The sequence below is a fragment of the Rattus rattus genome, chromosome 2, assembly GCF_011064425.1.
Source record: "Rattus rattus isolate New Zealand chromosome 2, Rrattus_CSIRO_v1, whole genome shotgun sequence".
NCBI lineage: Eukaryota > Metazoa > Chordata > Mammalia > Rodentia > Muridae > Rattus > Rattus rattus.
Genome location: NC_046155.1, coordinates 196,103,118 through 196,247,296, shown reverse-complemented (window position 1 = coordinate 196,247,296; position 144,179 = coordinate 196,103,118). Strand labels below are relative to the sequence as shown.

General features: G+C 40.2%; 1 protein-coding gene across 4 annotated transcripts; it reads left to right on the top strand.

Moving 5' to 3' along the window:
* The first annotated feature begins 42,261 nt into the window (after nucleotides 1–42,261).
* On the top strand, nucleotides 42,262–118,020 carry Oprm1 (opioid receptor mu 1). 4 transcript variants are annotated; one of them, XM_032894776.1, is made up of 5 exons: nucleotides 42,262–42,287; nucleotides 62,079–63,009; nucleotides 95,631–95,983; nucleotides 96,752–97,272; nucleotides 116,145–118,020. In XM_032894776.1, the coding sequence occupies exons 2-5, from the start codon at nucleotides 62,726–62,728 to the stop codon at nucleotides 116,181–116,183; spliced, it is 1,197 nt and encodes a 398-aa protein (XP_032750667.1). In that variant the 5' UTR covers nucleotides 42,262–42,287; nucleotides 62,079–62,725; the 3' UTR covers nucleotides 116,184–118,020. The 4 variants fall into 4 exon arrangements, with proteins under 4 accessions (XP_032750667.1, XP_032750668.1, XP_032750670.1 ...); XM_032894777.1 differs by lacking the exons at nucleotides 42,262–42,287; nucleotides 116,145–118,020 and adding an exon at nucleotides 98,275–99,171 and having other exon boundaries at nucleotides 62,524–63,009; XM_032894779.1 differs by lacking the exons at nucleotides 42,262–42,287; nucleotides 95,631–95,983; nucleotides 116,145–118,020 and having other exon boundaries at nucleotides 62,616–63,009; nucleotides 96,752–97,136.
* Nucleotides 118,021–144,179: the final 26,159 nt, after the last annotated feature.

The following is a 144,179-nucleotide window of genomic DNA, read 5'->3' as shown; positions in this document are numbered from 1 at the left end:
CCCCTCTCCCTCATGTCCTGTGAGCACCATGCTCTATTGATATCTCTGAGAGACCAGCTCTTTTCTGAAGGGAAATAAGGAAGAATGGATCTGGAAGAGAGGCAGCATGGGAGGAGTGGAGAACTGTGGTCAGGATGTAATATATGAGAAAAGAATAAATAATATATACTTTAAAAATCATTTATTATTTAATATTATTTTATAATGTCTTACAAATATATAAAATAGAATATCATAAACAATAATATTATTTTAGTAACAGATAATAAACATTTATATTATGTATAAATATGTTCATTTATTCTTCTTTCATATATACCATTATTTCATATATATTTACCATTTTCAGCTTATAGGCTGTCCCCAAACTGACACCAGGTCATGGCTTCCAACTTCTGCTCTAAACAATGCAAATAGAAATGACAGTAGACCAATCAGGATTGTTTTCCATTATACAAGTAAATAACTAAGATCAGGACCCTCAGCAATCCCAGTACAGAACTCAGAAAACAATGGAGTTGTCACTCCTCTGTAGGCTGAGGTGCAGATCCCAAAAAACACATCTTCTCATGAGCTTTCCTGATGCAATGTATTTTACTTTGCCAGATCTAATTCTATGCTTAGAAATCTCATTCTCTACTGGAAAAAAAACCTGCTAAAATCCTCAAGAGGGGGAAATGCATTAGGCTGTGCTATCTCTCACTATGTGTAATTGTGAAAATGATTTTCTCCTAACTACTATGCCCAGAAAATGGAAGTTTTAATGGGGCGGAGGAGAGGATGAAAGCCCCCTTTTAGATGATAAATCCCATACAGAAAGTCTGCATGGGCTGATCAGCCAGGGGCCATGAAGTGGTGAGGAACAGAGCAGGCCAAGAGAGAGAAGAGGAGAGGGGAGGGGAAGGGCGGGGAGGAAAAGAGGAAAAGGAGAGTGGGGGGGGTGTGAGTTAAATACAGGGCATAGAACAAGGGGACGAGGGCAATGTCAAACAAAGTCTTCTGAATTAGTCCCAGAATGAATCCTAGTTTCACCACTGAAAATAAAGCTGAGTAAAACAGTCATTTGAGAGGAGACTAGGAAAGCAAGAGTCATTTCCGTTTTTCTTCTGATTTTTAACAAAGCACTTCTCTGTTATCTGAGCAGAGAATAAAAAGGCAGAGCACTCTTGATTTTAAAAAAAAAAAAGACAGAATATTGAGAGCACACCTCACATGTACACCAGGATTGTGTCAAATGCTGGGGTAAATGAGAATGTGTAGGAGAATGCTTTAGTTTGACGGAGGTTCGCTTTCTTTAGGGGCATTAGAAGTCCGAAATAGTCTAATAAATGTTAGCCTCCAAAGGGAATTTAGCACTAAATTGCTTCCCCGAAACATTCAAAACCAAGGGAAGGGTGTGTGCGTGCAGGAACTCCCACAAGACGTATTTTGAAAAATTTGGGCTGAATCAATGGGTAAATGCATAGATTAACATAGCCATGGGCATTGGTGCCCCTGGGACACTTGCTTGAGAGACAGCCTTCTTGGAAAATATTTCTGTAAGACAGTATCTGTCCTAGGCTACAGGTCTGTCCTAGGGACAGAGTCTCAGACACACTAGAAAGTGCCACCAAAATGAAATAGCGATAATACAACAAAAGTTAGGAGACAAATCATTGTTAAAACAGATGCAGAGGCACGTTTTTGAAATGTAAGAGACGATTAATATTTTAGAGAAATACAAATTAGTGTGAAAATGCATGAGTTTAAGTAAATTATGAAAGGAATCTCGGGGCTTACCGTAAGCTGCACCCTGGTTGCCATCACAGTCTGTATGACCCACCTGTACCATATCCAACCCCCGTGCCTAACCCAGGACATCTGTGTGCTAGCCAGTCCGGTAAGTCCCTGGAGCTTTTGCTGTCCATGCGACCCTCCATTCGCAGCCTCAGCCCAGCTTCTCAGCTTGTGCACAAGCCTAGGCAAGTGAGTGCCCCACACCTCAGCCAGGCAGACCACCCTCACCCTCGCAGGCAGAGCTCAGGCAACAGTGCAGAGCAGCCGGTGCAGAGCTAGCTGTTTGACAATCTCCATGCTTTCTTAGCACAAAATCTGGATCCCTTCCATTCCTTCAGCATCTGAAGGACAGACATGCCAAGTCCTCTGACCTCACCTGAACTTAGCCAAGCTTAGGTGATATAAAAAAAAAAAGCACGTCCACCCAACAGAGTCAGATGTAACACCAGATACAACCAAGCAAAGAAGGCCATGTGCAGGGGATCTCACAGTAAAACAAAAACAAAAACAAAACAAACAAACAAACAAACAAAACAAACAAAAAAGACAGTATGGCCCCACCTAAATCCACCAGTCCCATTGAAGTATGTTCCAGTGAGAATTACCTAGATGAACAAGGACAAACATTTAAAAGAAACAATCATAAACTTCATCAAAAAGTTCACAAACTTTAAAGGCGCAAACAGCTCAATGAACTTGAGCTCAAAGATGATGACGTCAGCAGACACTTGAGGGAAGCCCATAAAAGCCCAAGCATAGAGCTAAATAAAATGATGAGAACAGCATTTGGAGACTGAATTCAGAAAAGTGATAGAGATATTAAAGAAAACACAGGGTTAAATGAAAATGAAATTTAAAAACAATAATCCAATTGGGGAATGCAAGGAAAAGCCCAACATGTAGAGTGGAATGGGCTGAAGAGAGATCAGGTCTTGAAGACAAAGGAAGTATGCCAAATAGAACAACTATGGCAAGCGAGCAAAGAATCAATTTTTTCAACACACAAAAGGAACATGCAGGAACTAGGTACTATCACATACAGACCAAACTTCCAAATTATAGACATAAGACAATGGACAGATTTCTTGGAAACGTTGCTTTGAGGGTCCCAACTGACCTGAGCTGTCTCTAGCTCCTGCTCTCGTCAGTTTCACTGCCTATGTAGCCACCCTCCTGTTTTACCTATGGGCTCATTGGTATGGAACTGATGCAGCAGCTGAGTCATAAGGGCAAAGTCATTCACACTCAGTAATCGATGCCAATGACTTGGCAAACTGCTTTAATTTGCATTTCCTGCACATGATCTATCCCTTCAAAGCCTTGCTAAACTTTTACATTGCCAATTTCTTTCCTTTAGATGTGAGAGTACATGTGTGCTATCTCTTGTTATCTCTTCAATTGCATTTTTTAATGTTTTTAATTTATGGATCTTTTATACATCAGATGAATGTCTGTGTGTCTTCCTTTGTGTCCAAGATAGCTGCTCCCAGTCTTACCGAATCGTCTATCCACTTTTTGGTTTTCAACAGTCCATGCAAACCTAACCCTACTTTTAACCTCTTTTGTTTTGTAGTTTTCTAATGACTTTGTCAAGATATGTTTGAACACTAAATGCTCAACACTCACATTTAGATGCGTTTCCTTTCACTGCATTCCTTTCTTTGTCTACAAAGTAACTCAAGGATCCAAATATGCCAGTGTCCTGTCATCCAGAATTTCAATAGTTTCTATATCAGAAAAAAATCAAAATTAGAAAACCATACAGGATGCTACACATCATATCTGCTACAATAACAGTATCTAGAACTAGACGATTCTCATGCTTAACTATACGAAAGATGGGACATGCTACCTCCCAGATGCCTAGCATGGAAAGGAGAAGCCAGTATTTGTCAGAACGAGAACTGTCTATTATCCATGGACATGTCCGCTTAGCCACCATATCCATGGTATGGCTGTACATTCCAGTCCACTGATCATATTATTGTAGTAGTGTAAGGGTTTCCTATGAAAATGGAATCAGTAGACAGTATATTCCTATTACAAAGGGAATTGATTGGATTGATTTGCACTCAACAGCAGCCAACCGACACTTTGGCAAGCTGAGAACCTGGTAGCCACTCATTCCAAGATGCCAATTGCTTCAGAAGTCCCAATTCAAGACTGGAGGCAAAAAAGTTTCCTGGAAGTCATTGCATTGCGTCTGCACTGGATACCTAAAGTCAGAATACGGTAGTGGGAGCCCACTCACACTCAAGAGAAGATATGGATACTTGCATGCATGTGCACACTGCCTTCTTCCTTTTGGTTTCCACTCAGGCAGCCAGGGTGTTGAACGGTACAGACGACCTTCACATCAGGTCTTTTCATGCAGAAACGATCCCACATGGAGATTCTCCTCAATGAAAGACTCACACTGTCATGTGTAAGTGTGTTTCCCAGGTCTTAAATAGCCAAGAATAATTACTACAAGTCCACGTTTGGTCAAAATAGCTAATCAGACCTTTCTATGCTATGCTTCATCTCCAAACAAAGAAGATAGTGAGGTAAAATTCCATAAATATCTTTCCCACATACAACTAAAATGTCTTGTCTAAGAATAGGTGTCTACTTTCCTCAAGCACAACCAAGCGGGTCCTCAGAGTTTGCTCTACTGCAATCCTGGAGTTTAGAGATGGGGACTGACTACATATTGAGCTGTAACAGAACTTGATCTTCTCTCCAGTGTTGCATAGCACTAGCCCCCAAGCACAATAATAGCCATCTTTATAGGAGTAGTTGTATATGCTTACAAAAGATCATCATTGCTGGGCCTTTTGACTAATGACATCCTCTCACAGAAGGAGTAGGGATGAAGAAGGTTATTAGACTTCTATGCAATTCAGCCATAGAGCCTTGGAGTCTCAGACAGAGGCTAGGTTATAGAGACTAAGGGAGATTAGGGGGGGGCTCATCTCTGTGATTATGAGTAAGTCATAATCATGCTTATGGAAGACTTTTCAGTGTGTGCTTTGGGGTCATGCACATACCTATCAGTAGCCACCAACCAGTGCTTTGGACGTTAGAGCAACAAACTCCTTGGTAGCCCAGGGTGAATTTGGTGAACTTGTACCATAAATTGTTGTTGGGGAGGAGGTAGACATCATTCACATCTTCCCTGGTGATGGAATTTCAACACCACCCATGGTTTGTGAACATCCTAAAATCAGATCTTATGCTTGACAAGATAGGACTCTTGTTCCTGGACAGGGTGTTTAAGTGATGTGTGGAAGCTCTTGATGGGGTTTTCAATAAAACCTGACTCGGACAGTCAGTTTTCAGAGAAAGAAAAACCCAAACTTCACAACTGAAATCATACCTGACAATTCCAATATCACTTTCTTTTATTTATTCATAATTTTTTTCATTTATTCAATAAATGAAGGTTGAATTACCTATGAAAGCAGGGATAAACTCTAACACAATCATAACAACTCAACAGTTTCTAATTCCTAATCAAGACCTAATTTGCACAAATTACCACAATTAGCATAAAAATCATAAGGGGAAGATCTTCTTCAATGCAATAAACTGTCTTGATACATGAGAGAGCAGAAATTCATAGATAGAGGTTGCTTCCCTCACCCTGAATAACTCTACCTAAAGACTCATGGGAATTAACCCTTAGTTGCCTGAAGCTTGTGCTCCTCCTAGCACACATAGTCCTTGTGATGCTTATAGACACCAACATACACTGCTACTAAGGAAGTTGCAAGCTGTGTGTCAGGGAGACAACTGGAGCCATATGTTAGCCATTCTGCTTCCCACTTGTAACCCTGGTCTATGAAACCTTGTTATGCAATGCATCAGGATCATTTCTGCTAAGGCAGCCACAACTGATGGAAAAACATTGCCCAATACGACTGGACTCAGACTTTTCTCACCAAGATTAAAGGACCAGCCAACCGAACTGAAGGGGATCATAAAGACATTCTGATGTTAACACTGGAAGGAGCTGAAGCCGAGCATACCATATGCACAATGGCACAGATTCTGTGGGGAGTGGAATTTTCAATGTCCTGTCATAGGTAGTTCCACTCTCTGAGAAGTTCTGTCAACATTCTTTGGTTCTTTCAAAGTGTAAAAAAAAAGAAGAAAAAGAAAAAGACACAATTGAAAGAATGGAATCATGGCATCATCACTGGACACAGGGTGTGAACTATTGTCACCAATAATAAACGGCATCTGTAGAGGTAGGTCTCTCAGGAGTTCAAGGCCATTCTCAGCTCCATAGTGAGTGGGAGGTATGAATGGGGGAGAACCGGCTTTCCTGCACGCTCACTGTATTAGAGCTTTGTGATGGCTGTGTGGCTGCTTTCACCACTTAAATTATTGTACAGTAATGTTGGCACAGTACTAGTAAATTATTGTACAGTGATGTTGGCACGGTATTAGTAATGTCAGGTCTTTGTTGAGTACCTTTTTCTTTCAGTGTGTGAGTAGAATTTGAGCTGTCAGAATTAGTCATTCATTAAATTAGAACCATAGTAATTCTTTTGTAACAATGATAAAACAAATAACTTCTGTAATAAGGAAATCAATCACGTCTCTCTTAGGTCATGCCTTATGGGATATTAGAAGCCAAGCGCATACCGGGTTTATTGTGCAGCTACAATATTTGAATAACAGATGTGATTGCATCAAACTCTAAAAGTTAAAGAAGATTTTTGGTTTGGTATGAGGCCTCTGGCTCCTGCTGCACCATCAATACTTGGGACTTCACCCCAGTGAGTCCCAACTCCTCTCAAATATCCTGTTGCCCTGTATTGAGGAGATTCTGAACATTTGCAAGCAAAGAAGCATGGAGAAAAGGGTATACTGCAAGCCACACTGTTACACACTACAGCTTCTACAATGAGATTTTTTTTTCTCTGTTGGAAGAAAGGTTGCAAGGGTAGAAGGCAGGTTCAAGGGGAGGGGGAGATGAGTGGGATTGGGGGTGCATGTGTGAAATTCATAAAGAACCAGTAAAATTTTTTTAAAAAGGAATATTATTGAGCCTGGGAGGAGGGTCAAGGATCAAAGCATGGTTACCTGTGATTATAACACTCTGAAGGAAGAGGCACGGGATTCCCTGGAGCAAGCTGGACATCCAGACAGTTTCATTGACAAGCTCTGGGCTGAGAGATTCTGACTGAATATGGCAGAGAGCAATGTAATGGGCTAGTCTGGAGCAGCTGCTTGTACCCGAATACTAAATATTGGCTCCCAAGATCTGGTTGCCCCTGCCGAGCAGATCCTCATGTACACCAAGCTATACTATGTAAACTTTGCTCCCCAATCTAAAACTATTGGTTAAATAAAACTGGCGACAGCCAATTACTGGAGGGAATAGAGAGAGGTGGAGTTTAAGTTGTAGAGTTGTGGGCTCACAGGTAGACACCACACGAGAGGAAAGGAAAGACAAAAGAGAGATACAGAGACATAGAGAGACACAGAGACAGAGAGGAGGAGCATGGAGGAGAATATGGGAGAACAAGAGGTCTCCGTGAGTCCTGATGAAGCAAAAGTACGTATTTGAGTGATATGCTTCCCCAGGATGCCAGAGTCCTAGAGCACAAATAACCTAGAGAATTTCAAACAGCAAGAATTTGGGGAACAGAGTTGAGACATTAGCACTCCCCCATTTAGAGATTTAGACTGTGGCTAATCCCCCAGTAATTGCATAGAGCCTAATAAATATCATAGTTTGAGACTCATTCATTTAAAGTCTTTTAAAATTAATGATTAAAAATTTAATGATTGAAAAATTTAATGAAGAAAAAATTTAATGATTTTTTTTACAGAGCAGTTGAGGAAGACTCCCAACATCAACCTCAGGCCTTCTCATTCGTTAGCAAACACATGCACCTGCACGGACAAGCACGTGAACACATCAACATGCATACATGTATATGTGTGCAGCACGTACGCATACACACTAAGATAAAAAAAGCATCACTGAAGACATGCACAACTATGTAATCACCTTAGCTTTAATAAGTCTCTTATATGTGTGTATGCACACATGTGCACACATGTTTGTATGTATGCCTTTGTGTGTGTGCCTATACATAAAGTAAAATCTGTTTATATTTTAACACCTACCTTTCTAGAAATTAGATGATCCACATAAAAAGAATACTAAAATATATTACATGAGAAAAACATGGGATGGAGCACCACCAAACTCTGGCACAGGGAGGTATGCTACAAATGTCATTGTTCCAACATGGGTCCTCTATTTCCTAACCTACTCATCTTTATATAATTTAGCTACACGTATCAAATTAAGTAAAATATTCATCTAAAACATTGGGTTGTTGTCTGATAACTATTTTATTCTTTAACACTCGACTCCTGTGGCACCACAATGCCTGTATATGACGGTCCCTAAAAATCATTTGGGGTCTGTATCTGCTGTTTTCTCACATTGGGTTACACCTTAATTATGCATCATCTACACTCCAGCCTATGATATCACTCTTAGATTTGTCAATGCAGTTTACATGGACACTATTGCTTATCCAGATCTTGTTCATAACCTCTGCGTGTGACTATTTGCACTTCCCTTTACTGCTACATAGTGCTTCTTCATTTGCAATATCACTATTAGTTATCTACTGGCAGACACCCAGTTTTTACTAATGATGCTGAACAGTATCTGTGTGTGTATACAAATATACTGTTTTCTTAAGGGTGCATCTCCAGTAGTAGAGCGGCTGAGCCACAAAGTGTGCCCATATACACTCACTGAAGAATGGCTGTGGAGTTCATTTAAGTATATCTACATCTGCGGGGCAGAAAGATATCTTCTGAGATTGATTCTGATGGAAATAAACCCTGTCGTTTTATTGCTTTTGTTTTTCCACATTAATGTTCTTCAGTGATGAAATTGAATGGATGAGGCAGTCTCTCTGTTTGCTGCTGTGAAGGCCAGGATAATTGACCTGTGAGCTTGGGCCCATTGTTTTGTGTGTAATTCCTATCTTCCAACAGAGATATGTGGGGACTGCAGATACCCCCACTCTGATGTGCCTGATTTTATGTGGGTTTGGGGATCTGAACTCAAGCTGTCAGGCTTGCACAGAAAGTGGAGATCTGAGCTTTCTCTCCACCCATAATACAGATATTTTGAGTGCACATTCTGATGAATGTTATGTACATTTAAACCATTGAAAAGAACACACAGAACAAAATACACATTATGCCTAGCACACCAGAAAGTGGTCTAATGTATTCTTCAGGCCAAGCCTCACCTCTTACTCTATGGCTACCAGAGTACAAGATGTGCATCTCCCTTTTCCCCAAGGTTGTTGGCCACCAGCCCACAAGATTAAAGGGAGCAGTCAGCGGCAGCCCATGAGTATGAGATGTTTATCCAGATCTTGTTTATTCAACATGTGTGTGATTAACTGCCCCCCCCATTACACCTGGCAAAGTAGTGCTTCTAGGCCAGTCTAGACAGCCTGTGAGTACAACAGAATTAACAGATTTATCACTGGGTTCAGCTGCAGGGAGACAGATGAACTTTACTCAGAGTGAATGATGGGAGGGCTATGAAGGGTTATATAGTCTGGGGAGAAGGGATTGGGAATATCCAGGGTTGGCAAAGATCACTGTCTAAAGGCTAAGGCACTGAGATGCCTCATTAGCATTGGGGGGGGTACACCCGGAATCTCAGGTGCTTTTTGATCAAGTTCTCATCTGAAGAAAGGAAGTTGAACCTGTAATCTAACCAAGGCTGTGACATTCTGCAGGTAGAGGTGCATGTGGGTTTCCAGCTCCCCAGGCAAGGTCAGAGAAGGAGAACTCTATTGACAAAGGGAGTCCCCAACTGTACACCAAGCTCAGAAGGTTATCTGGACAATGGTAAACTTCAACCTAAATCAGATGTGAAATTTTATACTTTATCTCTATAAAAAGAATCACACACAATGTAGCCTCTTCAAGCTAGTTTCATCCTTGAATTGTTTTAACAGTGACATGATTCTGCGAGTAGCCGTAGATCAACGTGGTAGTCATGCAGTTCCGCATTGAACAAAGTCACCTCCATTGACCTGTACATTCTACATTGACTGGAGTTCGGTGCTGTCACAAATAAGCTGTGACACACAAAGAATTCTGAACGCATGCTTCAGGCCCTTGTCTTCAGGTAGATACATGCACTCATTTCCCTTTATCACATTCATGTATATTTATAGAACATGTATAAAAACATGTAAGAGATTATGCACATTCACTTCTGTTTCAGGAGATATGCAAACATTTAGTATTAGTCAATGTTCAAAGCCAGTTTGCAAACTATTTGTTCCAATAAATGTTCTAAGAGCTTCATAGAAGCGGCTGTGGTTACATGATGTGATGTCCTTGCCAAGACTCTATAGTTTGGCCATTTTAATTACAACACTGCCTTCCCTATGCAGCAGAGGCACATTGTGCCTATTTTTATCAATATTTAAGTTCCTTTCTTGGCTCGCTATTAGGGAGCTGGTCTGAAGAACATAATCTAAGGCGCACAGGCAGCAATCTTTGCAGTTTTCATACACAGGGCAATTTCCTGTTCAAGTCAAGAGACCGCTATCAAACCAAAAAAATAGAAATTAGCTTTTATTAACTTTATTTCCCATATCATATTGCTTCTGATATGAAATTCTTATATATTTTATTTGCTTCTTCTATTTCCTTTACTCGTTGGCAATTTCATGCATGCATATAATGCATTCCGATCATATCTACACATTGCCTCCCACCTCCCACTCCTCCTGGACCCTCTCTGTGGGGAGCTAGACTAACCCAAGACTTTCTCAGGCGCCTTGACAAGAGAACAATGAGGACTTTAGTTCTGTGTCCTTGTCCAGGAGCAGATTCAAGGTTGCAGTTTCTGGAGACCTGACTAGTCTCCCTGGGCTGTGATTGTCAATTCTTAGATAGCTGTGTCTGATGTAACCTCTGTTCTCCTTGTCAACATTGTCTCACTTAGCTCTCTGCTGACTTTGGCTGATTTCCCTTCCTGCAAAGAGTATGTGCATTGCTGTAGTTCTTAATAAACTTGTTTGGAATAAGTTATCAGTTTAGGCAAGACAATTTCTTATCTTCTCTATTCCCATCCCCTGTCTCCCCACTCAGCACCTTACCATTTTCTGTGGCCTTTATTCCTGCTGATTCTAGGCAATACTCCACCATCCCACTCCCAACTTCATGTTATCTTCCTCTTCCCCCTCTCTTCCTCCCCCTCTCCCTCCCCCTCTCCCTTTTCCTCCTCTTCCTCTTCCTCCTTTTTATTCTCCTCTTCTTCCCCTTCCTACTTTTTCCTTTTAGAGCCCACAGAGTCCATTTAGCGATGGTCATAATAGAATGAGTGTAGGGTAGCATCGACTGAGGCATGGACCACCTACCATGGATTACAGAAGAAAACAAACTCTCCCTCCTCCTTCAGACATTTCATTGATGAATATAAAACCAGCTTTATTTCTAAGTGATTCTGTTGTGTTTACAATAAAATGCACTCTATTATGCTAATGTGCTGGTCAATTCTATTTGCCTAGATTCCTGTTGAAACTTTAGCACCATTCATATGCAAGCTTCGTGTTGACTTTTTTTTATCATTCAAATGTATTCTCTGGCAACTTGATAACTGTTCAAAATGAATTCTGGTTGCCCTGCCACCTCCTTTAATCTCGGTTTTCCCCCCTCACTCCTTTTCCTCCTTTCGTACCTTTCTGTGCTTGGAGTTCTCTGATTTTGTTCTTTTTCCTGTTCTTGTTTTTTGAAACTCAAAGAATTGAATTAGAGCCACCCGGGTGCCTACAGGTTCAGAACTACCCACTGGATCCTACTGGGCTCACAACTGGTGGACAACTGAATGAAATGACTTCCCCTCTCCCAGGTTTGTTAACCTTTTATGTCATATATCTTGGGATAGTCCACATCAAAATTAAGTTTCCTTTGCATAAAATTAAATCTCGAGAGGCTGCTTCTCTCTAAAGCTGGTCGGAATGTGTTGACTAGCTGTCATACGAAGCAGGGAAATGTTCTTTTTCTGTCTCTAAGCTGATGCTGCTCTCAAGAAGTAATTCAATTTCAACCATTCCTACATCTGTAGCCATTCGCTTACTTCGACTCTCTTACAGGTGAATCATGAAACTGGCTGAACTCACAGACCCTGGTCAGATGGTCCTGACTACATCCGTGATCTAAACCTTGTCAGCTGTGGCCTTCTGATAATGGCATGATAGTGCCTCCATTTCTTCTGAAAATGAAGGTTATAAAATAAAACAATACCTCAGGAGTTGGTTGCGAATAATAAAAGAGTTGAGGTATGTGAGGCCCTTGGAACTCTGCCCAAGGCAGACTAAGCAGCACTTACTGCTATTATTCCTCTCTTCTGGGGGCAATTTTAGCAATTTACATTCTCTTAGAAAATGTATTTCATCAAATTAAATTGCACAATATGAGCAGAGTTGTCTCATTTGCATTTTAAATTCCCTTCATGTCTTTGTTGTTTCCCATTAACATTTTTTATGTTTTATTTAGTGGCATTCTACTTCCTTCTCTTTAACAATTTAAATTTTTTTATGATCTATTTTCGCCCCCAAAAAATTTCACATGAGAAATGATTGTTATTTTTAATAATTTTTCATTTCCAATTTATTATTGTCTCTTCGTTTTTATCTATTTTTTTGTTTTTTCTTTTTTAGATTTGCTATGACTTTTCTAAATACTTGTGTTAGACATTTATTTTATTGTTTGTTTTTTAATCATTTAGCACAGATTTCATTTTCACTAAATTTTCATTATCTTTACAAAAGCTTTTTAGTCTCTTGGTTTTGTTTCTTCACAGTTTGAATCTTCTTCTAATATATATGGTTTGATTCTCCAATTGTCTTAATGTACCTTAACTTTTATTGATTTTTAATAAATATGCATGTTGTTAATTCTCAGGGCTTCAGGAGGGTTTGCTTCTGAATAGTCTGTATTTGTAACAACACATGTGTTACAAAAAAAGACAATAAAATGTATTTTTATTATTCTCTACTCTCTGCTCTTCTGGTTCACACATTTCTACCTTGTGACATGCATGATGTCATTTATCTTGGTTTCTGTCCCACTGTCAAACTGATTCATAGCTCACTACAAAACCTTCTCCTAACAAACTAAAGCACCTAGCAATGGGGAAAAGACGTGGGAACAGGCCATTCTGTAACTAGGTAAGGCCTGAAGTAGAGGGATTGGGAAACCAACCAAGCCACCAAGCCTCCAACCTACAGTTTGTCACGGCTGCAGAATGGGCTGGGACAGGAGCCCAGCATAATCAGCATCAGAGAAACCAGAGATACTTTCATCCGGAAATCGATGGCAATAAGCGCAGAATCCCACAGCCAAATATTAGGCGGAACTCTCCTGAGGAGGAGAGAGAGAAAGGATTGGGGAACCAGATGGCTCAAGAATGCCACAAGAACAGCACTCGCAGAATCAGCTAGCCAGGAATCAAGTGGACTCACAGAGATCAGGGAGCCTATATGGGTCTGACCTACATCCTCAGCATACATATTGCCGTGTAGCTCGGTGTTCTCGTGGGACTCCTAACAGTAGGAGTGAGGGCTGTTTCTGACTCCTTGGCTTGCCTTTGGAACCTTTTCCTCCTCTGGTTGGCTCGGCTAGTCTTGACGTGAGAAAATGTGCCTAGTCTTATTGTAGCTTGTTATGCTGTATTTTGACAATGTCCTTGAAAGGTCTGTTCTTTTCTAAGGAGAGTTAAAGGGGGTTGCAGCCACAAGAAAGGGGAAGAGGTGTGTGTGTGTGTGTGTGTGTGTGTGTGTGTGTGTGTGTGTGTGTGTGTGTGTGGAGGAGGAGGAGGATGGACTGCAGTTGGGATGTCATACGAAAGGGTAATAAATAAAAAGAAAAAATTCCTATATATCTATTTCCGAACTATCTGGGCTTGATCATTAAGTATGCCTCTTGTAGGCTTTTTTAGATTTTGTTTGCTTGATTCATTATGGTTGAAAATACCACATTAAAGACACTCATTAATGTTTCACTCCTGGCTTTCTAGTAGCTTGTGTCTAGTGAATATGAATGCCATGTTGTTTGGTCCCTTGACATTTACATACTGTCCAGTTTTAGCCCATCTCATCTGTTTTTTAAACTGGTTTTATTTTATGCTGAAGTTAAAATAGTGACTTTGTGTGTTTTCTCACTAAAAATGTGTCTATTATTTTCATTTTAGCTTTTCTAAATTACTTTAAAATGAATTTCACAAAATAATAAGTATGTTGGTTTTGCTTTTTAAGATTTCTTTTATTTTTATTTATATGGATGTAGGGGTGGCGGTGTATGCCATGTGAGTGCAGTTCCCACATAGGCCAGAAGAGGGCACTGGATCTGCGGAAGCTGTAGTTCAGGTGGTTGCACATGGCCTCTGGGTCTTCTGAAAGCAGAACCTGTTCTTAACTGCTCAGATATCTCTCCAGCCCCTGGTTTTGCTTTGTAACTGAAACAGCTTTCGCTTTATGAGTCCATTTAACCCATTTACGTTCTTCAATAGATTACCTTTGTGCTATTTCTGTATCATGCACTCTGGTTACTTAAATCTCAGTGCTTTTAGTGATGTGTGGGCAGCATTATTTATTTGATTTCATTTTCGATGTAGGTATTGTAAATAGACATACAAATAATTCTACATTATATATATTATAAGATACAAATATATAATAATTGTATGATCAACAGTAGAGCTGGTATTGTTTGTATACTTTAACTTACTTTTTCTCTATTAACCATGGACTGGGGAACATATTTCCCAGAAATGTTACTTATTACTTGATTGCCCAGTTTAGAAAACATGGGTTTCCATATATGTACAGGCAACAAAACTAGATAAGATGGATGAAGCTAAAAAGTGCATACTGAAAGGGACCAGATATAGATCTCTCCTGAGAGACACATCCAGAGCACATCCAATACAGAGGTCAATGCCAGCAGTAAACCACTGAACTGAGAACAGTACCCCCTTTGGGGGAATTAGAGGAAGGATTGAAATAGCTGAAAGGGCTTGCAACCCCATAAGAACAACAATGCCAAACAACCAGAGTTTCCAGGGACTAAACCACTACCGAAAGAGTACACATGGACTGACCCAGGGCTCCAACTGCATATGTAGCAGAGGATGGCCTTGTTAGGGCACCAGTGGAAGGGGAAGTCCTTGGTCCTGCCAAGGTCGAACCCCCAGTGCAGGGGGATGTCGGGGGATGGGGTGGTAAGGGGGGTGGATTGGGGGGAAACCCATATGAGGAAGGGGGAGGGGATGGGGGCTTATGGACAGGAAACCGGGAAAGGGAATAACATTTGAAATGTAAATGAAGAAATATATCTAATTTTAAAAAAGAAAAAGAAAACATGGGTTTCTTCAACAGAAACAATTAAACAGTGCACTTTTCTGCCTTTTCCGATTCATATTTTCATTCTGTCATTTCTTCCTTTCGATATCTACCTTGTTCTCTCATCTCATACCTCTCTCTCTCATTTGTTCTGGTTTCTGTCCCACTGCCAAATCTATTCCTTTGCTCACTACAAAGCCTCCCCCTGCTTCTCCCTGGAGAAGTTTTTGTTAAATCTTGTTTTCTCCAATAGTTCCGCAGGATGACATTCTTGTGTTCTTATCTGCCTTGAAGTCTTGTTTTCTTGCCTTCTTGTTATTTGGATCCGGCATGGCTGGGTATATATACATCCAGGATGTCTGGAAGGTCTTGAGCATCATCACATTCCTCATGGCACTCCTAATGCAGACCTTCTTGTTTCTTTGTTGCTCATTTGATGATGATGTATATAGAACGAGATGATGATGATGTATGTAGAACGAGAGTCTTGTGAAAGCTAGAGTGCTTTGTCACTGGGTCATCTCCCAGCCTGAGAGATACTCTTTGTGCTTCCTCTTTTTGGCCTACAAATGTAGGAAACGTACTTTAAAGATGTCCTTCTTGTCTCTCCATTCTTGTTTCGTGTGTTGGTTGGTAAGTTGACCACTTGTTTGATGTAACTTAAAGCATAGGAAAAGCAGTTAGCCATATTAAAACAGGAACCCTGGCTATCTTGCTGTGTTACCATCCGCTCTATTACCAGATCTGTGTGTGTTATCTTTGGAATCTTGTTCACAGTGGTCCACACTTTTCCTCGGTTGATCTTCCATGAGAACACAGCCCCTCTTGGTTGAAGGTAGCTTCTTTACGAAGGCTTGCGTGGTTTTGTCCGTATTTTTCTTCTTTCAGAAGTCTTTCCTTCTTTTCCTTCCTGTTCTAGTTCTGTTTGCTGCTACAGAGTACAAAGAACACAGTACAGATATTTCTCCAGGCTGTCTCAAGTGTAATTGTAGAGTACTAGTCAGAGCTTCTCTCTATGCTAGCTTTGTTTTTTCCTGTTTTCCCAGTTTCTGTGGGACCTAATAATATTTTTTGTGAGTTCTCATAGTAATTTTTCTCTATTCTTATAGTAATTTTGTGTGGGGCTTACAGATAGAGCATGGAATATCCAATGGCTTTAGTATGAAAAATATTAGTAAAGAGGAGAATGCCAGTTGGTGAAGTAATTTATGAGTAGCAAATTTTGTTCTGTCACTTCTCCAAATTTCATGCCCATGTGTGGGCAGAGTACAGGGAACCTCAGGTTTGGGCGCTTATTCAGGAACCGTGGAGCCCTGGCTAGAGTTGGCCATCTGTGCATCATGCTCTATGGCTCTTTTCTACAGTCCTTTCTACTCCCACATAAGTGGAAAACATGAATGGGGAATGGTGAGAATGCGCCATGCATTAAAGGGTACAACCCAAAGCAGCTTCATCCTAGACTCCAGGGAGCATTTTCATGTTTGTACTTAGTTCTATTTAATATCACTTTCCCCTTTGCCTTTTCTCTCACTCCCTCCCAAATCTGCACCCAATCCCAATTCCTCCCATAGTCCTCCATTCTCAAATCGATAGCCTCTTCCTCCCCAACTATTTTTACATATACATAGGGTAGGGTGGAGAGGTATGTGAACAACAATATATAAATACAACCTGCTGGGTCTGGTTTTGTTATCCACGAGTATATGATTTTAGGGCCGACATTTTGGGTTGGACAACCACTGAGGATCTATCCCTGGGAGATGCTGCTAACTCTTCCTCTCTGAGCCGTCATCAGTGACCATAGTTCCTTGTCTACTTTGCCACATTAGCACGCTGTTGATATTGTCATTGTTCCTGTCTTGTTTGTGCAGAAATCTCCAAGAGATTGTTCCACAGCAGAGTTCTTGGTATTCCAGTTTTTACAATCTCTCCACCCCCTCTTCCATGATGTTCCCTGAACTGTAGGGTTTGTGGAAAGCCTGGGAGAATGGAAATTGACCCACATTTGCACTCTAGCTCAGATGGTGAGCTGTGATTCTGTGAGATGTAAAAATATTGAAGGTAGAAAGGAAGAGAGAAAACTTTGAATGGGATAACATCTTTATCACCACCCCTGTTGGAACCAAATGAAATCTTAAGTAGGGATCATTGGTTTTTTACTAGCCAGCCTGCCGTCTGAATTAGGTAAAAATTATATACTGCTCACCATGTTAAATAGGATGCATTACAAAATATGAATATATAGTATCAGCATATTTATAGTACATAATATTCTTCTTAAATTACAATTTGAATTTAATTATTCTTCGGTGTCTTGTACCTTTCCTGCCTGCCAATGTTAAGTTACACTGGAGAGAAAACAAAGGTTAAACTAAAGGCAAATGTACAATTGCTAAACAAATAAATAAGCACAAATATGTACAAAGAAATATATACATTTACACACACACACATACACACACACAGTCTTGTTTGTTATTGTATTGAATGGCACATACTTTGTCTTTGTCAACTATCTGTTCAAAATTGATTGAATTTATCAGTATTAACTCCCTCAAAGGCTTTTAAAAACCTTTGCCATGCTTTTCAAATAATATTTATTCTTTTATAATCACTGTGAGACCTGGCCTATTTCTGATTATATCTCCTATCTCACTCCACTGCAGCATATGTCTCTACTGTAGTGCGTGTTCATACTTTATTATAGGAGGAGAGAGAGAGAGAGAGAGAGAGAGAGAGAGAGAGAGAGAGAGAGAGCACATGAGTGGGATCAAGACTGGATTAGACTGCATTTCCTCAGCTATGATTTTGTCCTTATCCTCCATCACTATCATCTAAGTTTAATCATATAAATTACTTTAATTTATTTATTTTGCTTACATCCATTTTTCTTACCCCTTCTTACATTCTTATGCAGTCCTCAACAGGCACAGAGTGTGTGTCTATAAAGCATGTCCCTGAAATTTGAGGTTACTCAAGTTCCTTTTCTTTGGATCTCTTTGGGTGTTTTCAGAGGTATCCTTCAAGAGTTCGGAACACTTGTCATCAGGTGTGTGCTATAAACATCTTCCTCTATTCTGCCTTCTCGCTTTTTCTAGTAACATTTTTTTCATGGTGAAGGATTTTGAATTTCAAGAATTCTATTGAGTTTTGTAAGTGTTACTATGACTTGATAAATCCCCTTCTCATTTCTTTTCTAATGTCACAGGGATGGAGCTAATGTCTGCATCTTTTTTTCATTTTATATTTAAAGCTTTAAGCTCCTGAAAGGTAATTTGTGTATATAATATATGATTGAAATCCAAAATCAATATTTTGACATTTCCAACCCATTTGCACAGCATTTCCATTAAGCTTTTTCTCTACAACTCTATCTCTCATATCTGTTCTGTTTTGTCTGCCTAAATATGTCTTTCCTACATTTGGGTCTTTTTGCCCTATTATTGTGGATAGTTTATGTAACATTGCAATATAAGATTTCCTAAAGAATTTCTTAAAGTCATGTGACCCAAATGTTTACCTTGAGAGAAAATTTTAATAGATTCAATTTTATGAATGGTTATGGGCTTTTTTCCAGATTTCCATTTTTAATTAAATATGCGACTTATAGTTTGTCTTCTAAATGTTTTCTTTTGCCTAATTTGCACTCAAGACCCAGAGCAGGAATATTCTTGTGCACTTGAGACCAGAATAATCTACAGTGAGCTATCATTCCCAACCATAAAGTGTGCTGACTCCATACAGCCCAAAAGAACGCTGCTCATGTCTATACACAAAGATGCATAGAAACATATTTCTTTTACCAGATGTGTCTCTGATATTTGAATTTATTTAAAAATATATCTTTAAAAAATGATTTTCTGCCTCCAACAGGTACACTAGAAAGAAAAGGCAAACAACAAGAAAATAGATGTATAGCAGATTGGGTGTTCATTCACTAAAGTTAAACTTCATTAGCGTTTCTATGGCTGAGAGGAAATGCATGACCAAAAACAATTTGGAGAGGACAGGGCTTATCTCAATTTATAGTTTAAAATCCATCATAAAGGGAAGTCAGATAAGGAACTCCAGGGCAGAACCCCATACAGAGGCCATGGAGAAATGATACTTACTGACTGGCTTCTCATGATTTGCTCAATCTGCTTTCTTATATACTCCAGGATCACCTAACAGGGGATGGCACCACCAACAGTGGGCAGTGCCTCCCACATCAATCATCAATCAAGACAGTGTCCAACAGAGTTGCCTACAGGCCAGTACTACACAGAAACTTCCTCAGCTGCTAGCCCCTCTTTCCAGATACATCTAGGTTTGCGTCAACTCAGCAAAACCAAGCAGCACAACTATTTATTTAAAAAAAAATCAATGTTAAGTTTTTATGTCTGAATTTTCTTTTTTAAAAAACTTGCAGTTTGTTCTTTTTTTTTTCAAAATCATCTGTATTTGAGCTTGAAGTGTCTTGATTTTCATTGCACCAAATGTGTTGCATTCCATGACACCCTGCTAACAACTCGTACAGTCTTAGAAGATATTTTATGTATGGTGTGTGCATAATGTCTGCATACATAATATGCAGGGCTATGAGTGGTTGCATGGGTATGAGGAGGCCAAGGGAGGCTATGTCTTCTGCATCATCTTCCCAACCTCATTCCCTTGACACAGGTTCTCTCCCTGGACCTGGAGTTAAACTGGCGAACAAGAAGCTCTGGAGATCCTGCCATTTCTGCTCCTACCCCGGACAGTGCTAGGGTTACAGGTGCATGTAATCATCTTTGGCTTTTTCACATACGTACTGGGGATTTGAACTCAGCTCACATTTGTGTGGCAAGCAGTCTGAGATGTTTCTCCAGCTCCTTGCTCAGTGGAGGAGGCAAAAAGCTTTACCAATTGTACAGGCACACAAGACGAAGCTCCATAGTGCTCTTATTCAGCAGGGTGGATATTATAAGAACACTACAACATGGCTTCTAACAAACTAGAAAAAAAGAAATGTTTCATGTCATAAAGAAGTGGCAATTTATAAGGGAAATGGGTAGAGTGAACCTGGCTTAGTTGTCGCCTAGTATAGTCATGCATCAAAGTAAACTTGGGTACCCTGTTAATTTGTATTGTCTTTATGGTTGTATATTTCAATGATATCATTTAATAAATCAACCCTCTGAGTTTATTTTGTCTTGGTTATGGTGTTGTTGTTGCTGTTGCTGTTCTTGTTGAATAAAGCTGTCTGATTTCCTTCTTTCCTAACACTTTTGTAATATCTCGGCTGTATGTAATATACAGAAGTCAACTTTTCTGTCAGTGGTCAGGATTTACTACCAACTGACGTGGACGAAATATGTATTTGTTATTTGTGCCTTTGCTTTTTGGATTATTCACATATTTATTTCCTGGATCTGTAACCAAATCCCTCACTGTTCTATAATGATTCTCTCCGTGTTTGGATTCTAAACTTAGAGATTACTTTTGCATTTCTGACTTCCATGGTCCTGAGTCTCATGGTAATGAATTCCCAGGATTTATCCAGAGTCTCTTCACTGGGACACTGTGCTTTCTAGATTCTGAAGAATCTTTCTAGTGTGGTATTTGTATTTCCTTAAAAGATAGGTTGGTTCTCATAGACCTTTCAATCTGCTTACAAAATTAATTCTGTTCTACTCAATGCCTGCCTACCCTGTCAGTTATCCTCCGAGGTGTTGATCTCTTCCATGATGTGCACCACCATCACTCCTTTGTCCCAGCATAGCTAATGTGGCCATAGCAGCACTAAGAAGCAAGCTTCTCGCTGAACCAACCTTCACATCCTCTCCAGACTGTAAGCTCTACCCCTTCAGTACAGGAGAGCGGTTGGTCTATCTCACCTGCTTCTTCCTTTCTCAATGGTCAAAGTGGGAGGGGCAATATGCATTCCACCTAGAAAATTTGACTCTCAACTGCTTTCCAGAAATCATTTCAGAATTTCAAATAAACAATCTGCAGGTCCACAGGCCCCTCTGCCAAAACCCCCAATACAAAACTATGTGAGTTCCATGGTACTACGTTCTTTAAAATTCTTTTTTCAGTCATTACTTTTAGATGATAATTGGTCATAGGACATCTGGAGATCTGGGCTACTCAAACTTCTAAAACTACCATTGTTTTCAAGAAGCAAGTTACTTGCTATTGGATTTTTGTTTGCTTTTTTCCCCCCTCTAAAACGTTTCCCATGAATGTCAGGGTTAGAAAGATGCTGTTGACTCAATTCCTCTCGATTTCTCCAAATTCCCTAGTTCAAGGTCACTACACTAGCTAAAACTGCAACTTACAAACTGTGACCCTTATCATTGTTTGGGAAGAAAGTTGTTCTTGTCAGTTATTCACTGGGAGACCTTTATTGCCCATTGCAGACAGAACAAAATTAAAACCCAATCCCCAAGTCCTCCACACATATGTGGAAAAAAAAAAGGCATACTTCCATTATGACCAACATTGCCATGACTTATCTTCACAATTACTTATCTGGACAGCTTTCTTTCCATTCTCCAGACTGACCTTGAAACACCTAACATTGCTCTCTCTGAACAGTAAAAAATTCCTGTGAATTTTGTATATTGCCTGAACCCTTCATAAGTGTCTATCTAGCACCAATGGACCGGAAATAAAAACTCCAAATTATATTAGTACTGTAAGTAAGCTAGTGGGGAGCCTAGAGACACTTGGGTTTTGTGGGCAAAACATAGAACTCATTGTCGTAGCTATCCTGGCAGTATCCTCAGTTATACCTGGCCGTAGCAATTTCTTAAGTCCCTCGCTTTGATCTGAGTTTAAATTTTAGCCTCTCGGCGCTCAGCAGCCCCATTTCCAAAGGTTCAATACTTGGATTAGATAGTGTCTCTAGAGGCAAAGAGCTGGGAAATTCTGGTGTTATCTCTGCTCCTTCTAAAGCTCATTCTCATTCCACATGATGAAATATCTGCTCCCTAGGGGAGCTAAGTAAGCTAACTAGTGTGCTCAAATTGCCTGTCCATTATCACTCTGGAATGCTTCTGTTGCTTATTCCATTAGACAAGTCAGTGACTCAAAGCCAGCTGTTTTTTTATCCACAAGAGAAACTCTTACATTTGATCTAAAATTACAAATATATGAGAGAGCAGAAAATGACATTCTGAAATTGGCCAAATGGTTTAACATCCGAACATTCACTGCATTTCTGAGCCACTATCAAGAATTTATCTTTTATAAATACATTCTCTATATCAGTATGTTTCATGATACATCAGAAGTTGCTGCTCCAACCAATGAGACTATCTTGATATAGCTATGGTTTTATATAAGATATTAAAATGTAATTTCTCTTTTCATAGTGGAGAAAGGCAAGTTGCAGGTGCCTCTATTCACCCAAGGCCCTATCACTGGCCATCCCTGCACACACCCTTTATACTTAATAGTTCTATTCATTTCATAAAAAGATAATAAACAGTCTGGTTCTTGAGCTTCAGCTGTCTTTGTAAACTTACTACTCTCATGACTGAATGCTTTATCTACTGAAATACAGTGATTCTACAGAGGCTCATGGGGCATATGGATAGAGATGGATGATATCTTAGTTACTGTTCTATTGCTGGGGCAAGACAACATGACCAGAGTGACTTATAGAAGAAGCATTTAATTGAGGTTTGGTTACAGTTTCAGAGAGTTAGTTTATGATCATCATGGCTGGGAGGATGGTAGCAGGCAGGCAGGTTTGGTCCTATAGAAGTAGCTAAGAAGCAAATCTTTATCTTCAAGCAGGAAACAAAGAGATATTAGGCCCTAGCCTAGTGTGAAACCTCAAAGTCCACCCCCAGTGGCATGCCTTTCCCAATAAGCCTCTATCTCTCAATTCTTCTGAAATAATTCCACTGAGAACCAAAGTTCAAACATATGAGCCCATGGGAACTAGACTCATTCAAACCACCATGGATGGATGGATGGATGGATGGATGGATGGATGGATGGATGGGCGGGCAGACAGACAGACACATAGATAGAGTTTATTATTTGAATCTGAAATGCTCCAAGAGACTCGTATTTTAATAACTTGGTGCCAGTTATCATATTAAAGGTTACAGTTAGTATCTCAAAGGCTATGTATGGAGCCTTTAGGATTTAACTTTGGCTGACAGAAGTAAGAGTCAGGAGTCATAAGGTCATATCTCTTAATTCCAGCCTGTACCCTGAGCTTCCTGGAGCCTTTATGATAATCTTCTACTAATGCACATTCCATGCATTAATGGAATGCCCTGAAGAACTGCAGTCACCCCTCTTTAAATCTGTAAGCAAAATTAAACCTGTATAAGAGTTTAAGATGTAAGCTAAAGAAGTCTTACAGTAACATAAGCAGAACTGAAATGGAAACTTAAGGGTTCTTTGGAAAGTCAGTTGGATGGTGTTTTGCTGGGGCAAATACATGAAGGAACATTTACCTGAGGTGGACACGGGTGAAAGACTAAGGTAGGCTTGTGAAGGAACATTTCACTGAAGCAGACACACTGAAAGAATGTTCTGCTAAAACAAGCATGTGAAAGGACACAGGATGAAAGATTCATTTCTAACAATACACATGTATTGGTCTGCCTTACATTGCATAGTTGAGCTAAAATTCTTGGGACCCCATAGAGAAAAATGAACGAAAAGGCTTCTGGTTGTGTGACACAGTGTCGGGCTTGGGACGACCAGTAGAGAGATGTCAACTAAGACAGATGCACATGCTGAGGCAAGACATGTGCTGAGGGAAAACACACGGAGGACACTTGATGTTTGGAGAGCATAAATGGATCAATGGACTCTGAGGCTGAGCTCGGTTCGCAGAGCTTGTGGGTCTTGCATCTTCACTGATCTTCGCTTTCCTGAGACAGGCACAACCGCGAATTTCTCCTAGTGCCGTTTCTGCTGACTCGAGCCAATGTTGAGGCCTGGCTGTCTCTGCTAGGTCATGCCACCACTGCTGATTCATGTTTCCTATCCTGACTCTATCTGTGAAATGTTTGTGAGTGGATGGAGCTGCTGCTGCTAACCTGTGAACTGAACTGCTGGTTTCCAGACAGCACAGTTGGGAGAGTTGCTCCAAAGAACCTTTCTAAACAGGTCCACTTCCCTGTATTCTTCCCTTCCCACTACCTCTGGAGAGAGGTAAGTTATCAGGAAGGTCTTTAAAGCATCATTAAACATAGATTTTGAAAAAATTATAGTTACAAATAACTTAATGGGTTATTATAGTGACAGTTTAGAGACCAAAGTTCTCACAGAATCTAGATGATAAACGCTATGTTCATAAAATTTCAGATAGAAAAAAAAAACGTTTATCAGAAATTGGGTCATTCATACTACATTCTGGCAGAGAATCTGACTACAGAGTCATGACCTGAAAATGTGGGTGAGGCTAAATATAAAAGTAATGGAGTGTTTATTTAGCAGAGAAAATGCCAAGACAGTATTCATTTGATTGTACAATGGTTATTGCTGGCTGAGAACTAGGAGAGAAGAAAAAAGAATGGAATATTTTGGGAAAATATGCTATTGTCCATATTTAAGGTGAAATATATATATATTTTTCCCAGTCATTGGCAAAATTGTATCCTCTACTTTGAACCTCATTTCCAAAGTTCTCATGATTACAGTCTTTACAGTTGGGTGAGCAAGGAGCAAAATCTTGTTAGTTTTACTTGAAGTGGATATAACATTAAAGATATTAGCAGCATTTAAAAAACAGGCACTTTTTGTTGAAACAATGGGGAATAACTTTGAGAGTGTCCTAACATCAAAGGTCACAAGGTATATAAAAGTACAATTTCATGTTAAAGCCATTAGTTTAAAAGGAAAGTACCTGTGGTAGTTTGAATATGCTTGGCCCATGGAGTGGCACTAGTAGAAGATATAGCCTTGTTGGAGTAGGTTTGGGCTTGTTGGAGAAGCATGTCACTATAGGGGTGGGCTTGGAGACCCCTCTTAGCTTCCTGGAAACAGTCTGCTCCTGGCTCCCTTTGGAAGAAGATGTAGAACTCTCAGCTCCTCCAGCACCATGTCTGCTGGGTACTGCCATGCTTCCTGACTTAATGATAATTAACTAAATCTCAGAACCTGTACGTCAGCCCCAATTAAATGTCGTCCTTCATAAGAGTTGCCTTGGTCATGGTGTCTGTTCACAGCAATGGGAACCATAACTAAGGCAGTGCCTTTAGGAAGCCCTACTGCAAGAGTCAAATATTGAAGTGTTTTTCAGGAATCAGACATCATGAACCAAAAGGCAGTACAGCTGTGACAAAATGCGGCCTATTTCCCCAATTAACTGAAGGCAGCACTGCCCATATGTGCTAGGTGTTCAGCTATACTGGATGCAAGAGTTACAAGATCACAGTAGCTTGCACCAAAAATCCAAAGAAATGTGTCTGAGGACAGGAAGTGTGTAGAAGGATTGAATTCCTTATAAAGATCCCCTGTGTAGGTTATGTTTGAAGCTTCTAAAGCCAAGTCTAAATGGCCATAAAGTCCCCAGGATGTCGGAGATGCCAGGGATGTGGAATGTCTGCCAAGGAAGCCTGCAGGCACAATGCAAAGTTGGATCAAGAGAGATTTGTGCTTACAGGACACAGGCTATGGGAATGGGATTACCCAAGGCCATTGGAACTCGCATATATCACCATATGCTCAAGATGCTAGACTCAGAGCTATCTGGTCTTGGTTAGGGTCAGTGGTCCCTTGCTCGTTCTCTCTCTCTCTCTCTCTCTCTCTCTCTCTCTCTCTCTCTCTCTCTCTCTCTCCATATATATATATATATATATATATATATATATTTTTTTCTCTGTAATAATGTTTTGTAAATGTTTCCTTTGTGTCATTGTACATTGCAAGCTTGCTCTTTTATTTTACAGGGCCTCACAGCTAAGAGATAGTCTTGAGTCGCAGAAGAGATTTTGACTCTGAACTTTTAAACAATATTTGAAACTATTCAAGCTGTGTAATCTTAAAGCTGAAGTTAACACATTTTGCATTATTAGAACTATAAGAAAGCTATTATCTTTCAAAGGCATAAAAACAGTTATTCTTTGAATCTGAAATGCCCCCCAAAAAACCTCATGTTTTGATCACTAGGTCCTTTATAGCACTGTTTTGAATTCTGTGGGACATGCAGGGAGTTGTAGAACACTGGGGATAGACCTTTGAAGGCTGTACCTGTACCTCCTTCTAACATATTCTCTGATTACTAGTTTTCCAAAATGTAAGGAGCCTCTACCACACATACCTGCCACCATGTTTTCCAAGACCCTCTGAAACTCTGAACGAAATAAAGCCTTCTTCCTCCAAATTGTTTCTGTCACATAGTTTAGTAACACAACACAAAAATAATACACTAGGTAGATAGATGGATAGATAGATGATAAATAGGTAGGTAGGTAGGTAGATAGATAGATAGATAGATAGATAGATAGATAGATAGATAGATAGATATGATAGATGATAGATAGATAGATAGATAGATAGATAGATAGATAGATAGATAGATAGATAGATAGATAGATAGATAGATCATAGATAGATCATAGATAGATAGATAGATAGATAGATCATAGATAGATCATAGATAGATAGATAGATAGATAGATAGATAGATAGATAGATAGATAGATAGATAGATTCAGACAGATGGACAGACAGACAGATGTTAAGTATTTTAATATTGTTTCCTAGGTATTAGGGTGATAACGTGTTAGGAGTTTCTGGATACCACTTTAAACCTTCATGGTATGAAGGCCTTTCTGCATTTCTGTTTTATTCATTTATAAATAAGGAAGAAACTAGAAAAAAAGTCGCCCTTTTCATTGTGACAGATGAAACATGTTAGCAAGAATGTAGGGGAAGCAAAGCAGAGTGTTGATAAGGTAATAATTTAAATTCCCCCCGAAGACTGGATGCTACCCTGACAGCGCTGAACAGCTGAACAGCTCAGACAGCTTCACAGGTACAGCCAGTGTCATTTTCCTGTTTCAGCATAGAATTACTTTCTCTGCAATAACTCTGCTATATGTCACAACTAAAGCTTTCACAGTGGCAGGCAAAGGTACTTTGGTAGCCTCCCTCCACAGAGTCTGATAAGGTGTCCTGGACAATATCTCAGTCAATACCCCACTATTCTACATCTGTGCCCGTGGATATTAGGTGGGAAGTACGCGGCATAGCTTACCTCCATAATTTCTACAGCAATGGTAATTCTGAACAACTTGATGATTACAGTAGTCCATTTTCCACTGCTATCACAGAATATCTGAATCCAAGTACTCTATATAGCAAATAATACATAGTTTCGGAGGTCTATGTAACATGATGATAATGACTGATGGGCTCTTTTCCTTGGCTGTGTCAATCATGTCAGAAGGCATGTACAAGCACCTGGAAGAAGGGGACATTGGGTATTAGACAGGAAGAGAGAGTGTGGAAAGCAAGTCTTAGCTTCTTATAACAAACTTCTGAGCAGCCTAACTAGCTCCCCATGAGAACTATTTTCATTCTCTCCAGGGCATTATCCCTAAACATCCCATCATCTCCAACTAAGTCTTATTAAACACGCCCAGTCCGTACTGGGCACTGTGTGCAGTATGCACTCAAGCCACACCTAAACCATAGCAATAACTTTTGAATAACACAAAGGAAGACTGAAATGTCTGAACAGAGGGCTGGGGTTTCTGCATCCCTCCTGTGTAATGGCGAGCAGCTGCAGCGGTCAGTTCTCCACTTACATTCTGGATGCGAGCTTGACTGTCTATTCAGAGGATCACTTCTGACATTACCTAGGGCCACTCACCCATCCCGTGTTTCTGCTCTTCAGCCTCATCCCATCAGCAGGCGGGAGATAACCTTGCAACCCCAATCTAAATACAGTTCTCTTAAGTAGCAAAAGGAGATACAATGGCTTTTAACTTTGTCGATTTTGTTTTTATCACCCACTATCTACCAGTTTTATATCTACCAGTCCACTGAAACGAACTTGTTTGTTAATGATATTCCCATTGTCGTGCCCCCTTCTTGTGTGACCTGTCATTTCAAAAGCATTGATTTGTCAGTTCATGCTTTCTTTGTTCAAATGGAGAATTTCTCCACCCTTCTACATTGGTCATTTCTTCTCAGACTCCTATTTTTACCCTCAGCGCCTCTTCCTTACTTTTCAACATTGGCATTCTCCAAGGCACTACCTCGGGCCATAGTTATTCTCTACCTATTCTTCATGTCTAGCTGATCACATCTGATGTCATATTAATATCCCTCACGCATTAGTGACTCCAAGAGTCACACTTTAACTACCTCCTGGCATGTATCCAATATCTGTAACAATTACATAAATAGTAATAGCCTAACAAACTTATAAATATCTTAATATAATATATATATAATATATAGAAACTGATAGCCACACTGTTTATCTTCCTCAGTGTGATTTTCCTTAATTTTTCACAAATCTAAATGGCATTATTGTTACCTCAGATACTGAGGCCAATAAATGTAGGTTGACTCTTGATTCTCCTCTTCTCAGAGCCTGCTTATCTGTTTACATAGCATCAACTTCTCATTTCCTAACTTGTCAACTCAGACCCTACAGCATCTATCACACAAGCAACTGAGTAAGCTTCTGGCTGATTTTTCTGCTTCTTTCTGCATCCATATTTCAATCTTCTATTCCTAGGTAACAAAACTTGAAAACATGTGTCTGTGCATGCATGTGTGAGTGCACATGTGTGTCTCTATATGTATGTACGCATGCATATGTGCTTATGCGCATGTGTGTGTATGTATCTATGTGTTGACTGAGCTCAGCTCCCAATTAGTCAGATGATATACTTATAGCTTCAACACACTTGCAGTAGTTAGGCAGTCCGACAATGTCTGGGGACGCTGAGAAGGCTAGACTTCTCTTTCTAGCTCTCTTAAGTGGAATAACAATGTTGTTTTTAATAATTTTAATAATTTAATAATTTTGTTTTTATCACCCACTCTCTCTTTTATATCTACAGTCCACTGAAATGACCTTTTTATTATGATATTCACATTGTCATGCCCTCTTCTTGTGTGATCTGGCATTTCGAAAGCATTGATTTGTCAATTCATGCTTCCTTTTTCAAATCCAAAAATCAGTGGATTAAAGGAATAGGAAATAGTTTGGGAAACAAACTCATGGAAGGCAGACATCAAAAGAGTACAGGATAACTTCAGTAAATTATTTTTAATGAAAAGAAAGTAGGTCTGCATTGATGGAGTAGGGGACAGAGTTCATAGGGCAGTATGACGCTACATACGCTACCAACTAGCTGGAACGTGCTTATCTCTCAATGGATTCGAGAACAAAGGGCAGTGGCTGTCACCCTTTGCCCCATTTCATTCAGTCAGGGACACTAGCCAAGTGGGTGTTGTCATCCACACTCAGGGTATGTCCCCTCTCCTCACTTAATCCCCTCTGGAAGCACCCTCATGAGTATACCTACAGACACATCTCCTAGGAGTCTCAGTCCCGTCAAAGCGACAATCAAACTTATCCATCAAAAATCCACCCTTGTCACATTGGCACCTACATCACACTGTGACATTCTACCTTTGAACTCTAAGGCCTGGTCTTCATTTCACAATCCACACTGCATTTAGTCCATCATTAGAACTCGCCAATTGGAATTCCTTTTCAGTGTTATTGTATATTGGAAATGTCTAAACTGGACTTCAGGCAATGGCCTTGTAGAACTCTAACTTTTCTGGGGAACTACTTGCATGTTTAGATCACGGAATATTTACAGTCTGAAGTAGGGTTCAGGAGATGTAAATTTACATAAAATTAGAACTACAAGATAAAGCGCCATTGTCCTTCAAGGCCTGAGAGATTCCCGGTAGAGTTTCCATCACCTTACACAGACCCATTTTCTACAAACACCCACCATGTCGACAGACCATTGCATTCACAGGCAAATTAGGAATCACTTCTTTTCTCTCCAGATTAAAAAGCAAATATCTGAGCCACGGTGAGTTAATGCCAACGGAGTAAGAGCCATTGCAGCCAACGTAAAACCAGATCTTCTAATTACTCTGTCGGTGCTCTTGCTGCTCCTTAGAGAAGAACAGGAAAGAGAAATAACCCTGGGGTATCTGACTATTGAACAAACAATAAATAAGATGCATGGTTTTATATCTGAAGTTGGCTGTCTTATCCTCTCAACTGAGCTTTTAGGGAAAAAAATTATATTGCCAGCTATTCATGGGCATGGGAGTTTTGTTGGTCTCGTTTGGTTTGTGACATGCTATAGTGATAAAGCTGAGGTTTGGCTAAAAGTGGTCATTTCCCTGCCTCTGCTTCTGGAAAGGTTGAATTTAAGATGAGCATCAGGATGCCTGGCTTTATCCACTGCAATGTAAACTAATATGAATTGTGGTTCGCTCTGACGCGGTATTTAGTTATTTGCCACATGCACCTTGTTTTCCTTCATCTGTCCTTTTATTACTTCTTTCGGTGGAATATCTCTCAGGGTTTGTAGAAATAATTTTCTTTGCTTCTTCTTCTTTTGACAGCTATTTGCTTGTTTTGCCAGACAGGATTTGTGTGTGTGTGTGTGTGTGTGTGTGTGTGTGTGTGTGTGTGTGTGTGTGTGTGTGTAGCATAGGCTATCCTGGAATTTGCTCTATAGACGAGGCTATCCTCAAACTCAGAGATCTGCCTGCCTCTGCCTCACCAATGCTGGGACTAAAGGTGTGCACCAGCATGCCAGGCTACAAACCTCAGTTTTTTGGTTTTTGTTTTTTTTTTTTAATTTTTTTCTTTATTAACTTGAGTATTTTTATTTACATTTCGATTGTTTTTCCTTTCCCCGTTTCCTGTCCAACATCCCCCTAACCTCTCCCCTTCTATATGGGTGTTCCCTTCCCCATCCTCCCCCCATTACCACCCTCCCCCCAACAATCCCGTTCACTGGGGGTTCAGTCTTGGCAGGACCAAGGGCTTCCCCTTCCACTGGTGCTCTTATTAGGATATTCATTGCTACCTATGAGGATGGAGCCCAGGGTCAGTCCATGTATAGTCTTTAGGTAGTGGCTTAGTCCCTGGAAGCTCTGGTTGGTTGGTATTGTTGTTCATATGGGGTTTCAAGCCCCTTCAAGCTCTTCCAGTCCTTTCTCTGATTCCTTCAATGGGGGTCCCGTTCTCAGTTCAGTGGACAAACCTCAATTTTAAGCAACTCATGTGACTGTTACCACTACTAAAACAGTAAATAGAAAACTTCAACCTAAGAGCAGTTGAAAGAGTAGGAGGAGGAGTACGAATTGTATACATAGAGTTGTGAGAATAAAGAAAAAATTTCACCCACAAATGAAAAAGAAAAAGTACAAGTGATTTTGGGTGCCCAAATCACTATCAGGAAGCCCAGAATACTAATGAATCCAGGAAGAAACTTCACACACATCTTGGCCAAGCACATCCTCCTTCCAATTGTTACTAAAGCAATTGCTGTCTACAAATAAATGAGATAGGCTGTAAGTTTTGTCAGTAGACTTCTGAGCCATTTTTGGTATATCTGAGCCTGATTATTAAATAAACACCCAGGCCTGTGTAAATCTTGTAAATGAACATGCTTACATGTTTAACCCAAAGATCAAAGGGAACAAATCGAATGTTTTCAGCATGAGCTTCTGAAGTGTGCCTCTCCTACAGAATCTGAACATTGAGGTGTGTTGCAATGTATCTAAGTGTGACAGAATATAGGGATACAGCATGCTAATGGATATGTCATTATGGAAGCAGGCTGGTGATTGGAACCATGGACCTGTCTATTTTATGATTGCCAACAAGAAAAGCTATGTCTACTCACAGTTGTAGGGTTCCTATTTCTATAAATGAACCCTGCTGAAATGCCTGTTTATCCATTTTCTAGTAAATACATAACACATCACAAATATATATATATATATATGTATGTATATGATGTGCAGTTCCTTTTCTAGAGAACTCTGCCCTGGATCGTATTTATTTTGCATATCAATCTTTTTTCCTGTCTTGACAATCTATCCTATTCTTAAATACTTGAATCTATCTTATCTATATGCATTTTAATCCAGCGTAGGAAGAACAAGATGTGACCCTGAAAACCAGAAGCTGGTCAGGAGCCTTAGCCAACCCTCAGCACCCATCCCTGGAATACAAGTTTCAGAAACACTGATATCAAACAAGAATGATTTGTTGTTGTGTTGGATCAATAGAAGGACAGGAGGCTGGGAAAGAGGCCCAGTCAGGAAAGTACTTTCTTCCTAAGCCTGAGTTTTATCCTCAGCATCATGTAACAAATACAAGCAGAGCAGCATGTGCCTATAACCCGAGGGCTGGGAAAGTAGAAACAGGAGGATTCCTAGGGTTTAGTGGCAAGCCAGTCTAGCCAAGTCCGTGAGCTGTGGGTTCAGTAAAAGACTAAAGAAAATGAGGCAAACAAGTAGTTGAAGAAGACACTTGATGTCAACCTCTGGCCTCCAATTTCACATGTTCACACAAGTATGCATGCACACACACACACACACACACACACACACACACACACACACAGACACACACCACTCCATACCATATTTATTCAAATACAATTAAAAATATTGATGTTGTCAGGATCACACAAATGTGTAAACATTCTCCTGTGTTGCCAATGGGTAACTTCAGCCCTAGTTGAATGTGTCTTCCTCCAGATATAACTGAGATGGAGAGGTCCTTGCTTTCTAAACACTCCCAATCAAGAGCATAGCCACTTTTTTAAACCTTCTCAAGATCACTGAACACAAACTCAGGTCATAAGAGAAAAGTATGTCTCTCCCTTCTGAGATGACTCACGGTTTCCCAACTGTGTGCCTTTTCCCCTCCTAAAGTAAGAAATGATCCCTACTGCTACTATGGGCGCATCTTTGCTGGGCTTTGGCTAGAATGCACAGTCAGCCTTTCTGTGTGTGTATCATAAGATTACGTGAGTGGTTTTTGAGTCAAATCTGGATGCTTCCTTTGAATGGTATCAGAACATGTAAAATTTGTAAGGCTTTGAAACACATTTACAATACTTATTTTGATATGTCATAGCTATAAATCATCACTGAATATCAAAACTACTCAGTAGATTGCACTCTTGGTGTATTCAAATATCTACATGCTATTTTCTCCCTTAGAAAAACCATGGGTTTATATCATTGTAAGTCTATAGTTTATTTCTGTCCTTCAACAAACACATCCTTTTTTTTTTTTTTTTTTTTTTTTTTTTTTTTTTTTTTTTTTTTCGAGCTGGGGACCGAACCCAGGCCTTATTCCTAGGTAAGCGCTCTACCGCTGAGCTAAATCCCCAACCCCAACACATCCTTTTTTTAACTGTCACTGTTAATGAAGCATAAAAATGAAATGCATGTTTAAAGTCTAATGTGATATAGAAGGCAATGTCATTAAAACCTCAAATGAATGTCCCATGAAATCTCAACATTACAGTTACCTAAGCAAGACCAGCATAATGATAATACTGGGTGACATGTCCATGTCAAAGTGGGTGAAGGGATTTCACAAAGTCCTTCACCTGTATGAAAGGTACATGCAATTGGTGACTGCTGAGAGAATTGGTTTCTCCAGGGATGAGCTTCCTGACAGGTTAACCAACCTAGCATGGTCAACCATAAACACATGTACATACAACCAACACTAAATGGACTCATGTGTGTGTGAGTGCTTGTGTGTGTGTGTGAAACTGTGTGTATGCATGCATATGTGTGTGCATGTGTTTGTGTGTGTTCATGTGTGTGCATGTGTTTGTGTGTGTTCATGTGTGTGCATGCATGCATGTGTGTGAGTGCGTGTATGTGTGTAAGAAGAATAGGTTATGAATTTGAAAGAGATTGGGGAAATGGACTTGGAAGAAGTTGGAGGCGGAAGAAAGTGGAGGTGGAAATGGTGTAAATATAGTACTTGTGTATGAAATTCTCAAAACACACACACAAAAAATAAATGAAATAAATGTCTATCAGCTTGAAAGGGCAAGCAGAAAGAAATTCAAAGAGAGAAGCCAGAACTAAATGCCATCTAAATGCAAAGGCACCCAAAATAAAATAAGCTTCAAGTTCTTTTCTTCTAACTGAAACGGAGTAAAAAAAGAACCAGTAATCCTGTCTGATATAATTGTACAAAATGTGTAAACATATTTTATGAAGTCCCGAAGATATTAGATGGTTAGAAAAAAAGACAACAATCAGTGAGGCATGGGATATATATTAGAGTGTGAAATTACCCCAGCTTGGTAATGTAAGAGAGTTTCCTAGGGAGAGGAAGTCCAGCTAGAGACACAAAGAGAGGGACGGATTAATCATTGCTCTCAGAAACTAACTACAGACATGTTATCTGCACAAGACTGGACTATCAAGATTTTCATCATAGATGAGGGAGAGATATATGAGAACCCTCTCCCCCTTTCCCAGAGGGACCATGGGTAATTAAAGCTTGTTTGCAAAGGAGTGTCATTTCTTCATGACACGGCTCCAAATAAGCTGCCTTTGTCCCACTGAATAACTAACTCCCCCTCCGCACCAGGACAAATAACTAAATAAAAGTTCAGTGGATAACCCAGAGAAAGTAGCCGTGACAGTAGGAGGCGGACTTGCCGGGAAGAAGGGCAATGAGAATAGGGGAATGAGAGAGGTGAACAAGGGAGGTGAAGTGACTAAAATGAGTTATGAATTCAAATGTACAAGTGAACAAACAACGTAAAATGAGAAGAAAATACATTAAAAGGGCTCAGCAAAGCAGGCCAACTACAGTTAACTGGGCAGACCCTAGAGAAAGGGGCGAGCATCAGAGCAGAATCCTAGCTCGCCCTGCTCCTCAGCCCACAGTGCTCTGGAGTACTATGTAGGAACACTGCTTCCCGCTGGAGAAAGAACCTCTCTCTCAAAGGAAGAGGAGAGTACCTGTCACTCTGCGTTTCTGACAGGCCATTGGTGTTCCTCTCCCTACCCCAGAGTAGGGAGACGCCTATAGGCAGAGTAAATCATTAAAGAGGTTTTCTGTCATTCAGGACTCCTGAAAGGTACATGGCTGAGGACAGGAAACGATGCCTTGGCAATTTTATCTTCTCACACAGTCTTTGGCCCACGAGTTCCTCTATTTTCTCCTTATTGATTTCTTCTCCGATCTCTATTATTCCCATTCCTTTGTTCACTGTGCAGTTGACTTCCTCTTTTTCTCTACTCCTTTCCAGTGAAAACAGAAATCTGCTGGAGGACCTTAGCACATAAATTTCCCAGTACTGCTTAAAGCCACATCATATACATTTTTATATATTTTATATGCTGTGTTTTTGTTTTTCTTAATTTTGAAAGACTTTTTGTCTGAGAGATTTTTATTTTTTTATTGGATTTTTTTTATTTACACTTCAAATATTATCCCCTTTCCCAGTTTCTCGTCCATAAACCCCTTATCCCATCCCCCATCCCTTCTTCTATGAGGTGTTCCCTGACCCATTCACCCATCCCTTCCCGCCTCACTGCCCTGACATTCCCCTACACTGAGGGTTCCAGCCTTGGCAGGAACAAGGGCTTCTCCTCCCATTAGTACCCAACAAGGCCATCCTCCGCTACATATGCAGCTGGAGCCATGGGTCTGTCCATGTGTACTCTTTGGTTGGTGGTTTAGTCCCTGGGAGCTCTGGTTGGTTGGTATTGTTGTTCTTGGTGAGTTGCAAACCCCTTCAGCTCCTTCAATCCTTCCTCTAACTCCTCCAATGGGGACCCAGTTCTCAGTTCAATGGTTGGCTGCTAGCATTTGTTTCTGTATTTGTAATGCTCTGGCTGAGCCTCCCAGGAGACAGCTATAACAGGCTCCTGTCAGCATGCACTTCTTGGCATCAGCAATATTGTCTGGGTTTCGTGGCTGTATGCATATGGGCTGGATTCACAGATGGGGCAGGTTCTGAATGGCCAATCCTTCAGTCTCTGCTCCAAACTTTGTGTTTGTATCCCCTCCTATGAATATTTTTGTTCGCCCTTCTAAGAAAGACTGAAGCATTTGCACTTTAGTCATCCTTTTTCTTGAGCTTTGTGTGGTCTGTGGGTTGTACCTTGGGTACAAGCTTTTGAATATCCGAGCTTTTGGGCTAATATCCACTTACCAGTGAATGCATACCATATGTGGTTTTTTTTGGGGGGGGTTGGGTTACCTCACTTAGGATGATATTTTCTAGTTCCATCCATTTGCTTATGAATTTCATGAAGTCGTTGTTTTTAATAGGTTTATAAAATTTTTATATAACTTACCAATAAAGAATCATAAGGAATTTAATACTAAAATAATGATTTGAGGAGCTAGAGGAATGGCTAGCTGTTAATAGCACATAATGCTCATTCAGAGGTCATAAGTTCAATTCCTAGCACCCATGTCAGGCACCTCACAACCACTGTAACTCCATCGTTCTGTGGACACCCACACTCATATGCAGGCATACACACTTGCACATGTGCAAACATGCATGCATGTATACACACAATTTAAAAATAAATCTTTTGAAATAATTACCCAGCATACATATAATTTATTAAACATAAAATACATTTACATGTAAATATGACGAGTGTTCTTATTTTCACATAAGAACTTAAGCTTTGGCTGAATATTTGATGCTGCAGGATGAAAGCACTTTCAGTGGTTTTCAGAGTTGGGATCAATGTGTTGATTTTGTAATTGTCAACATTGCTTTACATAAACCCACAGTATAAAACGGCAGATGATGATTAAGGGGCAGTGCAGAAATTGTTCAAAATCCTGTTTCCATCTCCAGTCAAAATTAATTAAACAATGGGTTTTTTAAATTAAACTCAAATTGGCAATTCAAACAGCAACTTTTAAAATCAGACATTCTAACAATGCAACTCAGTGATTATTAACCAATCTGATCCTTACATGGCAAGAAGTAGTAGTCAAAATAAAAACTGTAAACCTTTGCTCTCCATAGTTAAATCAGGATGTTTCTTTAAGAGCAGGAAACTCTAAATGAAATGTAAAATAACTGCAGTCCACAGCATACAAGTCTCAAATGTCAGTCTCAAATATTGTTGGCATTGTGTACCAGGGTATCATGTGCAGTAAAAAGCGTTGTGTTGTAAGCTCGAAATGAAGGCTGTGAAGTTACACTGTGCAACCACAGGAGGTGTGGCCCAGACACCTCAAGTTCATGTCCTGTTTGACTGTGAATCATGCTCATTGCATGTTTGGGAAGTTTTTATTGTTGCCGATTTTTTTATCACCTCACCTTCTGTCACATGACCCCATAGGGAGTCATGACTCACAGTTTAAAATGTATCCCAGAAAATGATCGCTCTTGCTCAAGCATTCATGTACACTTATAAAGTTCATGGTTTGGTCTAGTGCGGAGTAGTGTTCCATGCGTTAGTTCAAGTTGGATGAGGCTTCCCAGGGCTTCCATGTTGATCTTGATGTTCTGTGCCACTGCCAGTCAGTGCTGAGGACTGTGATTGTACATTTGTCTATTTCTCACGGCTGTTAGCCTACATTTCAGCTCTCCCTTGTTGTATTATTAAGCACTATTTTAAAAGCATAAATATTTAGAAATAATAGTTCTAATAACTGACTAATTTATATCACAAAAAGGCTTTCTTTACTATGGATAGCAATATTATTTTGAGTTCCACTTCAAGTGATGTTAAAATAGCCAACTCATGTTTCTTTTAATAAATTAATATGAAATATCTCTGTCTTTTATTTATTGGTTCATTTATAGTCATTTTTATTCTCTGACAACTCCATACATGTATATGTTTCATCTTTATTTTTCTTTTCTTTTCCATATTTTTTTTCTTTGTCATGACAAACTGCCTGGCACTGTCCTACCACGTTGCTGCTACTGCCATCGTGCCCATTCATCACCCTTTTGTATTTCACTTTAGACATTGTTTTGTTAAATTAGTAGGCTTGGTGGCCTTTTCTATGGTACTATATGCATTTAACCATGCCCAGTGTTCTTACCCTCAATCATTAAGGTCTTCTCGAGAAGCTTGGCATAAGGATGTATATCTGGTCTCCACCCGCCATTCTAAAGCTTTCCTAGTTTTTTGAACATATGGACTATAATTCCACACAGCCATCTCAGGTCTGAGCCGAGCTGTCTCACCATCTTTGCCTCCTCATTCTATCATGTATGCTGCTTTACATTGTTCGGGTTGATTGATTTCTCTCCACACCATGAATCCTGTTTCACTGTTTCGTGGACACTTCAGGTAACATTGCATTGTAGTATACTAAAACTATCCATTTTACCTTGCTACGCATGTAGTATTTTTATTAATATTCTCCACTATTTCCTAGGACAGACATAATTTACTTGGAAACAATTTAATCAGCTTAGGGCTTGCTTTTAAGATTTGTTAGGTAGGACTAGAGATGCCTTTCTTCTAAATGTCACTTTCCCTCTGATCCGTCCTTCCTTCGATGTCCTGTGTTTTGCATCAGGACATACTCTCAGCTTTCATTCAAAGAACCATTGACTTCATCCTCAGGCACTTCCTCTGGCCTCTCAGGAAAGTGTTTACAAAAGCACACTGAGAAACACGAGGAAGCTCTCCAGAGTTCTCTATATTGAAGACCTACTTGAATGCTGCTCTCTTGCCTACATCATTCAATTTGGTCTCCTAAATTTTTCTCTTGAACTCAAAGAGACATCCAGGTTCTGACTGGGATTTTGTTCCTACACTACAGCCTCAGAATTCCAGACAGGAAGTTGGAGCACCACCCAGGCCAATCTTAGATATTTCTGGTCTCCCTCCCGGTTTCACTTTTTGTTGCTTGACTTCCAAAATCTTGAAGATCATTTTCTTAAACCTTTACTTCTTTCAAGAAAAAAGCAACAACTACTCTGAATACCCACCCACCCCTGGATGCAGAAATCCCTGTATTTAGGTTTAAATCCACACACTGTTTGTCCCCAGTAAGAAAATAATTAAAATGTGACATGCAATGTTCTGCTTCTGCCTAAGTATTTATTTATTGGTGAAGGAAAGGAACCTGTGTGGTGAATAAGAATGGTAGGAGATTTATAGCTCTTCAATATTTTCCCACATTTAACTGAAAGAGAAAAGAAATAGTTCTCTTAGTAAGGACATCTAGTCTCTGGCTTGTGCTGAGTACTGTGGTCTATGACTTCCCCATGAGCTTCAGCAAAGGGAGAAGGTCCCCATGCCCACCCCAGGGCAGCACATAGATAGTGCTTACTCGTTGTGAACTGTTTTTTTCTCTGACTTGAGAACAGCAGAGAGAATCACTCGGGAAATCAGAGGCTAAGAAGTATATTCAGTTGTGCTCCCCGTTTACTGCCTCTTTATAGACTTCAAATTGCACTTGAACTGAAGTTCGTAGAGGTTTTAATAAATGTAAACCCCAGGAGCTCATAAATCATACCCTAACCTCTATAACTGTAATTGTTCTTTATTTTTCTCTGCCCTAAGGAATGCTGGCACGAAACATATCTGGAAATATATTTTTTCTCTATTTCATTTATGTGTTGATTTAATAAATATTTATTGAGTACCTACTATGTCCTGTCACTGTCTGTGAAGCTAAGGAAATAAAGACAGCCTCTTCACTAATTAAATCTACACTCTGATGAGGAAATTGGTAAACAGACAAATGAGTCTGTTTAATATAAACCGTGATGGGTACTGTTAAGGAAATTAGCAATATTGCTACACAACAAAAAGACAATGAATTTTGTTCTTATAGGTGAGTCCTACTTCACTAACATATAGAGATCCACTGAATGAGGAGGTAGCACAAAGGAGAACACAAACAAGGACACTTTTGTTAATGTGGACTAAGAAAGGGGAGAATTCGGCATGTTCGAAAATGAAGTAAAATGGCGTCGCTCATGTTCAGCTACAAAGAGGATAAACCTGGATGGATTTGGTAGATAAATAAAATCTATACAGCAGTCTGACCTGCAATGACCAAGAGGCATCTAAATCATGGAAACTGTAAAATAGACCTTACGTTCTACAAGGATCACTCTGGGACCCACAGAGATGCCTCAGCCAGTAAAATACTTATCTTACAAGAATGAGCTCAGATCCCCACATGCCTGTCAAAAGAGACCTGGGTATAGCCAGGGTATTTGTAATTCCACTAGTAACAGATCAGGCAGGCAGGTGCCTAAATGCTCACAGAGTAGCTCGCCTCACCTACATGGCAAAGTTCCAGGCCATAAAGACCCTGCATCAAAGAAAGCATAAAAAGCACTCAAGGAATGACATCCAAAGTTGTCCTGTGATAGAGATATTTATATATATATATATATGTATATATGTATATATGTTTTCCTATGAACAACATACATACATATATGCATCATACATATATGATCCCCATATAGGCTGCATCTACCCACCTGTCCATTCTTCTACCCCTCCCCCACACACACAAGGACCTCTCTAGTTTTCATGGGTATGCCACATTAAAATAAACAAGAGTTTGCAGAGTCAGGTCTAAGTCAATCAACACAACACAATTATTCCACAACAAATACATTGATTAAAACATTGTATTGTACCTTGAATGTATACACAATCATTATTTTTATCTAGAAAGAAAACTTTAACTATTGTGTTAGTGACTTTGACATTGTACAATACATCATAATTTCAAAACTGCTATTATGTTTTCTGTAGATAAACATTTTCTTGAATAGAGGGTAAAAAGAAGTGTGTTTTGTACTACATGATGGAAAAGCTAAAGACGTGGGCATAGAGGGGGGTGGAATAAACATGTTACTTCCATGCAGAGTTAAATCAAGGACAAACAACTGAACCCATTTTTATCTAAGTTTCTATATTTAAACAACCAACCAGGGACCTTGTATATAGAAATTGGAGATTTTCTTGGTAGTTTTCATAAAATGTAAAAGTGCTCCAAAAACAAAAATGTGTCTAACAAAATAATAAACAATTCAAAATGGAACAAGAATACAGGTATAGCAATCAATCTGAGACCAAGGATGGAAACAAAACACTTAGTATACAGTGGCAGCCAAAAGGTAAATGAGCGGTGCACAAGGTTAGGAGTTTGGACAGAGGGTTTGTTTATGAATGGAGGGGTGGATTATTCACAACACTTTAAAAGGGTTAAGTGTTTTTCACACATAAGGACTACAGACTTCAGTAAATAACAATTGTCCTAGCTTGCCTCTCTGTTACTGTGATAAGACACTGGACAAAGAAACTTAGGGGGAAAAGGATTTATTTCACTTATAGCTTACCATCCATCGTCTATCAGCAGAGGAGCTCAAGACAGGAACCTAGAAACGGGAACTAAAGCAGAGAACGTAGAGAAAGTTTCCTGGCTTGCTCTTCATGGATAGCTCAGGGTGCTTTCTTGTACAGCACAGACTAACTTCCCAGGCATTGTTCTACCCTCTGTGGGATGGGCCTTCCACAACAATCACTAATTAAGAAAATGTCCCTCCAACCGCAAGGCCCTGGGTTCGGTCCCCAGCTCCGAAAAAAAGAAAAAAAAAAAAAAAGAAAATGTCCCTCAGACATAAGATTCCGTCTTCTCAGCTGAGGATCCCTCTTCACCAATATGTCAAGTTGACAACAAAACCAAGGACAGTAATAGTCATTCATTCCGATATTCTCTCTTTTTTTTCTTTTTGTTTTCTTTTCTTTTTTTCGGAGCTGGGGACCGAACCCAGGGCCTTGTGTTTGCTAAGCAAGTGCTCTACCGCTGAGCTAAATCCCCAACCCCCGATATTCTCTCTTAAAGGACACACCTTATGGTGTTCCTTGTAACTTTGGTGGCCAGAGATGCGTCGATCAAATCCCCATAAGACACTTTCGATATTCTGTCTGAACATAGCAAACTAGAATTTGAATTGCAGATCCTGGCCAGGCTGACTCTGGCTCGTCACTGTATAGGCACCGGTGATTGTCCAGTTCTCTCTTCCCATAAGTCATTTCGCTGTCCTTGAAAAGAGAATGAAGAGGAACACCGAAACTGGGAAGCCCTCCAGGCTCTTTTCAGAGAGAATATTCCACAGAGCTTGAAGGCATGGGATCTGGTCCAATGCTGTAAGCTTTCTCCAAGTCCGCATTCCAAAAACTGGACAGGGAGATGGAGATGGAAATCGAGAGGGGAAGAGTTACCTCAGGTGGGCTTCTCTTCAGAGTGTAGCGATGGCTTTGCCTGAACTAATTGCCTCTCTTTTCTGCTAACAAGGCAATTTAGTCACTAGAATCCGGCTGGGCTGGGTTGCTAAGATGAAGGGGAAAGGCTCTGCTTTTATGCAGCCATAGCCTCTTGTTCTTGCGTGCAGTGAATGTCATTGTAGAAGGACCAGCCCTTCCAGCCCTTCAAAGTCTTTGCTATTACATGGAGTGCAGAACTCTGAAAACCCTCTCAGATATTAGCAGAAAGAGCAGTGGAGGGTGAATGAATGGAATGGAACAGGGGAAAAAAGAGAACACAACCTTATTTTATTGTAGGAATCTTTTCTACCTGGTTTGCTGGAAGAGCTACTGGATGTTCATTTCTCTTTTTTTCTTTTCTTTCTTTTTTTTTTGCATTTTTATTAGATATATTTCTTTACTTACATTTCAAATATTATTCCCTTTCCCGGTTTCCTGTCCATAAGCCCAGATCCCCTCCCCTCCCCCATACCGTTCTTCCGCCCCCATCCAACCCCCCTTACCGCCTCCCACCCCCAACATTCCCCTGCACTGGGGGTCCAACCTTGGCAGGACCAAGGGCTTTCCCTTTCACTGGTGCCCCAACAAGGTTATTCTCTGCTACATATGCAATTGGAGCCCTGGGTCAATCCATGTATATTTTTCAGTAGTGGCTTAGTCCCTGGAAGCTCTTGTTGGTTGTCATTACTCTTTCTATGGGTTGAAAGCTTTTCACTCTTTCAATCCTTCCTCTAATTCCCCCAAAGGGGGTCCTATTCTCAGTTCAGTGGTTTGCTACTAGCACTGACCTCTGCATTGGACATGCTCTGGCTGTGTCTCTCAAGAGAGATCTATATCCGCCCCCTTTCAGCATGTACTTTTTAGCTTCATCCATCTTATCTAGTTTGGTGGTTGTATATATGTGGACCATATGTGGGGCAGGTTGTGAATGGCTGTTCCTTCAGTCGATGCTCTAAACTTTGCTTCCATATCCCCTCCTATCATTTCTTTAATGTTGTCTCGTTTGTCTCTATGATGAGACAGCAGGTAAATGATGAGCAAAAGCCACGGAAATGGTAATTGACAATTGAAGAGTTAAGTGGTGGTGGTGGTGGTAGTGTGTCTGTGTCTGTGTCTGTGTCTGTGTCTTTCTTTCTGTTTCGCTCAAGTGCCCTTGGAACAAGAGATAGTTGAGGCCAGTTTTTACTGTATATAAAGCATTTCATAGGCTGTCTGGATACTTTTAAATTTCATCACACATTTAGAAGTTTGGATAACTCACAGAGGAATCCAGGGCTTCTAGCTCTTAGAAATTAAATATTTAGAAGGAGCAGCCATGGGCAAAAGGAAAGCGATAGAGAGCTTAAACAAATGGAAAAAAATGATGAAGATGTGGGTTTCACTATAAATATAAACTATGTCATCACTCTCTGCATGTTTATCAGTGCATACATGTAAGTGCATTTATAAATGGCCACATGCCAAAAAAAATATAAGCTTAAATAATTTCAAGCAAAATGATACATATGTCTCAATTGCATAGATATAATGAGCAAGGGCTTAAAAATCATCATAATGATTTTTAAAATAGCTTTGGGATTTCTCCATTTTACTCACTGAAACATTTTCATTAGTTAAAGGCAGCCATCAGACTAGGAAACAAAGAAGAAAGACCCGTGCATTTATTTTATAGATGGACTACTGATACAATTGAGACTGTTAAAATCATGTTACAGAAATGCGAACAGGGAGGATTTTAAAATTGGATTTAAATATATCTACAAGCGAAATGTTCCTTTAATGAAAATGAGAGATCCTTGCAGGTCAAGCTGACTCAACCTTCCAAATACCCAAATGATACTGCAACTAGCAACCAAATCATTTATCGTTGGACAGCAAGGTACAGATTTGAAATCCTCAATATCTTTCATTGCTACTGCACAGGCGTCTTTGTCTTTGTCTTAAGGACACACATGAGGAGAAAAATCATCGAATTTTTGGTACTTAGGAGATGAGACCAATACAATTACTGAAGAACTGAGTATTTATAATAGCCTCTTCAACAAAGACTGAGAATGGGCTGGTTAATAAAATGTGACAATCTAGGATATTTTTAGTCTGGCGTTTTTATTCTTGTAGAATTTCACACATAATGTGTTTGGATTGTATCTTCCCACTGTTTATCCTCTCTTATCCCCTTCTACCTTCCCCCAAAAGCTCTTCTTCCCTCCTATTTTTATGTATTCTCCCCACCCCCATCTCTGTGCATATGTGTGTTTGTGTGTGCTCCACTGCATTTATTTAGGATCATCTGTCTACATGAGCATAGAGTGGGAGGGTATTGCCTTCAGCGAGGGCAACTTAAAAGTGGTCACACTACTGAGCAATACGACTTCCCTCCCTCATCCACCACTAACTGATCCTCATGGAGGAATGGCCTGACCTATTCAAAACATAATAGTGAGGGGCCCAGTCTTATGCAAGTCCACCACTGCTGGGCTTCATGAATAAAACACCTCCCATTTAGAAAACAGTGCTTCACAGCACTCCTGCCTAGCCTCTGGCTCTGATATTCATCCTGTCCCCCTTTCTGAAATATTCTGTAAGCCCTGAAGCAAGTATTACAGATGTCACTTTTAGAGCGACTTGCTCTCAGCACACTAACCAGTTATGGGATTTCGCATTATCCATCGCCCACTGCAAACTGAAGCTTCCCTGACCAAAGCTGGGAGGAGAACTAAACTATGGGGCAAACATAAATATTTAGAAGGCAGTTTAACATCAATTCAATTTATCAAAACAATAATAGATTCCCTCTAGGGCATGGGCTTTAACCAGGTCTAAAGTACCCCATGTAAATTTTCCTTGTGGAGTAGGCTTAAAATGTAGACAAAAAGCAGTTGGTAACCCCATAATAAGGACACCACTACTGCACAAATGGACACAACATGTCTGCCACGTTGATATTGTCATTGACAGGGTGCATAGCTGCTGATGACCGTCCTCCCCAAGCAGCCTGCCCAGATCCTTCTAACATTATGAAATCTATCCAGCCTTGAGGTTGCTTCCAGCTCAATTACAAGTGTGTAGTGTCTTCCACAACCGTATTTTATCCTCTGGATCTGGTGGGTACAGTAGCCTGTACAATCTCAGATTTTAATCAAAGAGGGTTTGGTTGGCAAATGTAAAATATTCTAAAACAAGTAAAGTCATAGAAATAAATGCTTGTAATTGCTCTTGAGCTAGAAACTTACATAATGTAAGTGATTCACAAATTAGTTCTCGGAAAGGGATGGTAAGTAGATCAAGAAGCTTTGTTCTGGGTGATGAACAGATGGATGTGCTCTTGCACTAAGAGCTATTAGGAAATTATAAGGTAAAAGAACAAATCTTCAGCTCTGGCTTTGGGCAGAGCACTGGCCTTCATGATGGATAGAGACAGGAAAGAGGCAGACCCCAAAATGAGTCACACGGGGACAAAGCATCCCCAGCTGGGAAGACACATTGGATCACCATGATCTGGGCACAGGACCAGATACATTACATAGGCCAGGGCCCCTTCCTGACAAGACTTCCAAAACTAGACTGCTATTCTCTAAGGCTGACACAGACAGCCAAGAGGGTCTGCCAACGGCTTCTCTGTCTCTGGCCCCTTCCTCATTACTTCTCACTTTTTATCATAATTTAGGAGCCATTGGGAATTGCTTTTTTCCCTCTGTTTAGACCAAGATATACACAGCTCATTACCTCAGCTGCCCTCAGCAAACCCCTTTCAGGACCCTTCAGAAGCTGAAAGCCTTGTTGTTGTTGCTGCTGCTGTTGTTGATGATGATGACAATAATAGTGATGGTGGTGGTGGTAGTGGTGGGGTGGTGGTGGTGGTGGTGGTGGTGGTGGTGGTGGTGGTGGTGGTGGTGGTGGTGGTGTTCTTTTCTGCTTTCACAAAGTCCTCCATCTTTCTTACTCCTAGTTGTCTGTACCACAATCTTCTTGGTTGTGAGACAAGAGCCAGATAAAAAATAAGTATTGGCTCTTATTAAAGGGCTGTCTCGGATATCACTTCTTCAAAGGGCTATTGACAAACTGGTCAACATTTCAGCAGCCCAGGGTCCAGCCTCAAGTCTTGGATGGCAAGGTAGAATTTTTGACAAAATTGCTCATTATCAATTAAATGTCAATCAATTGCAAGTGCCCCCTTCCTGGCTAGGGATATAGTCTGTGGAATACCACTCCCAATCCTCTAGTACTTATCCATTTACACATGTAAGTGAAAGTGCTCTAAAAATGAAGGAAGGTGAGTATTTCTGCAGCGTGGGCCACTACACCAGAATACTGCAGGATCTCAGGATCAAGCTGCTTACACAGCACAGCTATGGTCCTCACAGTAAGCCTGTGTGTGTGGTGGGAGTGATGCCAGGGACCTGGTGAGTGTCTTCTTCCTGGGTCTTCACATAGAAGACAAAAGAGGGAGAAAGCGATCTCAGTGTCCTTTCTTACAGGTATAATAATCTAATCATTAATGCTCTAAGCTCAGAGTCTAATTACCTCCCAAAGGCCCCATCTCCTAGTAATATCCCAACTGAGTAAAAGGTTTCAAATATGAATGGGACTCACAGGAGCCCTACCACTAACCAATGATTTGTTGACAATGAACATTTCTGGGATGAGGGGTTTGGGGTGGGAGAATGCATAATATCTGCTTGTAAAACAAACTCAAAGTGACACACATGACCCTAAACTGTATGGAACACTAAACATATTGAAACCAGGAAATAAGACAAAGAGTTTTGTAAGGGAAGCAAGGTTAATAAGGGTGGGAGAAGTAATAGGATGAAGAATGACCAGGGTATACAGTTTACATGGGTGAAATTGTGAAGGAATAAAGTTTACTAACTAAAAAAAAAAACCTATATGAATGGAGACACTGATTCAATAGCATATGAGTGAACTAGCTCTCCCTGCCCTTGATGATACAGACTTTGAACACAAAGTCAATTAAGCACACAGCCCCAGAAATGCTGCTTTCAGCCAGCGACCAAGAGGCAGCAATATGGAAGTGATGTATAACAGAACCTACAAGACGCGACTACGAAACTTCAAAAATATGACATAGAAGATTCTAAGGAGAGTTTCATCTAAATCATTTATATGTTCATATCTGTAAGAGAGAGAAGTCTGCCAAGTTCTAGCAGCAATGTCAGTTAGGAGTCCCAGATGATTAACTCATGTTGGCAGAACTGAGAATAATAATTTTGTGGCTTCACCCATCCAATGAATGTTTATTGAAAAACAAATTTCATAGTAGATAAAATTCCCTACCTTCATGAAGTGAAGGTTAAGAGGTAGAACACAAGGACCATGAAAGTAAGTTTTAATTTGTTAGAGGCTGACACACATTAAATAAAGTGCAGAATAAGTGCTAATGGTGAGCCCCTCGTTGCTGACACAAAAGCACTCAGCTATAGGTGCTCATTGCACGTGTGTCTGTAGTCACATGTGGACATTGTCTAAGACCAGCTGGATGAAGCTGACCTCAGCTAAGGTGATGGGGCAATTGTGCTTGACTGACATTTGTCTCAATCTCATGTATGCTGGTCTCACCTTCAGGGCCTTAGAGAAGATTAGGAAGACATAGCCAAGGCCTCTTGACCCCTTAGCCTACACCCAGAACCTTGTTGCTTTCCCTGTAGTCAAGTGTCCAGTGAACATGAATATAGGTTACCTTCAGCACCACTAGGACAGAATATGTTATATAATCAACTGAAGGACAGATGTAGTTGGGCTTATACTTGCATACCATAGTTGTTTGGCTCTAGGACGTGCACAGGATGTCACAGCATCAGAAGCATGTGAGGAAGGCTCTGCTCTCACCTCCTAGAATGCATGAACCAGAGAAAGCAGAAGAGTCACTGAGCACTGAGTGCTAGGTGGAACCTTGAAATGCATGTCCCTAGTGATTGGTTTTCTCCAACTAAGCCTACCCGCTAAAGTCCCCTACAAACTTCTAAAAGAGTGACACCAGCTGGGAACCAACACGTGGTCCTGTGAGGGAACAGCTTCACCAATAATGACAATATTATTGATGCTAGAAGCAAAAGACCAGGCAGATGATACTACCCACTGAGGGAAGACCTGAAGCATCACAAAAGATGACCTAGGGTCAAGATGCATCTACCTTGGTGTGGATGCAACTTTAAAGAGTGATTCTGAATTAACCAATTTTATCTAATTAATCCAATATCTCAAGGGTGATATCTCAAGTCCTATGGTAAAAAGCAAACTTCTTAGTAAGTGATGTAGCCATAATGTGATAATCAAATTGAAAAATTATAAATGTTGCGTGTGCCCATTTTAACAGAGTAGCTTCCAAAGTATCAAGATTATTCTATAAACTTCATACTATAGTACTGAAAGCTAACATAGGTAATTTCTTCTATCATTTCTATTATTCTTGGAGAATATGCTCCCAAAATATCTGTGTGTTAACACATTGTCACCAAGGTGGTATAATTGGGAGGTGGCGGAATTTTTAGTAGGTAGAACCTTATGGAGCACAGTTAAGTAATTCTCCATGTACCCTTTCAAGAATTAGGTGTTTCTCTCTCTCTCTCTCTCTCTCTCTCTCTCTCTCTCTCTCTCTCTCTCTCTCTCTCTCTCTCTTTCTCGCTCTCTCTCTGTCTCTCTGTCTCTCTCTCCTCCCCTCCGTCCCTCCTTCCCTCCCCCTCCTTCCCTCCCTCTCCCTCTCTTTTTCTCTCTCTCCTTGGTTGTGAATATATTAGCTTCTTTTCCTGTTGCTATGTTAAGATACCCAAACAAAAGCAACTTTCGCTGGATGGTGGCGCATGCCTTTAATACCAGCACTTGAGAGGCAAAGGCAAACTGATCTTTAAGTCTGAGACCAGCCTGGTCTACAGAACTATCTCCAGGATAGCCATGGCTACATAGAAAAACCCTGTCTCAAACAAACAAACAAACTAACCAACAAACAAGCAAGCAACTTTAGGGAGAGTTTCTTTTGCTTACAGACATGGGCACAGACCATCATGGTGGAGAAATCTGGGTAACAGAAGCAAGAGGCAGTTGGTCACATTACACCTGCCATCATGAAACAGAAAATGGTGATTGCTGGATCTCGCTTAAGTTTTCCTTGTATGCAGTACAAGATCTGAGACAGAGAATGGTGCCATATATGTTCAGGGTAGGTGTTCTCCTCTCAGTTAAATCAAGATAACGCCCAACAAATATGCCCACATATTTTTAAAATATAAAAGAGTTCATAAAATTAAAAAAGACATTTCTATTTTTATTGTGGCAGAATGTTGACCAGAGAAAGTTGAGCAAGAAATTAAAGGCCAATCAATCTTAGCCCTAAGGAAAGCAAAGCAACTTCAACAGAAACAAAAGCAATTAAAAGTTCACCAAAATATCATTTCTTACTTAATGAGAAAACTCTCTGAAAGGCTGAAACCATCCTGACAAATTAAAGAAATGTCCCATTCAGATACATCTCTTATGGAGTTACAAAATATGCAGTACGCAAGGAGCACAATTTGATAATATGATCAAATCACACACACACACACACACACACACACACACACACACACACACACACGCACACACACGACATAAAAGAAAACATGATGGAAAGAGTATGCTGTGTTTAAACTAAGACTGAAAGGGACATTATACACACCTGTTTGGGTCTTTTAAAATATAGAGAACAAAAACTCACTTTCAAAAACAATTACATTTAACTAAGAGTGCAAGAGGAAATGGGTAGAGAGGCTCTGACCACCTGTTTAGGTTGCCCTTGACTGTGGCTGTACTTGATTCTGACGGAAACTTAAACCGTTGGTGCAATGTAATCATATAACTTTTAAAACTACACTTGAAGAATTTCCACTGAAATGTTTTTAAATCCAAGAGTTCTACTCCAATAGTCTAGCGTTGAATTGTTCCCTGAAGCTGGCGCTACATAGCAGGAACTTGAGAATGTGTGAAGTCGCAGTACCTGAGGACTGTTTTCACTACGCCAGGTGTTTTAGCACGCAGCAGAGAGGCTGAGTCTGAAGTGGAAATCAGTTACCAGCCAAACAAGCCAAAAATCAAGGTATTTAGAAGCACAAAATGCCATCAGTTAACATCATGTTCAGAAATAAAAATATTTACTCCTTCAATGACCCTGATTTCCTTTACACAATCAAGGACAAATATACCTTATACAAATGTCACTTAATTCATTTTCCTACTCAGCTGTCAATCTAGTTTTGACACAGCATTGACTTATTTCCCTGGCTGGTACTTCACACTTCTTTCTGTCTTAGAGTGACGATTGCTGTAACAGAACACCATGACCAATGGCAGCACTTAATAATGAACGGAGCTGGCTTACAGTTTCAGAGGGGGAAGCATGGCAGCACACACACAGACATGGTACTGGAGAAGGAGCCAAGAGTTATACCTCTGGATCATCAGAAAGCGAGAAGAAAGAATTACTCGGAGCCTGGCTTGAGCATTAGACACCTCAAAGCCCACCCCCCAGTGACAAACTTCCTCCAAGAAGGCCATACCTACTCCAAGAAGGCCACACCTTATAGGAGATATATGTGTGTGTGTGTGTGTGTATACATATGTATGTATGTATGTATGTATGTATGTATGTATGTATGTATGTATGTACCTCCCATTTTCCCTACAAGGGAAGCCACAATAAAGCAGGGCATTTTTTTTTCTTGTTTACTATTTTCATCAAGTTCCTGGCACTAATATCTAGCCATGTGGTTGATGCCAAATAAGCATCTTTTAATTAAATGAAAATATGAAGTGTACCTGTTTCATATAGCCAAAACTTTTCCCAGAGAAGTATTATATTCACAGTACACTGGGTCAAGTCTATAACTCCAGTGCTCAAGACAAATAACATCTGGTAAGACTTTTGATGATAGTGAGTCTAGGGTGGTGATGCCTAGATGGTGGCTGACAGTGGCTAAAGTAGCATTCTATGAAGTCTTGTTCTATCTCCTCATAGCTCCTAGTTATCCATCTGTATAGACAAGTAGTCCAGTCACATTACTCAACATAGAGTGTGCATACAGCGTCTGGTACACAGTTAGTGCCATTTCTATTTGTAAATTGACAGGAAATATTAAGACGTCTGAAGGAGTCATGGGCACTCCCCACATCTGTCTTATCCACACACATATTCTGCTGCAGTCCACACAGGTGACATGTTGAATTAGTCACATTACTTATAATTCAACTGTTATATTAGAAATATAGTAATGAAATAGTGTATCCTAAGGAAAGCCTACTAAAGCAGCCATGTAAATGAAGAGGGTGCGTTACTGCAGAATTGATGCCTCTCATCTTCTACCCCCGTGCACGGTGAAAGGCACCAAGTCGTCTAGTGTACAGCATAAGGAACTTGCCTCTGGCATTCCATCAGACCAGAGAGCCATTGGTTCTTCTGATTTTTGCTTTGACATACCAGTACTGATACGCAAGTGGCCCACCCCCAGGAAGAAAGGATCCCCTATCAAAAATCTTTTCTTTTCTACTGTCCCCTGATTCTTTCTTCTCTGTCTTTTCTGAATAAAGATGTCAAATCCAAACGTCAATCTACTTCTGGTAAATAATAATAATAGCGCGGTAAATACACGTGGCCTTGCCCAGCAGAGAGGCTTCAGCAGAATGTCCTTTTCTCAACCAAACTGTAGGTTCAGGAATGAAGGCCCAGCTGATTAAACTGCTGTGTGTTTATAGATGCAGGATACATTTCTCTTCCCATTTCTGTATTTCTGGAAAGACAAGGCTTACTCTACACACATGTGAGCAGGTTGCACACATACCCCGACGTTGATTAGTCTTTCTCATCACATTTCTCTCTTACAATATTTCTTCACTCACCCTGACTTCCTCACTATCTTCTATGCTCTGGTTTATAGATTCTCTCTTATGCAGAGATCTCTGGGGCTTTTCTGAACTCAAATATCTATTTATGCATTTAGAAGTGACTTTAAAGCCCTTTAGTGATCCATGCCTGTAATCACAGAATTAAGGAGGTTAGTGGAAGGAGGATTCTAATGGGAGTGTAAGGACAGCCTGGGCTATGTGATAAATCTTTTCTAAAATATAGGAAGGAAGGAAGGAAGGAAGGAAGGAAGGAAGGAAGGAAGGAAAGGAGGGAGGGAGGGAGGGAGGGAGGGAGGAAGGAAGGAAAGAGAAGGAGAAAGAAAGAGATGGAGAAGAAAAAATGAAATAGAGAAAGGAAGAACAAACACTGATTTGCCCTTAAAACATTTAACTGCACATAAGAAAGTTTTTCTAGTGTATTGTATGTTATTGTCACAACAAATTAAATGTTTCTTTTTATATAAGATAAGCTAAGTATTCTAATATACAATGCCTAGATGACAGTAGTCTATCAAGTCGATCACTTTGTACGATTATGTATTCTTGTAAATACTACCTCAAAAGCTAATCTTTAAATTGCCTTTAAAACTATGTGCCAATTATAAATATATGTATCCCTATGAATTAAAGCTGCATATCTTGTTTAAACTTCAAGATAAAAGTCATCTGAGCATGATACAGAAAATGGGCTTGAATGAGTTCCTTATAATTTCAGAAAACCAACTCTCTAATGTCTAAGAAATGAAGATTTAACCAGCTGTAGCTCGATTAACGTAATAACGGCTACTATTGCCACAGTAGTGGTGGGTAGGCGTATCTCCACATGAGAGCGTCCAAAAACGCTGTGGGGTATTCCCAGTATTGCTGTACTCCATACAGGAAAAGTTTGACACATTGCATTCAGAGCATGCTTGATACTTCCTATGTGCCCCTCTCTGTATGAATTCCCATCCAAGAAAAAGACCTCTTAACATATTTGCAAAAATTGTAAAGCTTGATCTTAAGGTACTTAAATTGACTAAGAAAAAAAAGAAAATACAAGGTGTCTGGAGACACAAGGGTTTTAGAACATTTTTGTTAAGCTCAGAAAAAATGTAAAAGTTTCTAAAAGGACACATGTCTTGTATTTCCAAGAATTTAAATTGTGGACCTTAAAGTAATCTAGAATGAACTTGGTCAGATTCCTTCAATCCAAAGTCTTAGAATTTGCCTAGAAATAGAACAGTGTGTAACCACATGCTTTTAACAAAGCGAACACATAATATTAGTCAAATATATGTCTGTTTTTACTAATAAATTCATTTTAACAAAGCAAACAAACAAAAGTATTTTACAGATAGTCTACTCCCAGGATTTATAAAATATAGATATTTGGGTGAGAAAAGTTCCATTCATGTGGTATCTTCACTGAAAAAGAGACCTTTTACAAAGCTAAGAATGAACCAGAGTGAAAAAATAGCATTAAAATATACTGCTTTTATTGTTCCTGGAAGAATGGGTCCTAGACAGACAGTAAGGCCAAGTTTTATAGGAATCGTTCTCTACTTGCAAACAGATACCGATGAAGCTAAAATATATGACTCTCAATAAGGACCAGGTATCTAAGCCACTGAGAAACTGTTTATTAATTCTAGAATTATAAAGTTCGTTTGATTTTTGTATCACAAGCAATAAGAAAAAGCAATAAAAGAATTCTATTGTAATTTAATCCTATCAAATGTTCTAAGAAGGAATTTAAATCATACTCTGAGTATATTAATATTAACACAAAGTATGAACAGTCAGTCAATTTCCAGTTATACTGTAAAGGGGAAGATGGCACGAAAGCCATCTCCTCCTCTTGTCTCTACAAGGCATGAGATCACCCATTGAGACTGCGTGCCTTCCTGTGGCAGTTGCAGAAATGACTGGAAATTTGCTACCTATCCATGCCTGCTTGCACTGTCAGCAGAACTGGCATACAATAGTCTATAGCAGACTTGTAAATATTTACTATGTGACAGCAAAGAAAATGAGCAAAACACGGGAACAAGGGACCACAGCAAATGTTAGCTGTTTTCTGTGTGTTAGCTCCTTTCAGTTCATGTATGACAACAACTAGTTGTTCAGCATTTGTCCTGGTTGATTTTTGGTTTGTTTGTCAACTAGACACAAGGAACTCTCAACTAATAAAATGCCTCCATAAAAATTGGCCTGTAGACAAGTCTGTGAGGCATTTTTGGCTGAAGATTGATGTGGATGGGGTCCAGACCTATGTGGGCAATGCCATCCCTTAGCAGGTAGTCCTGTGTTATGTAAAGCAAGCAGGCTGAAGCAAGCCACAAGGAGCAAGACAGTGAGCAACATTCTCCTACAGTCTCTATTTCAGTTCCAGCCTCTAGGTTTCTGAGTTGAGCTCCTGCCCTGACTTCCCTCAGTGATGCAGCATATGACCTGACAATTGTAAGATGAAGTAACCCCCATCCCTGCCCCGAAGTTAATTACAGCGATAGAAACCTAACTAAGTCAGAACTCAAGAATAAAGCGTAAACAATGAGGACTAGAAGTGCAGCTCTGGGGATGGTCCTAAAGGTGTCAGGATGTCAGCTCTGCCCCACAAGTTATAGAGAAGCCAAATGAGCGAGATCAGCAGTGACACAGTCACCTGTGTGTTTCCCAAGTCTCATTTGAGTAACAGTATCTAGGCTGAATGAGTGGCCTGGAGATATCCCAGTGCAGTACTCACCACATAATTACAAAGGAGTCATAAAAGGTTGAACTAGAAAAATGATGCCAGCAAGAGTACACTTATGAGATTTAAGTGATTAAAGTGAAAGGGGAATGGGAATGACCTATGGCATTACTTAGTAAATATTTACAGCATGCTTAAGTGTGGTAGCACTTTTTGGTAAGTTGTTTATTAATCCAAACCTACTTAATACGAATGTAAAATGTCTATGGGGTAGGCACAATTAGGAAGTAAATTTTATGAATGTTTAAAACAACAGATTATCAGCAATGTGTCTAAGTTGGCCACCGCCATGCTATTTATCCTTAGTTAAAACATAATTTTACCATAAACAGAAACTCGGGTGTTATGCCATTAGCTACTGCAAGGTACTAAGGATGGAAGGAAGACACAGAGGTATGGTGCCAATGAGAGAACTGTGCTGGGCTAGGAAGATGAGAATGATTGACACATTGAACCTCCAGGGAACACATTCAGCAAACATAAGACTGGGAGTCATGATCCCTTTGGGGATTGCATATCAGTTACCCTGCATATCAGACATTTACATTACAACTCATAAAAGCAGCAAAATTGCACTTATAATGTAGTAATGAAAACCATTTGTGGTTGGAAGTCACCATAACATGAGGAGTTGTATTTAAAGGGCCACAGCATTAGGAAGGTGAGAACCACTGCTCTAGGTTAGGGGTCAGAGCTGGAGATCTAAATTGGGTTCATTACCACGTTCGCAAAAATATAGATGAGCATGACTTGGGATCGCTACGAAGGGCATATTGAGAAGATGCTTGGAAAGGATGCTAAAAATCTCTCATGTGAGATGCAAGCAAAGGAAAAAAGATAACCCTGGGGTAAACAAAAGCAGAATTGGAAAATTGAAAGTGTAATAAATGAAGGGGAAGAAGGAGAAGAAAACAGAGAAAGCAAAGAGAGAAAGATTGAAATGCCAATAACTTTAGCCCAATTAAAGTCCCCAATAGCCTCTGAAATAAAAGGTCTTGGTATTAAAGAATGGAAGGATAAGTAGGGTTGTGAGAAAACGGAGACACAGAGGCAAGACTTGGCTTAGAAACAGACACCTAAATAAATAGGCAGTTTTCAAAAGCCGGGCAGCCAACCTCACTGGCTGCAAGGCAAAGTTACAAGTTCTGTGCATGGCTGCTTGCTTGATGCTTTGAAAGCAGGGTTACATGCTAGAAGAAATGCTGCTGACCCTGCTGTTTTTCTTGTGACTTGTGGAATATGAAAGTTCTGGGAGAGGAGAGAGGGAGGAAGAACAGACAGAAGGAGAGCCCTGAGAAACAGAGGCATAAGAACGAGGGTTAATAAGATTTCAGTAGAAGTGGAAGGAAGTCATCAAAGGTTCTAGGGCACAGTAGTGGGTGCTCAGAGAGAGACCTGGGGGGCCCCTGGGAGCATCTGTGCATCTGTGCTCAGTGGATTAGCAGGAAACCAAAACAAAAAAACCAGAGCCTAAGTTCATAAGCACCAAGGTGTGGTCTACGGATCCCTGAGGTCTCTAAGAGTCAAGAAATAGACAAGGTAAACTTTTATTTTAGCAATTCTATTATAGAATTATATGGCTGTTGCAAGAGTAAGTTGGACATATTATGGAAAGTATGGTTGATAAAACAGCCAACAATGTGGATGCACTCTCCCACTACTCACCAGTGTATGTTTTATAGTTTCACATTCACAGGCAACAAAAGGAAGGCCCACCCTACCCCACCCCACCATCCCCTCCCCACCCCTCCCCACCTCCACAGGTTTATCTCTGCACTTTGACAATTTATGAACCTCTATATCAATCACATCCCACTGCACAAAGACGCTTTTCTGATGAGGTCTGAGAGATGTCCTGTATAGAGAGATACGTATTTAGAAGGCAATTTGATACTGTGTTCTATTTAACAAAATAACAATAGTAGGTCCATCCACTGGAGCCCACAAGCTCTACAATCTAGTTCTTGGCCAGATTTACAAGACCAGGAATCAATTTCTCCCTGTGGATAGGGCCTTAAATCGAATCAGAAAGTGTTTTTTACCCCTGTAACATTCATGCTATATATCTTGACAGACTGGTCATTATTATAGCTGGCAGGAGTCACAGCTGGGAGAAACTGATGATCACTTTTCTCCCCATAGCAACCTAAAGAGCACCTTCTGGTACTGTGAAAACAAGCCAACAGAAAGGAAGCTTCCAGGGCAGTATCAGCATGATTTTTCAAAGTTCTGTGAACAAAATGTGTGGTATCTCCAGCAAATGGAGTCTCGGCGTCAAGTCCTGGTGGCCAATCAGGAGCAATGGCAATAACTTGCATTTTGGGGGGAGTCTCTTATCCCCCTGTGCATCAACAATTGAAAGGGAGTATCGATGCATAAATAAAAGTTAATTTTATAAAAGTTCCTCCATTGGTGGCTGAGGAAATGTCTCAGCAAATAAAAACACTTGTTGTCCAACCATGAGGACCTGAGTCCAAATCCCTAGCACCCACATAAAACATTGGGTGTGGCCCTGTGTGTTCTGTAATCCAAGCACTGTGGGGGCTAGATATAGGAGGGTTACTGGAACTTTCTGGCCTCCAGCATGTCTCCAGTTTTAGAGAAAGGCTCTGTCTCAGGAGAATAAAGCAGAGCAATAGAAGATGTCACCCAACATCCTCTTCTGGTCTCTGCAGATTTGCAGTTGCACATAATCCATGTTAGCATACACTACACATAATTTCAGTACAAACACACAAACATGCAGATATCCTGACCCTTGACATCTTGTGTGAGAAAACAGGAAGTTTCCCATCACCAACCACAGAGGGTTGTCACTCACAAGGAAAGGAACCTGTCACAGCTGTAACAGGGACCATGTATTTTTCCCCCATAGAACACTATTTTCATCTGAAGAATGACTGAAAGACAGATGTCCACACCAACTCAAATCATGTTTGGCTGATGTTTTCTTTAAAGTGAAGAAGGTGGATTTATCACCTCAAGTATGACTGTAACTATAGATTATTGGTGAGGAAATTCTGGCTTCCCAACAAAATTGGAAATTGAAAAAAAAAAAAGATCTTGACAGTATCACAATATTAGGAATTTCTCCCACACAGCTAGCTGTGGTAATAACAAGTGCAGATAGCTATTAGTGGAACGGGGTCCTTTCGGCATTTGGAAAGTGATAGGATGCCATGAGCTAACAGTCTCGGATGACCATTTGGCAATATTACAAATCCATGATTAAGTAAACTATTCACTCCACAAAGGAGACCAGCTCATGGGTCTACAAGTACCACAGGATTTAAGACTTATTTATTGAGTTTCAAGTCCCATTACCCAGCTTCCCTTTAAGACATGAAGATTGACTGAGTTTAGTACCAAAGGAAAATAGCCACAATTATTTATAAAGACCACTAAATTTTTCTCTTCTTTCCAACCACACATCTGAGTAAATGCAAACATTCTCCACCTTTCTTCACACATTTCAGCCGCCCATGTTGTGCCTAATTGAGATAGAATCAGGTACAGGGACCTAACTGCCTACCTCCAACTGATACAGTTGAAGAACGGCCCAGCCATACCGCCCCTCTTCCTACTAAATATCTTTTTGCACATCCTGGGGTAAAATGTGGGATGGCATTCCTCAAAAATAAACAAAATTATTTATTTTTTCTGTGTTATATTTGTGTTGTTAATTTTGCTAAAATGCTAAAGAAATGTGGTTTACTAAATGTCTCCATTTTAACTTTCAATGTGATGAATTATGATAAAAAAAAAAACAACCTACTGTATAGGTAGTTTTCTCATTACTGTAACAGGTACCTGGTAAGACGCAAAGTTAAAAGGGAAGGGTTTATATGGTTGTACAGCGTGAGGGGATACAGTTCTTCATGGCGGGGAAGGCATGGCATCAGAAGTGAGGCAGGTGGTCATGTTGCAACTGTAATGCAAAGCACTGAGTGGAGAAGAATTGAGATTGGGCTATAATAACCTCAGGGATACCCTCCCAGTGACCATTTCTTTCATCAAAGCCCTGCCTTCTATAGGTTCTGCAGCATCAGCAACTGAGGACCAAATGTTCTCACACTTGGACTGTGGGGTATGTTTTACATTCAAGCCATGACACCTGCATAAACAGAAGTTGGTGTGAGTGCTCAATAATTCTTAAGTGAGACTGATAAAGAGTAACCATTGTTCAAGTACAAACTAGTAGGAGATATACTAGGCTCACAATAAACATCTATGGCCAGGAAATAAAGAATACAACCTACTTTTAAAAATAAATTTCCAGACTTGAGGAAAGTCAGGTAGACTTATGAACTAATTACTTGAGCTAGTTGTTTAGAATAATTATTTGAAAAACAGACAGTTAAACTGTTATCCCAACCTTCAGGCCCTTAAAAGGACAAAACTCTTTAAGATAGACTTGTGCCATTGAATATCCTGTAACATCTCTGAGAATTCTTCTTGACAATAAACTGGAAGACAAAGGATGAGCTCTTTAAAATACATGAGACCTTGGAAAACTGCTTCGTGGTTGATTTTTTTTTTACTCCTTTATCTCACACAGCAAGAGCCCATTAACAGTAAGCATAGATAATCTAAGTTTCTAGAAAAGGGACTGTGGAGTCTGGATTTGAGACTACTTTTTACATGTTGAAGTTCAGAGCTCTTAGTGGCTCTACTTCGGGTCCCCTCTCAGCTTTAACCCATGGAACTTGATGAAGAACTTTTGTTTTCATGTTTAGCTTTTTATTTTTTTAAGCTCTAAACCAAAGAATCTGACTATATCCTATTGAATGGTTGGGCACCATCCCAGCAGTCTAAAAACAGTATTGTATCAAAATTCAATCGTCTTCTAATTAGCTGTGCACATTCAAATGTTAATAAAACACATAACATGCTCTCCAGATGAAACACTGCATGGTCTTCCTTCTTTGAGCTTCTAACCACTGTAATTAGTCCACTGTATAGTACTCATGACTCTAGTTCTCATTAACACTTGTTAATCATGTGTCCCATTAACAGCCACTCTCAAAAATAATCAGGACTAAAACTCTTAAAGTGAGTGTACATTGGTGGCGATCATATGAATACCTAAAGCCAAGGACATTGAAATCCAAGAAAGAGGAGTGACTTTTAGCTCATTGCAGAATCCATCCTTATGGTGACTAAATGCATTTTTAAGCAAATCATTTCATGAAAATGTTTTATTCTATAGGCTAAATAGCAAAATTAAATCTATCCCAGTAGGTAATAAACTATTCTTGATTCAAATGGGAAACCAAGGTTTAGCAAGAAACATCAGAAGAAAGGCAAATAATTCCACAGACAAAATATTAAGGCTCTAGGAAATTAATGTTCACGTGGTTAGAATCTAGGCTGTATGAAATATTTAGGATTTCAGTTTGCTGGGTCATTTTTGAATAGTCTGCCCCCTTTTGTGGCAGATTTAAGCTTCCATGAAGACCTTCAGATCACCCTGGAAGGAAATAGAGAAAACTAAAAAATAACATAAGTTGAACTTTGGTCCTCACAGTATCTATTGAATACTATGAAATTATTATTTCTATGTAACTTTTCAATAAGTTTTTCAAGGGTAACTTAATGTTCATATGTAACAGATAGATTATATTTAGCTGTATTTTTCAATGTGTATATTGAATGAATAGGACATACAGGAAACAGGATGAGATGGATGGATGGATAGACAGACAGACAGACAGACAGACAGACAGACAGACAGACAGACAGACAGACAGACAGACAGATAGATAGATAGATAGATAGATAGATAGATAGATAGATAGATAGATAGGGACATGAAGTGGTATTAAGGAAAGGTTGCATTTGGGGTAATCGAAGGATGATAATTACTCTCAGTGAAGCACAAAAATAGCAATAGAAGGGAAATATTGATCTCAGATGAGAACATATGGTTGCATAAAATTCAGGTTTGTACTCTGAGAAAAAAACTATGATTCAGTGAGGTAAAGTAATATATTCAAACTCACACTGCTAGAGATTACAGGCTATATCACAAAATGATCTGATAGCAAAGGCAGCAGGAAGTACCACATACCAACCTGCCTTTCCAAGCAGGGATAGGGATGGCTCTGTGTCCTGGGGAGACTGATGAATGCTGGGCACACAGATTCAGCTCAGTCCTGTCAGCTGACACAGTGTTTCCTAGGAGAATATATTTCAAAGTATTTCAGCAGCCTCTAGGAAACCTTATCTATATTATTGCTGGAATTGCACCCTCTAATGCAAAATGGTAAAAATATAAAAATGATACTGAACATTGGCCAAAAGTCTACAATTAATAGTTTAGCTGTGAGTAATCTTTTTTTTCCAGAATGAGTGTCTAAAGGTAAAATTATGTGTTCCTTCTAAGCTTGCTTTCCACAGTCTGTGAGAATTCAGTTAAACTTTCCACAACCAAGGGAGAGCATTTATTTCCCATATTTATAGTTAAAACTGTGGGTTTGCACATGCATATGCATGCACAGTGTTGAGAACAAAGCATACTACTGCTGAATTTACAATTGTACACCTTCAGAAGCACTTGTGAACTTAGACATGAGTTCTAGCATTTTTTAAATGCATTCTTGTTCCTCAAGGATCTTGCTTAAGGCTATTTCACACTCAAAAGAGCTGTGTAGTTCCTTTCGGAACCTCTACAGTAGGAAGAATAAAATTTCTGCTTGATTCAGAAGCCTGTTCCCAGAAGCTTGTGAGTGTGGAGGAAGTGCAAAAGTTAAGGATAAATCTTTCTTAGCAGGTTCATGAGAGTGGAGCTGACAGTGGGATCCTTGCTGGGTTTTACAGGTTATCGCCCCTCTTCCCTCATTTCTGTAATGTGTTCTTGTGCTGCTTCTTCACTAGGAAAAAAATCAGATGTAAATAGATCTTCTAACCTAAGAGAAATTGAGGGAGTGGGGGCACATGAAACAGGCTTCTTTCACAAAATGTTTCCTTTCCAGAGAAAGACCATTGTTGCTTTGAACAGGTTTGTGGGGTTGAATTTTTGAGGAACTGAAGTTTTATTTTTGTTTCAGATACGGGGACCAGAGTAAAGGACAATACTAATGGGTCTCCAGCCCCATTTAATTGCATATGGGCAGTTGAGTCGGAAGAGTGTTTAAGTATAAGGGTCATTGAGCTTATAACAGATCAATGACTTTCCTAACTGATGAAAACACCGACCTAATGTATGGTTGTTACAAAGAAACTTAGCTGTTCTTTTTCCCACCCTTCTCTGCAATGTCTCTCCTTCTGTGCCCCCTTACCCCACTTTACACTCGTTTACACGGAAGTGCATGGAGACCGACCGACCGAGGAGGCTGACTCTCTGATTGCTTTGCGCAAAATCCACTCCTCTCCTCCCTCCTCTCTAGCCTCTGGATCCCTCGCAGCCCGCGCGCTCCCTCCCTTTCACCCAGAGAGTGGCGCTTTGGGAAGCTAGAGATGCGCCTCTGTGTACTTCTAAGGTGGGAGGGGGCTACAAGCAGAGGAGAATATCAGACGCTCAGACGTTCCCTTCTGCCTGCCGCTCTTCTCTGGTTCCACTAGGGCTGGTCCATGTAAGAATCTGACGGAGCCTAGGGCAGCTGTGAGAGGAAGAGGCTGGGGCGCGTGGAACCCGAAAAGTCTGGGTGCTGCTCTCAGTTACAGCCTACCTAGTCCGCAGCAGGCCTTCAGCACCATGGACAGCAGCATCGGCCCAGGGAACACCAGCGACTGCTCAGACCCCTTAGCTCAGGCAAGTTGCTCCCCAGCACCTGGCTCCTGGCTCAACTTGTCCCACGTTGATGGCAACCAGTCCGATCCATGCGGTCTGAACCGCACCGGGCTTGGCGGGAGCGACAGCCTGTGCCCTCAGACCGGCAGCCCTTCCATGGTCACAGCCATTACCATCATGGCCCTCTACTCTATCGTGTGTGTGGTGGGCCTCTTCGGAAACTTCCTGGTCATGTATGTGATCGTAAGGTAAGGAATGCTCTGAATGCCTAGCTCCTAAGAGGGGAAGGGGACGAAGCCCCGTGAGTGACAGAGGAGTACAAAGAAGGGACGGCTTGAATAGAGCACTGGCTGTTTGTGTATGAACTTTTACTTTCCTGGGTTTTTGTTGGTTGTTTGTTTTTGTTTTTTGTTTTGTTTTGTTTTTTTAGTCCTTTGATAAAGCAGTGTTCAAAATTCCAAAGAGAAGACATTTCTTTGGCCAAAGCTATTAAGATATGGGGGTGGGAGGCTCCATCTTACTCTAAGTCAAGAGGGTCTTTGAAGCATGTCCTGCAGTCCATCATCCCTCTGCATGAGCTGTAAGAACAGTGAGCTGTAAACAGTGAGGAGGGGAACCTTGTTTGCTTCCCCTAATTGAAGGACAGAGGCTTCTCAGTAGGTTAAAGAGATGAACTCACTAACTTTCTTAGACATGCTGGTTTAGGCTGGACGACAGCCCCACCCCTTCTCCTGTGTTCTGGGAGTACTCCCCTGTGCTGAGGCTGCCCCAGGTGGACGGAGCTTTCCAGGACAGGGTAGCTTAGATGTAGTAAGTATCCTGTTGTGATGTTTAGCCCAGTTCCCACTTTCTTCCTGCAGTTCTGCTGAGGGAGTCCCAAGTGGGATCTGGAGTTGCTGGGTGGCTCAGGGCAGAGCTATTTTTTTTCAGTGCTTGCAAACATGGGAGGCAATTAGGGAAGTTAAAAGCAGCAACGTTTTGTATTACTGGGAGTTGCTCAGGATGGTCTAGAGAGGAAAGTATCTCTGCCTAGTGAAATTATGTTCAAAGAGTTTGAGGTCTGCTTTCTGTTGTCTTGGGTGTTCTAAGTGAATTTGGCAAAGACTGAAAGTAATTTCGTGTTGGTTCTGAGTTACATCTTCAGATTCAGCCTGCTACTATGGAGTACTTATCTACCCACTTTGGATAAAGCAGATGCATATCCCAGCACTTTAAAATGGCTCCTGATTTGAGTCTTCTTCCCAGTGGGGTTATATGGCATCATGAGCTTGGCACTTTCATGTTTAGTTACAATATTTGCTTCACCTATTCAGCACACATGTCACAGGCTTCAACAGAGCGCTCAGAGTCACTGAAAGATCATTTCACTCATTATGCTTTTGTTCCCAAGGTACTGCAAATTGCTTGTCTGATTTCTTTAATTAATGATTGTTTAAAGTAAAGCTGATTTCTCTGGTCTTTGGGTGAAGGATGTGTCTCTGAGAAAAGAGCACCATCTATTGAAAGGAAGGCTAACAGCAGAAGGAAAAATACAGGAAGGAAATCAATAGAGAAATGTATGCTTTAAGACATTTATTCTCTGTAATTCAAAACAGAGATTCAAATGAGAGATTCAGTCTCATCCCACAGTTGAGGCAGTAATTAAAAGATGTCTTTTGGTAAGGAAAATATGCTATTCATTGTTCCTGGGGAAAAACAGAATCATAAAATGAGAGAACTGAAATGGGCTTGGGCTTTTCTGTGTGAGACAATTGAGCCAATACAAAGAAAATCGATTTTTTATTTTTAAACTGAGAAAAGATATTCACTAGCTCAACGCCCCTGAATGTCACTGTGCTCACATGATTTTGTATTTATTAGGATATAAATTGATGATTTGAGTTCATTCTTTCTGCTAGACCAAGAGAGAAAGCTCAGTTTACAGCAATGATAATAAATAACAAAACATCCTGAAGTTACACATGCGTTCTTGGGTTTAAAAGGTGTGAAACAATTGCCCAAGAATCCAGGAGCCCTTTCTCCTTATGAGTCTTAGCATCTTCCTTCCCCCTTTCTATCTCCCCTGGCTTCTATTTTTCTATAAATGGAGCCGGGAGCACAGGAAGCAGCTGGAGCAGACATGGCTTGGTATTTTCCCAGTGCTGAGTGGGTTCCTGGCTGGGTAGGTTCATTTTAAAAGCGTTTCCTCTCACTTGTTCACTCGGAGACATGGTGACACTGTCTCTCACTGAGAACATGGTATTATGCTTCTCTCTCCGTACTGAAAGTTCTGACAAAGGCAGTTCTATTTGAAAGGTCAACCCAAACACCCACCTGTGGCAGATCAAGTGCTTAATTCCATGGGCAGACAACTTTCTGGGAATAAGAATGTGAAACCGAAAGAGAGGCAGTTCGATGACACATGAAGTGCTGGTCAAGCATCTGTGGGTTGAAGATGCTGTGCCTTGGTGGCTGAGCTCATTTAACTGTAAGTTGTAGTGTCCCAGGTCAGCTCAGGGACTTCGTCACTCTTTTACAAAAGAAAAGTACAACAATGAGCCCAGGAAGTAATAAAAGGAGCTCACTTACATCTACGGCCTAAAACAACAAATACGATTAAGTAGTCCACAAGCTGCTGGCTAGATGAAGGTAGCGTGGTCCAGAATAGCTTAGCATGCCAAGTGAATCACAGATGACTATAATAACAATGGCAGCAAAAATAACTGTAGTGTCGATGATGTGATTAATGTCTCTGTTTTCCCAGGAGCATCTCCATTATCCCTTCCACAACACCATAAATGAGCCACGCTTAAGTAGGATTCTTAAAAAGTTCCATTCTTAGGAATCTAAGAAAAGGGATTCTGTCCTGGACCAAAGGCATGAAATATCATAGGTTACCATCGCCTGAGAAGACCTTTGGTTCTAAAAGTGGGGGAGAAAAGCTTTGTTCCTACGTATCATCTGCTTCAAAGAGGAGTCGGTATTGTGGATTGATACCAGCAATTCACAGTTCACATAGACACAGAGGTGGGCATGTGTGTGCATAATTAAACATACAACTCCACAGCTTTGAACTGAGACCCGATTCCTACTGTCGCCATGGGAATAAACAGGTAAAAAGAAATGAATACAGGGGTTCTCATCACTTATCATGGTAAACTGTACAAAGTCTCCATGACTACCATAGTATTGCTGTGAGCTTTGGTTGAAACACGGCATCAACTAATCAACACGTAAACCTGTTCCATGTGTGTTTCTATTTAAGGATGTCCTACTGAATACACATTATGGATCAATTGTCACTGAACTCTACAGCCCACCACGCACATCGGAAGTCATATTACATAAAGGCTAACATACTGTCCAGATAAGGCCCTTAACAGCTTCCCTGTGCTTTGGCTACTAGAGGGTGTTTTGTCACTATACAGGAGGGAATTTTAAAGAGCAAAATTGCTGTGGCTGGTGAAGTTTAGGGAGGTCTCAGAGACCGTTATGACACCTCTACCTAGTGTTTTCTCCCTCAGGCATTATCACAGATCATGATCACAGATGGGAAGGAAAGGGCAAAGGATTAGGAGGAAATTCTCTTGCAGAGTTAAAGTAACCCCCAAGAGGAAATGAAGGCTTCACAGGAGAATGTAGAACACCAGGCAGGTTGGACAGCTCTGTCCTTTAGACAAGCATTTATAGAGAAGAGGATTATTCATGAGTTAAGGTGAGGAATTCCAGAGAAGGTGTGGGATGTTCCTGAAATAGGGTTTATTACACTTTTCTATCCCTATATGGAGTTTGGGGGCGTATCATAACATCCGATGCATAATGGAATAGCTAGTTCTGGAAGGCTAACAATAAGGTAACATACGATGCACAGCGCAGTTTCTGGGGAACTTGGTCAGTTGTGTTGTTGCCAGGCAGTTTGTGTAACCTTGGCTTTTGTTTGAGCATCCCATCATACTCAGCCGTATCTCAGTACTGTGGTTACTCTGCCTCCAGCCACCATGCCATGTGCCTCTCTTTTCCCTCTACCTAGCTAGCCTACTTCAGATTCTTAAAGAAAACCTACAAAGGAACATGAGAAGCAAAACCTAGCTTTCAGAAAGGATCCTGGTTCACAGTATGAGAGGTCAGAGCCAGAACACCACCTTGTTTAGAGCCATCTGAGAACTTACAAACAGAGCCCTTCAAGCAATTCACAGCTCTCTACAAACCCACACAATCGCTAGAGTGGATGCAAAAACCCACAAGTACATTTTAGAACCAAATAATTTCAGTGAAGTAGTCTCTACAGTTTCCTCCTAGAATAAGGATTGATGGAATAGACAGCGATCTTCAAGGAAAGAGTGTCAACTCTTGGTACCCAAAGAGGATTCGACCTTAGGACTCCTATAAATACCAAGTCCAGACACCCCAAGCCTTCGTATTAAATGGTCCAGTTTTCCCTATAATCTTGGTATCTTAAATCATCTGCTGCCCGTTTATAATCTTAAATATAGTAGAAATGTTATGCAAGTAGATGCCATGCTGCACTGTTTAAGGAATAACAACAAGAAGTCTGTGTGTTGAGTACAGTACTACAAAATCTCCCGAATACTTTTGAACTGCAATTGCAAAGTCTACAGACACAGAATTCTCTCAGAACCTCCTCAAATAAGACAATCAAGAAGTTCAGTTGTGCATTATATGCAGCGGCAAGCTCACCACACAAATGGGGAGGTATGAAAGCAAAGTTTAACTCCCATAATTCCCTCATTGCTCTGGCACCAGATAGCTAGGTGCAGCATACACACTCAAAATCAGACACGGCATATTTTATTTTGTATATTGGAGTAAAACTATCAAAATTAACTTGATTTCTATATATTTCTAAAGACAGTGGGTTAAGTAAAATTAGAATTGTGTGATGAAATATAGAATGTCTTGGAGCATAATTTAGGATGTGGTTCCATTGTCTGAGGTCTTACCCTTTATTACCAATGATATTCTCAAACAGAGGAGAAATTACCTGATAAATAGTAACTAGCCTATAGCTACACCATCACAGTGATTTCATAGCTACATTTAGCACATTTCAGAAGCCATTTTAAGCAACAAAATCTTTGTTCTAATTTTTAATAGTTCATTTATCAAGGCTCTGCCTACAACTTAATGGCTCCAGGTCTATAAGACTACCTGCTCTCTCTAACAGTGAGGGTGATAAAATTTACATTCAGCTACATGTTCAATCTGGAACATTAAAATCTATGTTAATACCCTAAATGCTTTCATTTGACAGAGTAAAATTTGAGTTTAAACTACTCCAAGGTAAGGTTTCACCTCATTTTAGAGCACCCAATTGCGCACATGCCTCCTGCCCAGGGGATGAAATGTAGTGAGCCATTTCTTATAAAAGGCGAGAAAGTAAATGATTTGTAAACAACCAGATAATCCCTGTAGTAATGACTCAACTCTGTCATAGCTTAGAAGAGCCCACAGACATTATGAAAATAAATGGGAACAGTTCGTCTCAATAAGACTTTATATAGACACTAAATTTTGAACTTCCATATTGGGCTCCCATGCCTTAAAATATTTTTCTTTCCATGTCTGTCAACCACTTAAAAATAACAAAATCATTCTTTGCTAACAAATCATAGAAAGAAGTGGCCAGCTAGATTTGGCCCACAAGATCTTATCAGTCAAAGGCTGGAAAAGAGGAATAAAAGTTTCTATTTATGCAGTGGTCATGTTCATAATAGTTATAGACACAGAATTTTGTTCAAGTAACATACTTTTTCAAGTTCTGAAAATAGGTAACAGCACAGTTCCCATAGATGAGTCTGTCGGGCAGCATTGCCTTTGCTCACCTGATGCTCATGCTGGGTTCTAAAAGAAGCCACATGGGATGACCTCTATGTCTCCGCAGACTCCCGTCTCTCCATTGGTCCAAATGATTACCAGCATTCCTGACCACCCTTAGCCAATGACTAAGGGTGAGTGCTAAGAAAAGAGGATGTCTAAAGGATTTCTCAAGGCTGTCCTCTCTCAAACGCTCTTCATGTTCATCTTGATTACTCTTTAGGCTTTTGCACAGTGTTTTCACCCTCAGGCTTTTGGGAATGGCTGATGTTGTCATCTGGGGATTCATATTAACTTCTTAACATATATAGCATCTGTCCTCAGAGCTATCTGGGTCTGCATCCCAGCCACACTGAACCCACCTGTACAGCCAGACAATGACATCACTCAGGGTCTTACAAGTGATTTATATCATTCTTGATGAATATGAAAGCTCTGCTTCCCACCATTTTTACATAAACTGTTCATTCATAAAATAAGTCTCACTATGACCCTTTCCACTCTGCATGTCAATCATATACCCCTTCCCCTCTTGTTTCGTCCTCACACCTACTGACTACCTTCTTCCTAACTAGTACTTCTTCCTAACTAGTACTTCCTCCTAACTAGTACCTCTTACATGATTTATTTTATAGTGACCCATCTGTTTTCATTTGTGTTGCTTACAAAAACATTGGCGATATTTAAGTGGCTACCCCACTGGAGAACGTCTCTCCTTCCATCCCCAATCAATAATTGGTTTTAGATCTTCAGGGATGGGCAGGGCCCCATGAGCCTATTGACATCTTTATGATACTTAAAACACAAAGGCTGATTGGGTTTTTTTTTCTTTATTTGTTTTTCTCTCTCTGACTTATGTAACACAATTGTATTTTGAACATTTGTTTGCTATAGTTCTTAAAAGTTGTTTTGAACACTGCCACCTCCTTTAGTTCAGTCTGTCCATGTAGCTAAGAGGGGCCCCAGGTGTTCAGGTCCCAGGTGTTCAGGTCCCTGTGGATCATTCCTGACTTCTGTCTGAGATTTTTTTCAGTGACTTCATGTACATTGTTTGAGATCCCTTTCCTACTTGGTCCCATACCTTGAGAGTTTCATCCCTCCACATATAAATGAAATGATTGATCCTTTGACCAGCTGTGCTAAGCAAACACCTCCTTGTTCGTACAACAGTACTTTTACTTACACAGATAACCACCAGGCTGAAATCTGCCTGGAGAGCCAAGTTTCAATAGACTTGTAACTGAATGATATAGAGTCCACTAGAAACAAATTCATCTTGTCAAATGTTCTTAGGCGAGAATTGGATCTAAGTTCTAGCAAGGAATCTAGTCTACATAAAAAGGACAATAAATTTTGATTTCCTTTTAACTAACCATGGACCTTTTAACTAGCAGCAGCAGCAGCAGCAGCAGCAACACGGTGACATGCACCCAGAGCCTTTACTTGCCCTAGATCGCAGTTTTTATCCATTCAAATAAATTGATCTGTAGATTACCCTTTTAACCTATAGAAACAAAGCAAAGCATCACATGGGTACCACTGTGGTCAATCTTCATGTCCTTCCTATTCACTGTTTCTCAAGCCATTGAACCACTCCAAACCCACCTTGCTGGAGAGAAGACCTTCTGCAAATACATAATGTTCCCCTGATTGATGAACCTTTTCATAGTGCCTAATAAATTCAGAGGTGGGAGAACTACAAACCAAAATTTTGAACAAATTATGTCATGAATTTAAAGGCAGCTTGGGACCCATGATGAGTTCCAAGACAGACTGAGAAACTGTTTCCAAAATCATCAAGCCAGGATTAGAAATTTTCATATTTCACTTTTACATTGGTGTGGCAATAAAAGGTAAATCCTGATAACATAGAATGAAACGTTTTAACCAAATAAGAGTTCATCTGAGTCAGAAAAAAAAATACTTATATCCACAGCTTCGTCTGCATTTTAGCTTTGGAAATTTAGGCATTTATAACTCCATCCTACTGGAAGGTCATCCACCCTGACTTTTGTTGAGTCTTACCCTCTAGTCAATGAAATAAGTCAATGTCTATCAACTGCCAAAATCAAGACAGCAAACTCTACAAATAAAGCAAGCATTGCGTGTAGTGTGGGATAACCCCCTTGAGGCATACTGTGCCTTCTCAGAACTAAGACTCTAGGAAGAACAGCAGAAAACAGAAGGGACAGCTTTCTTTGTTTTTCAACATTCTTCCACTGAAGTGCTGGGTTCCGTGCCAGCACGAGGTTGAACTTTCTGTGGGGGAAGATTAAATGTTAATTGAAAACGTTGCCAGCAGTGCAACCTGAACATCAGCACCTGATTGTGCTTGCCAAGAAGAATAAAGGAAATTATTGCTGACGTTATTTCATTCTTATTCATCCCCCATCAGCTCTGGAAAGAAAAGCGCATGGATTGAGTGAAATTAAACACGAGTTTGCTTCCAACGATGGTCTGAGGTTGCTAAAATTAGTGACTGCATTAAAAGCAGACAGTGCTAATAAAGAACCTTCTTTTATTTTTTTTTCCTTCTGATGAACAAAGAAAATCAATTAACCCTTTGTAATATAAGTCATATATGAGGATTGAAGTTGCATCTTAAAATTGTATGGACTTTAAAGTCTTCCATATATTAAATAATACAGTTCTCACAAAAGGTGAGTATGACCAGGGAAGAAAATGTTAGGGTTGGGTCTCTTCTGTAGCCCAGGCTTGCCCCAAATACTCTTTAGAGTTTGAGACTCTAGAGACCTCCTGGTCCTCCTGACTCCCTTTCCCACCACTGCTATCACTAGCCTGTGAGGCCACACAGGTGGGCGTTGTTTACCAGAGTGTGGTAGTTTAAATAAAACTGCCTCTCCCCAACCCGGTCAGGCTCCCACATTTGAATACTTTTTCCCTGGTTGATTGCACTCTTCAGGTCAATTTAAAAGGTGTTGTCTTGCCAAAGGACCTATGTCACTGAGAGCAGGCTTTAAAGTTCAAACCCTACCCTGAGCCATCCTTGCACCGGCACAGCAACATAGAAGCAACAGACACACAGAGCGATGTTAGAGAATATTAAACACAGTTGGCATGTTCATCGAACTATGAACAAAACACTCTCTTTGATGGACCAGGTTTCAGTCACAGTGGCCAAATTAGATAGCAAGCTTCTTTTTCTCAAAAGCACAGTCTAAGGGAGACAATAAATAAACAATTTTACCAGCAATGCTCATTCAGCGATATAGAAATTCCAAATAATCGCAAGTGAAGGAAAGAAAAAACATGTCCTTGCTTATAAACACCTTCAAAGTGCGTCTGACCTAAAGACGTGCCTTCTAATATAATAAAAGCACTCTGATTCTGGTACAAGGATCTGGTACAGTGTTCTTCAGTGCACCTGTTACATTTTTCTCTCACAGAGTTTTCGATGCTAAATTCATACACAAAATAAATTGATTAGCCTTCTAGGTGAAACAGAAACCCATAGAACTGAAGAACTAAACTATTTTGGAATAGTAATTGCTCAAAGAAGCTTTTTGGAAGCAGTTGTTTTTAGACCACTCATGGTTCAGGATACATATTGTCTTTTGAACACATGAGCAACATCTGGAAAACATGTTAGGACAATAAAAGTAGTGCTTTTGGAAATATTAAGTCCATCATTAACACAAGTCCAGAAAAAGAAACATTAATAAAACAGAACACATGGTCCCCAGAGATCTGTCCTCCAGGGCAGTGTCCCCCTCACTAAAACTGAATCCCATGGGGACCATATTAACATCATCATCGTTGTCATCATCACTGTCATTGTCTCCATTATTAACATTTTCTGAATGGTACTGTATCCTAGATTCCCTACTAGCAATTCTAAATCACACCACTGTTCTAAACATCCCCAGCCTTGTATCATCAACTGATTCAGGAAAGTACTAACATTCTCCAACCTTCTCATATGATCAACATATTTAAGCCCGATTTACCTAGTTAAAAATGATAAAAACTAGTATTTGAGCAGAGATCTATATGACACTTAACTTTTAAGCCTTAAGACTGCTACTTTCCATTGCATAGAGGATGGGTGTGCGAGCCAGTGGTTGAGGGCTCATTTGGATGGCTGCCTGGTACACTCTCTTCATCTCTGTCTTCCCAGAACCTGTCTAAGTCTACTGTGTTACGGGTAGACCCTGCCTCACTGGAGTCAGAATGAAGGAAATAGGAGATCTGGATCCTTACAAAGTCTGTGTCCGCAGGCTTTCTTTATGTTGCACTGTGACATTCTCAGGGAACATTTTATCTCGGGCTAACTGGGTCTTGTTCTCTGAGTCTGCCTTTCAGCTTGGGAAAATAGAACCCATTAATTATTTGTAGACTTCTACTGGTAGAAGCTCAGTTATGATCTGAAGTTATGATACTCCCACACACCAGTGGTTCATATCTGTGACCTGCTTAGCTGACACTCATGTCGACAAATGTGATGGAGACAGTTGCGGTGCCAGCCTCAGCTTTCTATGTTTATTATTTAGACAAGAACCACGGCTTTTCCGTGGTTACATTTAAGTCTCTGTCTCTGTCTCTGTCTCTGTCTCTGTCTCTGTCTCTGTCTCTCTCTCTCTCTCTCTCTCTCTCTCTCACACACACACACACACACACACAGAGCTTTCCACTCTTGTATTTAAAACCCAATAGACTGTGGGATGTAAGACAGCTGAACCATTCTAGTGCTCTATATAATTTCATAAAGTTTATTTTTAAAAACTTGTAAATGGATAAAAGCACCACATACCAATATTAACCAGATGTTGTGTCAATCTAATTGTTAACCTAATACTAACCTAAAGTTTATACAACTAAATAACTTCTGTATAGTTAGAATTGGCATTAGAAATGGAAGATGTCTAACTGCACATTAAAATTTACATCTTACTATCAAATATGTTTTATGTAACTATCTATCGAACCCACTCCCCGAAAAAAAACTAGAACTGGGGTGCCAACTAGCTTACTCTCCAGTTTCACTACTTGGATCTGTTACCTCATCCCAGTCCTTCCTCATCCCAGTAGATTTAGCCTTTTTGTTCCTTTTCATTCATGTTAAAGTGTATCCACATCCCTTTACGTGTGTGTGTGTGTGTGTGTGTGTGTGTGTGTGTGTGTGTGTGTGTGTGTGTGTGTTATTGGCCAGATTATAGTATGTAAATGTTGCGATCATTTTAACCCTTTGCTTTTCCATATCCTGTTTCTGGTTTGTGAAAATAACAGTGCTAGGATGAAGCTATAGCTCAGTGGTAGGAAGCTTGGCAGGCAACTGTGAGTCCCTGGGTTCAATTCCTGGCAGTATCAAGAAAAAGAAAGAAAGGAAAAGAACAGAACAACATTTAGGCGGCTGTTCCTCAGAGCTAATGACTAAAAGAAAAATTGGAATTCTGTAAAGTAAACTTCTTGGGACTGGAGAGATGGCTCAATAGTAAAGGGAACACACTGCTCTGAAGACCAAAGCTGGGTCCCCATGTTGGGCAGATCACAACTACCTGAACTCCAGTTTTAGAATATCTGAGGTATCGAGCTTCTGTGGGTCTTCCCTTACTCCCATGTACCCACCCACACACAGATACATCTTCATATACAAAATTAAAAGTAAGAAAACAAAAAATTTATAAATATTTTGAAGGTAAAATTATTGTTCAGGGAGCTTCTGTGGTTTGGTGTGAAGAGATACTCCACATTTATATTGAAAGAAGGATGCGGATCTGTGGAGGATCGCCTCTTCATTCTCCCACTCTGCTGTCCAAAGACACCCACGGAGAGCATCTGTAGAAGAACCCACGGTGACTAACACGGGTGGAATCTGGAAAAATCAAATCTGCAAATATCTAGACAGAAAGAACAAAGAAAGAAAGAAAAGAAAGAATGAAAGGAAGGAAGGAAGGAAAAAAGAAAGGAAGAAAGAAAGAAAGAAGAAAGGAAAGAAGAAAGAAAAGAAACGAAAACTTACTCTGATGAAGAGCAACAACTTCATGATTTTTGCTAAAGCATCCACATAACTAAATAAAAAGATAAGCCATTCTACCTTGTGTGAGCAGCTCCCAACTGAAACAGCAGATGGTGAGACTCGGAGCAAGTCATCTGCCATCAGTACTAAGTTCAGATCACAGGCATACCTGTGTAGGCCTGGAGATCCTAGGTACAGGAAGCAGATGCAAAGACTATTACCATTTTACTATTGCTTCTATAGAGAACTCTCCTTCCCCTCCTCTCCCCTCCCCCTCCTCCTCCTCCTCCTCCTCCTCCTCCTACTACTACTACTACTACTACTACCCCCTCCCTCCTCCTCCTCAGCTGGTGCAGTTATTCATGAGCAGTATGAAAACCAAGCCTCAGCATCTCCCAGACAAATTCCTTGAATAGACTACTCCATTTCGTTACATATTCCATTACTCAGAAGCAAATTGGAAAAAGAAACGAGGTATCGGAAGAGATCTTCAGTAGGTGGAACCCTGCTTTGTTGGTGGTAGACCATAAGCTAACATGAAGAGAAGAGTCCTTAGTTGTGAATTTTTCACCTGAAAACCCAGTGAAGCCATGCCTCAGCAGAACAGAGAATGTGGAGTGGCAAAGGTTGTGACAGCAGGTGAACAGGACCGGCTCCTTCCACAGGAGTAGGAAGATATGGAAATGCATGAATAAGAAGTCTACAATGACCTGAGATAAGCATCACACAGAAGTTGCTGGGATGTCTCAGACGTCCTGACTTCTCCTGCATATCCAGCATTTCACAAATACCTGACCTGTACAGTTTGGGAACTGCTACATCCCAGAGCAGAAGATGCAATGGCCACAAAATTACCAACATTAATGTATCTATAAAGTTGAGTGATAAAATTGTGAGTTCCAATGTATCTAGCAGAGATATGTGTTTGATTTCATAAAATGTAATGGCAGGCTGCTGTAGAAATTAGACTAACCTTTGTTTCTGGGAAAAGGCAATAAATAGCTCAATTTGGGACTAACCCTAAACTAATGGCTTCCTGTCACCATCGGAGACAAAACCCTTGGCAAACTAGGCCAAGAAGATGGCCCTTGATACATCTCTATCATCTTCTTGGCTGTTCTCGTCTAATAAAACACATTTTTAATAACTGCTGTATCCTAGCCACTTAAATGTTAAACCATTATCTTCTCAGCATTGGCACAGATCCCCAACATGCGTGTGTCTGTGTGTGTGTGTCTGTGTGTGTCTGTGTCTGTGTGCGCGTGCGCGCACACACACACACACTCGCACAGTCTGACATCCTATCTACCCATCCACTTTAAAACAGCTTAGTTCTCGACGGTCCCTCCCAGTCAGGACAGCTGTGTCTAATGGGGAACCCCACATACCAAAAGCAAATGTGCGCATGAGTTACATGAATGTGTGTTATGGTGTTAACCACTAACAGGATGTGTGATGGGGAGACAGAGTAATGATAGAAGTGTGATGTATTTGATGAAAAACTTAGATACCGATTCGGGTGTCAAGATGCTTTAAAGCTTAAAAAGTCCCATAACATTTATATATAAAGCTTAATAAGTTTTTATTTTTAGCTCGGAGAAGCTGTGAAATAGAACATTTTGATCACAAAGTAAGGATATTAAACACACCAAACTGTTCTTAGAGTTGTCCATATATGTTGATAGTGATTTATACTGTAGCATCTATATGAATATAAGTGTGTAATGTATATGTACATATAATGTATATATACATACATATTATATATACCTATACACATATATGCATCATATAAATACATATTTCCAAATTAATATTTTATATGTGTGTGTATGTGTGTGAGTGTGTGTATGTGTGTATGTGTGTATGTTTGTGTGTGTGAGTGTGTGTGTATGTGTGTATGTGTTTGTGTGTGAGAGTGTGTGTGTATGTATGTGTGTGTATGTGTTTGAGTGTGTGTGAGTGTGTGTGTTTGTGTGTGTGTATGTGTTTGAGTGTGTGTGTGTGTGTGTGTGTGCGTGCGCGCACGCATTTCCAAACTCATCAGACATTTTGTAAATAAACCATGTGGTAGGGAAAACCAGTTACTACTACAAAGCTGAAACAGTAATAGGTGATTCCCAGGAGCAGTGGAACATTGCATAGAAAGCTTCCACAAGACAATATAAACCATCTTTGTGCTTGGAGTTTTCCTATTAAAAACCACACTTAAATCCCTCTTTTGTGACTGAAACATTGTTATTGCCAAATGAGTCCATTCCAAGTTGGAAGCCGACCCTATATTGGTTTGATAACCCTGCCGCACCATAAGTCTGAACTTCCAGCCTTTAAAAAAAAACTAGCAAAAGTCCCTTGCTCTGCCAAATTACTAGTTTATTCATAAATCACATTTTCCCCTAACAAATGCTATTGAATTCTCCACAGGGGAAGGGAAATACCTTCCAAAAGAGCTCGGCCTGAAAATACTTATAAGGGGAAAAAGGGCTCAATAAGCTGCCTTCTGTTTCCTAGAAAAAGTCCAGGTTGGCATGATTTTAAGCTCAAAAAAAAATTAGGTAATTATTGGATGGAAAAACAGACATGAATATGTAATTTTATGCAAATGAAGACCCCAGGGCGCTAAATTGCATTACCTTTATTTTTCTTTCACTTGGCCCTGAAAGCTACTATTGCAGACACTAGTGAAATGGTAAACTGCTTCTGTAGCAGCAGGTATCTGGGCACACTGAAAGGCTAAGAAAGGAATGCCCAGCTGCAGTTTTGACAAGTGGGATTGCAGGTTCAATTGCCATGAATGTTAATCAAATTACTCTTAAGAACTTAGTAACCATCAGAAGTTTCTCCCCCCACCCCCACACACACATTTAATCCCTCTCATTCGGACACCTGGTATATAGTCTTTATGTTTTATGCTACTAACTTACCAAGAAGACACATAAAACATTCCAAATCCCATGATTATACACTCCAGATGACACAGGAAATAAGTCACAATTATCCGTATCTTCTATTCGCATAACAAGGAGCATCAACATATTTATAACCACAGTGTCAAACGGTTTCTTGTCTGAACTGTTAGGCATCTCAGTGGTATTTAATATACAGGTAATTAAGACGCATAGGGGTCTCCACTGCTCTCAGGGATTTTGTGAGCGTCTATTTGCACATTGTGGGTTGAGATGCTCATGAACCTGACTGACCTTGGTAAAACTGATTATCATCGTGCAGACAGTTCACATGTCTGGGGAACCTACGTTGAACTGTAGAACTGACAGGCCAAACTTCATAACAAACAGACTCGGATATAAATCCCGTCTCCTTTTGCTCTGATTCGCTGCCCCCCACCCCACCTCCCTTTGGAGTAATACTGACACAGTATGAATGTTTATCATTTTAATTATTTTTTTAAATTATATTATTAGGTTCTCTGTGTGTGTGTGTGTGTGTGTGTGTGTGTGTGTGTGTGTGTGTGTGTGTGTGTGTGTGTGTGACAGCACTTGTGTTGAGGTCAAAGGACAATTATCTGGCTTTCTCTCTCTCCCTGCAATCTAGGTACTGACGGGGGAACAAACTCAGGTCCCCAGGTTTGATGCTTATACCTACAGAGCCAATTTTTGCCAACCCTAACTACTTTTCTTTTCTTTGTTTTTAATTTCATTTAGTCTTTTTTTTTTCACTCCAGATTTTATCCCCCTTCCAGTCCACTCTCTGTTCCACATCCCATACCTCATGCCCACCTCCCCTGTCTCCACAAGGATGTCCTTACTGCTCCAGCCCCCATCCCACCTACCTCTCCACTCCCTGGGGCCTCCAGTCTCTTGAGGGTTAGGTGCACCCTCTCTGACCCTGCAGTCCTCTGCTGTATATGTGCTGGGGGCCTCATATCAGCTGGTGCATGCTGCCTGGTTGGTGGCTCAGTGTCTGAGAGATCTCGGCGTTAGTTGAGCCTACTGGATGTTCTACAGGGTCACTAACAGGGACATCCTGAGCTTTGCAGGGAAATGGATGGAACTAGAAAATATCATCCCGAGTGAGGTAACTCAGACCCAAAAGGACATACATGGCATGTACTCAGTAATAAGTGGATATTAAGAGGCCTTTTAATATGCTGCAAACTCCTGTTTTGACAGTGTTCTGTTTAGAACATTTTGCATCCATTTTTCATAAATGTATTTGGACATTGATTGAAGATTTCTTTGCTGGTAGATGTGTCTTGAGACTGGCGTTAAGTTGGTGCTAGACTGCTGGAGGAATGAAGAAGTGTTTGTTTGCTCCTCTTCACTACTTTAAGCACCATTGATGATTGGTAGCAAATCTGATTTAGATGTTTGATGTCCAGAGGTTCTCTTTATTTGAAGGTTTGGCAGTTATTGACTTGCTCTTAGTGTTTACCAGACTAGTCACAATCCCTGCTTCCTAGTGCTACCTTTTAAGGCTTTGGTACCATGTGTAGAAAACAAAACGTAGACTTCCAATGCAAATTTGGAAAAATACTGCCTTTTAGACTGACGTTTTCACTGTATCAGGTACGTAACTCATGCAGAAACAGAAGCATGTAGCTAAAAAACTGTATAAAAATTAGCTTTTTACCGAAGTTAAATCAGGAACAGATAAACCAGTTAAACAACCCCATAACTCCTAAGGAAATAGAAGCAGTCATTAAAGGTCTCCCAACCAAAAAGAGCCCAGGTCCAGACGGGTTTAGTGCAGAATTCTATCAGACCTTCATAGAAGACCTCATACCAATATTATTCAAACTATTCCACAAAATTGAAACAGATGGAGCACTACCGAACTCCTTCTATGAAGCCATAATTACTCTTATACCTAAACCACACAAAGACCCAACAAAGAAAGAGAACTTCAGACCAATTTCCCTTATGAATATCAACGCAAAAAATACTCAACAAAATTCTGGCAAACCGAATCCAAGAGCACATCAAAACAATCATCCACCATGATCAAGTAGGCTTCATCCCAGGCATGCAGGGATGGTTTAATATCTGAAAACCATCAACGTGATCCATTATATAAACAAACTGAAAGAACAAAACCACATGATCATTTCATTAGATGCTGAGAAAGCATTTGACAAAATTCAACACCCCTTCATGATAAAAGTCCTGGAAAGAATAGGAATCCAAGGCCCATACCTAAACATAGTAAAAGCCATATACAGCAAACCAGTGGCTAACATTAAACTAAATGGAGAGAAACTTGAAGCAATCCCACTAAAATCAGGGACTAGACAAGGCTGCCACTCTCTCCCTACTTATTCAATATAGTTCTTGAAGTTCTAGCCAGAGCAATCAGACAACAAAAAGGGGGGTCAAGGGATACAGATCGGAAAAGAAGAAGTCAAAAATATCACTATTTGCAGATGATATGATAGTATATTTAAGTGATCCCAAAAGTTCCACCAGAGAACTACTAAAGCTGATAAACAACTTCAGCAAAGTGGCTGAGTATAAAATTAACTCAAATAAATCAGTAGCCTTCCTCTACACAAAAGAGAAACAAGCCGAGAAAGAAATTAGGGAAATGACACCCTTCATAATAGACCCAAATAATATAAAGTACCTCAGTGTGACTTTAACCAAGCAAGTAAAAGATTTGTACAACAAGAACTTCAAGACTCTGAAGAAAGAAATTGAAGAAGACCTCAGAAGATGGAAAAGATCTCCCATGCTCATGGATTGGCAGGATTAATATAGTAAAATGGCCATTTTACCAAAAGCGATCTACAGATTCAATGCAATCCCCATCAAAATACCAATCCAATTCTTCAAAGAGTTAGACAGAACAATTTGCAAATTCATCTGGAATAACAAAAACCCAGGATAGCTAAAACTATCCTCAACAATAAAAAAGGACTTCAGGGGGAATCGCTATCCCTGAACTCAAGCAGTATTACAGAGCAATAGTGATAAAACTGCATGGTATTGGTACAGAGACAGACAGATAGACCAATGGAATAGAATTGAAGACCCAGAAATGAACCCACACACCTATGGTCACTTGATTTTTGACAAAGGAGCCAAATCCATCCAATGGAAAAAAGATAGCATTTTCAGCAAATGGTGCTGGTTCAACTGGAGGTCAACATGTAGAAGAATGCAGATCGATCCATGCTTATCACCCTGTACAAAGCTTAAGTCCAAGTGGATCAAGGACCGCCACATCAAACCAGACACACTCAAACTAATAATAGAAGAAAAAACTAGGGAAGCATCTGGAACACATGGGCACTGGAAAAAATTTCCTGAACAAAACACCAATGGCTTATGCTCTAAGATCAAGAATCGACAAATGGGATCTCATAAAACTACAAAGCTTCTGTAAGGCAAAGGACACTGTGGTCAGGACAAAACGGCAACCAACAGATTGGGAAAAGATCTTTACCAATCCTACAACAGATAGAGGCCTTATATCCAAAATATACAAAGAACTCAAGAAGTTAGACCGCAGGGAGACAAATAACCCTATTAAAAAATGGGGTTCAGAGCTAAACAAAGAATTCACAGCTGAGGAATGCCGAATGGCTGAGAAACACCTAAAGAAATGTTCAACATCTTTAGTCATCAGGGAAATGCAAATCAAAACAACCCTGAGATTTCACCTCACACCAGTGAGAATGGCTAAGATCAAAAACTCAGGTGACAGCAAATGCTGGCGAGGATCGGAGAAAGAGGAACACTTCTCCATTGTTGGTGGGGTTGCAGACTGGTACAACCATTCTGGAAATCAGTCTGGAGGTTTCTCAGAAAATTGGACATTGAACTGCCTGAGGATCCAGCTATACCTCTCTTGGGCATATACCCAAAAGATGCCCCAACATATAAAAAAGACACGTGCTCCACTATGTTCATCGCAGCCTTATTTATAATAGCCAGAAGCTGGAAAGAACCCAGATGCCCTTCAACAGAGGAATGGATACAGAAAATGTGGTACATCTACACAATGGAATATTACTCAGCTATCAAAAACAACGAGTTTATGAAATTAGTAGGCAAATGGTTGGAACTGGAAAATATCATCCTGAGTGAGCTAACCCAATCACAGAAAGACATACATGGTATGCACTCACTGATAAGTGGCTATTAGCCCAAATGCTTGAATTACCTAGTTGCCTAGAACAAATGAAACTCAAGACGGATGATCAAAAATGTGAATGCTTCACTCCTTCTTTAAAAGGGGAACAAGAATACCCTTGGCAGGGAAGAGAGAGGCAAAGATTAAAACAGAGACTGAAGGAACACCCATTCAGAGCCTGCCCCACATGTGGCCCATACATATAGAGCCACCCAATTAGACAAGATGGATGAAGCAAAGAAGTGCAGACCGACAGGAGCCGGATGTAGATCGATCCTGAGAGACACAGCCAGAATACAGCAAATACAGAGGCGAATGCCAGCAGCAAACCACTGAACTGAGAACGGGACCCCCGTTGAAGGAATCAGAGAATGAAGAAGGAAGAGCTTGAAGGGCTTGAGACCCCATATGTACAACAATGCCAAGCAACCAGAGCTTCCAGGGACTAAGCCACTACCTAAAGACTATACATGGACTGACCCTGGACTCTGACCTCATAGGTAGCAATGAATATCCTAGTAAGAGCACCAGTGGAAGGGGGAAGCCCTGGGTCCTGCTAAGACTGAACCCCCCCAGTGAACTAGACTGTTGGGGGGAGGGCGGCAATGGGGGGAGGGTGGGGAGGGGAACACCCATAAGGAAGGGGGGGAGGGAAGGGGATGTTTGCCCGGAAACCGGGAAAGGGAATAAAACTCGAAATGTACATAAGAAATACTCAAGTTAATAAAAAAAAAAAAAAACATTTCTTAAGCCAACACAATACATGACAGGCTAGACTTGTCCTTCATTGGAAGCTGAAATATGAAGCCTGGAGAAAAGTTTTTGTTGTTCTGTCTTTTGTGGGGGAAGGGGCCTTGGTTTAATGATTTAGTTCCCTATTCTTAAAATAAATACAATAAAACAAAAAAAAATTAGCTTTTGTAAGCACTGGCTTTTCTAATGACCTATTTATTTTCAGTCAGTGAGATCTTATCTTCATATGACCTTATTGTCAACTGTTTGGTCTTGTTTTCATTTTAGTCTGTAAGGCTGCTTTAGGATATCTTGAAACACACAGGTTTAGCAAATCCCATTAGTTTCTGATTATCTAGAAATCTCTTCATTTCTCCTTTCATGTTTTTCCCTTATCACGGTAAGTAGGCTAACCCTCTAACTGCCTTCCAGCCTCCAACATTCCTGATGAGAAATCTGCTAAGGTAATTCCTTCCATGTGATGAGCCTGATACTTTAAAGATTCTCTTCCTCTTGCAACAGGCTCACTATATGTCTCAAAGTAGGTCTAGGATTCCATCCCACCCTGGGGTCATCATCCTCTTGGATGCTCGCATGGGGTCCTCCATCCACTTAAGGAAGTGTCTGGCTCTGTCTCCAACACCATCTCTTTCTCCCTCTTTCTATTTTATGTCTTAGTCTTCTTTGTGTTTCCCCTTTCATTCTTCACTCATCCTTCCTTCTTCCTTCTTCCTGTTCTCTAGATTTAATACATCCAATCTGGACGACCCTCTGCCCAGGTTCTTCTGCTCATTTAAGTCTGCTCCAACATCCTTCGTGGTAATTTCCATTTTAGTTACCATAATCTCCAGCTCTGGGGTTTCCCTTGTTTTGCTCCAGCATTTGTTCATTGCGCAGTTATACTTTCCCTGATTTTTTCCATTTCTTCCATTGCTGTGTGAACTAGCCTTAAGACTAGTTTTAAAGGGTGTTGTTTTCCCTATTCAGTCTTGACACCCTCTCTCTTTCAGAGGTAGCTTCTGCTTTATTTCTCTCTATTCTTTACTTCTCTTATTTCTCTTCCTGTCTTTGTTCTTTTACTCCTAAATAGTCAATATTTCTCTATGTCTGTGCCTTATTATTATTTTTGCCAAAAAAAAAGCCTAAATAAAATAGCATGTTAAATCTGGAACCAGATACTTTCCTGTGTCTGAAGTTCATGGATATTTCTGTTTTGGTTTTAAATTATGTAAATCGTCTTCTATTCCAAGCATCTGCCAGAGTTGAAAACTTAACGTCTTTCCTACCTTTTCTGAGCCTGTAGTTTTCACTAGACATAAATAGTCACTTTCTCATTTTCCTTATACCTTTTGTGTTGATTGTCTTACTTTCATGCCTGTCTTCCATCCAAAAGAAAAGCAAAATAGATAGATGATTGAGAGAGAGAGAGAGAGAGAGAGAGAGAGACAGAGACAGAGACAGAGAGACAGAGAATGAAGAAGGGTAGAGGGGAAATGCCAGTACTTTTGTATCCCCACGTAGTCACTTCAGCTGTGGGGGGAAGGGATTTGTACAATTGAAGAGATTTCTACAAGGCTCCATGCTTCTGTCTCTATGTGCGAAAAGGGAACACATACACATTAATATTTGTAAGATGGGGATCTTGGTGCCTACCTTACTAGGAGCTTACACACTGTGTGCAAATTACTCTTGCAGTTCATACATGGCTTGCCACTGGGCTGAGGGTAACGGTTAGCCAGTTAACACATGAAAACTGACCAAAATTAACTGCAGTTAACTGCCTAAATATTCCTATGGAAGTTACAAGTCTTCAATGTACTCCAAAGTTCCAAAATATTTACATCAGGCAGACTCTGCCAGTGCAATCATAGCTCAGTGGGGGAGACAGATTCTCAGTGCTTCCTACTCAGCCATCTGCCCAGATTCCTTGCCTCCGTTATTCCTGAGAGAGTTGTTCAGCCTCCATGAATGCTAGTTTATTCATCTACCAAGAAACAGTGATATGCATCTTGTAAGCTTGTATGAAGTTGGAGAAAAATCCAAGGAAACTTCTTCGAAGGACTTCTAGCACATGGTAAACAGACCCTGCCTGCTGGCTGTCACTGCAGTGCATAGAAGTGGTCTTTAGTTCCATTATCATTCAGTTTGGTTCAGAGGTCATCTTTATTGGTAATAGAATTCAACTCTTTATGATGTAGAAATCGAGGCTCAGTCACATGACTAAGGTCACAGACAAGGTGTTCAAACCTATGGACCATAATTTTATACATAATGTCCCTGTTCGGCCACACCTGTATATTTGCTTCTAATTTGAGAAAGGACACAAATTAAAGAAAAATTATTTCCCACAGGACTACAGGTTCATAGCCATTGAATGGATTCACGTTTGCTCCTTGGACAGTGTCAGGCATCCAGGATGTTACTACCATTACTACCTTCAAAGGTTATGCCTTGATCGACTAACACCTAAGATTTTAACTCAGAGAACACTACATACTCACTCTAAAATATAAACTATCCCTGCAAAATATGAAAGTATAATATAATTAAATGTTGTATGACTTGAGAACATCTATATGATACAAATAGGAGTCCATTCAAGAACTGTGGACCTATAGACTGGTGAGTGAGAGAAACTTTCTGGATTCTACTAATTTTCTTTAATTTGTGTCCTTTCTCAAATTAGAAGCAAATATTCAGCTGTAGCAAAAGTACAGTATGTTTTTGTTTGGTTGGTTGGTTGGTTGGCTGGTTGGTTAGTTTTTTTGTTTGTTTGTTTGTTTTGTTTGGGGGCTAGGATTTGAAGAAGTGAGATGTATCTTATAGGTAGAGATAACTATAGGTAGAGTAAACTTATAGGTAGAGTAAAGTTCTATCTATAGGCATAGTGTATCGCCAGAGACTCTGAATAAAGGAAACAGTGCTGACAACATGGTGAGATACTATAAAACATTTACTCCGATAATGCCCTAGCTCCAGCTGGAATAGATTTTTCCTATTCTAAGGACAATGCTGAGTGCACATGCCAAGATATTATTGGTACAGCAGCTGCCATAGCAATGGTGCCCCCGAAATGGCCTGTTCTCATCTGTTTACATCACTGGAGAATTTCTAATGTTTCTCTTCATCGCCAATTTTCTTTGGTCTCCTGGTGATGGTACAACCTCCTAATTTACATCACCATGTTTAAGTGCACCTCACAGTCAATGCACACTAGCTCCAAAACAGGAGGGATGTGTCTGTGACTGTATGTGTGTGTATGCATGTATGTATGTATGTATGTATGTATGTATGTATGTATGATGTATGTATGTATGCATGTATATATGTATGTATTTAAGAAGCTTGCTATATCAAAAAAACCAGGGAACTCCAGAGAGATTTGAGGTTGGTTATTACAATAGAAAAGAGCAGTTTGAGTGGTCACACAAAGGTAACTCGATGAACAGGAATCAATCAATAATTATATACGTAGAAAAGTAAGTTAAGAGAAAGGACTGAGGTTATCTGTCTAAGAAGCAATGTTGTTTTGCAGTTTTCTGGTTGTGAGGAAATTCTATTTTATCTCTGTTATAAATGTGCTTATAAAGTCAACATAGTTTCGATTGTTGGCTTTTTTGTTCATGAAGGTTTGTTTGTTCCATTGGTTGGACAGTTGGACAGTTGGTTGGGCGGTTGGTTGGTTTTCCATTATGGAGAATCTTCATATAATGTTGATACCCAGTCAAATTCTGTCCCACAATGGAGAAACCCACTGGTTGCAACTAAACTAATTCTCTGAACACTATCTGGGGCTTTGTCTTTCTTGTATTTTTCTACTTTACTACCAGTGTACTTACTATTGATTCTCCTACACCAACGGGGGAACTAAAACATGAGGAATGATATGTGAGGGCTAAGGTGACACAGCAAGCATGTTTTATTCCCATAGAAGTGGAGTCTTTTAAGAATATGAAATGACCAACATTGTCATCATTGATGACAGCTATAAATGTGAACATCAGAGGCAGGGAAATTGATGGGCTACTGAGTTTGAGCAAAGCAGAATAGTCAGGACAGTGTAGATCACAGGTAGCTCTGGAGTAGAGTAAATGCCAACAAAAGGAGCAGGTGAAACTCTGGTAATCATTACTCATTTTCAGTGGAACTATGGCCACAGGTATAAGCATGAGAAATTCGAAACGTATTCTCAAGCCCATGGATAACACATTTACCTTTATTTGATTTTTTATATTGTTTGAGGTAAATTCAATCTTTGATTTTCAAGATGGTCCACCATGGATAACCAAAAAAATTACATTGTTGGCCCCCATAGCCAGAACACCTTAGAAATTATTTTTGAAAAAAAATGTAATAATTTACGAATGGATATCCACACACAATAGAAAAATTCTTATTGGATGATGTAGTAGTTTAAGGAGTCCTATCCCCTGGTAATGTTTTAACCCATTATGGGAATATAAATACAAATTAGCAAATGAAGAAGAAATACCATTGGCCTTTCTCCTGATGAATACATTTGTGATGAAAGTGACCAATTTGTGTCCTGAAACTTTTTGTTTCTAACACAGATTGAAATACCAGCCCACCTTGTCAAAAGCCTGAACTGATGAGACTTTTCAATAAGAAGAACAGTTACTTAAAGTTTAGAAAAAAAAAGTTGTGGGACATAAAAGTTTTTCTATTCAGAAGTCAGCCTCACAGAGAGGAAGATGAAGGGAAACTAAATACGAACAATTCTTTTTTACTTTATGCTATGAGATAGGTAATTTTTTTCTCCTTCTTTTGAAATAAGTGAATAGAAGAACTGAGAAAAAAGTGAGAATATTGGAATCATGGAGTTAGAAGAAAAAAATGTTCTTCTAGCCAGACAAACTGAAAGCCTGGATGAATCATTAGAATTCAGAAGAGACCACATAAGACTCAAGATGGAAAGGCAACACCAATTTCCTTACAGGAGTTCCACACAGTGGCAGTAACTGTGTCAGTTGACACTGGTGTCCGCCTTCCAGTACCCAAGCAGAACAGAATAGTGCAGCAGGGGGGCAGAAAAGCTAGGTGGCATTTGGGAGATTAGCAACTCTCTGGAGGATCAGAGGACAGGCATCTAAAATCAGATGAGTAGACACTAGTATATCATATGTTAGTGAAGCACAGCTCATCCTCTACATTTATTAAAAAACTGGATAATTCCAGCCATGACCCCAGACAGGCTGCAATGAAATTGCCTTCAAAGATCTCCCTCAAATCTGTGATCCTCATACTGTTGATGCATGGCAATGTTGTACTGTGAAGGAGACAGGTGGGAACACAAAATCCAAAATAAGTCATAAAAAGCAATCACACAGTGACTTTAAAATAAGTTACACTTAATGTTTCAAATGAATAAAAATCAATGTTTCCATGAAATGGGATGAATCATATGAAATTGAACATTAGTAGACACCACAAACCTAAAATTATTTTTAAACACATAAATAGAGGGGTGGAAGAAAGGCAATAATTGTTGAAACAACTACCCACATATCTGGACAAGCTGCCAAGTACCACAGACAATATATCTTTCAAATAAACATTTTACATAAAGGAAAGAAGACTTAAATGCTATAAGAAAGGAAACTATGGCACGTACCTTTAATCCCAGGCAGAGGCAGGTGAATCTTTGTGACTTTGAGATCACCCTGATCTACAGAGTGAGTTCCAGAACAGAGAGAGCTACACAGACAAACTTTGTCTTCAAAAAGAAAAGGGAAGAGGGGAAAAAGAAAGAAAAAAGACACTATGAACATAGTATTTCTTAATATAATAAGATGACTTATCATGAGATGACTATGTGTGTGTTGGCATGTATATGTGTGGATGTGCGTATGCATGTGCTTCTGTGTATGTACATATGCATTTGTGTGTATGTGAGTGTGTGTGTATGTATGTGTGAGTTTGCATGTGGCTGTGTGACTGTGTGTGTTTGCATGTGGATGTGTGGACATGTGTGTGCATGTACATCTGTGTGTGCATGGGACTTATTATCTTGATTGGAGAAAAAGAAAACAGTGAATAGAATAATATATTCAAGGTAAATGAAAATGTTCCTAAGAGTGACGTCATCTTGACAGCTTGTAGACTGCATCCTCAATGAATGCCAGCTGCTTTATTAGTCATATTAAGGAAACAGCAACACCTGCACTACAAAACGGTCTTTGAGATCTAAAAACAAACTGAAAAATGAGGTTAATATTTCAACACAGGACTGTTCTTATTTTTGTATCACTAACTAATATAAGCACTCTTGTGTGCCTGCTACATACTGAAGGAATCTAGGACTTGGCCCTGCCTTGATTCCCTCTCTGTCAGAGGTGGGCAGAGGGGAACTCTGAGCAGACTCAGTGAAATTCCATTGTATGATTTATTGGAGTTGCTATTTAGGTCATTTTATTAACCTTAGAAGAAGGAAAGTCTTTACATGCCTTCACATACACACACACACACACACACACACACACACACACACACACACCACACATGTACACACATGTACACACATACACATACAAACACATGCACAATACATAAATGCACATGCACATACATAGATGCATATGCACACACATACACATACAAACACATGCACACACACATAAATGCACTTGCACATGTACATGTGCACATGTACACATGCAAACACACACATAAGCCCACAAAGGTGCACACAAATGCACACACAAACAGACACTCACACACAAACACATCATGGAAAGCTAAATTCAGTGATACTTTAAGCAAATACACTTCTGAAAAGAAAGTAAGACTATTTTCCACAGTTACCATGATTCAACTGGACTGTGACCAGAGATTCGCAGGGGCAAAGTGTTTTATAACCTTGTTGGCAAAGCACTCATAAATATAGAAGGCTCACAAGGCAGTATAGTAGATACGTTCGGCTCTCAATGCAGTCTGGAGAAAAGGGGCAGAGAGGGCCCTCTCATACACAGGGTCCTTGGGTCCTTTCTCATACATCAGGGTGTAGGATAGTCTGCATCAGAAGTATTAGTCCATGAACTTCTACGACAAAGGCAGTTGATGGCTGCAAGCTTTGAAGATGAATTAGCCAGACAAAAAGAAATACCCGTCTTCGTGTTATTTCAAGTTTTCTGCATCACTAAGAAAACATTGCTCTTGTCACAATGAATTAAATAGCTGTACACTCATTCCTTTATTCAGCCCTTTCAACAGGTACTGGGTGGTACCCATCTTGTGCTAGGATGTTGAAGGGTGGGTCAATTTTATCTGATCCTATTGCTTTTTGCCTCATCGCTGTTCATTTCCTACTTACTTTGGCCGAGTATAACGTCATCAAATTATCACCAAAAAATAAGGCCAGCAAATATTATCAAAAATACACAAGAGCTATTACAACTATTGAGCTAATTTCTAAAGACAATAATATCCCCACAGCCTGTATTCACTAAGAAATTTTAACCTGCACAACATGAAGCTTTAGAAGCTTCTACAATTGAATTTTCTAATGCTGATAATACTGATATTTATTTCTAAAAATGTATTAATAATGTTGACACCGTTTTAAGATGTTTAGAGTTCTCCTCATGGTTCCTTCAGTATTAAAAAAAAACTACAGACTCACATTATCTGAAGTTGCTAGATTATATGTATCGTGGGTGCATGCATAAAACACATTTCCTCTCCTCTCAGAAGCTCTGAATTTGAAAGCTATATCTATGCTCTAAAAACTATGTTCTTAGGAAAAAGCAAACATTACTCTCCAGGAGACAAAGAGCTGTAGTTTTGAAATGGATGCTCTGATGTTGTTTTGGTGTGTGTGTGTGTGTGTGTGTGTGTGTGTGTGTGTGTGTGTGTGTCTGTGTGTCTGTGTGTCTGTGTGTCTGTGTGTCTGTGTCTGTGTGCTTGTGTCTATGTGTGTTTATGTGTCAGTGTGTGTCTGTGTGTGTTTGTATGTCTGTATGTGTCTGTGTGTCTGTGTGTGTCTACATGTCTGTGTGTGTCTGTGTGTTTGTGTATATCTGTGTGTGTCTGTTTGTATCTGCATGTTTCTGTGTGTCTACGTGTCTCTGTGAATGTCTATGTATTCTGTATGTTAGCAAGAAAAAGCTCTATGTTACATATTTAAAAAATTATCCAATTGCCACTGCTTATTTACATCACACAATGTAGCAAAGTAATATTTCTTTAAAATATAAATTGTTTAGGCAAACAGATTTTCTTGTAAATATAAGATGTGATAGTCACACTGACAATCCTAGCTAATCTCAATGTGTCACAAAATAAAACAAAGAAAATGAATATGAAAGACATAGGCACAAAGAGAGAGAGAGAGAGAGAGAGAGAGAGAGAGGGAGAGAGAGAGAGAGACAGGAAAAGACACAGAGATTTGAGGGCAAGAGGAGATATAGACAGGATTGGTAGTGAGATGGGGCATTGAAATGGTCAGTATACATTGTATATATTTAATTTAAAATTTAATAAAAATTTATTTAGTAAAGTAAGAGAAAATTGCAAACAGGCTAAGACAGTAGAATAAAATGAAATAAAGACTAGTGTTAGTGAGAGCGTTAGAAAACTAGAAATACAGCCCATTAGACTCCCAGCAATAGTAGACTTTTATTGACCCCAAATGTATACATAAAAGTAATATCAGTTATTCATTTTAAATTTTCTATGCATAAAGTTCCCAGAAAGTAAAATTTCATGTAACTCTGTCTGAAAGATTCTTTTCTCATGACATCACTGGAGGGATTGGATGTTGAAAGGAGTAGAGAAGACAATGAGAAAACAGAACACATGGGTAAAAAAGAGAATGCCCTCAGCCAAAGGGTCCCCAATAGTCCCTTATTCTAGGAACACATGGAGAATTGCTACTTTACCACTGGAAGGTTATGCTTCTTTGTTTGATTTTTCTGGAACCTTCTATCTGCCTTCTCTTGGGGTCAAAGTGACAAATAAGTCAGCTTTCACCTACAGGGGAAGATTCACATATTATGTCACTCATGTGTACTTTGCTTTTATTGGCTCGTGGGAAGTGTGCTCAATGACCATGGAGCATGGCTTTGAGAGAAACACAAATGAAATGTTTTAAGCATTTTACAGCAAAGGAAGAGGTCTCTGCTTAGTCCTTAATGTAGGTAGTAGAAAATATAACATAAAATAATGAAATAACATATGACCTCTTTTTATATTCATGGGAAAATAAGAGTTTTTTCTTTGGGACTTATTAAAATAGAATTAATCTCTCTGTCTCTGTCTCTGTCTCTCTGTCCCTCTCTCTCTCTGTGTTCTCTCTCTCTCTCTCTCTCTCTCTCTCTCTCTCTCTCTCTCTCTCTCCCTCTCCTTCCCTCCCTCCCTCCCTGTGTGTATGTATGTGTGTGTGTCTCTTCTTTCTCTGTGTGTGTCTGACTGTCCATCTCTGTCTCTCTCCCTCATTTCCTGCCTCCACTCCCACCCACCACTAACTGGATAATAATGGAGAAATTCAGACAGGTGTTCACTTGACAAAGTCTCCACTTGCATGATTCCCTGCAATGTAGGACAAGCATTTTTATTTCATTTGATTTACCTCATTCATCAAGAGCTTGAAAAGCTAATGCTCTAGGGAGTGTTTCCTGCTCCATTAAAAATATGGATTTCTGTGTGGGGATGTGGACACAAAGGTCATGACAAAACAAGGAGACATTTCCAATATCGTGCCGAATTTATAAAGGAAACTCACTGAGCCTTTCAGAACAAAACCTCTTCCTTCCTCACTCAAACTGACAAAATCCTGAAAGGGTAGAAAGGGCTCAAGGCTAGAAGACATTTCTTCTCCAAATCTCATCAGCTTTACTGTGAATACTTAAATATGATTGGGGAAAGAGTTAAGCCATGTGAAAGACACGATTTGATATAAAGCCAGCAAACCAGATTAGAAAATGTATTCTTTGTGCTTTTGGACTCCCTCTGTCCATTTTGTTTCTGAACCAAGAGTCTCACGAATTCAAAGGATCAATTCAAAAGCAAAATAGAAGAAAGATGAGCTAAGGCAACTGGTCAACCACCACACCACAATCAACATGTAGTTGATTCACTGAAGCCTCTTTTACCCTTAGTGAACCAAGATCAATAAAGTTTTAGAAAGTACTAATAACTAGAGGAATAGTATGAGGAATGAGTGTAGCAGCAGACAGCAGCTGCTTTACAACCACATACAGAGGATGAACATTTATAAGCAAAAGATACACATGTGACATGTGAGAGCAGAAAGATACACATGTGACATGTGAGAGCAGAAAGATATCAATAAATGTGCTATGCTACGCCTCCTTCCGCTGGAACTAGGTTGTACATACAGATACTCTGTCAAACATCAATGGTTCTCAGACAAATACAGTATCTAAAGCACTTTGCATAGTAATGCCTGGAATTTTACAGAACACAGTTAACCAATCATCTAGAATACACAGTTTTAAGTATTTATTATGAAATTTTTTAATGTGATATAGTATTTAAGTCACTGCTTAGTAGAGAAGTAGGTGCAGTCAATACCAGGAAGGGGCTGGGGTACAAAAGAGTGTCTCCCAGGCCATATGCCTTACTCCTTCATTTTGAGCACCTCACTCTTTTCCTTCATTTTACTTCTATTCGGTTTGCACAGAATGAAGAAGAAGAAGAAAATAAAGGCTGGAGAAGGGGTTGTATTTAATATCTACGGGTTTGGTCAAGACTCATTCAAGTAAAAGGAACAACAAGGACAATCCTTCCTTCAATTTGCTTCTTGTCTACCTGCTAATCCTGCTAATTCATGGCTCCCAGTGGGTTTCTGATAATACATTTAACTTTCCTAGGACAACATTCATACCACCACGTCAGAGCAGGACAAAATGAAAGGCTCATTCGCTGAGCAACAATACCCCTTTCCAAAGCCAGCCATTTTTCCAGACAGAAGACCATGGGAAAATGCTGGTGGCACACCCAAATTCCTGTCTCTGCAACTCGTTTTCATATATTTAGAAAGTTCCTGATGGGACTTAAAGCATGAGTAACTGCAATCAAAATTCTGGTTCCCTTCAGGGGAAGGATCTCTAAGCATAACAAGAAAAATTAAATAGCAGCGATCCCATAAAATGCCAACAGAAAGTTTTTTATGATATTTGCTGTGTATGATTTAATTGACAAGTAATATTTTATGTACTTACTATATATAATACAATATTGTGATATGCATGTACATCATGGAATGAAAAAAATTAATATTCCCTCCCATCACTTTCCTTTCATGGTAAACACTAATCAAATTTCATTTCACAAACACCTCATTCCAAGGGAGGAAATGATTTTTTTTAAACCGAAATAACTAGGCATTCCAAGCACCTGCTAGTGAGCAGATAAAGAAAAGACCGAGAGTGTAATGAGTCAGAAAATTACCTTAAGTTCCTCTCTAGAGTGTGACTAATGTCAAAAGGTATGCCTTTGAATCACAGGTCTATCACTGATAGTTTACCTAAAAAAAAGAAAGAAGAAAAGAGTGTGTGTGTGTGTGTGTGTGTGTGTGTGTGTGTGTGTGTGTGTGTGTGTGTGTGTTTGCTGCTTTAGGAGAAATCTTTCCACGTATCAAAATATCAAAAGTGCTTAAATTTCTTGAACATCCAAGTTTAAAGTTCTTGAACACCAAAGTGGGTGATTTCAAAAACCTGAACATTGTTATTATAATTTATTTTGTCCATTTGCTTCCTTTGAAATTAACGATGTTCGTCAGATAGACGGTCTTTACTAAATCACACGGATTTATGTCCTCAAGTTAACTGGCTGTCTATCTTCTGGTGTTAAAATCCTTAAGGCAGAAACAGTTCTAAAGCAAAGTAGCCTTGATCTGGAATCCACCAGTTGTTCTGCAAGTTCTGCAGAAAGAATCATGTGTCCAATGAGGAACTCAGGAAACAGTCTCAACAGGTTGGTCCTGGTGATATCCAAGAAAGTCTGAAAGTTTCATCTCCTTGCTGTTCATGGAGACCAAAACAGTCTTGGAACATTGAATTAAGCCCCTATATCAGAAGCTCTATAATATCATATCCCACAAAAATCAGCTGTCTGGGGCTAAGATTCTTAGCCTCATGTGACTGAAAAACTCTAAGCTCAAACTGAAATTTAAAAGGAGCTTGCTATCTGCTGTACATAAAAGTTCAAGGAAAACCTTGATTCAGGTATTACATTTTCATGTCCTCTCTCAACTCCTGAGGCAGGGGTATTTTTCAAATGAATTTTCCTAACTACTATAGACTCTAAAACTTCTCATGTTTGAGCCCCCTGAAGAAACTCATGTATGTTCTCTCTCTCTCTCTCTCTCTCTCTCTCTCTCTCTCTCTCTCTCTCTCTCTCTCTCTCTCACACACACACACACACACACACACACACACACACACACACACACACACACCTTCCCTGAAAACAACTCTGCGTTTTAATTAACTCATCTCCCATGATTATAGAAAGAAATACTTCAGGCAGGATAATATATAAAGAAAAAGAGTTTCTATAAATCACAACCTTTGTTGCTAAATTACCAAACAGCATATGGCTGCAACTTTGGTAAGAACCCTTCTCTGAATCACATTATGGTTAATAATTGTATATATTATGTATATGTATACATGTATAGGGATATTTGCATATATGCATATATACATATATGGGGATATATATGGTTATATATCCATAGATGGATATATTTTTAAATTATTTTATTAACATATATTATGTCATAAAATATATTAAATTATATATATTGTAAATATTTAGAATCTTTATCCATATGGCAATTCCCCATCCTGCACCAATCACAATAGCTGCCACATTAAAAACAAGGAAAGAAGCTAAGCATGGCAGGGCACACTTATGTTCCCAGAACTTGGGAGTTAGGAGAATTAGGAGTTCAAGATCAGCTTTGCTGTATAGCAGGTTCAAGGCTAGTTTGGGATACATGAGATCCTGCCTCAAATAAATAAACAGCATCCCCAAATGCTATTTTTTCTATTGTAGTAACTATTTAATAGAAAAGAAAACTTGTAATGAGGGAAATTTCTATTTATTTCATGGGCACTCAATTATAAATATTGACTGTTACTTTGAAAAAGTCCTGGGTCTGCTCTCAGGGTCTTCCATTAACCATTGATGTTTTCTTAAGAGAATGCCACCTGTCTTCCAGGTGGTGTCTCCAATAAGCCATTTCTCTGCTGTTCTTCAATTTCCTAGATATACCAAAATGAAGACTGCCACCAACATCTACATTTTCAACCTTGCTCTGGCAGACGCCTTAGCGACCAGTACACTGCCCTTTCAGAGTGTCAACTACCTGATGGGAACATGGCCCTTCGGAACCATCCTCTGCAAGATCGTGATCTCAATAGATTACTACAACATGTTCACCAGCATATTCACCCTCTGCACCATGAGCGTGGACCGCTACATTGCTGTCTGCCACCCAGTCAAAGCCCTGGATTTCCGTACCCCCCGAAATGCCAAAATCGTCAACGTCTGCAACTGGATCCTCTCTTCTGCCATCGGTCTGCCTGTAATGTTCATGGCAACCACAAAATACAGGCAGGGTAAGGGTTAACATGGGCCTGAGTCAGGGATGAGGGTACCTACAGTCTGAAGTATTGGCGATATCTGAACCAAGCAGAATTCATGGTCCAGTATCTTTGTCAAACTTTACTTTGAATTAAGAAAATGCCTTTAAATGCTTTGAAATGAAAACATTTCTCTATAATTACAAGCCTTCTAGGTATTTTAATAAGAACAAACTCTACTTATTCCTGATTTCTCTGAACTTACTTCATCAAAATGTTGAATAAATGGGAACAGAGCTCTCGCAAAAGTAATTAAAGCTTAAGCCCAGCAAATGTTTTAGTGAGGTTTGCTCATAATTTCTAAGCAGTTGCCTATCTGACAAACTCACATTCCCTGTCTTAATAGAAGCTGCCATCCAGAAGTGGAAGGGAAGAATCCATTAACAGGAAAATCCTACAAACCTTGGATACGGTTATGTCATTTACAATAGCATAAATCCCGCCGAGTGTCTGACTCATTGAGACATATACAGAATTTCTCACTTCATAAGATCTTAATGTGATCCAAGTGGACAGAAAAAGAGAAAATGTGGGAAGGAAAAAAAAAAAAGAAAATAACTTCTCTGTACATCAATGGATGAGTCTCTCCCTTCGTTTCTTTAATTCCTTTCTTACCAGTCTGTAAGCAACAAACTTCACTCAGCTCAGGTCAAAGATACTAGTAGGCAAAGGAGCAATTTCAGTACCCAGTGTTATAAATAAATGTCACCGCTAATTTTTTTTCTGAAAATTCTTTCCTTCCAGGGTCCATAGATTGCACCCTCACGTTCTCCCACCCGACCTGGTACTGGGAGAACCTGCTCAAAATCTGTGTCTTTATCTTCGCCTTCATCATGCCGGTCCTCATCATCACTGTGTGTTATGGACTGATGATCTTACGACTCAAGAGCGTTCGCATGCTATCGGGCTCCAAAGAAAAGGACAGGAATCTGCGCAGGATCACCCGGATGGTGCTGGTGGTCGTGGCTGTATTTATCGTCTGCTGGACCCCCATCCACATCTACGTCATCATCAAAGCGCTGATCACGATTCCAGAAACCACTTTTCAGACCGTTTCCTGGCACTTCTGCATTGCTTTGGGTTACACGAACAGCTGCCTGAACCCAGTTCTTTACGCCTTCCTGGATGAAAACTTCAAGCGATGCTTCAGAGAGTTCTGCATCCCAACCTCGTCCACGATCGAACAGCAAAACTCCACTCGAGTCCGTCAGAACACTAGGGAACATCCCTCCACGGCTAATACAGTGGATCGAACTAACCACCAGGTATGTGCTTTCTAGAATTACGGATAACATATAAAAACACCATATCTGGTACCAGTCTAAGATTTAAATCTTTAAGAAGGTCAGTAGCTTGAGGCAAAGTCCAAGAACAGAGGAAGGAGCGAATCAATTTCTGATCGTAGAGTCAGGAAGATGTGCCACATAAATATGTTGATATATGTGCACAAGTTCATTTAGATATAAAGGTTTGATAAGTAATAATCTATTATGCTGCTAAAAGTTACTATCCCCAGAGCCTTGTCTTCTTTGCAAAGTAAATGGCTTTAGTACATTTGAGAAGTAGTGTCACTTTGGAGTCCTTGATTCACAACTTTTTATATTCCAAAATATCTCACTAATATTCCTATGATTTAAAAGCAAACCCCACCCCAATTCTGTAGTTAAAGAACATTGTCCACTGTGGTCATAGGTACAAGATATTCCCAAGAGAGAGAAAAATGTATAACATATGTATATGTGTTATGTATATGCTATTATGAATGACTATATATATAATATATGTATATGGGTGTGTATATTTGATAGACTATCTCTAATATTTGTTAAGGCTTTGTTTTGTAGACTCCACAGTCTGAATATTAGAGCAAACGCCAGCATATTACCTACTATATTAAAGTTAATTTTAAACAGTTTCCATGCTATTTGGAAATGATTTAAGACTGATTAGAAGTTTGGACATGTATTACTATGTCCAGGAGAGCCCCAAAAAGATCCAAGATTCACTCACAATTTTCTAACCATACAAGAAATGAACAAAGGGGAGGGTGTCTCTAATACCCTTAAAACTGCCTAATTCGCTGTGTTTCAGTAATTCAACATCTAATCTAAAACTTACTGCAATATATGACTTAATTATTAATACTAGTTTAACTATTCCAAATCCTTCCCACACCTAAAAACCACAGTGAGGATAATTTTTTAGTAACACAGAGTTGAAATTCAAGCCTCCTTTGAATTTTTGGGTTAGATTCTTTGTGTTCTCAGGGAGCAGGGTTATGAGGATTAATAAAAAAGACTACCACGTCCTTCAGAGGAGCAGCCAGAGGGAGGCCCTTGGCCCCCACAACGGTATCTGCTCCCACTTGCTGTCTCCCCATCACACATCTCTCACTGTTCCCTTTGTTTTCAGCTATGGCTACCCGGCATAGCCTTTATTCAGTCTTTCTGACTGACCTCAGATTTATCTAATACAACCTAGATGGATCTGCCTCAGGAGACAGGAATGCTCATACCAAAGTGGGAAGTGTGGCTAATGCAATACACGTGAGCCAGCACCCCCAGAGAGCATGGTGGTAATGGCGGCAGATTCATTCCCCACTCAAAGGCAATTATTAACAAATTTATCTCCCTGCTTCCAGCTCAGAAATCAAAGCCAGGCTCTCTCTCTCTCTCTCTCTCTCTCTCTCTCTCTCTCTCTCTCTCTCTCTCTCTCTCTCTCTCTCTCTCTCTCATTGTTATCCACATCAACACATAACCCTTTCACTTTTTCTAAGCAGCCCTCTTTTTAGGGGTTTTCAAACTCTCGCCTGCCACTTTGAAAGGGTAAGGATTTAAATTGATTTTTTTTTCTTCTTTCTCCAACCCAGGGATAACATTCTAGAGCAAGCAATTTGAAACTATCTATACCAAACTGGGCTTCAAATCTTTGGCGTTCAAATATTTTGCTGTCATTGGAGAAAAGGGAGAGAATAGGAAAGCTTGGGCTCTTCCTCCCCTCCCTAGGGGTCCTGCTATGTCTTCCCTCCCAGGCTTGTAGGGCTGTGGCTGCTTGGTAGCTTCCTCTAGGACACTGTTGGGCCTTCTTATCCTGCCTGTCCCACCTGACCTTTCTCTAATGGAAGCACAGCCCTCAACCTCTCTATTCCAGCACATTCCTGTTTCAAACACGATTGCCCTTCAGCGTCTCCATCACTGCCTTCTTCGACTCCCTTCAAAACCCAGTGTTTGCACATCAGTGTGGTTTTTGCACTGCCCAAGAGTAGAAGGGAAGATAATTGGAGAAGTTCTGTCCTAAGTAACTAAAAGGTTTGCTTTAAAAATACATCCAATTAGCACTTACCCTTATCACTGCCTCTGCGGAGCAGCGTCAGCATCAGATAACAGAGAAGCACATTAGCCTGGAGCTGGCCGCCTCCCAAAGGCCCAGCTGGGAGAGCTGGACCTAGAAGAGAAGCTGTAGGAAGCAGAAAAGATTCCCTGACATAATTGAAATGAACAGAAGCCCAAGATCCTATTCCCCAGTCTCTACTGATGTGTCTTTCTTTGAGGTTAAGGCAGTCAGGTAAGGATGGCTGGAGCGATAAGAAACCCTGTTGGTGGTCATTTCTGGCATCCATTCCAATCGGATCTGAAGGATGAGTAGAACTCCATGGCTCTGCCAATGGGAATCATGGGGATTAGCTCAGAGTCAGAATCTGACCAGCAAGTACATTACTGTAGGTTTCATGTTTATTCATTCATTTGTTTTAAATAGGAGCCATCCTGTTAGGAAACAAGGCTAACTGGGTTGGCGTGAGTGACGTTTTAGTTAGAAGTATTAGAAGTTTGTCACAGTTATCAATGTTTATGTTCTCTCTGTCTTTTCTCAGGTATATACATACATATATGTGTGTACATATATAATATATATATCATATTCCACATGTCACATGTCAAGCATGCTAGTCAACTTCCTATCCTGCAGATCAGAGATGCAATGTCCAACCTCCCCAGGGTGTCTATATTCTGACAGATGTCCACACAGTGCAAAGTGAAGTAGTAACATGGCGGTTGTCAAGGTAATTAGATAAGCCATAGGAGAAAGTTCTACGCCAAGCATACATCCAGAGTCACACAGTCTACTAAAGGTGTCTCATTAAAGTTTTCTTGTGCAGCAGAACTATTCCAAGACTAGAGGGTAGAAGCTGTAGGATAGATACATCAGTAAAATCTGGGCCAAGCTTGCCTGCTTGCGTTTGATGAATTTCAGCTCTTTTCACCCAAGCCATTCCCCATCAAGGATGTCAAACACCTGCTCTATGATGCCCACTGTACGAATGGCTAGGTCCACAGACACTCACCCTTAGAGTGCTACCTCAAGCTTTTCTTCCTTCTGCCCACAAGTTCTGAGGGAGAGAAAAGAGAAAACAGGCTCACTTCTTCAGGCCTGGTTACAGAAATCGCAGTAAGTGTCCTGGGGAGATGACTCAGTGTCATGCTGCACAGGCATGAGAACCAGAGTTTAGATCTACAGAGCCCCAGTGAGCATTGATGGGTAGGGGGCAACAGCCTACCTATAGTTACAACACTGGGAAAACATGAGACGGGGTATCCCTGGAGAAACCAGCCATGTTAGCAAGCTCTAGGTTCAGTTGGGAGACCCTACCTCAATAAGATGGAAAGTAATCAAGTATCTCCCAGCACCAACCTCAGGCAACTGCCTCCACATTCACCAACGCACAGAGATACAGTCCCCTTAAAGGAAATGGCATCAAGTTACATCCACGCCTACTGTAGCTCAAAGATCTACATCTAGATCTGATCCCCGTTAGGATCTGAATGGGGGAAAGACGCTAGCTCTTGATGACAGGACCTACAGGCACACTGTGAATGGATGGAGAGGGGGTAAAAGAAAGATAACATTCCTCATACTGTAATAGACAACTATTCCATTGCTTCTTCTGACACCTCTGGTCTCTATCTATCCCTGTCCCTGAGATGTTACCACAGATATCTCCAGAATAGCTGAATGAGGGGAGTTTTAGCTATAGAATGTATATGGAAGAACTCTTTCTTATATAACAACTCAGTGACCCCGTAACACTGACATTTTTGGCCCACCCTCCAGAAACAATGAACAGTAGTAGGGTTTCTCCTCCATAGTTGTTGGTACTCTAATCCCAAGTTAGACTTTGCAAAAAAAAAAAAAAGGTGTCCTCAGATGCCCCCGTCTCCTAATTTGATTTTTAACAAGATGCTTTAAAAGACCAAGACCTGTCCTAGAGAAGTCTTGTCCTCACTGAGAACGGGGTGAGGATGACGTTCTCCTCCAGACTTTATTCATCGCAAGCTCAGCTTCCTGGTCCCCTCTGAACCCAGACTCAATTTATATGCAGTGTGTTTTCTTTATGGCTTTTTGATCTTGATTAGATGGATCCAAGCGAAAGCGTTTGTGTTCCCTCTGTTCGTGCTACAGTTGAGTTTCCCCACCCACGTGCCATCCTGCTGTCCTGCTGAACTGAACTCTGCTTCGTAACACTTCCCCCTATGGACTCCCCTGAGTGACATGAGTCTCCTTCAGACCTGAGATGTCACTGCCCACACAGTGTCTCTCCTGCTTTCTTTCTACCCTGAATTTACCCTATAAGGCACATTCTACTTGATATCTGAGAGATTTTGAAAATTGTGATTTTGTGTGGTCCTGCACATCTCTATTGAACAACATCTCTGATGGATGAGCACGAGAGGACAAATGTTCATGGAGGTTAAATGGTTATACAACATCCAACAATCGGTAACAGGCAATCTCTAAACAAACAGCACTGGTTTTAAGAATAACAGAGCTGTTCTCTGCCCATGCCCAATGTTATGCTTCTTTCAATGACTGTGGTATGACCATAGCCAGAAATCCTCTGCCTCTATGAACTCTAGAATATAAAAGATCTTTAATATATATCCTTGAAGCAATTATGACTTATCATGTGAGAACAAGAATCTTCATTTTAAATAAAACACTATTCCAAAATTCCCGATTTAAATAGTGGGCAAAGTGCTTGCTGCCTAACCATGAATATCTGAGTCTGAATCGCTAATACCCACATATAAATCCAGGACATCGTACACATCTGTAACCTCACACTGAGGTTAGAAAGTCAGACAGGGGTTGGGGATTTAGCTCAGTGGTAGAGAACTTGCCTAGCAAGCGCAAGGCCCTGGGTTCGGTCCCCAGCTCCGAAAAAAAAAGAAAAAAAAAAAGAAAGAAAGAAAGAAAGAAAGAAAGAAAGAAAGAAAGAAAGAAAGAAAGAAAGAAAGTCAGACAGATCCTTGGAGCTTGCTGGCCAGTCAGAGGATGTGAAATAGCAAGCTTCTGGTTCGGTGAGGGGCCCTGTCCCAAAAGATAAGCTAGGGAGGAATAGAGGAAGACAACCGACTTTAACCACTAGCCTACACACACATGCACGCACACACACACACACACACACACACACACACACACAAACACACACATGCAAGCACATACATGCATACGCATTCATAGAACACACACGTATGCACACACAATAAATAAATTGTATCTTTTCCTTCAATTTCTACCGTATTTGATAAGCAATTGTTTTCTCTTTCTCACCAATGGATAACACAAGATTTACAAATAATATAGTTGTCTTTGAAAACAAGCTTTCACTTTTATCAATGAGCCTTACAGGGTTAAGTCATGTAATCACAGTAAACATTATATTAATTTTTCTCATTAGCATGGTAAGGCCATTCCCAAACCCTCTGATTACCATTCTGAAAACACTTTTTTAGCATCTCAATTCAAGGACCAGACCAAAAACAAAAACAAAAAACAAAAAAAAAAAAAAAAAAACAAAAAAAAAAAAACAGGAGATACATGTGAATAAGCTAGAAAACTACAGCCTCCCCAGAGAAGGAAAAGCAAACGCCTCATCTTTAAATTCAACTACATCACTCTCAAAAACTAGATTCGTGGAGTTTTTGTAAGACATCTGTGGAGAGCTAATTTGGGAAGGAAATGATTTCAATTCCATAACAAAGGCTCCAGATGAGAATAGCTCCCAAAATTATGGTACTGGACCACATTACTGCATTCTTGGTGAATGAAGCCAAAATGGCTTTTCTTTCAGCTCTTTGGTTCAAAAGAGAAATGGCTCAATCATTGTGTGTGTGTGTGAATGTGTGTGTGTGTGTGTGTGTGTGTGTGTGTGTGTGTGTGTGTGATGAATGGCCATCTTTATGTATGTCTGAAATTAAAGTAACGTAGGTTTATTTGAATGATATACCACAGATAACAGCAGTAGCCAGTACGTTTCATCTATTAACTATAATAAGGGTAAAATACTGTTTAATTAGAAATAATTTACACACTTGGCTTTAATAACATGTATTGATCTATTTGTAACTAAGGAAACATATTATTTACTCATATGCTGTGTGAATTATAATCTAGGAAACAATTTTTATGGATGAATTCATCCAATGTCATGGTTCAAAGGCAGCGACTGAGAATTAACTCAAAATACTTTTAACTTTATGATCCAGGCTGTCAATCAATATGATTTACCTCTTGGTTCTCTCATTTTAGTTTTATGGTGATTTTGATGTGTATTTTTCTTTTGGCAGGGAAAATTTTAAAGATTAAATGAAATGATATTGCTACTATCTAATTTCCTTGTGCTCACTTTTCCTATTTCTGTACATAACTCTTAAAATATAGCAACAATTTTTAAATTAGATGTTATCTTACTCAGCTAAACTGAAGTGTTAAATTCTTATTTTGTGGCCGTCTTTGGTGAAAATATTCTCATTTGCTGGAATTTACTATTTTGAAGATTTTATTTTTATTTTTAATTTGTGTGTGTGTGTGTGTGTGTGTGTGTGTGTGTGTGTGTGTGTGTAAGTGAGTGTTATGCCCACAGGGGCCAGAAGAAGATAGTATCAGACCTTCTAGAACAGGAGTAGCAGGCGATTACCAGGCCAGTGTGCATGGATGATAAATTAACTTTATCAGCTCTCCATGGAACACAAGCTGAAAGTGACATCACAGTTTGAGATCATTATTCCTCTTCGGTCCTAGAATGAATGTATGGGAAAGTAAGTTGGATCATTTGTCTACAGGAAAGAAGGGGACAAGGCAGGGACAGAGGGAAGGAGACGAGGCAGACAATGAAGGTAGGAAGGCTAATCTGTATAAAATTTATGCTCGCTATCCACTGCTTCTTCGTGCAAGTCTTCTGTGCACACCAGAAATCTCAGGAATGCTAGAAATGCAGGCATCTATCCCTTACCACCTTGGTTATGCCTACTTTTCCAGCATTAGCAATTCTTCATAATGATCAAGAAAATATTTTATAAATAAAGGAGAAATCATCTGCTTCTTTTGCTTTAAGGAACTTAAATATCCCTGGGTTTGGGGAACATTGGGATATTAAAGTTTCTTCAAAAGAAACAGGTAACTTCTCACTGTGCTGAAATGGGTACCCTCAAGATGGGGGACAGGCAAACAGAATTTATGAAAGACAATATTTAGACATAAGAACATATCAATCAAGAGAAATAGTTTTAAGTGTTTTGACAACAAAAACCCAAATTGATAACTTACAGAATGAATAAATGTGGAACATGATATGACTTCTGTGCATTTGATGATAAATCTGCTGTTTAATCCGTATTACAACTTACAGCTAAGGATATCTTTCTGCACTTTCTTCCCTGTGGTGGCAGCTAAAATACCTTTTATTGAAGGCCCCTAAATATTGCCAAAGCCAGTCTCATTCAGATCCTGTAGACTTAATGTTAATTTGAGTTGCTCTTTCAGAGAAAATGACCTGCAGCCTTAATCATTATTCACAAAGAATTAAGGGCCAATCAAGGTAAGTGTTGTTAATGCTGGAAAGGTTTGAACAAGGCCTACTTTCCTAGCAATAACAAAGCCTTGAGAGGTCTTCAGGATGAAATACAATTTATAAAACATAAATTATAAAGCCCTGGACATAAATCGCAAGGAGTAAGAGGAATCTCTGGCATATTGAGTAAAATAGAGTCCCAAGATTAATGGGAAAGATTTTAGCAAATGAACAACTACAAATTATCAAGCTGTGAAAACTTGTCCCAGAACCTAGGTCTCTATGAGAGAAGCAGGTACCTCTGAGAAGCAAGACTGCTTATGGCAAAATTGCCAAGAAAGAAATTAGCTGATAGATGGCACAATTGGGCAAACTCAAGAGCCAGTGTTTTATGTAGATTTGAAAACCTCTACCAATCTCTATAGCTGTACACTGTGTTTAGTTCTGATCTAAATTTAATGATGCCATGACTTAGCTTTATAAAATTTTATCTCATTGTATTCTTAGGAGCCTCAGTCAGTAGAGACATGATGTGAATGAACCGACTGATTAAACAAGGTTTTCTGAACACTGAAATACAACACAAATATAGAGGTTACTAGAGAAAATTTGTAGCCTGAAAATTCAATTACGCAAACCAAATGAGTATGAGTGTATACATTTTAAGGCCTCAGAGAGATTTTATTTCATGACTAACAACATGACCCAAAGCACCTAAACTGTGGTGATTAGATTACAAAGACAATTCTAGAGCCTGGGACTAAAGAAATGTTAGCCCTCACACAGACAGGCTCCACACTTCAGTAATGGAATGAGCAAATTAGATTAGTGAGAAAGATGGCGGAAAGACTCGAAATATTTTCATATCTTCCTGTGGAACTCCACAAGAAAACCAATAGAATAAACCAACCTGCTGGACTCTTGGTGGCTCTCACCATCTGAACAACCAACCAAACAGCATAAACAAGCTGGGCCTAGGCCTCCTGCACGTGTGTAGCACATGTACAGCTCTGTCTTCATGGGGCTTCCCCAACAAGTAGAGTGGCTGAAGCTGCTATCAGCAGATCCCATTCTCCTAACTGAGCTGCCTTGTCTGGCCTCAGAGGGAGAGGATGGATGTGCCTAGCCCTGAAGGGACATGTTGTGCCAGGGTAGGTGGATACCCAGGGGCCTCCACCCTTCCAGAGGAGGAGGAAAGGGGGAGGGTCTGTGTGAGGAGGAGACAGTGATTGGAAAGTAATGTGAATAAAATAATAAATTAATGGAACAAAATGTAGTTACTCAGAAGTAACTTTAAAGACCTGATAGTCAGCATATTTGTAGAGGAAAGTAAGCTGTGAACTGGCCCCCTCCCTCCAGCATCACCTCACTAATAAAGCCAGGAGAAAAATTACAGAGGAAAGTGTGTCAATACAATCGAAGAAAGAATATTTAAAAAAAAAACAAAAAACCTTTACTGTAGTGCTATTAACAGACAAAAAGTTGTGACTAATTCATAAGTACAATTTGTGTTTAAAGAAATGTTTGTAAACTTTGAGACTCTGTTATCCCCTTGTTCCTAGAAGTGTCTAATGTTGAGAGATATGCATGCTTTCAAGAGACACTTAGCTATCATGTTAAACCTTGATAATTAGGGCATCAAAGGAGACAGGTATCAAATTAAGATGCTGCTGTTTTCTGGTTCCATCAAGTTCTTGGAGAACACTATTATGGTGATCTGTTAGTGCCACCCATTAAAACCAGAAAAGGTAAATCTCAACAGACAATGTCAGGGGGTGGAACTTATTTTAGATATAGAAGCGGTAAGATACACTGTCCACACTCCATCATCAGAAGAGTGCCTTGCACTACGAGGCTCGACAAAGCCCACTGCAGGTCATCAGGCCTGAAGCTGTGACCCGATCCACAGCTCAAACCTTTATGAAAATAAGTAGCAATGTCTCAGAACTCAAGACATTCACAGTTCTAAAACTGATTGCTAGTCTCACTCCTATGCTCACCCGAATATATCCATATACACACAACATGCTAAAACTATATCTCTCTGAAAGCAGAACAGGTTGTGCTTTGTTTGGGTTTTCGTTTTCTGTTTTGCTTTGTTTTGAAGCTTAGCACTTTCTGGCTATAATTACGAGGAAGACAGTCTGTGCAGCCGTAGGATATGTTTTTATCTAATTAAATTGCATGTTGCTAAGAGTTAGGCTTGTAAATGACACATTCTTTTGTTTTGAATACAATATCTTTGCAGAAAATAGATTTATTTTGAAAAGGCATATACACAGAACTGGGAGAAGCACGCCAGAGATATTTTGTCACCATATGGCAAATGTAAGCCTAGAAACCAGGGTACCTGGATGCTGGTGCCAACCCCACTGACAACCACTTGTATGAGAATATCCCATGCTGGTAGTTGTTGAACAGATTTCTTCATGACCAGAAGATCATTGACCTCTAAGTTTGCTCTAGAGTTAGAACCTTGTTGATTGCATCATTCAGACTCTGGGGCAAGCTTCTCTCAATGAACAAAAGGCATAATCACTTAAGCTTTCTTCATGACAGAAAATCATCCAACATTGAAAGCAGGCGGAAGCATCTGATATATGTGTATGGCTTTTTTGAAGTATTAGGTTTTCCTCCACTCCTTCTTTACCAAATTTAGTTTAAACAAATAGAAGAGTGTTGCTGCATTTTTATAATAACGGCTGGGAAAACCGCTTAGTTGATAATGTGCTTACCTTGCAAATATGGAGACCTGAGTTCAGAACCCAGAACCCATGCAAAAAGGCTGGAAATGGAGGTGCTCACTCTGGAAATCTGGAAGCAGATGTGTCCCTGGAAACTGCTAGCCATCCATTCCTACCAAACTGGTTGACTTGACATTCACTGAGAGACTCTGCCTCAAAAAGAAGTAGACAGCACCTGAGGAATGACACCCAAGGTTGACCTCTAAGCTCTACATGCATGTGCACATCTTATGCAGACAGACAGACAAAGATGCTTAAACAAGTTTCTTGCCAGTGCTGAATTAGACGAAAAGGGGACTGAGTGCTCATGAAAGTGAATCTCGTGACTCAGATGAAAATTGCATCATGTATAAACTCCTCTCATGGAATAGAATGTTCTTCACATAATCCGTCTGATCACTGTGACTTAAAAATACTATGTGCAGCTTCTTGTGCCTGTATCAGATATTGGCTATACTGCATAATCAGGAATAAGTAAAAATCCTGCCGCGCCTGGTTCAGGCAATGAGGCTTAGAGGAAAGGATGGGTTCCAGTTACTAAGAACACTGAGATCTTTGCCTCTGAATCATCGACTCCAAATGGTTTTTGTGTGACTCTGTTTTTATGATTTCTCTAATGAATGGGGTTTTTGAAATGTATTACAAGCAAACACTGATCAGCTTCCAAAGTACCCAAATCAGTTACTGGCTTCAGTTGTAACATTAGATGGCTTTGCAAGTAGGGAGGAAAGAGTGAAAGGCAGAGGAGGCTGCAAGAATTAAAATATTAAATTAGCATTTTCATCCAGTACACATGAAAACATCACTTCACAAGGGTGTATTTCCTTGTGTAGATTGACAAAGTTAAAAAACATAATCCCTTAAATTTTCTCCAGCTCTAACACAACAGGAAATACCTCAATCTTTCTGTGAAGAAGAACTAAAACTCCTTAAATAAGCTTCACCTTGGAGCTTAAAAGCTTTTCAGACATTTTTATTAGAGTAGAACACAGCCTGAAGGGGGTTTGTTAGTTGACTTCCTGGAAAGGTTATGCCATTTAAAAAACTCTTGATATAAAAAGGGAAAATTAACATTAGAGAATTACATCTATGTATATATAATGTACATATATAGGTATGGTATCTAATGTTAACTGCCAACTCTATGGACATGTGTGACTGCAGTGTCCTTCTGGTCAGAAAGAAGCTTGGGTGTAGAATTCTGGTGGTGAGGTCTCAGCAAGAGCTCATTTCAGATCTAAGGAGGACAAATAGACACCAGGAAGCCAAGAAACCAGAAAACCATCAACATGGTAGCGCAATTCCCTTACCCTGTGTCTCACAGCACAACACAGTGAGGTCAGACCACTGACAAACTGTTGTTGTAAAATATAAAAAATGAAAAAAAAAGTATGGTTGTCTTCTTCTATCCCCCTAGGTCCAGCACCTCAGTGACCCAAGACATCTGTTAGATATCTCGGCAGAAACACATCCCAACTCCACGGCGGCCCAGTGTCTCCTGCCACCGCACTTTCCTACACTCAAACCGTCACATAAAAGAACACACAACACAATAATCTTTGATCCAGTTGATAAGATATAATTGCCCACTTAAACATACAAAGCCCGGTGCCATCCATCCCTTAAGAACATTAATAACAACCTGTAAATACACAGAGCAGAATCTTAATGTCACCTGCCATATTGTCCTGCCATGGCTTCTCTCCCTCTTCCTCCTCTCTTTTCCTCTTCTCCATTCCAGTCTCCTCCTCTTCCTTCAAACTCCTCTCCCACCCATCTTTCCTTCTGCTCCAATGCCAGGCCTCCTTCTATCCTGTACCTGCCCCTCCCCTGTATTTTACAAATTCAATGGGGAGAAAGTTCTGGTGAAGTCACCTGATTCCTGAGTACCTGAGGAGGCAGCTGTCCTTGGGGCAGTGGAATTAGCATAAAAATACAGATAACTCCAGGGCAAATCACAACAACAAACATGGTGAGCTGCATCACTGCCTGAGAACCCAGTGGAAATAGCCCTAAATATTTTGTAGCAAACAATAAACAGTTATTGATTTTCCTTCCCCAAGAACAAGCACCCCAAAGTAGTCCCGTTGTAATCCTCATGGGATTGGACAATGACAGTTCGAAACTGACTAGCAGTAGGAAGTATTCAGGATCAATAGGACCTGCAGCTCACTCAGTAGGCAGGGATAGGCAGAGGTAATTAAGGTACATCCCCACCCCCAACGTCACCTGCCAATCTGCCATCTTAGCCTGGCTTGTTCATATGGTTGTACCATCCCATCAACAACTAAGATTAGATATTTGCAAATGCTCAGACCAGATATATCCCCACTTTTTTTAATCAACACTTGATTATAATGACTGACAACAGAAGGCTATTAACAAGATGAAATCGACGTACAGTATCAAGCTTAACTGTGCACTACACCTCGTCAGGCAGATGCAACTAAGTCCCAGAGAAGACTAAAGGTCTAATTGCAGAAAACTACCTGGATTCCTTGCTCATCATTTGCATATATTACGCCAGCATGCTGTGGGTACTAATCCAAAAACAAAAGCAGTTGAAAGCCATACCTGCCTATGTTCATCCAGTCTATGGGTTAAGGCCAATCAGAGATCCATCTACCATCAGAGAATGAAGACTTACCTGCTGATTTCTGTGGTTCTTTCCATCTCATTGGCTATAGTTCACAGAGTGAAAGGTAGCTTTCTGAGCTGTCTCTAGACTCTAGACTCTAGGGATAATCTTCACAATGCTGTATAGAAATAGGAAACCATATAAACGCTGATATCCATGAACTCCCTGGGGTCTCAATAAAGAAAATATTTGCAGAGTATGCCATTGCCACCAATGGTGGGTCATTAAAAATGATCTTAGGTATTGGGAGATGGTTCAATGCATAAAGTGCTTACTAGATGAACACCTGAGTTTAGATCTAAGTACCCATGTTAAAACCAGACCCAGCTGGGTACACTCGAGGAACAGATCCAGGAAGACCTCTCAAGTTTACTGCCAGCCAGCTTAATCAAACCAGTGAACTTAGGACTCAATGAGAGACCATGTCTCAAAAATAAGATGTCAAACAATAGAAGAAATCAACGTGTTGACATGACTTCTACATGCATGAACATAAACACGAAAAATTCATGAGCCCAGGAGCAGCAATCCTACCCTTGGACAGAAACCATATGGACATTTTGTCTTTCATATAAACATACGACAAAATGGGGCACATTGCCCCTGGCAGGATTCGCTGATTTAGATCACTGTTGCATTGGTTTGGTTAAACCAGACGGCCACAGTCACCCAGTGCTATTGTCTAGACACTATACATTATATAAACCCAGGGCACTTAGGTGTCACAAGAAGTCTGAGTATTCATGAGCATGACTAACAGGGATGCCTCTTTGTGAGTTCATGTGCACTGGGATTCATTGTCTAGAGATGCCTCTCATAACATCAGGTACAGCGGGATAATTTAAGGCCAAGCCTGCCAACAGTCCTGTTCACACAGCAGGTGGACAGGGGTGGTAATGCAGCAATAGCACCATTAACAGATTGCTGCTTATTTCTGGTGAGTCGTGAGTTTGCTCAGCCAGACTGAAGCTGTAAGATAACCAGGATGCTATTATTTCTTCCCTATGCCTCCGAGGTCCACACTGTTCCTTCCATGAATCAAGTGGTTGGTATCAGGGGTCAGACCATACAGGTTTAGAATCCCAAAGGGTACCTCTGGCTAGAGGATGACTTCCTTCCCAGAGACCTGTAATTCAAAGGGGGCTTGTGGCTGATCTATTGGGATAGTCTCCAATACTACCTCTCCCTTTTTTCTAGCCAAATTTGATGAAACTCCCATTTAATTCAACAGAATGAATGCAAAGATAACACCTGAAAACTGCCTCTCAGAGCCAGGTTTCCCTTTTTTCTGATAATACAAGCCAAGGGTAGAGAATGTTGCCATTGCTGACTCTAGGGTTGGGCCATATTTTTTCTAAGGGTTTCAACATGAATAAGGGTCATTGTGTTGTATCAGAGCTAACAAGCTTCTCAAGACAATTTATTGAAACCCATGAACATAAACTTTTCAATGCAGTGATGCCAGATCAGCTTCAGGAAAACAGCATTGGCGTGGGTTTTGATTCTCCCATATGGTAGCAAATATGAGGAGAATTCAAACAGCACTCCAGAGACTAAAGAGATAACTGAATGCCTAAGACTATGTATTGCACTTGCAAAGGACCTATATTTGGTTCTTAGAACCTACAAGGAGTAACTCACAATTATCTATAACCCAGCTTCAGAGGTATTCATTGACTCTTACCTCTGTAAACGCCTGCACTAAAGTATACATTATACACATACACACACAAGTGATGATAACAACAACAACAACAACAATAATAATAATAATAATAATAAATAATGATGACAAATAATACCTCACTGCACAATAACATTATGTGGTACTTGTCAGAGAAAATCATTTTTGGTAACCAATAGGATTAAGAAAAGTAGAAGATGGAAGTTGTAGTGATTTGAATAAGAACAGCCCCTCATGGGTGCGTATATTTGAATGCTTGGTCCCTGGTTGGTGGAATTGTTTTGGGAAGGATTATAAGGTGGTGTTACCTTGATGGGGGAGATATCTCCATGGACTGGGCTTTGAGATTACAAAAGTTCTCTCTCTCTCTCTCTCTCTCTCTCTCTCTCTCTCTCTCTCTCTTTCTCTTGTAGATAGGATCTAAGATCTCACCTACTGTTCCAGTGCCATGCCTGCCTGCCTGCTGCCATGCCATGGTGGTCGTGGACTCACCTTCTATAAACAAGCCCCCAATAAATGTTTTCTTTCATAAGCTCCCTTGGCCATGATGTCTCTTCAGGGCAATAGAACAGTAAATGAGACAAAAGTCCCACGTGGCCTAGCACGTGCTGTCATAGTTGATCCATTTACATTCACAGTGTCCAAGACTGCAGGCCGTAGTCTGGAGCAGCCAGTGCTATCATGTCAACTAAATTCAGTTGGCAACCATCCACTGTAAGCCTCCAGATCCCATTAGCTTTCTGTCACTGGCCACATGGAGTGATTATATTGAGATGTTGCATTTTTCATTAGTCTTGTTGTGTTCAGATCCTTTCATCAAGGCTATGGTTTCCTCTTCTCTTCCTAGAATTCTAAATTGCTTCCTTTTAAAACATAGAAGAGACCAAAAGATGTGCCATGACCTCCTTGCACATCTCCTACAGTCATCTCTTCACAAATCTCCTGCCTTGAATATCTTAAGCATTCACAAAACAAGCATGCCAATTAAAAAAAGAAATGGTGGTACTTAGCAAGGGGTCCAATTAGTCTCACTTACTTCAGACCCCATCATACTATTGAAAGTCCATCTGATTAAAAGCACAACCCTAGACCCACAAGAGAACCAAGGGCTTAGTGACCAGGCATATTGCAATATGAAATTTCATATTCATCCCCAACCCCTCTCACCAATCTCCATTGTACTCATGGAATGAGTTCTCTGATCTTCCAAGATCAGGCAAGAAAGGCTATGAAGAAGCAATTGCTCTAAGACAGTCAAGTATGGTTTCCTATCTCTTTTGGTGATCTCCATAAAAGAACTGCATTCTATAGAAGCAAGGCTTTCAGCTGTGAGGACCATCTTCTTTTCTTCAGAGTATGGGTCCAGTGGCATGATGTCTGGACTAAGCTTCTCTGATTTTCTAAATAGACTCTTCTTTGGGCATTCCAGGCCTTATGGGGATCACTGCCTTTGCTTGGGTGTGTCTTTCCCATCCTGACCTCTGTTTTGGATTTCAGGGGTGTCACATGACTTAAAGAGTAGTGCCTTTCTCCTGTATGGCTTATGACCCTACATAAGCATGGTGTTGGTGTAAGATCTCCCAGCAAGAATGGTTGTGTGAAGGCTTTGACTTTGTAGAGAGAAGGGTAATTTTATAAATTTAGTATTTACACTCCTGGGGAGGAAGGGTCTGACTGTCCAGCACAGAGTATGTTGGCAGCAATATTATTCCTCACATTTTGAATATCTTCTCCATGGAGTCACGGCCTCGGAGAAATCTTCTCATGTTGTTCATAGGTCCTGACTGAAACAGAAATCCAGAATAGTTATCATTAGTTATCCTGTAAGATTCAAACTTAAGGACGAAGGCTGCCTTAGGCAAACACCAGGTGGAATTTAGGATAACACCCTGTTCCAGGAAATGAACTAGCCACCCTTAGCAGGGATCCTTCACCATTCCCTCTGCATACCAAAACTATTTCCCCATCAAGGGCCTCCAATGAATTCAAAGGACAATAGGCAGCAATGAATTAAAAAAAAGTAATAGGCCCCACCAATGAGAAATAACCAACTCATGCTGTAACCTAAAGCCTATATCCTGAAACAGTATAAAGGGTGTGGACCTTTGTTCTTCAGGGTCACCTCTGTCCCAGTACAGGGTTACCCTAGTGTACTAGATTATTAAACCTCTTGCTTATTGCATCGATTTCCATCTCCGTGTTTTCCTGAGTGGGACCTCCTGGACGCAGGGCTGATTGGGTCCTACAATCCTCATCAAGGGAAGTGAATCTGTCTTGGTAACAATAGTCATTCTCCTTAAATATAGGGTCTCATGTGAGTTACACTGCGTAACACTGTTGGCTGTGTAAAAGCCTTACCTTTGCCCTACCAACCTCACAATGATGGAAAGTCAACAGCTCACAGAGTTTAGCCTATTAATCAAAGCTTTTCTACTCTCCCTTCCTTTCCTTATCACTACTACTCTGTACCATGACACTCTCCCTAGGGACATGTTGCCCTTCAGATATGTTTCTAATAATGATGTAGGTCTAGGTTTCCCTGACAGGATCCATAGTGTATTCTCCCAGATGGCAACTATGAACACTTGTTAAATTTTACCTGTCTCTCATCAGCCTCCATACATTGTCCCAACTCATTTCTATCCAGAGATAGGACAGAGGTATACTATTCATTGCCTCCTCTGACACCATATTTCTACTAGCCACAGAATATGTCCAAATGTGCCTGCACATAAGCACACTTTGCCTTTTCTCCATTTTAAAAGCTCCTTGTCTAGCTTGACATCCTGAATTTTATACCATCTTGGCGATGAATCCCAACTTCTTAGAAGATAACAAAAAGCAACAAGACTCCAAAGGAGATGACTAAGCAAGCAGGTGGCTTCCCTGCGGTAACTCTACAGAGTGCAGCAGAAAGATATTAAGATTCAGTGCATTGCTGTGCAGCACAACAGACCTTGAACATGCTGGAGCTGCTTCCTCTAGCCGTGAATCCCACCGGGTAATGCAAAGAGACCAGATGGCAGCTACACACACAGTGGGTTCTATCACAGTTCACAGACCCAAAGCCAAAGTCTCAGCACATGAGGGACCAATAACCAAACCTTCTCCAAGAGCAAGCACTGACATAGTGGTCAGCAATGCACTTACCTGTGTCATCTCCACTGCCTGTGTGACAAGTCACAGAAACTGTCAGCTCCAGGGTAGGCTGTGTGCTGGCATCACCAGTATGATTGTTCAGCAACTTCTGGTCCATGATGACCTGCTCCTCCTGAGGATGACATCCAACTGATCTGGTCTTTGTTCTTAGCAAATACATCTTGGCATGACATTGAATGGTTGTAAAATACAGTGTGTGTGAGTGTGTGTACACACAAGTGAGTGCATATTTATGTGTGAGAAGTGAGAAAAGGAGAACAAGCCAGTGGGATAACTTCGCAGGTGGACCTCTTCAGCCAGTAAACAGGCACCTTTTGTACCATTCAATTCTTGTACCTTTTCTGAGGTTTGAAACTTACTCAACTACATTAACTGTTGGGAAAAAAATCTTGCAACCCTTTATACTTACCACGCAAATGCCTTCAGACCTCACTAGTTACAACAACAAGTAGAACAAGTGGCTTCGTTGTAACACATTCCATTCTCTTAATCCTCTTAGCTCGACCGCTAGACCACATTCTCACACTGCTGGGCAGAATTCGTGTTACTGCTCAAAGGGTGCGCTTCACAGTGGGAGGTGAATGGCAGTGTACTCCACACCGCCCACCAGACGTGAAAACAGAAAGGAATTCTAACAATTGTGTGCAAAATAAAAATGTTTTCATTCTACTTCTTTTTGATATCTTGGTTCAGTCATTATTGAGTTAACTGGAAAGGGAGAACATGAAAGATGGAGCAAGAGAAAGAATTTTATTTAAAATGTATTTTCTAAGGTCTACTGTGGCATATCTCTGCAATCTTGGTGCCCAAAAAGCTGAGGTAGGAGGATCTCAAATCAAAGCTCGCCCTGGGCTACTGAGCAAAATTCTATCTAAAGAAAACTAATGTTCATCTTTATAATGAGTACTATATGCCAACACATATTTATGATGACCCACATTCTGAGCTCCCAACAAAAGCACAAGACAATGTTCAGTACAGTTCTCATACCCAGAAGACAGTCCTCAATGTGTTCCCTAATGAGACCCCAGAACTCACTATCTTCACTCTTTCTCTTCTTTCAGCTAGAAAATCTGGAGGCAGAAACTGCTCCATTGCCCTAACTGGGTCTCACACCATCCAGACCCTCGCTAAGCTTAGAGGCCGCCATCTACTTGGAATCAGGTTGCTGTCCGGGTGTGTGGGAGGCTCTGGTTTCCTGGGAAACCATCTGATCCTGCATTCAAAGTCATTCCTCTCTGGCTACTTCACTCTGCACATGAGAGATGCTCAGACTGTATCAAGCACTCAGAAAGAAGAGACTACAGGACACTCCTGAATCCAGCTCATGTACAGAACCATCTGAAACACCCAGTGGACCACAATGCTCTGTGGTATGTGAATTGCGACCATCATAGAAGGTGACCCCTCTCTATGTAGAATTTTTATTTTTCAAGCAAATACTTATGACCTCATCAAAGAAAATAATGTCACTTGTTAAATTCACTGTAGTGATACATAAAGTAAATGCTACCTCTGACCTCTGACCCAGTCACCTTCTGTAGAGAGTTCCAGTCCTTTTAGTCTTTTGTGATGGAATACATCATTTCCAACTTAAAACTTTCACCTTGAAGTTATGGTATAGTTAACACATCAGGGGCACCTCCGTTTCTTGGTTTTGTATTGTTTGAAAGAAGACAACATCTTCCTCCTTAGCTGTGTGTTGAAAATGAAAGGGATTGAAAGCACAGTGTCAACTGCAGAATGGTTGATTCTCACTCTGAAAGGATTTACTTCGAGTTATAATGTGGGAGTTAGGAGAGGGACTGTTTTTTCCTAATTCCCGTGATGTCCTCTAAGTGTTCACAAGGTCAAGTTCATAAGGTCACCCAGTGAGTTCATCATGCTATCATTCTGAGCAGGAAGCCAAGAATTTCGCTCTCTTCATTTTTTTCAGGAATTTCTCCACACTGCATGCTCTTTTGTATTATTTTCCCTGATGCCTTCTGAAACAGCACGATCAAACAACAGATGTTTTCCTTGAGTGCCAGGAAAGTTTAAGCACTTTTAAAATATGAAACCGATAAACATAATTACAAGACAGACTCAACCGTATAGGAAAAAACATGTGATGGGTTTTTCAACCCTATATTGTGACTTGAACATGAAATATTAAGAGTACCCCAAACCTCTTTCCCTAAAGACTTGCATTGATGCAATGTCATAATCATTATCTTGGTCTTTTTAAATCTTGGCTAAATAGCAAGATTTCCTTGATATGATATCAATCTTTCTTGATTCGATGTAGCTTCTCAAAGAAAAGTCTTCTCTAGTTTTCTTTGACATAATATGCAGTTGAGATTTGGTGGAATCCCATCTTTAGATCTGGAGAAATGGGTGAGCCAGGTGGCCCATGCAAAGGAACGAACTTTGAACTTTTGTCAGCACTGATTACATGAATTTTGTCATCGTCTATGGAGTTGGGAGTAGAAAAGAAAGGCTCTGGTTTCCTTACAAGGGTTCCAGAGACTAAAAGCAGCCAGCAGATCCAACTATACAATGTACATCCCTTCATCTGTCTAACAGATACCAATAAACCCAAGATATCCAAAGGCAGTATTTCTGGAAGACAGCTGTCAGGGGTCAGAATAACTGAATTTACTGTCTCAGCTCTGATTGGCTGTAATTACATGGACCCAGTCATGTATCCATTAGAAGAGGAAAAGGAGTTCTAAGATAAGTGTTTTAATGCTTCCTTTCAATGATGCCTCTAATAACCTCCATTTCTGAGACATTACATCCCAGGATAAATGGGCATTACGTTGTACTTCTTACATTTTCTCATAGAAGTAATTAAAACCAGAATCTTCAAAAGATTTAGAGTTTTAAAAGGACAATGCAATCAGACTCATTAGGGAGAAAGAAATATCCACATGGAAGTATTGAAGAAGAGCATTCCTGCTTCCAGGATGGTATTTGACCCAAGTTCTCTCGAGAACACAGTATTGTTTCTACTCTTCGGGCTTCTTTTCAGTGTTTCTGTATAATGCCCCCCTCCTGGTATGAATTAAACATGTGGCTGAAAGTTATTTGGCCTTGATGTAGGATTTGGTCCAATTTTTTTTCTACAGATGTTATTATGTATGTACACGTCTCTTCCATATCATCTCTTAGACTCTACAAAGAATACAGAATTCTTGTTCTTGAAAAGGTTCACTTTAAAAATACATTATAAAGCCAGTAAGGCATTGCCAGTATTTGTTCATGGAAAGCCACTTCCAATGCCTGCGCACTAAACCTAACTCCCAACTCACTGGCTCATAGAGCCCTCAGCCCAGAGGACTAATTTTCCATTGTGACTTAACGTTAAAGAAAATGGAAGAAAATGGAATTGTTCTTCCTTCTCACTACACCTGTACCTTCACAAAGGAAGTTTCTTCCTCACTGCTATCTATTAATTTGGCTGCCCCAGAATTGGAGGCTATAGATGTGAAGGGGGGCAGGGCGTGAACTTTGGCCAAAACTATGGAAACTCTGGGTTACTGGGTGGGAAGCTCAGTGCCTGTCCTCCTCCATACTCGGTTTCCTGTGTGCAGCCTCCATTATGTGGCTGCCATGCATGTCCTCTCCTGACCAATCTCTAGAAAGGAAAGAGGAGGAGAGATGGGATTCAGCCAGGAAAGAGAGATTCTACAATGAAAATGAAGAGAGAGATGGATGGCCCAGAAAGAATTGGGTCACACTTTTGTTTTAAACTCTTTGCTTCAATATTCTGGATCTGCCTTCATTTCATGACACTAAGGACAAGTTTTGAAGAGACACTAACGAGCTTTAATCTGAAGGTCAAACAGACAAGTCCTTGAACATTTATTTTTGTTTTGTGTAGCGGTGAGTTTTTGCTTCACCACTTTGTGGATCGCACACGCACATGCACACCTGCCATGGAGCTATCTTTGGATCTGCAAATGAAACACACACACACACACACACACACACATTAGCTTATTATTAAAATGCCTTGGATAACTCAAAGGCTGGGCACTCCTAAACCTTCCCCTGCTACCCTAGGCTCAATCAGGGGAGTGGCCAGTGGCCCCTTAACCTGAAATCTCACATGGCTGGCTGGCTTTCTCCAGCTGCTCCTGGGTCCCATCCTTCTTCCTTGAGTCATGGTTGATTCTCTCTCATTTCTCTCTGTGTCCTAGCCCGAGCAACTCTGCACCTAACCATTGGCCATTGGCATCTTTATTGATCAATCAAAACCTAATTGATGACATGAACCTTTAACATTTGGACAAACAGATTCCCAATTGAATCAAAACATTAGAACCAATCTCCAATAATTTTGAGGTTTTTGTTTATTTTTTGTTTTGATTTGACATATGATACTGAACAATATATATATATATATACATATATATATATGAGATTTTTTAGCTCCCATCTTGAAATAATAGACAATGATAGCAACCTTTATGGGTCATGACCAGGATTAAATGATACAAAGTCTTCTTAAAAAATTAATTTTGGTCTGTAATTTATTGAATATTTTCTATTATACATGAAATTATCAATGTCAAAAAATTAAACAATGACCAGAGGTAGTTCAGGAGCTTCAGTGTGTGTGTGTGTGTGTGTGTGTGTGTGTGTGTGTGTGTGCCCCACCTTTGGGATAACACTCTTCCCTCTCCTTTGAGATGACTCAGAGAACAAACTTACAGACAGTCCCTAAGGTCTCCATGCACTAAGACTTAAGGCAGGAACACATGAAAGGCCCAAGTTTGTGGCATCAATGCTGGAGATGATTCAATTTCACCAGAAATAGTTTCACCCTACACTCTTTGCTTCCCACTGTCATAAAAAGTTCCAAGAATTATGGGATGGCCCCTGTTCAAGGAGTAAGGGAGCCCAGATGCCAACAACTTCATGAGCATGATGTGCAAAGGTGTTCAGATGTCATCATGGAAGGCATTCCTTAGTGTAAGCACATGAGGGGTCCTGTTTACTATAACCAGTATGGGCGAGTTATAGGATTATACACTACGAACATGCAGATGACTGAAGCTTAGAATTGAGACTATAAAGTGGGCAGGGCCTTTGGACCATGAGTTGGGCATAGCTGGAAAAGGCAATCCTCTTCCTTCCGCCCTCCTCTGTGTAAAGTTTATGTGCAGCCATAAGTACAGGTTTTAATGAAGGTCACAGTACAAGTTTATAGGAAGTACAAAGTGATTTGGAAAAGTCTGTTATTAAACCTATATTAAGTGTGTAATGAGCAGGCTTCTGAAAACTGGCTTTTTCTCAGAATATGTGCCCAGGGTTTACAAGAAGCATACACTTAACTACTTTCGTGGATGACTATATTTCCCTCCAATGTTTTCCAACTTATACAGTATTAATTGGATGTTATCTGACAGGTTACAGCTTCAGCGGAACCCTACCCTCTTTTTTTTTTCCATTCTTATTTTTTCACTTCTACCCAAGACAGGCTCCTATGTCATTGCCCGGGCTGCCTTCCAACTTACTATGTAACCCCAACTGGCCTTGAACTCACGATCTCCCTGCCTCAAGCTAAGTGCAGCATTTACTGGTGTAAGCCATCACATGTACCAGGAAGAAAAAAAAAAACTTTGTTACTATAATACATGCCATGCCTTCATTCATCAAAACCACTCAATGTTAATCAGAAAAATCCTGTAGGTTTCAACACAAACATAGACATATTTATAACTTCCAAAGGATGCTTTACCATTTCTGGTTTTCAAAGAATAGTAACATCAATCCTCTCTCATAAAGAAGTTGTCTATTTCTCTCAATGATTTGCCACCATGCAGAGTTGTATCCTGCATCAAATAAGAGTTTGGTTCTCACAACATAATTATGCTCGGCTCGTGAAATCTAAGTTTTGCTTAAAGTCCCTCTAATAACATTAGGTTCTCAGCAGTATATGCAGCTTTGAAGTAGAAAATATGTATCTATTCTGTGATCTTGGAGAGCTAGCATGGAAGACCTTTTGGAGAGAGGGGACATATTTTTTTCTCAACAGTATCACATGTAGCCATAATAGGAATATTTAGCAGCCAAAAATATCTTTCAGGAAAGAATGTTCAAATGCTGTCTGTGAGTTCTTTCTTCCCACCTTGTAATTTGATGTTTTAAAAGGAACTGAGTCTCAAAAGCAGGCTGTGATGTTCTATTTCCTTTCAGGCCTCTTGAAAGAAACTTCTGTTGTTTTGCTTCAAACACAGAAATGTTTTATTTAATTGGCACTATCGACTAATGTTGGGAAATTTTCCATGAACACACGATTAGCAAATGCCAAATGGTTAGCAAATATAAGGAGAAGTAGTATGTGCAAAAGACGATTTGAGAAGAGAAAGGGAAGAAATCAAACAGTGGCCGTTTCCCCAAGACTCTGAAACCAAACAAAGTCACTTCCACGGAAAAGCAGCGATGAGCTGAGTAATCTAAGCAGGTTAAAGCCATTTTAATTAACACATACCAGAGAGAAGGCAGGGGTTACAATTGCTCGACTTTGGGAACGTGATTTCTCCAAGGGGTCAAAGCAAAGGACTCTGGGATTTTTTTTTTTTTTCCATTCTGAGGACAGCAGAAGCACCACAATACCGCACAATGCTTGAATCCAGTGCCTGATGTTTTCCACGTCCTGGCTCCCTGGGGAGATGGACTTGTGGTTTGCTGAGGTACTTTGTAAATATTGGACAGTGGCAACATCGCTGTTTGGTGAGGCAACCAAACAACCAAGTCGCAAACTCAGAGCCTAGCCCCTCCAGGTTGTGAGTGACTCCATAGGTTCAGTTCGGCTGCCAGGGGTCCTTGAGAAAGCTCAATGCAGGAAGCCAGTCTTCAGTACACCATTCAAACATCTCTGGGCAGAGGCGAGCCAGTAGATCCTGCTAGATCTTGAGAGACACTAGAATTCTATGATCCTCAAACACGAATATGCCGTTTGCATTGGTTTTCTTTCTATAGCACAGTTCTGAGGTGTGGTATTTAATTCTGTTCTTTCTGTTAGACGTGTGGCTTTGCCTTTGCTACGGATAAGACTTCCTTTATGCTTTAAAATGAGCGGACTTTATCTTGGGATTCGACCAGACACTTTAAAAAGAGAGAAGGCGCTGTTAAGACAACAAATGTGGACAAAATGGCTGAGTGTCTGTGAATCCTTGAACCTTGTTTACTTACTTTCTAAGAAGCGTGGTTTGTTGTTGTTTTCTGATTGGAGGATACATTGCCTGTCATATTGCTCATCTCTTGTGTTCCGGATCTTTCATTTCTGCCTGAAACACGTATCTTTACACAGATACATTCTCCTTACAACAACAGGCACCAGATCCCCCTCCGCCTTCTGTCCTAGATGGGTTAACGCACATGTTAACAGTTCCTATTAAGACAGGCCCGAGCGCTTGGCTGGCCACTCCCCTTCTCCATGTCTCCTAATGGCTGGCTGTACGCCATCATTTTGAATATTGAACCATTTAGCTTTTAATGTCCAATATCCATCCTTCCTACCAAGAGCCTCACTCAGCTGGTTCTTGTTCTCCTGAATCTCTGCAGGTGGCAAACCTGATTCCCCATGTCCTCTCAGGCCTCTGCAGGGGTCCATACAGGAAAAAAAACAAACAAAACAAACAAAAAAAAAAAAAAAAAACCAGGAGCTTGACAAGGCCTCTTGTCCCTCTCTTCAGCTATGATACAATTTGTTCCCTTCTGCCCCCAGGCTCACCCCTGCTTTTGCACAATGGGGAGCTGCTACTGATCAGGGCTGTATTAACTCGCAACTCATTTGCTTTATGGAAATTCTGGGCCTTTATTTCTCTCAGGGGAATAGAGAAACTCAACAGGCCTCCTACCCAGCTGTTTTTTTCCATGCAAGCTACTGAATTTATGTAAATTAGGTTCAAGTAACTGCTTATTTTAGGGATTTATAATCTCAGAACCCCAGATAGTAAACTGACAAGAGTTCTCAGAATCTCTCTGTATCGGTGACTCAGTCACTCAACTTAGACATGACTTGGGGCAAAGAAAACTGAGCTAACCAGAACTGTCAGTGACTTTAGATTTTTTTGTGGGGTTCTGTTCAAGGTTTGCGGGCTCGGGAGAGGTTTTGTTTGTTTTGCTGTTGTTGTTGGTTTGGTTTTGTTTGTTCCGTTTTGTTTTGTTTTTGAGATAGGGTCTCCTACTGTGCCCCAGGTTATTCTAACATTCACTATGTATCCTAGGCTGACCTTAAACTCCTGATGATCCTTCTGCCTCTGGCTCCTGAATGCCAGGATTGCAGGCATGAGCCATCCTCCTAGGTTGTTTCTGATTGTTTTTTGATAAACTTTTTCCGTTTATTGAAGGAACCAAATAAAAATGACATTTATCTCGACGACGTATGCCTACTCCCTTTATATAACAAATGCCTTCCTTCTAATCAAATATTTTAAATACTCTATAAACCACATTACACAAAATAACTTCTAGTAGTGGACACTCCATCCCCTATAATGTTCAATACAACTGATTTCAGGAAAAACTAAGCACTGGGACCACTCATTGGTCCCAGCATGTGCATTGGTGGGCATATAAAAATTTGAGTATCTTTTAAAGCACTGATTTTTCTTATGGCAAGACCGAAGCTGCCAGTAAACAATTGAGAGATCAATTAGGTTACTGTTTTCTTATTGATTCTGAAGACAGAGGAAAGAGCCTGCTGGTTATTTTCTAACTGGCCTGGCTTCTTGGAGATAGCTGGAAGCCAGCAATCACAGACCCCATGGAGGAAAAAGCCTAACTACGGAACTGAGGGAGAAAGGAGGAATCCAGTTAGTGGGAATTGTCAGGGAATCGCTGGGCTATTTCTGACATAAATTTTAAGTGAGAAGTGATCTTTCTGGCTCAAACTTGCTCAAGATTCTGACATCTCTATAGAAAAGCTTGGAAAGCAATATAATCCTGGCTCTACATACAAAACTCAGTTTGGCTGTGACATGTTAAAAAAGCATAGGAGCTTAGACCTAGGTCTGTCTTTTATAATATTTTGAAACATAACAACTTCCTGTCAACATCATAGAAATACGATTTGAATTTTAGTGTATGGTTTGAGAAGCTGAATCACAAAAACTAAAATGCCAATGAGTCTCTTAACTGCAAATTCTGTTTTTCAAAAATTTTCATATTCAATTGGAAAATCATTCTACATACAGTGTCGAAGTATATATACTCAACCTCATGACTGATAAACATATGTCCTCCCACAGGATTTGAAAATGCTTTGCAGTCTCTCAGAAATACAACCCCTATTGAGGGGGTCATTATATTATTTTTGGTTATTTTCTTAATGGCTGGTTTAATAAAATCATACGCTATCAAGCAGGGTCTTGATATTTTCAGGATACTTTAAAATCGCCAAGACTCCCCAACACTTGTACACACATGCACAGGCACACACACACATAATATCATCATCGTCATCACCACCACCACTTCATCATCATCATACCATGAACCTGTGAGAATTACTTGGCAATGGTGGTCAGAATAGGAAGCATCCATCTAGTATATCATTGATTCATCACCATGTTGAAGCTACAGAACCAATAGGTTAACTGCAAATGTCATTTTAGTTTGCTTTGTTTTGTTGTTGTGTTTACTCTGAAAAGACACATAAAATGAATCTTAGAATATGCTTGCAACTGACCTTTCTTATTTCAGCCATTCTTTCATCTCTATGCGAGGTACTCGTTCCATTCAACGTATGAACCACTGGAGTCTGAACCCACAAAATCCAACGTTCCTGTTTAGAATTTAATATTCCTGTCATAAAAATTTCAGCCTTGAACACAGTTTTGTGAGTGTCAGAATATCAATTTTTATAAGTTTGATGAAATACTTTCATTAGTTTAACTCAGAACTGAGTTAGAAATATTAATATACATATCCCTATTACATGGCAATTATAAAGATAGTAGTGATATCAATGTTATTATATGGAATTCTATATGTCTTTATATAGGAACATGTCAACCCATACAAAAGGAATATATATATATATATATATATATAATGATATTTTAATTTAATTAGAATCAAAGATGAAATGACAATTCCTACTAGGCAATACATTCCCTGGGCTTCTCCCTTCATTAATAGTCATCTTTAAAATGTGAAGTGGTCTTGCTTTCATTTCATTATGTTACATGGGATATAAGTACATAAGTTTGCAAACAGAGCTTTCTAAAAATACATTTAACAATGTCTATCAGATGTAAAAAATAAACAAATTTTTTTAAAGGAAAATTGTGAGTTTAAACATCAGGTGTGTTACATGTCACAGAATTATTTATAACTGACAATGCATTCTTGATATCCAAAGACAATTTCTGCTAGAAATAAAATGCATGTCATACATCTGAAATTCCTGTAACCAATGACAGTGTTTAAAAATAGTCTGTAATGTTTCAGCAGAGAAAAATATCAAAATGTAATAATAAATCTGATTAGATTCTCATGAAGTTAAGTACACATATTTTAAGTAGATCGTTGCCTGGGAGCTGCATATCTCTCCAGCTAAACAGGTGGAAGGAGCAGCGTCCGCCTCCGGACCCCAGTGTAGAGTTTACTCTACTAAGAGCACCAAGCCTTCTGCCTGTTCGACGCTTCCTTTCATTCTGGGGTGTGAGAGAAGACTGGAACTGACCCCTTTCCTGAAAATCAGGGAGCGAAGCAAATCTAGGTTCAGCATTTGAGATCAGCTTCTGCGACAGGAGAACATCTTAATTTACGGGAAGTGCCAAAAAGAGAGGTCTAACCTAGGTCATGCTTTGCTGACTTTGTATCCGTGTAAATGAAACCACAATAGTATCTCCCAAAACTGTGAATGAAATTCATAGGCCGAGCATGAGCTCTGCATGCTGCCTAGCTGGGTTCTTTTTAACAACCTCCCTCACACACACACACACACACACACACACACACACACACACACACACACTTTGCCTTTCAAAAGTATTTTCCCTGGGAATCTGGGTTTACCTCTTTACCCCTGCCAGAGACATGTGACGGTTCATGAAGGAATGCTCAAAGGTACACAGCATTCTCTCCTGAAAGACCTTCCTTTAGTGTTTACATGAATATGTTGGCCCTACAATAATGCAACTATTACAGAAATAAACACCCTTGCTTGCAAAGAAGACTAAGCTATCACTTCATACTTTGTGCACATTTCCACGTAGGATAAAATGGTCAAATGTAGTGTTTCCAAAAATTATCTGATGTATTGCAATGGCTCCTATGTAGATCAAAGTGTTGACTAGTGCATCAAGAGTTAGGAGCGTCGCTGAATCCTTTTTGCAGCATTTCTACGTGACTGCCTATAATAGTTGTACATAAAAAAATATGTAAATTCTTGCACTGTGTGACCATTGATGTGCCAGAATCCACAAACATTTTGGGCTGTATTGTGATTTCTTGCATGTGATGTATAATTATATATGATTAATAAAGAAACCTACTTGTAAAGCAAATAAAGCTCTTGTCTTTTTTTATTCTCATATACTAACTGCACTGTCTGGAGTTAATAGTCTCATGAGAACCTGAGTTCAATCTCTAGCACTCATGTTATAAAAAAACAAACAAATAAATAAATGACAACTATGGTGGCATGCACTTGCCATCCCAGAGGTAGAGAAGTGAAAACAGGCAGGTGTCTACAGCTCATTAGTCAGCCATCCTACCCTAATCCATGAGCTCCAAGGCCTAGCACAAAACTCTGTTTCAAGGAATAAAAGAGACAGCACCTGAGGAATTATAACCAAGTTAGTTTCTGGTCTCCACATGCATGCATATCTGCATACACACACATAACACACACACTCACACATACACACACACATACACATACACACACATACACACATACACACACGTACACACACACATACACACACATACACACACACATACACACACATACACACACATACACACATACACATACACACACACATATACACACATACACACTTACACTCGTATACTCATACACACATACACACACTTAAATATTAAATATCTCCAGATAAATGTTGTAATATAGGCTTAAGCTAAAGTATTATACTAATAGTATATAAATTAATAAATTAATTTAAAAAACAATATTAACTTTGGTACTCAGTAATTCAAAAGGAATTTAAAGAGTAGGCTTTGTTGTCTTTACAGTTCCTAATTGTAAAACCACGGTAGTCTCAAACCTCCACCAATGCAGCTTCCTTAGCTGGCATTATCAACCAAGCCAAACAGCAAATCGGCAGCAAAGTCCCTCTGCTGTAAAAATACACAGTTGAAAATGCGAATCTCTAAAGTCACTTCCAACACACTTATCAAAAGTAAAACACACTACCGATACACACGACGCAATGAAAGTCTTTGTAAGAAATATGGATTTCCATTGGTGAGACAGAGAGCACGATTAGTGGCTAGGTGTTCTTTTGTGTATGAAGTCACCTCACTCATGCTAAGGCATTTAGTGAGGAAACAAACTACTTCAAAACCTGGGCAATCTCAAGTCTTCGAGAGACTTACAGAAACTGTTAGGTGTTCCTATATGAGTTCTACCGACTACCACAAGATAAAACTTCCTGACACACGATTTCATTACTATTCTTCAACCACCCAAACCTTGAATGGTGTTCCACTTCCTAACAATTAAAGACAAGACCACCAGGGGCCTTCACACCTACATAAAATACACCACAGTTGACACCTAGGCTGTCCCCAGTGTCAGCAAACCCCATATGTACACATCTGGCTCTTCTCATGAGATGACTATTTTTCCAAGTAGTAAGTCCGGAGTGTGATACAGGCTGCAGGAAATTGAGAATAATTCACTGGGACATGGAATTAGAACAAGAAAACCTTTTAACAAGGATGATCTATGAGGTGCATGCATGGGCCAACATGTTGTGGTTTGCCCTGTATTTTGATGCTAATTCCACTGCCCCAAGGACAGCTGCCTCCTCAGGAACTCAGGAATCAGGTGACTTCACCAGAACCTTCTCCCCATTGAATTTGTAAAATACAGGTGAGGGGCAGGTACAGGATAGAAGGAGGTCTGTCATTGGAGGAGAAGGAAGGATGGGCGGGAGAGAAGTTTGAAGGAAGAGGAGGAGACTAGAACAGAAAGGGAGAGACGGAGGGAGAGAGAGGGGAGAAGCCGCCGCGGCAGGACGATGGAGGCTGATGTAAAGATCTCGCTCTGTGTATTTACAGGTTGTTATTAATGTTCCTAAGGGATGGATGACACCGGGCTTTGTATGTTTAGGTGGGCAATTATATCTTATCAACTGGGTCAAAGATTATTGTGTTGTGTGTTCTTTTATGTGGGGGTTTGAGTGTAGGAAAGTGTGCGGTGGCTGGAGACACTGGGCTGCTGAGGAGTTGGGATGTGTTTCCGCCAAGATATCTAGCAGATATCATGGGGCACTGCAGTGCGGACTTAGCAGGATAAAAGACAGTGTTACTTTTTTTATTTTTATATTTTTACAACAACACCAACACGGCTGCTACTCAGAAATTCCATGAAGACTGTGGCCCAATGATATACTTCAGAAAGTTCACCAACGGTGACTGGCTGGGCAAAAGCACCCATCTTGCCCACCGTGCTCATATCTACTACAGTCCCTACTTCCCTACTATGGGGAAGGGCTGTCACAAGCTAGACTACCTCAGTAGTGCATCACCAGCTTGCTTGGTCCTGGTATCACCAGCTTCCAAGGAGCAGATGGCCACACCTAGATGCAGCAAAGCATATTGTCTGTGCAGACAATGCTGATGCCCTCATTCCTGGTAGGTTGGGGGGGGGGCGACTTTATCTATTCTGCTCTCATCACCTTGTACTTGACAAGAACCTTGGGGATGGAGAAGGGCATTCCAGGAACATAGCATTGGAGGGTCTATTTTTCTCAGAGATCATATGTGTATATCTCAGTACAGAACAATTTGGTATACAAATCACAGTGGTTCTCTAAGTCATTTCCCTTTCCTCCTGCAATCTAAGAGAGTTCCAGCGCTCTCTATTCCAGTCAACATTTGCTCTAGCCAGCTTTTTTTTAGAGGTTTCAGTTATTGGTGATATAATGATATCTTATATAATAACTTTCAGTTTGAAAAAGAATTATAATAAATATCATTCCCTTAAAGACATTTGGATGCTTCCTTGCTTAATATGCCTATATAAATGTTTTATCTATTCTTTATTAGGGTTAAATATTATGATCAATTGACTTATAGTTCTTTATATTTTCTGAATGCAAATTCTTCGCTGGAGGTATATACAAATACATGTGTGCATATATAACTGTGAGCATATGTATATGTAGAATACGGATGGATACATCACTTAATTCTGCTCAGTTACGTTAGTACCCAGAGACTAAGAATGAGCTACTCTTTCCAGTACCCTGAGGCAGAATTGTTTCATCCAAAGGATTGGGAGAAAGACAGCCTCGTGGGATAGAGTCAACATTGTCAACATGGTCTCCCTTTCTAATGCACCCGCATAGAACCTGAGCCTTTGCTGTCCAGACCAAAAGAACTCAGGATGCTCGAGGGTCTACGATGTGTGCATGATGAAGGCAGAAGAGACAATGTCCCTGAAAAACTCACCCTTAGCCACCAGAACCTTCCCAAACCCTCAAACACCCAGACTGGGAAAGCTTAGCGTCCTAAGCATTGAAAATGCTGCAGATGTGACAGACCCAAATCCACACCAGGAACTATAAATTATATTCAGGACATCAACATGTTATAAGATATTAGCCATGACTCGGAAGCTTCCTCCCCAAGCTTCTGACCCAGATAGCAGGAGTAATCAGGTCAGCCCGCAGAAGCATCCTTCCAGAAACTGGCCAGCTGAGGAGCTTATTTTAAAATTCATATGCATTTTCAGGATAGAGTCAAAGAGAAACACTATTCAAAAACTGAAAAATGAGGATAGCAGCTAACCCAGTCATCAAAAATAGGTGATAGAAATAACTTATTGAAATGAGAGTTCATGTTGGGAAGAGACAGCTTAAGCCTGTATTTATGCAACATTTTTAATGGGGTCATAGGAATCCCAGGAATAGAGTGACAGTCAACCAAATCTTGGACCATTTCCCATGTTTTGACAAAACTTGTTTTTTTCTTTTTACTGTTTCCTTTTTCGTTACAAATGACAAGCTAAGAATAGCATGATATATGTGAAAGCCACATACTGATATACTTAATCTTGGTCGACATGCAAAGAAACATTGCTGTTATTCTCTCTATCTCCTCCCCACTGACACAATCCATAGCCAGAACTGAGCAATCTCAGTGCTGACTTCTCTTGGCTACATGAGCCTGAGGTCCAGAAGTGTAGACCTTCCTCGACCTTTGCAGAAACGTAGAGCTTCCAAGGAATGAAGGCAGAATGTAAACTTTCTCTATTGGAGGCCAGCATTTGTAGCTATTTCTTATTGAAAAGAAGTGCATGTTTTCTGAGAGAAAACTCAGGACTCTAACACTTTGAGTTAGAGTAAGAAAATGAAAAGAACATGATATTTAATATCTTCTAAAGCAGTGCTTGGTGACTCTGTAATTTCATTACTCAGAAGGCTGAGGCAAAGGATCACCGTGAGTTTAAGGTCATATATAGAGCCATATATGTAGTTCTGGGTCAGCCTGAACTTTAGACCGAGATCCTGACTCAGAATAGCAACAATGAAAATGCCCTCTTGAAATACCATTGTAGACCACAGATACTCTCTTAGAGCACACTAGGCTCATTATTTTGATTTGCCTAATGGAGGACAGGAAAAACATTCTCTTTTGAGTGTAGGAGACCTAGGAAGACAGATTTCAGCTTCCACTCAAAGCCTGAGTCACTCACTCTCCTCAGAGAAAGGGGACTGACTGGCTGGTACTATAGGAACATCTGAATGTGTCCAGTAGGTTCCAGCTGACAGAGGCATGAAGCCCTAGCAAAGAGAAAACATGGAGTCACCTACCTGTGTCACACCTGTCCCAAGCTCTACCTGAGCTATCGCTTTTTATCTTCTATCCTCCCATTACTAACTCAATCACACCTATTTTGTGGAGGTAAACTTTAAATACTTAATATAGAGAATCCCTCTACCCCATGGAGAAGGAGAAAAGAGAAACCCCATTGGGAATTAGACACTGGAATATCCTAACTCTTAATAAAACAAGGTCAACAAATCTCTGCTGCATGATGAGGGAAGTGATGTCAACTATGACCAAGCACTGCTGTAGGCTGAGATTTCTCTCTCCTCACACCCACTTCCCTCTCTAGAGCGCCTAAGCATCCTCCGCATCCAGTGAATCCTTCAACCCTGTGTCCACACTCTCCCAACTGGCTCATATCCATTTCCTCCATGGACATAGTCTGAAATTCACAAGCAAAAACTTTACCTTATGTAAAAACATACGGGATAGAGGCAGCATCTGAGCCTGCCTTCTCTAGTACATCATAAAGCATGGACGAAGCTGTGTATTAGAAATGATTCTAACACATTGCTTGTGATGGAAGTGTAGAAGAGGAGGGCACACAAAGGTGTAGGTAGCTGTTCATCCCTGTCTGACAAAAGAAAACTCCCATATTACCATTTGAGAAAACAGAGTACCTTTGCAGCCCACTTAATAGTAGTATTAACCTTGTAAGGTTTTGTCAACCGAACCATTTGCAGTGTGCCCCTCAATTCTTTAGGGTTATTATTTCCTTTGATCTTCACAGCAACATTGTCAGATGATACTACTAGAATCCCATTTAACAAACAAGAAAATCAAGGCTGAGATTGATAGCACTTTCAATAAAGTCAGTTCTCAAGCATCTTGGAGCTTGTGTGACACTATTAGAGGAAAGATGTGAACAAGTCTCTACTCAACCCAGAACTAATGACAAAGCAAAGTAAGGATACCACCGAGGAGGTACAACTCAGTGAAACAATGAGTTTTATTGGGGTTTCTTTTGAGAATAGGCATGAGGGGTCTTGGAAGCTTAAATGAATCAAAGACAGTTGCATCACAAAAGCTCACCTGAACATAGGTGACAGCTCACCAAAGCCGGGTACCTGGAGCACACTGAACAACTTCAGGCAGTCAACAGGTTGCAGAGTATATTTTCCTGGCAACTGAGCTGTGAGCAGTATCAGCCTCTTCCAGGCCACCAGCCTGAACAGAGAGTGTCTCTCAGAAGTCCTGTCTGCTTATATCTCATTGAGGAAGGAGAGTCCTGGTGAAGCTGGTCAGTTTCAAGGACTTTCAAGATCTTTGAGCTGTTTGTTTCCTGAGTTCAATGAGCCTCCGTACAGGGATTGGATGTTTCACCTCCTTTCAGAACATCCTGAGTCTTAATAAGCTTCCCTCCATGATGGAATGTTTTGTCTGTGAGGAAATTGCTACACAACAATGGGTGACATGTGACTGCAATAGAAACAGAAGTATGTAATTGAAGAAATAAATCTAGAGGCAAGTCGAAGCTACAGTATACAATCAGGAGGATAAGTTTCATATCTTTCTGTCCTCTGGTTATGTTTGTTGTCTGTCTGCTCATGCCTAATACAAGATCAACAAATGACTTTTGTTAATTGTTGATGCTTACCTTTATTTTTTTCTACTTCAGAGAAATAAATAAGGCATCGGAATTGTCCTTGATATCCCCAAAGTGTGAAAAAAATCACAAAGTATTAATAACATTTTTGTTTTCTTTTCATTTAAACTACGTAATATTTATTTATATACTAAGTTTTTTTGAGAATTCCATTCACAAACTAGAAATGTTTATAATTTGGAACCAATGAATTAAACATCAATTACTTAATAAATATTCTATATTGATACCCACAATGGCAATTGCTGAAAACTTGAAATCAAAGATTCTGATCATTTTCCAATTGTGCTCCAAGTTATTTTAAAGACTGGCATGAAAATGGTCTTTAATATAGGATAAGAAGATGGGACAAATGTATTCATATATGTATATATGAATATATACTATATATGTGATATATACATATATACCTTGAATCCATATACATTTATATAAAATATGATACTTAATATATGTGTGTGTTCCTATTGTGTGTGCAATAATATAATGCTTTATGTTCATAAGACCTCAAAGAAAAATAATGGCCCAAGTTAATATGAAAAAATTGACAAATAAAATGAATGAATAAAAGTGGAGATCAATGGAGAGAATTGAAAAGGACAAAGAGGAATGGGGTGTTGCCTGAGTCAGAGAAAAGAAAAATAGAAGACAAAAAACTCAAGTTGAGACCTGACTCTCTAATAGGGGTGGCAAGTTCTTATGAATGATGTTCAAAATTCACTCACTTCCGTTAGATATAATAAGTACTTTAAAAAACAGTATTTAAAAAGCCATTATCTCTTTTAAGGAGCTCAGAATCCAACATGAAGCCACAATCACAAAGCAGCCATCAACAAGAGTCAAAATTCTGAGCCTTAGGCTCACACCAATGTGTTTAGTGGTTTGAATGATAATGGTCCCCATAGGTGTAGGGAGCCTTATTGGATTTGGGCCTGGCCGCTTTGTGACTGTATAGCTCAAGGTGGCTATGTGACTCTGGGCTGTATGGCCACAGATGCTCACCCCTAAGGTGGCTGCTGTAAGATTATGGGATTGTTGGACAAAAACCTCTCCCAGGAAGATTCAGGGAGCAATCACAGGATGTTTCAGCCTGAGCAAAGCTAGTGCCCTGCCCTGAGCAGATTCCTGAGAAGGGCTCGACCTTTTCAAAGAATATGTCCCCGGAGACTGTTGCCTCTTTGTTTAACCAGGATATCTTGCAGTGTAGTGATTCACCTTATATCCTTGGGCACTTCCCAGTACTCCCCCACCCTAAGCTTCAGTTCCTGCTTTAATTCCTGCCTCAGAGCTTTAACTGCTGTACATTCCTCTCAATAAACGAGACCTTGACGACAGAACCTTGCTTGGTCTCCTTCTTTTCTCCCCCCTTGACACTCAGGTAGCCCCTCTTTGGGACCCTGAATAACTGGACCTGCTGGACGATGTAGGGAGCGGCGCAGCAGCTGTATGATAATGAGGTGAATCTGGCGCCCTCCTAACAACAGTACTGAGCATGTGTGGGGTTTTGCACCTGACATCAGTCTGGCTGGGGCGTTACTATGTTAATGGAGGTTCATACAGGTTCATGCCGCGCCAATCACTGGAGGACAAGTAGCTGGGATGACAGTGGGGTGACTCGTGCCCCACCAATCCTTGAAAGGATATTAGCATGCTGTAGTGTATGTAAGGAGAGCGGCTTTGCCGCTCGGCGCGGTAATACTGAGAGCTGTAACACTTAGAGCTGGTAACACTTAAAGCTGTAACACTTAGGGCAGGCTGCCGCCGCCTCCCTGTATCAACAAAGAAGGTGTCCTGCAGTAAAGGCTGTTGAGAAGAATCCAACCATGTTGCGTCTTCCTTGCCGGACGAGGTGGGCGCGACAGGACGGGTCACATAGGTTCATATTTTTGAATTCTCCAATTGGTAGAAGTGTTCAAAAATTGAATAGTGAGGGGATGTGGCCTTGCTGGAGGAAGTGTATCCCTGGGGATAGACTTTAAGGTTTAAAAAGATGTGTGCTATTTTGAGTTAGTTCTCTCTGCTTCCTATCTGTGGGTCAAGATGTGAGCTCTTAGCTGTTCCTGCTGGACTTGAACACTCTGAAACTGGATACCCAATTAAAACTTACTTTTATAAGTTGCCTTGGTCACAGCATTTTGACAAGAGAAAAGTAAATCAGAAGTTATCAGTAGTAGGATATTATTGTGACAGACCTGACCATGTGGTTTTGTCGAAGAATGTGGAATACTTTGGGACTTTAGACTAGAAAAGCAATAGAATACTGTAAGCAGAACTTAATGAATCATCCTAATAGGGTTTTGGAAAGTGCTAAGAACTATGCAGACTGGAAGAGTCAATCAAAAGACTAGATTAGAGCAATACTAGCAACTTGGTTACAGACTATTCTTGTAAATGTTTAGCAAATATATGTATATTTGACTTAAATATATATATATATGCATATATGTGTATATATATATATATATATATATATGACTGCTTTCTTCCCCTTGTCTTAAGAATTTTCCTGAAGCTAAATTTAAAAGTAACAAGAGCATTTCTTTCGAGGAGGAGACTTGAAGACAACCTAATATCGACTCTATTGTGTGGTTACTAGTTACCATTCTTATGCAGGTCTCCAAGGAAAAGTGGAGAAAAAATAAATACAGAATGTGCATTATAAGAGATAAAGGACACCAGGAAGGTTAATGCTGGAGTCAAGACTTGTGCTGAAAGAACCAAGTAATCAACATGATCTCCTTGCTCTACCTTGGTATAAAGGTAAGGGTGCCCTCAGGTCAAGACCCTGCCCAACTAAGCTTCCAACCTGTGAGAAAGCAAAGACCTAGTGAACTTTGTACTCTCAAAAAGTAACAACAAATCAGCTGCTACAAATGTGATGGAAAGGTTCACTCCACAAGTGGGTAGTCAAACTAAGCAATGTCATCCATGTGGTTCAAACTTTAGCCATAAAGAACATGCATGGAAAGGGGATGTAGAGTCTTCCTCTGTGTTTAGGGAGAGCCACCGTGGTAAAGAGTATAGCAGGGGAATCTCTGTATGGAAACCCCAAGAGGCCACTATATAATATCTTCATGCAATGAAGCTATAAAAATAAAGCCTGGATTGTGTTGGATGCCAGATCCATGTGCCAGAAACTTGGGATATCTGCCAAGGAGAGCTGCACATAGGAATGAAGCTAGACCACGAGATAGAAATGTATTGCAGTCAGCAAAATGAAAGGATGGAGCCATCAAAGCCCTCTGACACTAGACTAGTCTTGCTATGGTTCAGTATTTCCTCCCTAGGATTCAATTTCTCCATCTTAAAATGATAATGGATATTCTATGCCATGGTGTATTGAAAGTATATAATTGGCTTTTATTTCACTTTATTTTATTTTATTTTATTTTACAGGTGATTACAATTAAGAGATTGCTTTGAATTTCAAAAGAGATTTTGAATGTTGTCCCTGAAAATGGTGTCAAGATTGTGAAAGAACATGGAAACTTTTAAAGTTGGACTAAATACATGTTGCATTATAATATGGTCACATGTCTATAGGAGCTAGGGAGTGGAATACAGAGGGTTAAATGAAAATGAGTTTCACGGGCTTATATGTTTGAACACTTTGTCCCCAGCTGGTGAAACTGTTGGGAAGAATTAGGGGATGTGGCATTACTGGAAGAGCTGTGTCACTGGAGATGGGCTTTGAGGTTTAAAGAAATTCATGCCACTTTGAGTTAATACCCTCTGCCTCCTACTTGTGGGTCAAGATATGAGCTCTCAGTTTCCTTATGCCATGCCTTTGCTCAGCAATCATGGACTCTAACCCTTAAAACCAAAAGTGGAATCAATGTTCTCTCTTTTTAAAAGATAGATTTATTTGTTTATTCATTTATTTTATGTATGAGTACACTGTCACTGTCTTCAGACACACCAGAAGAAGGAATCAGATTCCATTACAGATGGTTGTGAGTCACTGTGGTTGCTGGAAATTGACCTCAGGACCTCTGGAAGTAGTCAGTGCTCTTAACCACTGAGCTATCTCCCCAGCCCCTAAATGTTCTCTTTTATAAGTTGCCTGGGTCATGATATTTTGTCACGGCAAATGTACAAATAACTAATACATGGGGTGTAGCCACTCACCCTTCAAACCCTCCATCTTATTTCAGGGTATGTTTCTACCAATGCAAATCCACTAATAATTAACATATGGATTGAATAAAACTCTACTAATAAGACTTTCAGTCAAAAAGCGTTTAATGGGATTTTGATAATATTGATAGTTTAGAAGGCCTTTGGTCATAAGTGAGTCTTAAATCAGCTCTCGTTAAAGCCACCCAATTGCTAGAAAATACAAAGTGCTATGGCCTAAGCCCCACTCTAGGTGAATATTATCATTTATCACCTGGAGACAGAAGATTCAAGATGAATATTATCATTTTATCATCTGGAGGAAGGAGATTCAAGACACTTGGAAGATCCCCTTGTACCTCCAGTTCAAATGAAGAAAGTGTAAGTAACTTTGGAGGCAGGAGAATAATCTACACTGGGTCCACTCAAACTGGTGACTCCAGACTCTTATTGTTGACATGCGACCCCAACAGAAAAGATAGGCAGAGTGTCAGACATTTAACAGACACTGGAGAGATCCCAGGGACAGTCCTATTCTTTCCATTTGAAAATTTGTAAATGGTTCCCCTCTGCACTGCACTTCAAACTCTGACTTCTCTCCTTAACAATCCCTTGCCTTCAAACTTCCTTTCAACCCAGAACATCCTGATAGTCAGAAAATTCCCAGCCATGTCACAGAAACTGAATAAGCAATAGCAGTGTCCTTTTAAGAGGTGCCTTGGTCAAGCTCCCATCCTCACTCATGCCAGAAAACTTCTGAGGGTGCCATATAGAGGTCACAATTGTCCTTAAGATAAAAAGGGCATTGCTATGCTGCTACTTCTGCAGCCATGAATCTGTGATAACTAAATGAAGCAATCAGAGCGAAAGACACTTAAGAACTCTCGAGAATGTGAGTAGGCACTTCAATCAACCCTAGCATGCATCCAGCTTGCTAGAAATTTTATCAAATGCCTTTCACCCCTTTATTGAATACGTAAGGGAAAACACAATGCACAGAAAGGACTACCTTACATTCCCAGTGAGGTGTCATTGACAGAAATCCCACTCGAATCGATCTAACGCCAAAGCAGTTGAGGAAGCACGTGAGTGTAAGGCTCCAGCAAGACATTCTCTGATTTAGACACAAAAGCAGCTCAGAGAGCCTGCAACATCAAGATGCAAAGCACTTTTGGGCTGTGAGTCAGTTTTCTTCTCCAGGCAATTAGCAATTACCAGCATTTATTCCGTGAATGGGAGTCAGGCAAACAGACAGCCGTTGACAGTCTGTCATTACCGCACAAAAGAACTGCAGCTTTTATCCTCTCGGAGGAAGGAAGACTTGCAGAACGCCTCAACTTTCAGGCTCACACACTTGCCAGGCCTATGATTTATTTCATCATCGACCTTAAAAATAATATAAAGTTCAGCCATTTCTATTTGAGGAGCCGTTTGCAGATGTACCTCCCAAGACTCCCATGGAGTCAGAGACTGTTGACGGCGACTACGAACATAGAGGCACCGAGTCAACAGCCCACAGAGGGCGCCAAGCTATACCCCTCACACTCTGGCTCTTTCCAGAGAAGGGCACCTGTTCTAATTTCCTTTCTTTGCTGTGGTAAAAAATACAGATAAAAAAGCAACTTAGAAGAAGAAGGGTTTCAGTCCATCTCTGGGAAAAAGTTAAAACAAGAACTTTAAACAGCTAGTCACACTATATCCACAGTCAAGAGAAAAGAAAACAAATTAATGCATGCATGCATACTTGCTTGCAAGCTGTCTTGCTTGACATATTCTGCTTGATTTCTCCACCCATATAGTTCAGGACCCTCTGACTAAGGAATGGTGCTGCCCAGAGTGGACCGAGTCGTCATTGTCACACATTAATTAACCTACTTAGAAAACACCCCTATAGATATGCTCACAAGCCAATCCAATATACACAATTCCTCATTGAGATACTCTTCACAGATTCTCCTAGTTTGTATCAAATTGACTGTAAAAGCTAACCATCCCAGCACCCTTCGGGCAAGCTTCCTTTACCATTCTCCACTATGCAGATGGTGTTTCTGTGAGGTCAAATCAAATGTGAAAATTACTTATCATCATGAGCCAGTACTAGATACTCATAGATGGAAGAATGAGTGTGCCACCCATGCATGGATCTGGCTCTCTTCAGCCATAGGTTTTCAGCTTAGCCAGAGGCTGGAGAAGCCAGCCAAAGGTAATTTGGCTGATTAGGTTACAATCCGGCAGCACTCTTGAACTACAGACTGATCGACCTCCAATACCGATGGAAACATAACTTAGAGGAAAGTACCTCATTAATCCAAGACTTAGTTCAGCTTTCCTATTTGACAGAATCATAAACTCTGTGGGACAGAAAGCATGCTCCCTTGCACATGATGTACGGGCAACACATACAGGTGTCAGAAGTTAAGAGCTCATTCTGCTCTTTGTCAGCCAATAATAAAACATCCTTATCATTAAGTCTGAGTACTCTGTCCATAAACCCTTAGTGTACAAAAGTCCAGTCTTGTCTATCCATTCCCGCTTGCATTGTCAGCCTCAGTGAGAGTAGAGTTCCAAACATAACTGTGGTCTGGAGTTTATCCAGAGCGTCACACAGCTCTCCTAGCCCACTGATCCACTGCTGCCTTTCCTCACCCTATCAGGCTCCCTTTTCCCACCTATGATCCCATGTGAAGTGTGGCCTCTAAAACAATAACGCTGCCTCTGTTGCAGTGTGTTTAGGACTTAAAACACAGGAAAAGTGCAAGGTTCCTCCCTGCTTGCTGCTCTTCTGGCCCTGTAAACAGTGTCTTTCAAGACTTTTTTCAGAGATGTCTGGAGATTTCCAGTTTCATAGCCTTCCACTCTTGTTACTTCTCTCACTCTGGATCCCTACCATGCACCAGGCCTTCCTTTCAGTTCTCCTATGATCTATGACGATCTGGTATTGGCTTGAATTCCTTGATCAATCTACTCAGAGTAGACAAACTATAGCCAGATTAAAAGTGACTCATCTCCAATCAGAAATAAAGTCACACATGAAAAAGAAATACACATATGCACACGATTGCACAGGAACAACACATGTTCAGTAAAATATGCTTGGCATTATTTAAAAAAAAATTTTACCAAGAGCCAACCTGCTTATGTTTCTCTTAACAAATTATTTTTCTTTTTCTTAGTTCACTTTTTCTTCTGCACTGCTGTACTTTGACTATATCACCCCAAATATACTGGAAGCATCATTCCCTAAATCATGTGTCACATCAATGATACTTAAGATGTGACCCCTAGGAGGTATGTGGGATTTGATGAGGTCATGAGGGTGAGCCCCTTCTGTATTTTCTGGAGTTGTATTTCCCTCTGTTTATATCATCCTCATCTTCCTCTTCCTGCATCTGCATCAATATCAAAGTCCAATTTGTTTCTCATCTCTGCTTGAAGCTTTTCTTACTCCCTCTAACACACAGTTTTCTTCAACCATGTAATATTAAATATCACTGTTGGTGACATAGTTGGACAATGATTTTGCCTTTTCCATGGCAGAAGAGATGGGCTGTAAAGAGTAATAGGAGTAAAGATAGCAATGTAAGAGTATGAACTGTGCTCCTACATAAATTACGAGGAAGAAGAATTAGAAGTGTTGGACATTACAGTTTGAAAGGCTGCTTCTCAAAAACTCACACTGAAGTCTAGTTGTATTGTAAGAGTTGGGATTCCTAGAATATGATTAAGCCATGAGGACTCCTGCCTTATGGGTAGGGTCAAAGCCACTGCAAAATGATCAAGTCCAGGTCCTATATTATCTCTAAGACTTCTCTGAGTGCTGGCACTTTGACCTTAGACCTCTAATGCTCCAGAGTAGTGAGGCAGAACATGTTCCTTTATTATAAATTACCCAGCCTGTGCTGTTCTGTTGGAGCAGCACAAAATGTACTAAGATAATGAGAATTTCTTTTTAAACAATCAGTGATTGACAGGTGAGTATGAGAGAGGCTAACATAATGAGCTATTAGTATGTGTCTATCAGTGGTTTCCCACTCCAAGAAGTAGAATTTCAATAGATTCTGAGTGTCTACAAGCAGCAAGCTTTTCATTAAGAGTAAGCATGTCATATCAAATGTTCATATCAGCTACATGCTGTGAGACAAATACCACAGTCTTAGCAGCCTCCAGTTCCATTCATGAATTCACAGATGCTAGTAGACTAGGATTCTGTTCACACAGTTGGTTTTGCCTCTTACTGCAGGTCTCCACATCACTTGCAGCATCTCTGCTGCATGGGAATCCTACTTACATCTGTAAGCTAACCTGCCACAGGAAGAAAGAACACAAGGCAGGACTTCACTGCCGTACATCAAAGCAAGCCAACAGCCATACCAAAGTGCTGAACACATTCCTCTTACAGCGAAGCCATTGCAATGGGGTTGAGAAAAGAATTAGGCCTTCAGTTTACCATTCTGTCACAGCATACAGAGTCTGAGTGTAAAATTAACATAATGGGATGATAATCAGAAGTTAGGCATTCATGGTTTTACTCCACTCTGACACTCAGTGGCTTTAAGGGAAATATTTCCAATCTGATCTCTAAATTAAGAGGGTTAGACTAAATAGCCCTTACATGGGCTTTAAACTCCTCTTCTTATTTGTCTGACAATGCAATCTAGGTCACATATACAGAACAATTACAGTCATAATTACAACCATCTATTATCTCCCCTTTTCTCTGAGCATATATGCCAACTTATTTTCCCTAACAAACCATTCATCATTATAATGAAGAATGAGTGAAGTCAAGTGTTTTTGTTTGTTTGTTTGTTTGTTGTTTGGTTGTTGTTGTATGTATGTTTGTTTGTTTGTTTGTTTTAGTTCACATAGCATTAAAATGGCAGGGTAGGATTTGATTCAGGAAAGCTGACTCACAGTCTGTGGTCTAAACAATCACACACATGGCCTCTCCAGTTTGTGCTTTCCAAAACCAAACTCTTACCTAAACCATCCTCTTCTCTCTTTGCTTCTCTGTAATTGACAATTCCACTCATCCCGTTGTAGAGAATGGCCACAAAGTTTGACTTTCCCTCTCTGTGTGTATATGATAGCCTCTGGCTTCTATGGCTCCCATGGTTCTGAGATGCTTTACACCCACGCAGTTCTGTCCATTCCATTGCCTCCACCACAAACCCCAGCACTATATCTATTGACAACTGCCAAGAGCTTCAAACTGCATCCCCTACTTCAAGGCCTGTGAGCATCACGTCTGTTCTTCCCCAGCTCCACGGCTCTGTGGCTCCTGGTTTGGTTCTTGAATCCAGTTTGGCTCTTGAATCCAAACTCTCTCATGTGATCTGTGATTGTTTTCATAGTCCGGTCCCTGATTAAGGCCACGGCCTCATACCTTGTCATCTCACTTAAAACACTATTGTGGTGGTTTGAATATGCTTGGCCCAGAGAGTGGCACTATTGATAGATATGCCCTTGTTGGAGGCAGTGTGTTACTGTGGAGGCACGACTTTGAGGTAATGTAAATGCTCAAGTTCTGCTCAGGGTGAGACACAGCAGTCTTTTCCTGGCTGCCTTCAGATCAAGATGGAGAACTCTCAGCTCCTTCTTTGCCTGTACACTGCCATGCCCCCACCATGATGATGATGGACTAAATCTCTGAACCCATTTATAAGCCAGCCCCAATTAAATGGTTGCCCTGACAAGAGTTGTTTTGGTCATGATGTATCTTCACAGCATTAAAAGCCTAACTAAAACATAGTTCTGCTTCAGCAACAGAATTGTTTGTTATTTTCATACATGTCATGTTTTTTCCTGCTCTCAAGTGTCCTCCGTCCCTTTCCACTCATGTAACCAGTTGCTTTTGTTTTTGCACATTTAAATTTGACATCACCACCTCTAGACAGCTCTCTGAGATATCCTGCCTCAGGTTCCCCAAAACATCTTATTCTTTCTCTTAACATGACACTTAGCATTATAGATTAGAAGTTTCTTTTCTGGGTGGTTACACCCCAAAATTTAGACTTCTCAAAAGCAGGAAGAGTCTTGTGTATGATAAAGTTACTTCAGCAAAAAGAAGCCTCAGAAAATCCTATTTCTGGAAAGATGGTATAGAGGTAGTTTCCCTTACTTCTCCCAGAAAACATAACTAAAAATTGAGAACAAATGCAGTACATAAAAATCAATAAAATTAAAAGGATTATAGCCTGAACAGTAAACCTGCAAGTCTCTAACAAGACTGAAAAAAAAAAAAAGAGTAAAGACACACATTACTGAAATCAGGGATTAAAACAGGGGTTACCAGTACAGACCCCACAGACACAAAAATATAATAAATAAATATGTAAAACAACAAAAGTAAATGTGACAACTTCGGGGAATTTGGATAATGACTCAAAAATCACAAAGTAACACAAAATAGTAAATATGAAATAGGTAATACAAATATCCTAAATAAGTAAGATTTCTTATTTAAATTTTGTCAAAAACAGGTACCATCACACCAATCTTTTTTGTAGAGAATTCTACCACATATTTAAAGAATTAAATCGTTCTACATGATCTTTCCAATGAGACGCAAGCGATAGAGAAACCTTTAGAACTCATTTTCTAAAGTGACTATTATACCTATGCCAAACCAGAGAAGCATGGTATAAAATAAAATTGTGGACCAACACTTTTCATGAATGTAGAAGTGAAAACCCTTACCAGCATATCAGCCAATTACATAAGCAGTACATAAAACAATCATTACACCAAAACCACAGCTGGTTTGATATTTAAAACCAAATTTAAAAAAGTCTATCATGAGAGTCCCGGACCAGCGGAGGATCCCTGCCTTCAGCAGCTCTCTGCTCCCAGGCCCCCTGGAGGGGAGTTCTTGCCGCCTGGTCCGGCGGGTACTCCTGAGGCAGCAGAGCGGAGGAGACCACCAACGCTGCCCACCTCTGCCCACATCCCTGGCCCAGGAGGAAACTGTATACGGCCTCTGGGTACCCGTAGAGGAGGGCCCAGGAGCAGCAGATCCACTGCTTCTGAGACACCGCACCTGAAGGGACCGACCGAATAAACAGTTCTCTGCACCCAAATCCCGTGGGAGGGAGAGCTAAACCTTCAGAGAGGCGGACACGCCTGGGAAACCAGAAGAGACTGCACGCTGCACACAGTACTGAGCCCAGAGGAAAACAAAACCTATCTGGAACCCTGGTGCACGGAACCTCCCGGAAGGGGCGGCGCAGATCTTCCTGGCTGCTGAGGCCGTGGAGAGCTCATAGGCAACACACCGCCAGCAAACTTGAGCCTGGGGACCACAGGTAAGACAAACTTTTCTGCTACAAACGACTTGCCTGGTGAACTC

Excerpts from the sequence above, each read along its gene's own strand:
- Oprm1 (XM_032894776.1), top strand. The coding sequence starts at position 62,726 with ATGGACAGCAGCATCGGCCCAGGGAACACCAGCGACTGCTCAGACCCC. Across the intron at positions 63,010-95,630 it reads GTCATGTATGTGATCGTAAG|ATATACCAAAATGAAGACTG; the intron begins GTAAGGAATGCT and ends TCAATTTCCTAG. Across the intron at positions 97,273-116,144 it reads TGGATCGAACTAACCACCAG|CTAGAAAATCTGGAGGCAGA; the intron begins GTATGTGCTTTC and ends CTCTTCTTTCAG.